This window comes from Dendrobates tinctorius, unplaced genomic scaffold (genome assembly GCF_039654945.1).
Source record: "Dendrobates tinctorius isolate UK_male_01 unplaced genomic scaffold, ASM3965494v1 ptg000049l, whole genome shotgun sequence".
Classification (NCBI taxonomy): domain Eukaryota; kingdom Metazoa; phylum Chordata; class Amphibia; order Anura; family Dendrobatidae; genus Dendrobates; species Dendrobates tinctorius.
In genome coordinates, this window is record NW_027361717.1 from 27,392,614 (window position 1) to 27,528,533 (window position 135,920).

General features: G+C 46.2%; 1 protein-coding gene across 1 annotated transcript; it reads right to left on the reverse strand.

The window, feature by feature from the left end:
- Nucleotides 1-24,507: 24,507 nt before the first annotated feature.
- UBXN7 (UBX domain protein 7) lies at nt 24,508-106,543 on the reverse strand. Its single transcript, XM_073576591.1, has 11 exons — nt 106,291-106,543; nt 101,877-102,024; nt 100,690-100,754; nt 99,137-99,202; nt 91,075-91,187; nt 59,410-59,556; nt 28,226-28,316; nt 28,002-28,129; nt 27,248-27,674; nt 26,519-26,598; nt 24,508-25,527 (listed from the first exon to the last, which is right to left on the reverse strand). Exons 1-11 carry the CDS (start codon nt 106,346-106,348, stop codon nt 25,366-25,368), a joined length of 1,485 nt encoding a protein of 494 aa, XP_073432692.1. The 5' UTR covers nt 106,349-106,543; the 3' UTR covers nt 24,508-25,365.
- Nucleotides 106,544-135,920: the final 29,377 nt, after the last annotated feature.

Consider the following 135,920-nt stretch of genomic DNA (forward strand, 5'->3'; position numbering starts at 1 on the left):
ATACCAGTCTAATATGTCATGGGGGTTTGTAAGTTTCCAAAACCACGGGATTACCATTTGTGCTGCTGTGCGACAAAACCAAAGAATATCTCTCTTCTGAGTCCCTATTGAAGAAGGTAAAATTGACAGAAAAGCTATTTGAGGGGACCTTGCTACACAGTTTCCCATGATTCGTTGATAATTGTCGAAAACCTTCTCCCAGAATGGCTTGATCTTAGAGCATTCCCACCAAATGTGAATCATAGAGCCCACCTCCCTCTCGCATCTCCAACAAACCCCTGAAACTGCTGGATATATTGCATGTAGTTTAGAAGGGTAATGATACCATCTCATAAGTATTTTTTAGTTCTTCTCTTGTGCAATCCCAGGGCTAGCAAGTTTGTGAGTGAAGAGAAACCCCCTTTCCCATTCCTCAGGAGATAAGCTTATCCCCAAGTCTCTCTCCCACGCCTGCTGAAATGTTAACTTCTCCGCTTCACCCTCTCTGCTTAATCCCCCATAAATCACAGATATAGCATGTGGAGGCTTATTTTCCTCTACGAACAATTTCTCAAAAAAGGTGAAGTTTGAAATTTTATCAAAATTATGTGTTACTAGGAAGGATTGTAATTGCAAGTATTCAAACCACCTAATTTTCTCATTTGGAAACAGCCTGTATAGAGACAAAAGAAGGCAACTCCCCGTTTTCTAGCACCTGAAACAATCGAGTATCCTCCACTGCCCTCCGACCGAGAAAAGATCCGCGCAAGTATCCAGGGAGAAAGGATGGATTGAAAATCATTGGTGTAAGTGGGCTAATATTCCTATCTGGAAACCCCTTCTTTCTCAGAGTGTGCCATATTTTAAGTGTGTCTCTAGTTAAATTACAATTGACAATAGTCAATGACTCCCCAGAACACCACGGCAGATGTCTTAAAGGGACATCTAAACCCTCCTGTTCCACCCCCACCCATTGTTTAGCATCAGCCCGACAGTGCCAGTCTAGAATCCTAAGTAATGTAGTAGCCTGAAAATACCTCTTAAAATTGGGTAAACCAGCACCACCTATAGATTTAGGTCGAGAAAGGGTCTGTATGCTTATGCGAGGTTTGAGTTTACCCCACATGAATTTGGTTAAAGCTGATTGTAATTTACAGAAGATTTTATAAGTATAGTTTGGAATATGTATAAGAAACGGGGTAAAACGCCCATTTTGATAGCATTCATCCTTACAAACCAGGATAGTTTAAATTTACTATAATTCGCTAGGTCTCTGTATGTTCTGCTTAATAAAGCTTGATAGTTAAGCTCAAACAATTTATTAGGATCAGAAGGGACCACGACCCCTAGATATTTCAATGACTCTCCTTGCCATTTAAATGGAAATTTATTCATGATTTGAAGGACCTCATTCTGAGAAAATGATATATTTAAGGCTTCTGATTTGGAATAATTGACTTTAAAATTACTAAGTGATCTGAACCTATCAAATTCTTTTAAAATCATTGGAAACGATATTTGTGGTTGTGAGATATAAAGGAGTAAATCATCTGCATACAGAGCTGTTTTATAAGAGTTAGGTCCTATCGTGTATCCATGAATATTGATATTATTTCTGATAGCGTTGCCTAGGTGTTCCATTACCACTATGTAAAGTAATGGAGAAAGTGGGCAGCCCTGTCTGGTTCCATTGTTGATCTTAAATGGGCTGGATAATGAACCATTTATTCTAACCCGCGCTGTTGGACCATTATATAAGGCTAAGATTTTCTGTAGAAAGTGAGGACCTAGACCTATCTGTCTCAAGGCTTCCTCCATAAACCCCCAATGGACTCTATCGAAAGCCTTCTCTGCATCTACAGATAAAAGACCTAGTGGTGTGGAGCTAGTTTTTGCCTTGGAGATAAGTAATGTCTTAATAGTATTATCCCAGGCTTCTCGTCCTTTGACGAATCCCACCTGATCATTATTGACCAGGGAAGGAAGTAAAGGGGCTAGCCTCTCAGCTAAGATTTTAGAAAATAATTTAATGTCCATGTTTAAGAGAGAAATCGGCCTAAAGTTGGCAATTATTGAAGGGTCTTTACCTGGCTTAGGGAGCACACTAATGTGTGCTTCTAGAGACTGGGGAACAAATCCAGTACTTTCATCAATAGCATTGAAAGTTTTTGCCATTATTGGAGAGAGTTGTTCCCTAAAGTTTTTATAAAACGCCGGTGTGAATCCGTCTGGACCAGGGCATTTACCCGACGGAGAGGACCGTATTGCCAAATCGATCTCCTCTATTGAAATCTCCTCCTCTAAAGCTTTTAGAGCTGAACTACTTAACACAGGTAGGGATGTTTCCTGAATGTATTCTTTTATCTTATAGGAGAGGTCTAATGGGGGCATATCTGCGAATTGGTTCTTAATGTTGTATAAATTCTCATAGTAAGACTGAAAGAGATCCACAATTTCTTTTGGGTTGTGTGTATCCCTGCCATTTTGTTTTTTAACAAACGGAATAAATGTAGCTGACGCACGTGGATGGAGCAGTCTGGATAATGGTCTCCCGCACTTGTCCGATAGGTCATAGAAAAAACGTTTAGATTTTTCCATGTATTGAAAATATTTTTTATCTAAAGTTTCTCTTAATTCATTTCTTTTTTTCGTCAAGTCAGCAAGCGTGGAAGCAGATAGAGTTTGTTTGTGTGAAATTTCAAGGGAATGAATTTGCTGTAATAATTCATCCACTTTCTGAGCTCTCTCTCTCTTTAACCTAGAACCATGCTTTATCAGAATCCCTCTCTTGACGCATTTCAAAGTCTCCCATTGCAAGGGAGCTGAAGTTTGGTCAGAGGCATGTATTTGGATAAAGGAGTCAATAGACTCTTTCAGCTCTGAAGCACATAAAGTATCCTTGATAAGGTTATCATTCAATCTCCAAGTCCAAGAACGTTGGACCAGAGATGGCAGAGATAAGGACAGAAAAATCGGAGCATGGCCCGACCACAGAATGTCTCCGATTGTGGCCTTGGGTTGCCAGGACAAAGCATGGTGGCTCAAGAGAAAGAGGTCGATGCGGCTATAAGAATTATGTATATGAGAATAATATGTGTAATCCTTCCCCTGATGATTCATTATCCGCCAAACATCGGTTAGTCGGAGGGCATGGAGAACCCCTTTTAGAGAACGCAGCTGTCTCACTGAAACAGTTTGCCTCCCAGAAGAAGAGTCTACCTTTGGGTTCATTGTAAAATTGAAATCTCCACCTGCGATCAGTGTACCTTCTGCGAAACTAGAAAGTGAGGTTAGGAACGCACGGCATGCTGGAATCTGGCCCTTATTAGGAAGATACCAGTTAGCAATTGTGTATACTGAGGCTGCAATTTTTATCTTGAGAAAGATATATCTACCCTGTATGTCTACAAGTGTATCAATAAGAGAAAATGCTAATGACTTATGGACTGCAATGGAGACATCTTTGGACTTTGATTCAGGATTTGTGCTATGGAACCAGGTGTTGAAGTACCTATCTTTTAACTTAGGAACGTGATCAGATTTAAAGTGTGTTTCTTGTAACATAAGAATCTGGACTTTTTGTTTATGCATAGAGTAAAGAATCTGAGAATGCTTCTGAGGGATTTTAAGACCTCTAACATTCAGTGAACAGAATTTGACGGAGTTCATTTCACAGACCAGAAATAGGGTTTGAGAAAAGACCGGTAAAGAAGGAAAATTCCCTTTAAAAAAAAAAAAAAGAAAAAAAAAAGGGTGGGGGGAGGGGGGAGCAGGAAAAGAAAGAAAATAAAAATATAAACAATCGGATGGGAGACTTTCCCAACCGCAAAGAAAGTCCTCAGAGAAACGGACTGAAAGGGGGAAATATAAAATTCCACACCCATCTAGCGGAATGTAGATCCCCTTAGTGGAAGCGCGCTTTCCAAAGAGGGTAGCTCCCCCTGGGATCAAACAGCAGACCCACAATAACACATTAAACTGGTAAAATAGCTAACATGTGAAACGCATATCACTTCACCAAATCTTGAGCACCCAGAACGTATATAGGTGTATCTATATATTGCTGAATCAACTAATGTAGAAATCCCAGAATGTTAAGCATTAATCACATAGAATCTCTACTAAAGGCCCTGTCACACTAAGCGATCTCGGTAGCGAGATCGCTGCGGAGTCACAACATTTTGACGTAACAGCGATCTCACCAGCGAGATCGCTGTGTGTGACAGCGATCAGCGAGCGGCCCCCCTGCCGGTATCGCTGATCGCTGGAAGAAACCTCTGGACATTTCTTTGGTCGCTGGTCTCCCACTGGCCAGCACACATCGCTGTGTGTGATAGGCGGGAGACCAGCGATCAGGTGTAAAAAATAATAAAAAATATAGTTATTCTCACCTTCCGACGTCCCGTTCAGCCATCCTGCCTCTCTCCACGCTCCGGTCCCAGTGATCCTTTGCACGAATGACCGCGAGACTTTGTTATCCCTCGAGACTGTGACATCTCGCGGTCATTCTCGCAAAGGATTACTGGGACCGCTGCGTGGAGAGAGGCAGGATTGCTGAACAGGACTTCGGAAGGTGAGAATAACTATATTTTTTATTTTGATTCTATTTTTTACAGGGATGGCCAGCGATGCCAGGCGCTCGGCATCGCTGTGCTGATCGCTGGTGAAGCTGTCTGTGTGACAGCTCACCAGCGATCACATAGCGACTTACTAGCGATCCTGACACCTTGATATCGGTGTCGGGATCGCTGGTAAGTCGCTTAGTGTGACGGGGCCTTAAAGCCTTTTTTTTAGGAAACCCCATTTATCTATGTTAATCCTGTAAACCTCTTACATAGGACAGGAGAACAAATAGAAAGGCAAGTAAATGAAACAATAACATTTAAGTGAAACTTGTCAATCTGGGGATGGAGGGCCCATTTCCTCTGTATTGCGAGCCCGGGTTTTCATGCCAAAGTTGCGGTTTCTCCTTCTCTGGGGATGAGGAATATTGTCCATTCCTAGGCCTCTAGGTAGGCCTGGCCATTCAGATGGAGAAATCTGGACTGAAGGGATATTGGGGATATGTCAAAAGTAAAAGAAAAGTCAAACATGCTATAGGATTTTTACAGGATGAAAATGATTAAATGATAAGACAGGATGTTGAGAAGGCCGAACTTTTAAATTCCTATTTTGCATCTGTTTTCTCTCAGAAAGGAAATGTAACATCAACTGTTCTTCACTGTACTATTAAGGGAATAGAAGAATCCAGGATATCTATAAATAGAAAGATAGTGAGGAAACACTTAGCTAACCTAAATGAATTCAAGTCTCCAGGTCCAGATGAATTACACCCCAGAGTACTGAAGGAGATAGCAGAAGAAATTTTTGAACCCCTCTCCATAATCTTTGAAAATTCTTGGAGAACAGGAGAAGTCCCTGAAGACTGGAGAAGAGCAAATGTTGTTCCTATCTTCAAAAAAGGGGAAGAAGGTGGACCCAGGCAACTATAGGCCGGTGAGTCTGACTTCTATACCAAGAAAGATCTTTGAACAAATTATTAAACAACATGTATGTCAGTACCTGGATAAGAATGAAGTGATTAAACAGAGTCAGCATGGGTTTGTAACTAATAAGTCATGTCAGACTAACTTAATTTCCTTCTATGACGGAATCACTGATTGGGTGGATCAAGGAAATGCTGTAGATATAGTATATCTTGACTTCAGCAAAGCATTTAACAAAGTATCTCATACAATCCTTATTGAAAAAATGACTAAGTATGAAATGGACAAGGCAACTGTTAGGTGGATTCATAACTGGCTTAGTGATCGGACCCAAAGAGTGGTCGTAAATGGCTGCACATCCAGTTGGAAGAATGTCTCAAGTGGGGTACCACAGGGCTCTGTCCTGGGCCCTGTATTGTTCAACATCTTTATCAACGATTTAGATGAAGGAATTGAGGGTAAACTGATTAAATTTTCTGATGACACAAAGCTAGGAGGGATAGCTAATACTAGAGAAGAGAGAGAGAGGATTCAAAAAGATATAAATAAACTGGAGAAGTGGGCAGCAACTAACAGAATGGTTTTTAACAGGGAAAAATGCAAAGTACTACATCTGGGCAATAAAAATGAAAAAAGCATATACAGAATGGGAGGAATAGGGCAGCGACAGCACATGTCAAAAAGACTTGGGTATACTAATAGATCACAGACTGAATATGAGTCAACAGTGTGATGCAGCAGCAAAAAAGGCAAATGCAATTCTAGGATGTATTAACAGAAGCATACAGTCTAGATCACGTGAAGTCATTATTTCCCTCTACTCCTCTTTGGTCAGACCTCATCTGAAATATTGTGTCCAGTTTTGGGCACCACATTTTAAAAAAGACATCAACAAACTGGAGCAAGTTCAGAAAAGAGCGACCAGAATGGTGACCGGTATGCAAACCCTGTCTTATGAGGAAAGGTTGCAGGATTTGGGAATGTTTAGTTTGCAAAAGAGAAGACTGAGAGGAGACTTAATAGCTGTCTACAAATATCTAAAGGGCTGTCACATTGTAGAAGGATCATCTTTATTCTCATTTGCACAAGGAAAGACTAGAAGCAATGGGATGAAACTGAATGGGAGGAGAGACAGATTAGATATTAGAAAAAACTTTTTGACAGTTAGAGTGATCAATGAGTGGAACAAGCTGCCACGAGAAGTGGTGAGTTCTCCTTCAATGGATGTCTTCAACCAGAGGCTGGACAGACATCTGACTGGGATGATTTAGCGAATCCTGCTTTGAGCAGGGGGTTGGACCAGATGGCCCAGGAGGTCCCTTCCAACTCTACAATTCTATGATTCCCAGACCGTTAGTGAACATCTGCAAGTCTCCCAGAGTACGTAAAACATGTAAAGTTCCAGACAGTCTCACTTGAAGTTTAAAGGGAAAGCCCCAAGAATAAAGGATTTTCTGTTGTCTCAGTATGGCTACTTTCACACATCAGGTTTTCGGCGTCAGGCGCGATCCGGCGTCGTGCCGGAACGCCGGATCCGGCAAATGTTTAGTAAAGCCGGATGTGACGGATCCGGTTTTCTGCCGGATCCGTCTTTTTCTTGACAGACAAAACCGGATCCGTCTCATCCGGTTCATCCGTTTTTCGACGGATTACGCCGGATCCGGTTTTTAAAATTGACCCTTGTGGCCTTCCGAACGGGATTGGCTACTGGAAAACTATATATAGCATGTTCCTACAGCCCTTCTTTGACAGGTTGTAGAGGAGAAAGTGCAGGTTGGAGAGAAGAGCAAGTTTACTGGCGAAGATGGATGTTGTCATTGGAAATATTTTGAAGAATTTGGCGGATTTTACAGCGGAGGCAAATCGTTTGAGGGTGATTGTTCTGGAGAAGGAGAGAGCGAGACAGCAGCGCATCAGGCATCGTAGACGACGTTTGTGGATCCACCCCATCACAGCCAAGAGAATGACGCGTGGGGTCTATTCTACACTATGCATGGACCTTCGACGAAACCCGGATAAATTTTTTGGATATGTTAGGATGAAAATGGAGAATTTTGATTACTTGGTGGAGCGCATTGCACACCTCATAAGAAAAGCGGACACCTATTGCCGCTTCTCCGTTTCACCCGCAGAGCGTCTGATGGTGACTTTAAGGTAAGCCACATTTATTGGATGTGATCGCATCAGAGCACACTTTCACTGCAATCTTGTTGGTGGTAATTTGTATCTCCAAGTGTTAGGTCAGTTTTGGTATGTAATGCTGTGATTTAAAACTAATTTATTGTTTGTTAATTCCCCACAGATTTCTTGCAACTGGAGAATCACTTTCGTCACTGCATTTCCAGTACAGACTCGGGATTTCCACCATATCTGGAATAGTGAAGTACACATGCCGTGCACTGTGGGACTCCTTAGCTGAAGAGTTTTTACCAGAGCCCACAACAGAGAGGTGAATTGAAATTGCTGACAAGTTTCAACAGATATGTCAGTTTCCAAACTGCTTGGGCGCTGTGGACGGGAAACATATCCGCATTGTAAAGCCAGCTGGATCTGGATCGGAATATTTCAATTACAAGAAATATTTTTCAATTGTCCTCATGGCCATCGCTGACGCGGAATACAAATTTATTGCGGTTGATATTGGGGCCTATGGCCGCTCCAATGACTCTCAAGTTTTCAAACTGTCTGCCATGGGGCGTAAACTGTATGGAAACACCTTCCAGTTCCCACCACCTAGACCGCTGCCGCAAACATCTGGTCCACCTATGCCATTTGTCTGTGTAGGGGATGAAGCCTTCCAGCTGTCAGAACACCTTTTGAAACCGTACTCTAGCAGAGGATTGACAAGACCAAAACGCATTTTTAATTACCGCCTCACAAGAGCAAGAAGAATGGTTGAATGTACCTTTGGTATTCTGACAGCCAAATGGCGGGTCCTATTGACTGCGATCAACCACAAGACAGAAACTGTGGACGAGGTGATCAAAGCGTGCGTGGTACTCCACAATTTTGTTATATGCAAGGAACCCATTTCCATTGAGGACACCTCTGAAGAAACCACCTTGCAAGATTACCATGACATTACCACTAGAAGTTCTGTGACGGTTTCAGTAATGAGGGACAATTTTGCACTATACTTTATGTCACCTCAAGGCAGAGTACACTGGCAGGATGACAGAGTGTGAAAGATTTGTGCCCCAAACTTGTGTACCTTCTGTACCAACAGTATATACCTTTGCCAACCAAAGTTGGCTATCTTATCATGGTCTCTATTTTTAGCTTTAGGCCACAGGTGTGTACCTGGTTGTGTTTTATGCAAAGTATTTCACCTTTTAACAAAAGTTGTGTACATTGTTAGGAAATCACCAACAATAAACACAACTTTTTAGGTGAAATACTTTGCTTCAAACACAACCAGGAACACAACTGTGGCAAAAAGCTAAAATTTACCCACAGTTATATACCTAGTTTTGAATACCATTTCACCTTTTAAATACCCTGTATTTAACCTTTTTCGCCGCAGAAAGAAATTACAGACAACCAGTGTAAAATAATTTAACTTTTATTGAAAAATGTTTTTTTTAGTAAACTTTTTTAAAATTTTAATAAACATGTTTAATAAAAATTTGAAACTATAAAACTGAAACCATAAAACTGGTCATTTTTATTTAAAAACACACATTATAATTCTGTGTAGTGTGTGGTGGAAATACTGCTGTAGGGGCTGCGGGACACTTCGACACTGGGAGTGTGGAGAGAGGACTGGGATCGTTGTGGGGAAGGAACAGTTAGAGGTGAAGGTGTGGAAAAAACTACAGAATGGGTGGACATGTGGGAAGCAGAAGAGGTGGTGGGTGGTGGAGTGGAGGGTTGGGCAGGGACTGTAGGAGCAGATGATGTTGATGGCAAGTTGTATGGGGAAGGAGTTTGGTACGGGGCAGGTTGCTGGAAGTGGGGAGATGTCTGGTACGGGGCAGGTTGCTGGAAGTGGGGAGATGTCTGGTACGAGGCAGGTTGCTGGAAGTGGGGAGATGTCTGGTACGGGGCAGGTTGCTGGAAGTGGGGAGATGTCTGGTACGGGGCAGGTTGCTGGAAGTGGGGAGATGTCTGGTACTGGGGAGGTTGCTGGTACTGGGGAGTTTGCAGGTACTGTGGAGGTTGCTGGTGCTGGTGAGGTGGCTGGTGCTGGGGAGGTGGCTGGTGCTGGGGAGGTGGCTGGTGCTGGGGAGGTGGCTGGTGCTGGGGAGGTGGCTGGTGCTGGGGAGGTGGCTGGTGCTGGGGAGGTGGCTGGTGCTGGGGAGGTGGATGGTGCTGGGGAGGTGGATGGTGCTGGGGAGGTGGATGGTATGTAATAGGAGGGGGAGGATGGAAAGTGGCTGGAGGTGGATGGTATGTAATAGGAGGGGGAGGATGGAAAGTGGCTGGAGGGGGTGTAGATGTAATAGGAGGGGGAGGATGGAAAGTGGCTGGAGGGGGTGTAGATGTAATAGGAGGGGGAGGATGGAAAGTGGCTGGAGGGGGTGCAGGTGGAGGAACTACTGTGGTGGGAGGAGGAGGAGGAGGTTGGGAGGTAACTTGCTGGAGAGCAGCGTGGCATGAATGCATTACATGCATCTGCTGGGCAGGAGAGAGCGTTTCCATGCGCTCCACAACAGACCTGAAAAAGGTGTGGTTTGGCGAAGATCTTGCTTCTGAATGCATGGTTTGCAGAAGTGTCTTCACCTCCAGAATGCTGGAGTTGATCTGCTGATAGCCTGCGGAGATTTGCTCTGACAAGACTTTTAGACAGTTCTGGAAAGATGCATTCAGATGCAAGAACTCTGGCGCATAAGTCTTTTCCTGACCCCTCTGCCGCTGCCGCCCAGTACCCGCAGGTGTACTAGAGGTGGCAGGGGCAGAAGGGTGGGGTAAAGGGAAAGCGATCTCCTCACCAGCAGCTTCATGTAATGTAGGCGGCCACGATGCTCCTGTGCTGGTGGATGGGACAGATGGGTCGAATGTGTGGGAAGGCTGGGAAGGTGCAGATGTACCGGGGCGGTCGAAGTGTCCCTCGGTGCCGGTCTCCTCAGGGATCGCCTCAGAAGGGTCCAATCGTGCAGGCTCCCGAGTGCTGCTCACCGTGCTGTGGAATAAAGAGAAAAAAAAACAATTAAAATACTGACATGGTATGGCCCTGGCTGAAAAAAAAAGTTACATCTAACATTTTTTTTCACATGTGGTGTGTAATATTTACATTCTGGTGAGCATTGTTTCCCGGAGGAACGACAGGGCTTCTGCGTACTTGTACTTGCTCCTGCGTCCTCCAGATCCACTCGGGGCCCGCATCTCTTTATTGAACTCCTTCTTGAAACGATCCCTCACAGACCGCCACCGATTCACAATTCTGTTCCCTGAAACGAGAAAGGAGTGGTTAGTATACAACATCAGTGTTTCCCAAACTCCAGTCCTCATGGTCCCCAGGGGTCATGTTTTCAGGATTTCCATAGTAAATAGAAATCCTGAACACATGATCCGTGGGGACCACGAGGACTGGAGTTCGGGAAACACTGGTTTACATCAAGCAACCGGTACTGTATATACTTACGCTCTGTAATCTGGGCCCGAACATCGAGGTCCTCCCAGCGGCCCACAAGGAGCGAACAGATTTCCTCCCAGAGTCGTCGGGTAACGATCAGGTCAGCGTGGCGGCGGTCAGCCATATTCCAGAGCGGCTCCCTTTCTCTGACAAGATCGATGAGGCGGTCCATATCAATCCCTCCATCCTCAACGTCAGAGTCGGGAGCACGCTGTGAAGGCTGTTAAAGAAAAAGACAAAAATAACATAATTAGCCTCCACAAAAGAAATGAAATAAAAAGTGCAAAAAAACAAAGCAAAAATATTTATACTTACACGCTGGTGACCGCCGCGTTGCTGTCGCCGACGACCCTGGGAGGCACTGCGAGCACCTCTTGGCCAAGCACCAGATTGGGAAGACTAGAGAAGAAAACAAAAAAAGTTATGTCTTTGGATGTAGGCATTTGTTTGCTGTGTGTGGTCTGCAGAACATTGTTTTCTATGTGTCGTGTGTAGTGTGATGTGTTTCTGCGTTTGATGCAAAAAACTTACCAATTGTGAGCCCACTCCAGGTGTCTGTCCACCCCTTCCTTCTTCTTCTGGGAGCTCCTCTTCATCTTGTGATTCCTGTTTTGAAATAAAAGGCCATGAATAGACATATATTACAGAGAAGATGGATTTTGGAAATAAAAACTTACCGTCAAACGCTGACGATGCGAGGGAGGGCTCCCAGAAGATGATGTGCTGTCTTCCTGGTGGCCATACTCCATGCCTGTGGGTGGTGTTGAAGCTGCTGCCATTGCTGCTGCATCTATTGGGCGGCTGTTGAATAAAGAGAAACAAAGGGCCAATGAATATCTTGATATTCAATAGCCCTAGTTTGGAGGAATGGGTTATTTGATAATTACCGTCTCTCCTCTGCTGCTGGCCTCCCCTCCTCAGCATGTTCTATTTGCTGCTCCATTTGGGGTGGTGGTGGTGCGGATGGTGCTGCAGTGGTCTCCTGCCTTCTCCTGCGCCTGGTTGCTGTCTTGGGTGGCATGTTGGGTGTGGCTGTGGGTCCCACTGTCTTGCTTTTATATATGTCTTGTGGGCAGAGCTACTGAGCATGCTCAGACCAAAAAAACCGGATCCGGCCGCCGGATCTGGCTTTCGCCGGATCCGGCGCATTGCGGCGCTCATAGGCTTTCATTGTGTGAAAAAGCCGGACGCGCCGGATCCGGCGTGTCCGGCTTTTTCGCCGGAGACAAAAAACGTTACAGTAGACGTTTTTTCCAGACGCCGGATCGCGACACATTGCGACACATTGCCGGATCCGGCGATAACCGGATGAAATGCATGGCCATCCGGCGCAAATGCAAGTCAATGGGGGGAAACCGGATCCGGCATTGCATTTCGCCGGATCCGGTTTCTGTCAAAAGCGCCGGATCGCGCCTGACGGCGAAAACCTGATGTGTGAAAGAGGCCTATGTCTAGTAAGGGTCTCAGAGCACATCTTTTCTGGAGTGTGCACCATGACAGATCATGCATAACTTAGATAACGTGCTCTTTATATTTGATGGTTTCCATTGTGCGGGCCCCCGCAAGAATGTTCTGCTTTACTTTGTATCTATGTATCCAACATATTACATCTCTCAGTCTAGCTGAATCAGTGGATTTGGGTCGTAGGGACCTATGAGCCCTGTCAAATTCTATGTCTGAGTCACGTGGGACATTCAGTATAGAATTAAAAATGCAACGCAGGGATTCCTCTAACTTGTTTGGTTCCACCGACTCTGGCAGACCTCTGATCCTGATATTATTACGTCTCCCTCTGTTTTCCATATCATCCACCACTTCAGCCAAGCATTCCAGTTTCTGTGAGTGAGAAGCAATTAACTGTGCCTGTGCATGTAATCTCTGAGAGATGGCCTCTGTGTGACGTTCATTATTAGCCACCCTTTCAGAAATCTGCTGTACTTCCTGTCTAATAGCCGCAGTCTCAGCTCTATAAGAGGATTCAAGTCTGGAAACATAATTCTCCATATCCTCCTTTGTGGGGATAGCGCTTATGTGAGCCTTAAGGTCTTCCCATACATTGTGTGCCTGTGTCACATGTCAGGCTCTCTGGCTGCACAGATGTACCTTGAGACAAGTCCCTCAGCATGGGCAGAGAACTGCTGGCTGCCTGTGAATAGGAAGGACGAGACATCCCCCTCTGCCCCTGCATGTTGTCTTTAGAAGCCTGTATGGTGTGAAGCCTCTCCTCCTTATTTGTATGACTCACACTTTCTGCTGATAATGCAGGCTCCTTATCTGTCCTCTCCTCTTCAGAAAGGCAGGAGGACATAAGTACAACTCCAGGGGCTTCCTCCACAATCTTTTCCTCCAGCAACTCAGAACAGCATGGGCCATCGCCATCTTGTGACTCACAAGCTTCTGAGTGGAGCCTGCTGAGCTTCTCAAATACCTGGAAATTCCTGTCGCTGATACCATCGGAGGACGTCTGCTTGATGGGCCGTAGCTTACACGCTTCTTAGCTGACATTTGGTGACAAATAGCACCTCTAATATAGGTCTGCAGTCATCACCCAGGCAGGAGCTGAAGAGCTGCACATCCTCACTCCTCCATAGCCAAGCCACACCCACCCGCTGTTCAACTTTTAACTCATAACTTACTAACAAAAAAAAATTTGGTTACAAAATTGTGCTGATGTAAAGTTGAAATATGGGAAATGTTACTTATTAGGTATTTTGTGTGACAAATTGCTAAATTTTCAAAATTTTCCCCATATTTCTGTTTGGTTTTTTTATCAAATAAACGCAAGTCATATCAAAGAAGTTTAACCACTTTCATGAAGTGCAATAGGAAAACAATCTCAGAATCACCGTGATCCATTGAAGCATTCCTATGCTATAACCTCATAAAGGGACAGTAGTCAGAATTGTAAAAATTGGCACGTCATTAACATGCAAACCACGCTCGGGGGTAAAGGGGTTAAAGATGGCACAATGAAGTTAATAAGGAAAATAACACTACCATCAGTTAAGCATGGTGGATGATCTATAATGCAGTGGGGTTTCTTTGCTGCGTCTGGAACGGGAGGCCTTGGCCGTATCACAGGAAACATGAAATCAGAGAATTATCAAGAGATTATAGAGCGAAATGTCCTACCCAGCATAAGAAAACTTGGTTTGAGTTGAAAATCATGGGTCTTCCAGCAAGACAATGACCCATAGCACACATCCAAAAGTACACAGGAATGGTTGAAAAAGAAAAAATGGACTGTTTTAAAATGACCGACAATGATTCTTAACCTAAATCCCATTGAAAATGTTTGAGGTGAGCTGAAAACTGCCACTAGGAAAAAGAACCCAGCAAATATTCAAGAGCTTGAACAAACTGAAAAGGAAGAGTGGGAGAAAATGCCAGCTGAGAAGTGCAAGAAGCTTATTCGATGTCTACAAGAAACCTTTGGAGGCTGTCATCAATGCCAAAGGGTGTGCAACCAAGTATTAATTAGGGGTGCCTTCATTGCTGCATATGCTGTTTATTCTCTTTCTTCTTTGAAATTGCAACATGTAATTTGAAAAAAGACCACTAATTAAAAAATCCTGAGGATATAACCTTGGTACATTTCCATTTATTTCTGAAGATATTGAGCAGTCTATGTAAAAAATGAAAGGCTCCAATAATGTTGAGCAACACTGTATATAGTGGCATGCAAAAGTTTGTGTTCCTTAATAATAATTACTGTTATTGTGGACAGTTAAGCATGTTGAAGATGAAATGATCTCTATAAGGCCTAAAGTTGGCAGACAGGCACCTGAACAGGGTTACACTTGTATAATAGTTATCTATTTACAAATTGTACCGTTATACCCACAGGTGGCACATGTGGTTCGTGAACCCACTGTGCCGCGGACCAGACTTACCCTGGAGGGGCGTGACTAAGCAGCTACCTTGGTGATCACTGCAGCCTCTAGTCGTGAGGTCAGACTTGTGTGGCAGGTGGTGCTAGCTGTCACTCCAGGACTGCGTCCAGCAAGATCAGCTGACCTCAAGGGTTTAAATAGTTAAATCAAGATTCCTAGACAGGGCAGGATGTCCAGAGTAGTTCAGACTGTGCCAACAGGATGGCCACTTGGGACAGGTACAGACAGGACTGCCACTTGGGATGGATAAAGACTATGTAGTTTCTGGACAGCAGACAGGATCGCAACTTGGGACAGGTACAGAAACACTGGACTCCGGAAAATTGTTCAGGTACCACAAATGCGGCTATGGGGTACAGATACTGCAGATGCCGCTACAGGGTAATGTAGTCTACTCAGGACTACAGGAACAGAACAGGGAATGGTACCACTATAATAGACTGCAGGAACACAGTATTCAGGAATAGCTTTAACAGACTAGGGCCTGGGAACCTGGCAACATACAGTTACACACCAACACAACTAACAGTATAGGGGTTACTCAAGCACCTCCCAATTGGGGATAGTGCCTTATATACAAGACAGCTCCTAGCTGTTGGCTGGGAGACACCTTGCAGATGATTACTTACAAAATGTCTCCCACCTGTCAACTGGGAGCATTTTGCCATGTATGAGCTGCGCCTTTAAGAGCTGCAGAGCGCGCACATGTACGTACCAGGCAGCGCTCAAATAGGAGAGGGAGGCGGCACACGAGAGTGCTGCAGCAGCCGGGGCAGTAAGTCGGCATCCCTGCTTGGTGGGAGGAGGGGAACCATGCGGAGAAGTCGGCAAATGAAATATACCCCTTATCTAAAAACAATTTTCTCAGCTAGATTTAAGGAGGGAGGGCATTCAGGAGGAACAATTTGGGAGTCTTTCCCCTCATACTCACAGAATTTGTGTGTGTACACAGAGGCATAGGAAATGTGTCATCTATTCTTTAACTTTACGCCTTTTAGAGTTCATTTCATCTTCAACTTGCTTAAATCTTCACAGTAATTTTGACCAGGGGTGCCCAAACTTTTACAATGCCAATGCTTATATATATATATATATATATATATATATATATAAAAAAAAATAGTCATTGTTTTTTGTTTTGCTTGTTTTTTTTACAGGATGCGTCATCCTGCAACAATTAAAGCTGGAGATATAGACAACACAGCAATGATGTCCATCGGACGGGACGTAATAATTTGTATACAGCACAGGAAACATGCAAATGGAATTTTTTGGGATATACAGGGAGAGTTAGTAGATAATATGCAGGTTTATGGATTTAGATAAAAGAGTAGTTAACACCTTCCCGAAATGCACCAGTTCAAAAGAAGTTCCTCACAGGCCATCCCTTCCACAAATCTCGGCTCTTTGGAGAACAGCTGGACAAGATTATCTCCAATGCCACGGGAGGAAAGAGTACATCTCTACCCCAACAGAGACCCAAACGTACGCCCTGTCGTACTGTTCCCTTTCGCTCCTTTCAGAGGTTTCCACCACAGAGTAACCCCCGACAGGACAAATCCGATGCGTCAACAAAGGAAAAGGCCCTCCTTTAAACAAACACCGACCTAGCACTCAAGACCTACTCAATGCTGGCCAACCAGGTCAGGCTCCAACAGATTTTCCTCAGCATGATGTGTCACCCCCATCTGGGATGTCTCTCAAGGTGGGCGGTCGTCGCCTTCAGTTCTGGAAATGACTATCCGTAGTAGACGACGCCTGGGTCTGAGACGTCATCTCTTACGGCTACAAGAAAGAGTTTTCTACTATCCCTCCGTTTCGTTTTTTCGAGCCCCGTCCACCAAATACCTCCCTCATTCCGGGCTTCTGCAAAGCTGTCGACTCCCTCCTCAGGGCAGCTTTTCTCAGGTTTTTCTTCAAACCTGTTTGTGGTCACCTAAAAGGACGGTTCAGTTCGTCCCATTCTGGACCTCAAATTACTAAACAAATATGTGCGCCTGCACCATTTCATGATGGATTCCCTTCGATCTGTGGTAGCCTCCATGGAGCCAGAAGAATTCCTCTGCTCGGTGGACATTCAAGATGCCTACCTGCACATGCCTATTTTTCCTCCGCACAGAGATCCCTTCGCTTCGCATTCAGGGCCTTCACTACCAGTTCACGGCACTACCGTTTGGCTTAGCCACAGCTCCCAGAGTTTTTACGAAGATCTTGGCAACAGTGATGGCGATTCTAAGCAGCAGAGGCATCCTCGTCATTCCCTATCTAGACGACATACTTGTTAAGGCCGCAACACCCTCAGCGTTCCAGGAAAATCTATGGATCACCTTAGACACTCTTTTCCATCTGGGATGGATCGTCAACACCGCAAAGTCGTCTCTGATCCCGGTCCAACGTCTTGTTTTCCTGGGAATGCTTTTCAACACCGTCCAAGCAAAGATTTTTCTGCCCAAGGAAGTGTTCATCACGGATACACGGGGTTCGGTCTCTCAGAGGTAGTTCTCCCTGCTCTCTCCGCTTCTGCATGAGGGTGCTAGGCAAGATGGTTGCTTCAATGGAAGCACTCCCTTTTGCTCAATTTCCCACACATCCTTTGCAACTTTTCCTCCTAGCGAGATGGGGACAAGTCGATCCGCTCCCTGGATCACGGTCTCAATATCCCGCAGATAAAACAGTTCCTTGAAATGGTGGGAGAGCTCAGTCGATCCATCTCGGGAGGTCCTTCCTGCCTACCCATTTGTTGGAGGGTAGTCACAACGAACACGTCTTCTCAGCTGGGGAGCAGGGTTGGAAGGTTTGATTGTCCAGGGTCGATGGTCAGCTCAGGAGTCATCCCTCCCGATCAACATCCTGGAACTTCGAGCGATATTCCTCGCCCTGCTACACTGGCAGGAACTTCTTCATGGATGTCTGATTCGAGTCCACTCCGACGCCACGGCGGTGGCGTATGTCAACCATCAAGGGGGAACTAAAAGTTTGGCAGTGATGTCAGAGGTCGCTCGGATCCTGTCTTGGGCCGAGCAGAATGTTCCAGCAACTTCTGCGGTGCACATACGAGGAGTCGAAAACTGGGCGGCACACATTCGAGAGGGTCTTGCCGCAAGTGAATGGTCACTGAATCTGTCAGTCTTTTGCAGGATCTGTCTCAGATGGGGGACTCCGGATGTCGACCTCATGGCATCCAGACTCAACCACAAGGTTCCTCATTTTGTGTCCAGTTCTCGCTACCCGCTAGCGGATCGGGTCCTATGCACTAGTGCTGCCCTGTGCACAGTTCTCCCTCCCATACCTATTGCCACCTCTACCGTTGATTCCCATGGTAATAAAAAAGATAAAAGCGGAGCAAATTCCCATCATCATCGCCCCAGATTGGTCATGAAGACCCTGGTATGCAGAGTTGGTAAACCTCCTAGCGGACACGCCGTGGAAACTTCCGGATCTCCTGGACCTTTGTCGCAGGGGCCCCTCTTCCATCAGAGTCCTCAGTCGCCCAATTTAACAGCATGGCAGTTTTGAAGTCGGCTGGGTTCTCCGATCAGGTCGTCCAGACCATGATTAAAACTAGGAAGCCTTCATCTTCTCACATCTATCACCGCACATGGAAGGAATTTTTTTGCTGGTGTTAGACCCACCAGATCGCTCCAATGGCTTTTCACCTCCCATCCATTTTGTCCTTTCTGCAGTCCGGTCGGGAGTCCGGACTGTCCCTTAGTTCTATTAAGGGACAAGTTTCGGCTCTGTCCATTCTGTTCCGAAGGAACTTGGCCAATCGCCGACAGCTCAAAACATTCATCCAGAGAGTTGCTCATTCTGCTCCCCCTACCAGCCCCCAGTGTATCCCTGGGATCTTAATTTGGTACTCAACATCTTACAGGACTCTCATTTTGAACCACTGCGTGAGGTCTCTTCCACATTCCTTTCCTGGTCGCGATTACTTCAATTAGACGGGTTTAAGAGCTAGCAGCACTCTTGTTGCTCTCGTTACCTGTTTTTTCACCAGGCAAGGTGGTTCTACGTCCGTTTCCATCCTTTCTTCCAAAGGTGGTTTCCGGTTTTCACCTTAATGTGGTAATTGTACTTCGTCTCCCTCTCACCCCAGAGAGCTGTCACTCCACAAACTGGATTTGGAGCATTTATCTGTCGAGGACTGAGCCTTTCCAGTGCTCAGACACTCTGTTCATCACCCTGGAGGGTCCACAAAAGGGTCTCCCTGCATCCAGGTCTACCATTGCTCGATGGATCCATTCCACCGTTCCGGAGGCTTACCGTCTAAGAAGTAGAGCAGCCATTGAGGATCACTGCACATTCCACGCGTTCAGTGGGGGCCTCCAGGGCAGTTCGCCATCAAGTGTCAGCCTCGCAGCTCTGAAAAGCTGCTACTTGGGCTTCCATTCCTACTTTTACCAAGTTCTACAGGATTCACACTCATGCTTCATCGGATGAGAACCTTGGTAGAAAGGTCCTGCAAGCAGCAGTGGCCTGAGCTCTGATCTGAGGGTATTATACTTCTTCCTACCCTTGGGATTACTTTAGGACATCCCATGGTTTCCTGTGGCCCTCAATGAAGCGAGAGAGAAAACAAGATTTTGGGTACTCACAGTAAAATCTTTTTCTCGGAGCCTTCATTGGGGGGGACACAGCACCCGCCCTTGTTTACTGTAGTAGCAGGTTCTGTTCTTATCTGTTACATTTGTGTTATGTTCTTTACTTCTACTGCTTTTCTCACTAACTGACTGGCTTTCTGCCAGTTGGTGAATATACTGCTGGGGAGGAGTTAACCCTTTTTTTGCCGTGTCAACATCCTAATAGCAGCAGCAAACAACCATGGTTTCCTGTGCCCCCCCAATGAAGGCTCCGAGAAAAAGATTTTATGGCGCGTACCCAAAATCTTGCTTTTGCCCACTCGAAAATTAGTTTGTAAACTGGCTTGAAATAACATAGGATTACTGTATGTAAAAGATGATGCTAAAAACGCATTGCACATGGATGCTAGGCGAGAGAGAAAAAGCAGAAAAAAAAAATGACACTAACTTTTCTGGCCGAGAATCTCAGCCACTTTATATATGGAGATAAAAAGAAATGTAATGCCAGCTAACCATTGGAGTAAACAGGGATCCAGCGTGCACGGAACCACGAGCCGACCACTCGTGTTAGCAGTGTAGAAAAGAGGAAAAGTTCCAGCTTCTGGTAAAACTTGAAATAAGCTTCAATACAATAAAGATTACATTTCAAATTTTACCAGAAGCTGGAACTTACCCTCTTTTTCCTACATTTTATATATTATGAGATAACACTGAATGTGTTGGGGGAACACTCACTTGGCAGCGGGATTAAGACACACAAACAATTTTCCACTTAAGGCCGGGGTCAGACTTGCGAGAAACTCAAGAGTCTTGCACGTCAATACCCAGCACTGCCGCCGACACTCGGATCGGAGCGTTCAGCTGCATAGAAATCCATGCAGCTGAACGCTCCACTCTGAGTGACGACGGCAGTGCCGGGAGTGTCTCACAAGTCTGACCCCGGCCTAACAGACCATCCGGTTTATTTAGACAGCATAAAGTACAGTCTAATACATCAAAGAAACATGTTGCGACCACCAGTCTGTTCCAATAGCAGATACAACTGTCTGCCTTTCATACAACCCCCTTGTCCGAGGTTACCTTCCAGGAGCTCCGCTCCACAAGCTGACTTCTTGTTAGCCCTGACTTCCAGGGAAAATTCCTTACTGGGATTACTGACCCATACTATGACTCGAACAGCTCCAACCTGTCAGTACCAGACCCTCTGAAGACCGGTAGCTTTCCCCTACTCAGATAGCAGTCACGGACTCTGCAGGCACATGTCCTCCTCCATGTGCTTTCCAGGAAAACCAGTCCTCTTCCAGGACCTTCCAACACAGAGACCATGTGACCAAACAACAGTCTCATTATATCCCATGAGACACACCCATTGATGAGGGGGCTCGGCTAACCACCTACCTTCCATAAACTAAATAAGGCTCGTGGAACCTACAGGTCCCAGAGAAATCTTCCAGGCTTACAGCGCAGAGGGCCTCTGCAACATACTGGACATTCACAATAAAGCTGGTCACTGACTCACAATATGCAGATGGGACTATACGCCAACTCTAACAATTCAGACCCAAAGGACTGAAAACAGGTAGCTCTCATTCTATGTAAACAGCAGACCACCCAGTAGTAAGGCTAGGTTCACATTAGCGTTTGAGTCCGCAGCGTATCATCCGCATGCACAAACGCATGCAAATCGCATGTTTAAGCGTTTTTATGCGCATCACCTTAAGCATGATGGAAAAAAACCGCTGCGTGTGCATGCGTTTGCATTGTTTATGCTAATGCGTTCGATATGATATCAGACAAAAATGGGAATGTCTCATGGGATTTCTATTTACATTTTGAACGCATGCGTACGCATGTCCTTGCATACCAATGCGTTCCCATAGACAGTAATGCATTTTTTGACGCATTCATCCGCATGCCTGCACATATTTGATGGATTTTTGACACCTCAAAAAATGCAACATTTTGTGTTCGCCACACCCCACCACGAAACGACGCATGCGTACGCAAAAGCATGCAAACGCATGTCCCTGCGCAAACCATGTTAAATATATGTACGCATGTCGCATACGGATCTAGGCGGATCAAACGCTGCACTCACAGACGCAAATGTGAAACCAGCCTAATCTGGAAACATTCAGCCACAATGATACAAAATTGTATTTATTTGTAAATGAAAACAAAATTAACAAATTTATATATTTTAACTGACATGGGGGTAATAACAGAATTCTGCTTTTTTCATTTATCACAGTATTTTAACACTGATGAAAAAAATAGTGTCACTTGTAGGAGAACAGAAAAATACCTGGAGAGGACTGATCTGTGTTTCTGACTAAAATGAAAAATAATAATTTGGAAACACTTGTATGATGAATGAATGACGGAGCATTCGTATAAGATATCTAAACAGCTCAATGAAAATATGACTGACAGAAGTGTGGAATCCATGGTTATACAAGACTTCTGGTATGATGGTGACTCACTCTCCAGAGCTGAAATCTCCCATCCTACGTCCATCATAGTCATTACGCAACTTATAGAAAAGAGCGGGAAAGTGGAGAAAGTATTAAGTTTCAGGACCTAAAGTAATTTAGTTATGTACTCATACTGCAAATCTGACCAACATCTTACAACAAGATCTGCAGAATATTGCAGATGTGCTGCTCTGCCTGGAAATTTTTAATTACAGTTGCAGAAACGCCATTCACATGTTTGGGAAGCTGTCCCCATCGCCTTCATAGATAGCGCCACTCTTACCCATAGGCCAGGTCTTATATTGCAGATCATCCGCATTTAAGTGAATGCAGCTACGATGTAATACCACACAGGCCGCGGACATGAGAAACGCTTTGTCTGGAAATAATCACCACAAAAAATCTTTTCTTATTGGCAGATGATGTTTCCAAGAGATCATACTCCACTATATTAACAAACTAACAGCAAACATGGCCTAATAAATAACTAGTAGTGATGAGAGCACGTGCTCGGATAAAGTGTTATCCGACCATGCTCGGGTGCTAATAGAGCATCTTCGGAGTGCTCGAAGACCATGATCTAGTCGCCGGGGCTGCAGGTCTCGTTGCTGTTCGTCAGCTGCAACACATGCAAGGATTGTCAGTTTATTAGGCAATCCCTGCATGTGTTGCGGCTGTCGAACAGCCAGGAGACATGCAGCCACGGCGACTAGATCATGGTCCTCGAGCACGAGGAAAATGCTCTATTAGCACCCGTGCATGCTCGGACAACACCTTATCAGATCACTCACTCTCATCACTAATGACTAGTTGGGCAAAAAGCGAGTATACAGTGGGGCAAAAAGCGAGTACACATCATTGTTCAGCAATTGTCCACTGCACTAGAAGGTGTAGAGACCAAGGTTAGATTATTTCTTAGAGCTAATCTAGTCGCTCATACAAAGGATCTCTGCACGAATAACAAATTAGCAACTGTGGATTCCTAGTACAGGACATACAAACCCAAGTCATTGTAATATTAAAGAGAGACCACAGCCCTCAGCAGAAGCTCCAGAGAACATAGGATTTAGTAAGCGAGATCTTAAAATTTAGCATTTGGCCTCAAAGCTGAGTGCCAGCTAACAAGGTTTTCTGTGTCGCCATGCCGTGGTGCACAATACCTCCAAGTGAGAGCAGAACTGTAAAATGGCGCTCAATGGCATGTGTCTTTTTTTTGTTTGTACTGAAACAGAAAAAAAAAACCTTAATGGGGCCATCTTATCTCAGAAAACTATGGGATTGTGAACTGAGCTGCCTGAGCTTAATATTATTCCTCTTGAATCAGTCACGATATTGGTTATAGAAAGTGTTATGTGCCCTTGAATGAAGATTACAATTAGGCCAATTCGAGAAAAGCAGAAATCGCTGTATTACAGGCTCGACCACAAGTCCAATGACCCAAAACCAACATCTTTATAGAGCTCTATGAGGCTGTCACAGTTCCTTAGACCCACATTCCAGCTGGGAAAGGTAAGGAGCTAACTTTGAGAAATGTGAATAGGAAAGAGTTTTTAATCCAGTCCAGACATTGACAGTTCAGCGACAGGAACTTTATATAAAACCACACTGCCGACAAATGTTATAAACATATTGAAGTAAATGAATATCAATGGTTTCTATTCAATTGCAAAAAAAACAAAAATAGGTTTTTATGAGTGCGTCCCACTAGGTTACTCTGCACAGCAAAGAAAAAAAAGGATAAGGAATGTCTCATTTCAAGTGTGATGACTATATAGCAACTTTAGGGATGCATAGAGTTGTGCAACTTCAGTAGGGGGTGTATATTGAAAACATGGCTGCCTCCCTCCAGACCTGATCACTGCTATTTAAAAGGAATCTGTCACCAGATTTTGCTCCCTCATCTGAAAGCAGCATGATGTACGGTCAGAGACCCGGATTGAAAAGATATGTCACTTCGGTTACTGGGTGCAGCAGTTGTGATACTCAGTTTTTAGATGTAGCTGAGCTCAAAGCTGCCCCAATCCACTCCACAGATTTATGAGCATATTGTATAGTGAAAGTAAGCTGCTAATCAATGCTGGGAGCTGAGAAGGACCAGGGCTCACATGGGCAGCAGATGATAATCTCCTGCTGATAAAATACTCATGGTTTTGAAACAGAACACAGCCTAATAAGCGACACATTACTGAAATCAGTGTCTCAGCCCCTACCTCAATCTGCCCTCGGACTACATAGCACAAATCTGCTGACAGATTCCCTTTAAGCTTCTCTTTGTCCATTAGGGTTGTGTCTGGTATTGCAGCTCTGCAACATTCGACTAACTCCTCAAAAGCGCCGCAAAATATGATTGCACCAAATTAATTCAGCTTTATTCTGATCTGATGAATAAACTGCAGTCCCTTTCAGTTTAATGTGAGACTTGAACAGTTTGTCTAATTTGTAAGTTACGAACTCTCTCAATAGAGAGATACACTTACAATGGAGCGCGCGAGAATTAAATGCATGTCCCCGTATAGATGTAGCCTAATGGTAGAACAGTTTGTTATTTTATTTTGGTTTTCAGGTGTTTCTTTAACGGTAAAGTTCGCATTTTTTTCAATAATGTCAGATTACAGATATTTTACTGTATGAACACATTCTCTATCGTTGTGATATTATTATTGTCAACACCCAATGTGTTTTACGATAAAAAATAAAAAAAGGCATGGTGTAAATATTTTACATAAAAAACACCCATTTTATCCCGCCCCTATCAACCAAGAAAACTAGGGGCATGGGTGGGACAGATAGTGCAATCTGAGGCTGCCTCCAGTATTACTGGCATGTGATAGCGCTCAGAGACAAATGGACAATCCACAATTGGTCAGTTTGAGAATCCACATATCAAATATGTAAAACCAGGTCTTATATGAAACATAACATGCTCGGATGTTGCTGCAAAGCAAAAAGAGGAAAAAAATATAAGATGCAATAAATAATCGTCACTGATGAAATTAACATGAAGTTCCATAAGAACTTATCAATTATTCAACATATGAAAAAAAAAAAATAAAAAAAAAAAAATACAAAATTGGCTGTGACCTTCCAAAAATAAAAAAATAGTTGGGAGCTGCTGACATCAGAAGAGGCAGATTTTTCCGGTACAGTTGAAGAACAGTTTGCGAATTGCAGGAACTGCCTTTATGGTTCCTTCATAACCATAGAACAGGAGGCCTCTCCAAAACATAGTACGTCAATGATATTTGCCATTCCCAAAAATATGTAATAAGAATGAGACAAAACTAACAAATGGCAGAAAAAAAAGTCTTATGAGGAGTGACAAAGTAAAAGAAGGTGAACAGGGAGGAAAAAAAAAATATATATACAGGAAGTTGGTCAATTTCTTTCTTGCACAAACACAGTCTCTTGAGGACACAAGCCGGCATCTTGTAATGTGATATCATAGTCCAAGTGTGATAACTTCCGTCGTGGAAAGTTTGTTAGGAGCTCAAACCTCTCATTTGGATATCCTTTCTGCTGTACATGCTTAACCAGAGCCTGCGAGATAAAATGGGAGACAAGCTCAAGTGAAAAGACACGAAGGATCACCAAAACATCTGTCTATGCAACCTAAATCGTCACGTCCCCAAGAGGTAGAGACCGAAGCGACATTTCAATCAGTCAGGTTAGCCACCAAATCAACCAGGTTTACAGGATCCCTGTGAAGTTTGGGCTCTAATTTTAACAAAAGCAAAATAAAAAACAATATATAGACTTTGACTGCAATGCATACTCCATATAGTATTATCATACATGAGCTTGTGACCTCAAAAGAGGCACCATTAGACATTATGAGAACCATCCATGGGCACAACACCTGCTGATTTTACACAGCCCGGCACGTATCAGCAGACATGACATCCAGTGGCATAGTATGGGCAGGTAACACTCGGGGCAAGACAAGAATTTTGCACCCATGCCATGTTGGCACGCCAAGTCCCTTCCACCAGTCTAATAATGAACCCGTTTTATCTCCCAAGCACAGGGATTGTACTTTGAGGAAAGTACTGCTATAATTACAGTTTGCACTTCATTATTTTCTACCTTTTCTTGAATGCTGACATACATTTAAAAAAAAATTATACATTGCTGTGTGTCCTAGCTTGGTCTGAAGTGAGCGGATAGAAGTGGAGCTGGGGGAATGCTTAGTGTAGCCTTTGCATAGGCAGCAGTCAAGATAAGTGTTTGCCTTTTTTTATTTTTTTTTTATAAGAAAGGTAATGACTGACGACATAACTCATTTCATCAAACTAAGAGATTTTGGTCACTGCCTATGCGGAGCACAGCAGTTGATGACACGCGTCTTTTGACTGCCGAGATCTGTATAGGATCCTGAAGCACCGACCGATATGTCAAAATAGTGCCTAACTGCTGCAGTTGGTGCACAGGGTCAAATTTTGCACCTCCAAAGTATTTGATACCCAGGGCAACTGCCTGTGTTTTTCACCCGGGCTACTGATGTCACCATCAGCCTTGCTCATATACATACCATCAACTTGGCCTTTTCTGGTAGCGAGATCTGCTCCCTTTTACCATCTGGGTATCGCAGCATGAGTTTCGCTTTGGGACCTGAAAGATTATAAAAAAAAACACAGGAAATAAATGCCCTGATGAAATTTTACAGTTTAGTAATCATCTCTAATGCATTAGTGGACAGCAGTTACCCTTGTGTAGCTGGGAACTACAGCCCTAACGCTATGCCTGCTCACCATAAGTGTAAAGCTCTATTCACATTGCATTTGGGAAAATCTATTTAACGCATATATATCAGCATACACAGACATGTATCTCCCAGGAATAGATTGGTGAACATCACCCATAGATTAAGATGGTATAAGAAAAAAAAACCAAAATGATAATTGTACATTGAGCAGAATGTGTTTTTTTGCCTCATACTAGAGGCCACATGCTGGTGGGTGCTAAAGGGACAGGAATCTAAAACTACATTTAGGCTATGGACATATTTGACATGCGCAGGGCCACAGAGATCATATACATGGAAGAACATTGTCTGCTAGCTACAGATTTCTATTTAAACAAAATTTTACACGAGGGAGCGCGAGGCAGAGGCAGCGCTAGGCAGAGGGTGCGCCAGGCAGAAGGAATCGTGGAGCATGCAAACTGCGATGAAATTCAATTAATCACGCAGTGTTACCCATGGAAACTAGAAAACAATACTAAATTTCTGCAGGCATGCATAATATGGTGCTGTACAAACCGTTACTTGTATCCGGACAAACTTCAGAAGATTCATCATTCCCAAAATTGTCTTTTATATCTTCGGATTCTGTGGGAGGATTTTCAGGTAGTAACTGGTGGTTCGAAGAATCGTCTTCTCCTATAACTGGCTCTAGAGGACATAAATCACTTTTCCTGTGATTGATGGTTTTAGTTGTGGCCTTCCTAGATTTATTGCTGGATGTCCCCTGTTCTGGCAATGACTCGGGCAGACGCTCCTCCTCATCTTCATGATCTGATCCACAGACTGAGATAAACTCTTCACTGCCAGAATACAGCTCCGTGTCGGACTCCTCCTCATAGCGAGTGGCTTGTTTACTTGCTGAAGAGTCAAAATGGGTTTCTTGCAGGGAGGCACGTATTGCCGCTTCTAACTGACTGTCCTCACTTGCATCGATGAGGCTCTCCTGGAGGACAGTAAGACCACTAATGCAAATTAGAAGAGTACGATTAAAGAAACAAGGCCCATAGTACTCAAATACAACATACATAGAAGGTGTCAAAGACTTCAGCATTTTAGAGAGAAAAAACAACAGCTAATTGTAGTCTAGCCCCTTGTCAATCATCGACTGGGCAAGACGCATCTATATAAAAATGTGCATCATGACTATTCGCTGTGACTCACAGAGCCGTCTCAAATGGGTCTACCCCTCTTTAACATCAATAAGCCCTAAGATAAATCTAGCGAAAAAAAGAATCTAGTCTAAAAAGAACAGAAGCGGCTTTATACTTACAGAACGCAACCGTTTCTTGGGAGGGCTGCTGGAAAGTCCATCAAGCTGACCGTGCTCTGCCAAAAATCCCATAACTTGTTCCAAAAATGAATTAACATCTAACTTGTGCCATTCAACCATCTTTTGGCCTTTTGGACAGAGGCAAGAAAAAACAAATCAGCAAAGAGTCAGACAGCTTAAAAGGAATCGAGAAAAAGAGCAAGCTCAACATAAGTGTCAGTCACCTGTACGAGGGTCCAATATGGAGACATATGGGAAGTCGGATAACTTGTAAAATTGTATGTATCTCTGCCCCTCTTCACTGTCATGGTAAACCTGTGAAAACAGAACATTTGCAGGGATGACTTGTTGGTAATCGGGTTGACACACTGAATTACTTGAAAGGCTCATTAACAACTTTCTGTACAGACTATAGGAAAGGCATAAAATCCTATATAAAAAAAAAAAAAAGAAAAATATATATACATACATGCAACATGGCTACTATTGGTTGCATTTCATGCAGTCAACAAATGCTCCGAGATCCATGTATTTATTTAAGATATCAATGTGAGATTGATGGGGGCCTGACACCTGACACCCTGGTTGACTGTTTTCTAAATTAGCTAAACTTCATAAATAATAAATCTGCTTTCAGGTCGTTCATTTCACAAACCCAGTGTGTAACTCAAGAATCCAGATGGCTTCCCAGGCCATACGTTTTTTATACTAGTCACCAACTTGTGTGGGGACTTTAACTTGTTCAACACCAATTACGGTATTTTTTGGATTATAAGATGCACTTTTTTCCTCCAAAAATGTGGAGGAAAATGGGGGGTGCATCTTATAGTCCAGATGTACCAGCTCTCTGGCTGTAGTTGGGAGGTGGGGGAGCAGCATCGGCAGAGCAGCGGGTCACAGAGGCAGGAGCTGGCTGCTGCGGCTATCTCCTGTACCCGCTGCTAAAGAGAGATGAATATTCACTGCATTCCACGCCCATGGGCGTGGAGGTCAATGAAAATTCATTTCTCTTTAATATCTTGGTATGATTGGCCTCCCAACCCCGGTCCTGGTATGCATGGCTGTTATGAATAGGTCACCGAGGAGGATGGCAGGAATAGGCTAGGCCACCAGGAAACCAGAAAGGTTGGTTACTTACCGTGTGAAGGGTTAAAACTAAAATCAAAGCTGAAGGTTTTATTTCTCCTTTCTCTGAAGGTTTCATTTCTCCATTTTTGTTGCTTTAAGATACATTTTTGTAATTGGGATAAAAGTTCAGGCTGTTATGAAACCAGACTGTTCCTCATCAGGTGCAAGATAAGGGACCCGGGGGTGTATTACTTTGAAGACTATGCCATTATACTACTTTCTATGCTCTGTAGATACGGACATATATGTAGTTTCCGGTTTTCTTGCAATATTATTGGCTTATAAAGTGAAATGATGCTATTGGTAGATGAGAACTTTGCATAATTAAGCAAAATATTATAAAAGTAGTGACTAAAATAAACGGGTTTAGCGATCTCCTTGGATCGTCCCATAGAGAGACACGTCTCAGTTTGGTCATTTGAGTTGCTAGCAACACTGTGGAATGATTTGGAAATCACTGGATCAACCGTGAAGGGTTAATTTAATCCTCTCCCTATCAGCTGGCGCCCAACGTGGGGCCCCCGAATAGGGACGCCTCTGCCCCCGGAGGACAACAAGACAAAGGACCCTCGGACTGGACACAGGTGCTGGAAAATTGGGACTGATCATTCCCCACGACAACCACGGTAAGTTGGCAGTTATACTGTTTAGACTGGCCGTTTTGGTGTGGTTTTCCTGTGCTTGTTTCTGCAAAGAGGATCTGAGGTTTGTCCCCGATGGTGGGGTAATTCTTGGGTGGAATCATATAGAGGTGCAGTCCCGTTGGGGGCCCAGTGTTCGAACCATACCTCATAAGGGACGGACACCCCAGATTGACCAGTGATTGTGACTCTCTTTATAGTCAAAATATCCTGAAATCCTGATCACTGTTAGTATCGGGCGTGGTGAGGTGAACGAAGATTGGGTAGGATATGTAACTCAGGAATATATATATATCCAGAGGAGTCCGGAGGGATAGTCTGAGACGCCCTCCTCCTTTCACCGAGTACCGCGTTGAATTTTGGGCTTCCCAGAAGGGGATTGACCCTGTGGAACAGATGGAATGGCCGCTCCAGATCTGTGCACAACTGAAGGATATTTAGCTCTAAAGGAGAGAATTATGTTTCCGTGGAAGAAAAAGAAAAGTTTGGAATGGTGTGAAGGATCGGATACTGTTGGTCTTATGATTCAAAGACGAGGAAAGAAATCTGTCAGGAATGCAGAAAAAATATTTTCGATTCTGGGATTTCCTAAGGGCGGGAGGCTACAGCCTACGCTATGGGACAAAGGTATTAGGAAGAACAAAGGGAGGTTGACTGATGGTGGAATGCTTAAAGGCGCTGAGGAATTCCGTGGCTTGGCACATTAATTGTATAATGAAGGTAATGTGGAAATTGAAGAGCAAGTGAATTCTGAAAAAGGAAAACTGTCTACCACTGTGAAAAAGACTAGAAGTTTTGTGGTACAAGGAATTGAGAATGTGATTAAAAGAAGAAACTGAGATCGAGACTAATGTGTCAGGCAGACAAACAGTTAAAAGTGATGATTTGAAACAAGAGGTCTCCCTGCTAGATAAGGTCCCTTCCCAGGAAATCAAGCCTCTCCTCCCGACTGTAAGCTCTGTGCCCTTTAACCCTAAGGCACCAATATATCCTGGACTACCAAAGCAGCCCCCACCCTATGATCCTGCCGGGTGGATTTGTGCTGTATGCGGAGTTACTAATCCTCAGTGGAGAGAGGTCTGTTACAATTGTGCAAGAGACCGGGAGTAGCAGCCCCCACCTTGCCTTTGTTAAACGCTGATGGTACCTACTATCATCCGCCGCCAGCCTCAGTCCCGGCTATGCCTAATATTGCTAGTGGTTATGAATATCCACCCCCTCCTACTTTAGTCACTCGGTCAGAGACAGGATACTCAGAGGAGATAGAAGATTTCCAGGAAATGTATTCCAATGTTATTCCTGGACCCCACTGTTATCATGTGATCTTTAGGATAGGGACAGGGGATCTCACGAAGCAGCATGTTGGGGCCATAGTAAATGCCGCGAATAATCAACTTCGCCATGCTGGAGGACTGGCCGCAAAAATTTTACAGAAAGGCGGACCCATGATACAGGAAGAATCTGATTCGTAAATACAAATGTATGGCCAGGTAGAAACAGGACAGGTCGCAGCAACCAGAGCAGGACAGCTGCCGTGTCAATATGTAATACATGCAGTGGGACCACGATATGATCCTATCAATATTCCTAGGTCCCAACAATTGCTTACTGAGGCTGTCCAGAACGCAATCCTGTATGCCTCCTCTGTCCCCCCCGGTACGATGCCTCAACGTACAGTGGCTATACCATTAATCTCTGCCGGTATTTTACAATATCCCAGGAAGGATGCCGCCATGTGTGGTGCTAATAAAAATATGGATATCTTATAGCCTACATATTGTAATATATTGTTTATATGCTTTGATATGGTGTGGTCACTAGACCAAGGGTGGAATGTATTGCAAATATGAAATATGGTTGTTTGAATCCAAACACTATATATTGCAATATACTATGGTGTAATATCATTAATGCTGAACTTTGATACTGAGCCACAAAGCGTTTGCTCTGTGTTAATACCATAAGAAAAGGTTAATTGTTCTATGGTCTTTGAAGCTGTGTTTCAATGATTCATTATCCTGATTTGCACACAAGTGACCACTGTGATATTTGCTTTGACAAACAGTGATACTGAATACTCACTTTTCTATACCCTGCCAATTGGGTTAAAGGAATTGGGGGGTGGTTGATGGGAGTTCTACAAGGAGCTTTCCAACTAATTCTGTGTGGTATTCTAATTTATATATAGGGGTAAGAGTTGTGTGGTGTATTCTTACACATGTGCTAGAAAATATTACAAAGACAACAAGAAAAATAACTGTACAGATAATGAATATTTATGCTGCTTGAACAAGGAAGTCTTGTGTTCAATAATAGTATGATGCTCGGAGACAAGGGAGACCAAAATGTTTTGATGGTCTCATGTAGCAATGGTCATGCATGACATCAATAATCAAGGACCGATTGTGATACAAATGAGACAAGTATGAGAGTGTGCCTGGGTTACGATAGGTATCCAGCTTTCAGAATAGGTGATTATGGAAGTCATGCTGCCCATATGCTACCATCTTAGAGCATTATGCTATGATCATGAAGAGTTAACTGTGACAAGCAACATATGGGGGGACTTTGAACAGTGACAAACAACCTTGAAGCATTGTGCTATTGTTGGAGGACATGCCAGTGGCAAACCGATCTTGGGTAGTAATCAGTAGCAAACAACCTTGAAACATTGTGTTATTGTTAGAAAACAACCTATTGCGCAATGGCAAGATACTGATGATTCAGCCTAAACATACTGCACAGATGTAATAGGGGAGGATGTGGGAGTTGTGTATAAAAAAGGGGACCCGGTTCAGCGAGGTAGGGACATTTCCAGAAGGTATTGTGGACGCACGGTTTCTGTGATGACAAGACCAGAGTATTTCCTTCTCGCTGACAACGTGGTCCCTCCAGTGGAGAAGTGATGTTACAATACTTGGGACATTTCCATAAGGTATCGTGGATGCACGGTTTCTGTGATGACAAGACCAGAGTATTTCCTTCTCGCTGACACTGTGGTCCCTCCAGTGGAGAAGTGATGTTACAATACTTGGTAATGTATTGATGCTTATTTCTCTATGTATGTATTCATATTAATTGCATGATTCACATGAAATGAATTAACAAAACAGGGTAATATATCTGGCATTCCATAATTCAGCATTATCCTGATGCAATCTTAATAAATTGTTACATTATTGTTTTACCATAAAACTGTATTCAGTGTGCCTAATTTGCATATTAGTGAGCGTTACGTAAGTAAGGGCGTACCCGCCCTGTCACTTTGATGTGGTAAAACACCATGGTCATAGTATCAGCAATAGAGCGGTGTATACAGGAAAACCCCATAAAATTGGAAGAGGTCCGATTTGTCCTCGACAGCCGCCTAACGGCACATGAGGCAATACAATCTCTAACTGTAACAGAGCCTCCTGCCCCGCTCCCACAGCAGATACCTCTTGTGCCCGTACTACCGCATCCTCCTCCTCTTCCTGCCCCCGAGTCAGTAATATCCGAATTTGAAGATGATAATGTGGAAACCACTCCTGACAGGTCAAAGTATACTCCCTTCACCCCATCCCAAATAGGCACTCTTTGCAATCAATTACCCGACCCAGAGACTTCCCCCCATGGCTTTCTACAGGCAAATGGCAGCAAACCAAGAGATTTATTCCACTCCCCGAAGACATCTATTACTAATAATAATAATAATAATAATCATTTTTTTTTTATATAGCGCTAACATATTCCGCAGCGCTTTACAATTTGCACATATTATCATCACTGTCCCCGGTGGGGCTCACAATCTAAATTCCCTATCAGTATGTCTTTAGAATGTGGAAGGAAACCGGAGTACCCGGAGGAAACCCACGCAAACACGGGGAGAACATACAAACTCCTTGCAGATGTTGTCCTTGGTGGGATTCGAACCCAGGACCCCAGCGCTGCAAGGCTGCAGCGCTAACCACTGAGCCACCGTGCCGCCCCACATACTTCGAGTAAAAGCTGGGGAGGGGTATTTTCCAATTATTGAGGGTGGCATAATGTATGATGTGAACATGGATGGGGGAACCTATGAGAGTGGTGTTGATTTCTGCAATGCTTTAAAGGTTTGGGTACAAAATAGACTAGCAGACCAAGCTACCTCTCTCACAGAGGTCACACAGGACAAGGGGGAGACTGCCGAGAAGTTCTATGGGCGTCTTAAGGTAGTATTTAGAGATCTGGGATTCTCACTGTATAATAAAGCCCATACACATTTTTGTGGCAGCTTTGATGTCTGGCCTTAAACCCGAATTGCAAGAGGTAATAATGTCAGTTTGACCTGATGTCGAGAATTCCACTCCAGATGATGCATTGAAAGTAATAAAAAGTTTTCAGAAAAATTTAACCCGCTCTGCAGCTGCAGGGAAACAGAAAAATAAACCAACAGCTGCAGCTGTTATAGCTCCTGCTCTAACAGCAGCTCCCACCTACGCGCCCAGCGCGGCTGCGAGTACACAGCTCGTTCCTTATCAGTGGCGCACACAGTAAACCCCAGCCCCCCTCAGACTTCAGCTCCCTACTCCAATATCTCTCCTAATCCTATGACTAGGAACCTTACTCCCCAGATATGCCGTGCCAATTCTTGTCTGCAATGCTGGCGCTGTGGCCGACTCGGTCACTTTCAGAGAGACTGTCACACTCCCGCTGATAGATGCTACTCTCAAGTTCCCTCTTCCAATCCTAATCTAAATACTGGGAACCCTAGAGGATACCCTGGTTAATTGTCCATACTGAAGGGGTGGCCAACCAGGGTCTGCCATCACAATGTCCTCCTCCAAACCTGGGGCATGCTCATCCGTCACGCTCCCTGTAGGGGACACCCTTGTTAAGTTCATGGTAGACACTGGGGCGGCCAATTCTATAATCAAATCATCAGATGTACCTACGGATATCCCTATTAAATTCTCAGATCAAGAGCTTGTTTTAATTGGAGTAGATGGCACACCCAATAAACATACTCTTACAAAACCCATCCCTGTGGGACCCTTCCTCAAGGTTAATTCTCAGTTCGTAATCTCTCCAACATGTCCAGTAAATTTACTGCGGGCAGATTATCACAGTTCCGCTCCAGAATACAATTCCAAGATGATGGTCATATGGTTCTTACATTACATAACCCCTATCCAGATGAAGACAATGAGGAAATCTGTATTTTGCATGCCCTTCCCACAGTTATGATGGCCCTGATAGGCCCAGATCCACCCCCAATATTGCCTGAGGATCAACGACTCACCCCATACCTCTCAGAGATACCATCTAAACTTTGGTCAAAAGGGCCAAATGATATAGGGAAAATGCCTGTAAAACCAGTAAAAGTGTTTCTCAAACCTGGTGCCCCTTTTCCCAAAGTCCATCAATATCCTTTGAAACATGATCAGGAGAGGGGCCTTCAGGAACAAATACAAACGTTGCTTGATAACGGTGCTCTGGTACCCTGTGTTTCTCGTTAAGAAAAAGACCCCACCTGGCCAGCCCCCTGTGTACCGGCTGGTACAAGATCTACGGGCAGTTAATGCAGCTACTGTTCTGGAAACTCCAGTGGTGCCTAATCCACATACTCTTTTGTCCCAAATACCCCAGGATGCTGCTTGGTTTACAGTCATCGATCTTACCAATGCCTTCTTTAGCATTCCATTACACCCAGATGGCCAGTTTCTGTTTGCATTCACTTATCAGGGACGACAGTTAACATGGACAGTTATGCCACCAGGGGCCCAAAACAGTCCCAAACAGTTTGCAAAAAAAAACATGAGCGAGTGTCTCTTGCCCTGGCAGTTAGATCACCCCCAGGTCACGCTGCTTCAGTATGTCAATGGTCTTTTGTTGTGTGCACGAACGGAGTAGAAAGCCATTGCTGCCACTGTTAGCCTCCTCAAGTATCTGGCAGCACTGAACTGCCGCGTTTCGGCCTCGAAACTTCAGTTTTGCCTTGGTCAAGTGATATTCTTGGGTCACTGTCTCCTTCAGGGTGTCAGGCACCTCACAGAAGAAAGAAAAATAGCTGTCAGCTCCCTTCCTTTCCCAAAAGATGAAACTGAACGCCAGCGTTTTCTTGGACTATGTACTTATTGTCGTCAGTGGATAACGGATGCATCCCGCATAATGCAACCTCTTTACAACGCCTTGAAAGACGGCATAATGAGCTACAAGGAAAGATCACCGGTTTGCATGGAAAGCCTTTATCATGCCTTCTCTGAGTTAAAGCGGCTTACTGCTTCTGCCCCTGCCTTGGGCATCCCGGACTATACTCGACCGTTCCATTTGTATGTGTCTGAGAATGAAGGACACGCAGCAGGGATACTTACACAATCACATGGCAGTGGGCTATTATTCGGCCCGCCTTGACCCAGTGGCCCGAGCATCACCAAGTTGCATGAGGGCAGTTCACGCCACTCACTCGTTGCTTGACAAGACTGCAGACATAATTCTTGGACATGAAACGCACATTTTTGCCACGCATGATATTGCAGCAACACTGACACTTCAGCAACCAAGACAATTGACTGTGCAACGACACTTACAGCTGTAGTGTTCACTCCTTTTGCCTGATTATGTCAGGTTGCATCGCTGTACTACAATCAACCCTGCTACTTTACTGCCGGTCCCCAAGAAAGATGGCAGTGATGAGGATTTTCTCCAACATGATTGTTCCCAACTTCTGACTGAAGAAACAGCTACTCCACCAAATGTCAGTGAGAATCCACTTCCAAATCCTGCTCTGGTGTTATACACGGATGGTTCAAGATATGCTGACGAGTTTGGTAGATTCCACACGGGATATGCTGTTACCACAGAGGACACTGCAGTGCACGCAGCTGCACACCCGCCCTCACAGTCAGCACAAGAAGCAGAACTCCAGGCTCTGTCTACTGCATGTACTTTGCCCAAGAGCAAACGGGCTAATATACACACGGACTCACGGTATGCATTTGGTATTGCTCACGATTTTGGGGCTCTATGGGCCAATCGAAGGTTTATTACTACTGCCGGAATCCCAGTGAAAAACACCAAGGTTACTTACCAGTAGCCGTTTTTTTCCGGAGCCCATGACCGCACACATGAGAGAGGGGATCCGCCCAGTCAGGACAGGAACCCTACTGAAGATAAAAGGGGCAGTACCTCTCCATGAGAGGCCTCCCCAGGTTAGTACACATGGTAAAACTATCACCACATTATTTCTAACTAAAAAAGCACCCAAACTATAATGCACACAAAAGGAGTGAAAAGGGGGGGGGTATACAGATGCCGTCATGGGCTCCGGAAAAACCGGCTACCGGTAAGTAACCTTGGTTTTTTCCCGTCTCCCATGACGGCAAACGAGAGACTTTTGTAGAATAAGACACCTTAGGGAGGGACCACCGCTTGCAGCACCCTTCTACCAAAGGTTAGGTCAGTAGAGGAAGATAGATCAAGTCGGTAGTGCTTAAAAAAGTTGAAGGTGAGGACCAAGTAGCGGCTTTACAAATTTGTTCAATCGATACCTCAGCCTTCTCTGCCCAGGAGGTAGCCACGGCTCTGGTGGAGTGAGCCTTGATGCCTTCTGGAACCGGAGCGCCACTTGCAGAGTAGGATAACATAATGGCCTCCCTGATCCATCTGGCAATGGTACTCTTAGCTACCCCGTACCCTTTTCTACTACCCTGAAAGGCTACAAAAAGGGACTGATCTTTCCTCCACTGACTAGTTATTGACATATACTGTAATATGGCTCTTCTTACATCTAATGTATGGAACTTTTGCTGCCCAGGGTTTCTAGGACTGTTACAGAAGATGGCAAGGAGATCTCCTGAGTCCTATGAAATTTTTGGACTACCTTGGGGACGTAGGGCAGGTCTGGTCTTAGAACCACTCGGTCATCCAAGATCTGCGTATATGGAGGGCATATAGATAGAGCTTGTAGGTCGCTCACTCTCCGGGCTGATGTTAAGGCTGCCAATAACAGTTTTAAGTGTAAGTAGCTTTGGTGACAGCTCAAGTAGTGGTTCAAAGGGATCTTTGGTTAAGGCCTCTAAGACTAGGTTGAGGTCCCAGGGTGGTATCTTGGGGATAATGACCTGCCACAGGACTTTATGAACTGGGACACCCACCTATTGGCTGCTAAGTTGCAGTTATATAGGGCCCCTAAAGCTGAGACTTGGACTTTGAGTGTGTTAGTGGCTAACCCAAGTTGCAGCCCCGACGGTAGGAATTCTAGGATAGGTCCCACTGGAGCTACATCCCCCAAGGGTTCCCCCAGGAAGTCTAAGAACTTTTTCCATGTTCTACCGTAGATTTGGGATGTTATAGGTTTCCTACTTTTCAACAGGGTGGAGACTAACCCTGGAGAGAATCCGTGGCGACTCAGTAGCGCCCTCTCAAATTCCAGGCTGCTAGATTGAAGCCCTTCACTTGAGTGGACCACTGGTCCCTGGGAAAGCAGGTCTGGAATCTCCGGTAATATCCATGGATCTGTCACTGACATGAGTCTCAGAAGGGAGAACCAAGGTCTCCTCGGCCAAAACGGAGCTATAAGAATTATTCTCGCTCGATCCTCCCTGATTTTCCTGACCACTACTGGGATCATTGTTATCGGGGGGAATGCATAGGCCAAGATGAACTTCCAGGGTATTTGTAGGGCATCTACTGCAAAGGGGTTTTCCCTTGGATTCAGTGAGCAGAACTTCCTGACCTTCCTGTTGTGGGCGGTAGCGAACAAGTCTATTTCTGGTTTGCCCCAGGCCTGAACTATTTGCTGAAAGACTTGAGGGTTTAGGGACCATTCCCCTTGTCTTAGGTGCCTGCGACTCAGGAAGTCTGCCTGTGTATTTTCTACCCCCTTTATATGCAGTGCTGTGATGGATAACAAATGTTGTTCTGCCAACTGGAAAAGTAGATCCGATATTTGCATGAGGCCCAGAGATCTCGTCCCCACCGGTGATTGATGTAGGCTACTACTGCCTGATTGTCCGTCATGACTCGGGTGTGGCGGCCCCAAAGTAAGGGAAGGAAATGTTTCACAGCTTTTTCTACTGCCCATAGTTCTTTTACATTTGAACCCTGATCCTTTTCTAGCGAGGACCAGGTCACCTGTATTGAGTGGGATCTCAGGTGTGCTCCCCATCATGTGGCACTCGCGTCGGTTGTAATGATGTCCTCGACTGGTTTTTGCCACGGAACACCGGCTGTTAGATTCTTTTCTACAGTCCACCAGAGCAGGGAATCTCTTACAGCCACGGAGAGACAGTTTGCCCTCTAAATGCCCTTTTAATTGTTTCTGTGCTGACAGAACTTCCCACTGTAGTTCTCTTAAGTGGTACTGTCCCCACGCTACCGCGGGTGTGCATGATGTCAACGAGCCTAAAAGGGACATTGCGTTCCTCCGTGTCATAGCTGGTCTTTGTATTGCTGTGCGAGCTAGGCCCCTTATCTTGGTCACTTTGTTATCTGGCAGGAGGCAGCGTTGTTGCTCGGAGTCCAATATCGACCCTAGGAAGGATTGCTCTTTTACTGGGGTTAACCTTGACTTGGGGATGTTTACTATCCATCCTAGTCCTACTACAGTTGCTATCACTTCCTTCACTTGGTGTGCGCAGTGGGTCTCCGACCTCCCTATTACAAGGAAGTCGTCTAGCCGATCACTATGTCCCGGGAACGAAGAAAAGACATTACTTCGGCCATCACTTTGGTGAACACTCTGGGGGCTGTAGACAAGCCAAACGGAAGGGCTGCGTATTGGTAGTGTTTCACCTGTCCTTGGACATAGCGCGCTACTCTCAAGTATTTTCGATACTCCTGATGAATTGGGATGTGATAGTAGGCATCTTTTAAGTCTATCACTGCCATGAGGCAATGCTGGAACAGGATTTTTGTGGCCGTGTTGATTGACTCCATTTTGAAGAAGCAATTCAGAAGCAATTGTCTACCCACTGATTGAGTCTCCTCAGGTTGACTATGGTTCTCCAAGAGCAGTCTGGTTTTTGTATTAAGAAGAGGGGGAAGTAGAACCCCCTTCCTTCTTCTTGCACTGGGACTTCCTGTAAGACTTGTTTTTGCACTAGTCCCAAGACTTCCGTCTCCAGGGCCAGCTGTTGCTCTTGGGCTTTCCTTCGGGGAGTCATTATAAAGGTATGCCTGGGCGGACGGATGAATTTTATTTTTAAATCGTCCTTTATTATGATTAGGACCCATGTACTGGGGGAGATATGTGCCCAGGCGGAAAGGAAGAGAGAAAGCCTTCCCGCTACCTCCGGCCCGATGTCATTGGGGAGATTTTTTGGTGAAGTGGAGGGCCCTTTAAACATACAGCCGATCCTCTCCTTTCTTTAAAGTCCCAGTTTTTCCTATCTCCCGGGGGACGACCCTTGTTAAATCTCCTCCTCCGAAAGGGCTGCTTTTTAGGTTCTCCCGGAAATCGGGGAAAGCTTTTCTTCCGCATGTTCCAAAATTTCTTCTAGTTTTTTCCCGAAGAGGAATTGACCATCACATGGAATGGAACATAACCTATGTTTTGATGGTAAATCTCCGGGACACCCTTTAAGCCACAGGGCTCGTCTTGCCGCATTTGACAGGCTTGCTGCTCTAACTGTCAATCTTGCGGAATCTGCAGAGGAATCCGCTAGGAAAGCCGTGTACCAGTGTCAGATTAGACAGAATTTTGTCCCTAGGAACTCTATCCTTGATCTGGTCTTCTATTTGTTGTAGCCAGACCATGAGGGCACGAGCGGTACAGGTACCAGCTATCACTGGTTTTAATCCACCTGCCGAAGCTTCCCAGATATGCTTTAGGAAACCGTCTGCTTTTTTATCAAGTGGGTCTTTCAACACGCCAGAGTCCTCTAATGGTAGAGATACCTTTTTTGAAGATTTGGCTGCGGCCCCATCAATTTTTGGAACTTTTTCCCAGGTCTCAGAATCCTTTAGCTCAAATGGGTACCTTCTTTTTGTTGTAGAAGGTAAGCCACCTGACCTCTCAGGTTTTTTCCATTCCCTGTCAATTAGGGCCTTTATTTTATCATTTACAGGGAAAGTACATTTTTTCCTTTCCTCCAGTCCTCCAAACATCACATCCTCCAATGATTTAGGAGTCTTTTCCTCTTTAAGGCCAATTGTAGCCCTGATAGCATTGACCAGCTTTTCCACGTCCTCTGTAGGGAAACATGGACGGCCGCCTATATCGCTGTCCGAGGAGGATTCTGAGGACTGTGTATAGGAAGAGGAGGTGGAGGGGGACAAGGATCTTTCCCACCCCTTCTGCCCTGGCGAGGCCTCTGAATCAGAATCCCTTCTACGGCTTCTTTTATCCTTTTTAAGGGCTGCCTTTAGGGAACCATTCACCTCCTGTTGTATTAACGCCTTAAGGCTAGTCACCAAATCAGGGGTTTCCTCCTGTATAGTTTTATTTATACAGTCAGCGCAGAGGTCTTTCTGCCACTGATCTGCCAGCGGGTGTTTGCATAGGCCGCATTCCCTATTCTTGGTTTTGCTGCTAGCCTTCCTCTACCCCTAGTGATCAAACAGAGAAAATGGAACCCCGTGACCATAAGGGTGACATTCACGTAGATCACTCACTGCCACTGTCAATCAGGGGTACCGATCTCAGAGACTCCTCAGATGCACTCGTGACGTTTCTTCTGGACGTCTCAGAGTCATGCCGGTTGCGTTTACGACTGCCGCTCTCACCACTCGAGCGGTTGCTGCTGGTATGCTGGCGGCTCGGCCTGGTATCTGGCGAGAGCTCTTGCTGCTGACGCTGCGGTCGCTGCTGCTGACGCTGCTGCTGCTCATCTTGCCCCACTTCCATTGTGAAGCCTTGGGCATGAGTGCGTCTTCTGTGGTCATCCCCACTTATGTAAGGGGGATCCACTACACTCTCCGCCTCCTCCGGTTACCCCCACAGCCCCTCCCCCCTGCCATGCCGCCGGGATCTTTTGTCGGCCAGCGGTTTTTTCCTATGAGCACCGCCATCTTGGATACCGGCGCCGCCTCCCGACGTCACGCCCCTTCCCAGCGTGCCCTACGTGCGACGTCAGAGGGGCGCGACCCGGAGGCGACCGCTTCCTGACGCTGCGGCAGAGGGGAGAGGGCGGTGCGGCAGCCACGGCAGAGACCCAGGACCCCAGGCCGTGCTGCTTCTGCGCCAGCTCGGACGCTGAGCCCCCGCGGACGGCGCTTCCCCTTCCCGACGCACAGCGCCCAGGACCCTGCCTATTCTTCTTCGCCGGCACGAGAGAGGGGCAGGTACATGTTCTTCAGTACACGGGTCCCTGTCAGGACAGGAAACCCAACTGAAGCGAGGGAGAGGTACCGCCCCTTTTATCTTCAGTAGGGTTCCTGTCCTGACTGGGCGGATCCCCTCTCTCATGTGTGCCGTCATGGGAGACGGGAAAATGCTGAAGCTGTTAAAACCCTCATGGACTCGATCAAATTACCTACTCAGGTGGCTATTATCGAAGTTAAGGCGCACGGTCCTAGTAACAGTCCACAGACTGTTGGCAACGCATTTGCAGATATGCAAGCAAAAGCCACCGCTCTTTTACCCGCTGAACCAACCATACCAACTATGGCGACCACAAGCTCTCAGCGTTAACAGTTACAAGAAGCAGTGACCCTACAAGAACCTGATGATCTACAACAGACTAAAGTTTTCTGTCGGACCCCGCGAGACCGCTTAATGACGATGCAGAGAATGTCTCCAAAGGAAGAGGTGAAGCAATGGAAGACTAATGGGGCAAGTATGGATAATGGTCTCTGGAAGAAGGACCAACTCGTGTGTCTCCCTAAGCGGATGTACCCTGCTACTGCCACATGGGCCTACACATCGAGGAAAGAATCAGGCCCTCGCACTGGTGCAAACATTCTACTGGGCCCCGGGAATTTCTACAGTTTTGACAGCGTTCATCCATGCCTGTTATATCTGTCAGACTTGTAATCCCCGTCAACTTCAACGTGTACCCCTGAAGCATCTTGCTAAGCCCGACTATCCTTTCCAAAGGCTCCAGGTGGACCATATCACGTTGCCCAAGTCTGGAAGGTATGAATACTGTTTGGTTGTTGACGTGTTCTCCAGTTGGCCGAAAGCATTCCCTGTTACCAACATGACTGCAAAAACCACAGCAAAGAAACTGGTGATGGAAGTCATATGCAGATATGGGGTTCCAGAAGTTGTTGAAAGTGATCAAGGTCCGGCCTTTTCTTCTCATGTGTACCAAGAAGTTCTGACAATGCTTGGATCCACTGTAGCCCTCCACACTTTGTATCACCCACAATCCAGTGGGAAAGTTGAGAGGCTGAACGGCACACTGAAGGGACAATTGACCAAAATGATGCAGGAGACTACGGCTCCATGGCCAGAGCTCCTACCCATTGTACTATACCACATTCGTACTACCCCTATAGCAAAACATGGCCTGTCCCCATAAGAGATAGTTTGGTACTAGGCCCCCAACTGCAAATTTCCATCCTCAGCAGTTATCAGAAGAAACTGACCGTGCTGTTCAATGTGTTATTCAGCTTCGTAAAAATCTTGCTAACTCCCATGCTCTAGTTTCTTCTTCTCTTCCAGAATCAGCAGAAACAGACACCTGTCATAACCTGAAACCTGGTGATTTGGTAGTCATGAAAAGGCATGTCAGAAAGCACAGACTAGAACCCTTGTATGACAGTCCCTATCAAGTCCTCCTCATCACCCCTACATCAGTGAAACTAGAAGGAAGACCGACTTGGATTCACACATCGCACTGCAAGCTGGTTCAACAAGCAAATAGCAAATAAGGGGGCATAATGTTTTGGTCTTTCGCATTTTCCATATTATTGGTAACCGCATGGGACAGCCTACATTCCACAATGTCCTTGAATAATAAGTTTATACAACATCATGAAAAATTACTGAGCGATTTTTGTTGGACAATTCCCAGTCTCTGGCAGACTGTTGGATCTGCACGTATTCACCAGTGTCAGCCACAAGCATCCCCTTTTTGGCTATCCCTGTTCCACCTGAGTTATTTGCTTGGACTAACTGTTCTGACACACTCGCTAATAATGCCACAGATAATGCTAAGTTATGGAATTTAACTGTTGGTATACCTATTGTGGGATGGGTGGGATACCCCTGGTGGCAAGGTAACCTTTCAGGAGGCAATACACAACTTCAATATTTGACCTGCAAAGGAGGGGCTTGAGTCCCTAAGTATAAGACTAGTCTAACCAATCTAGGGCAAATTCCAACGTATGGTTTACAAGTCAGTTTCAATGTAACTTCACACTCTACTGATGCCTTCAAACCAATGTTGTTAGAAAGAAGGTTACATAATACGTCTTGGGAATTTTCTAATTTGTTTCCACAGGGTTCTAACGAAACCTGTGCCAGTATTCCTGGCAATACATTTTGTAATGAGTCCTCTGAATATGTACCAGGAACACCCACTTGTGGAAATCCTGATGTAGGTTATTGTAGTCCTTTAGGACAATCTCCAGCTTGGTGTATGCTTCAGAATGCATCTGCATTCATGGACTTAGTTCATAGATTGGTACTGCAACATTCAGCCCTATGGGATTTACCTGATGATATGTTCTGGGTATGTGGAGACAATGCTTATAAATAGTTGCCAGTAGGGGTAAGAGGGACTTGTACTCGGGGTCGCTTGACCCCAGTCACTTTTGTTATTCCAAACAAACAGTTGGATACACAGGCTATACCCAAACATACATTATACAAAAGAGCTGCAGACAATTCACCCCGCCCTTCAGGGAGACCACATATAGTACAGAGGAGTGTGGCCAATAAAATTGTCAGTTCTATTTTCATTTACCCTATGATTACACAAATGTGGGATAAATTGGTTAGGGCCACAGACTATCTAGATGATCAAATTTGGGATATAGTGGATATACTTAATACTACTGTTGCTGTCCAAAATCAACTTATTATAGTCACTAAACATACTATAGTGCTGGACTACTTAACAGCAGCACAAGGTGGCATGCGTCAGGTCATTGGACCCGCTTGCTGTCATTATATAGATCCTAACAGTACTATGAAGTTAAAGTTAAAGTTAGAAGATATTCAAAGACTCAGATCAATACGATAAAGACAATGATCATAATAAGTACAGTTTGTGGTCAGACACCTTCTCCTTTCTCAATCCAGCCAATTGGTTTAAGGGAACTGGGGGCTGGATAGCTGGGACCTTACAAAGCCTGTTACACATTGCTGCCTGTATCCTTGTTGTATTTGTGATACTAAAACTTGTTTTTTGGTGTATTTCTGTATGTATTAGGAAATTCTGCACTAAGACAGCTAATGATGATACCAAAGGCGTCGTTGCCCCTGCTCTTCTCTGCACAGATCTCAAAAGGCTACTTGATGAAGATGTTGAAGCCAAGCACATGGCTACCTACAAAAGATCTCCACCACCGTCATCAAAAATTGTTATTCGTGAATTGCAGTATACCGGGGGGGACGAGTGCGCCGCAACAGCCATGACTGATAACACGGCATCAGTCATGTGAAGACCACTACCCCTCAAGCTGTTAGCTTGGGTTAGCACCTCTGATGCTGCATGTGTTAAAAAAAATTTATCTAGGGGGGATTGTGAAAGGTTAAAACTAAAATCAAAGCTGAAGGTTTCATTTCTCCATTCTCTGAAGGTTTTGTTCTCCATTTTTGTTGCTTTAAGATACATTTTTGTAATTGGGATAAAAGTTCAGGCTGTTATAAAACCAGACTGTTGCTCATCAGGTGCAAGATAAGGGACACTGGAGTGTATTACTCTGAAGAATATGCCATTATACTACTTTCTATGCTATGTAGATACGGACATATATGTAGTTTCCGGTTTTCTTGCAATATTATTGGCTTATAAAGTGAAATGATGCTATTGGTAGTTGAGAACTTTGCATAATTAAGCAAAATATTATAAAAGAAGTGACTAAAATAAATGGGTTTAGCGATCTCCTTGGATCGTCCCATACAGAGACACGTCTCCGTTTGGTCAATTGAGTTGCTAGCAACACTCTGTGGAATAATTTGGAAATCACTGGATCAACCGTGAAGGGTTAATTTAATCCTCTCCCTATCGAGCGGATTGCAGACCCCTAATCCTAACAACCAGGGTGGATAAAAATCAATGTTTTTTTTTTAAAAATTAAAAAAAAAAAAAAAAAAAAAAAAAAAAAAAAAATCGGATTTTTTTTTATTTAAATCGGATTTTTTTTATTTAAATCGGATTTTTTTCAATAAACTGCTTTTTGAGGAAAATATTTTACCATCCAAAGGTTCTTCCATCATGAGATAAAGCTGAGTTGTTTAACTTAGTAGAATAAAGGCTGTATATGTGTAACATTCACAATGCCATGCTCTTCCAGAGGTTTCTGTAGGATTAGTGGGCAGTTTCTCTCCTATATTATCACAGACGCTCGCTTTACTTACGCAGTTCTCAAAACTGAATTTGAATCCGCAGAGGTCCCAGCCTCTTCTTCACAGCAAAAATGTTACAACATGAACAGAGTTGAGAAAAAGACCTTAATCCTATTGTTCTACAAACCTATGAATACAGAATCAACCCCTTCAGTGCCAAGTCCAAGAAGTTAGACAATATGTTTCTGATTGTTTGGTGTGGAATAGATCTGCACAACACAAGAAGAATGTGAATCTAAGTGTGAGGAGGAGGAAGGGCAAGCAGACAAGAAAATTAAAGTGAAACTTTGAGCACAATACTGCAGCATAGCCACAGACAGACAAGTCTGGATCTGTTTGTGTGTACGATCTGAGGTTTATTACATTCTTTCCTTATAATGGCAGCAGGCCGTAAAAGAGACCCAGTTTGGGAATATTTTAATGAAGCTCCTTCGCCTATCGGTAAGGCAGGCATGCGTGCAAAATGCAAACGATGCAACAAAGAGATGCAAGGCCTGGTGGCGCGAATGAGACAACATCATGAGAAGTGCGGTGATGAAGATGACCAAAGAAACACTTCTGAACAGGCAGGATCTTCAGGTTGGTAAACATTTTTATTGAATCCTATTTCTAAAGACTGAACTGTCATGTGTGAGAAAAATTATATTTCTTATTATTACTGCATGTTACTGTCATTTGGTACAGTTATGAAGAAAAACAAATATTCCTTTTGGGGCAGTGATGTGTTGTGTACAATAAGCAGAAATTGTATAAACAATAAAATAACAGCATTGACTTTTTTTGTTTAGGGGAATTCATGGATTCTGGAAACTATCCACCTCCAAGATCACCATCATCCTGTTCTACAGTTTCAGAGTTATCCATCCAGGATAGTGCTTCATTAGCAGCAGCAGCATCATCATCAGACACCCACAGCCACATATCACCATCACCCAAAAGGAAGAAAAAACCTTTACCTCCTGGAACCACCATAGATAGGTTTGTGATAAGAACTAGCAGATTAGAAAAAGAGTTGATTGATGAAAAAATTGCCCAGTTTATTTATGCAACGAACTCTTCTTTCCGTCTGACTGAGAACCCACATTTCATTAATATGGTTCAGTCACTGAGACCAGGATACAGTCCACCCAGCAGAGCTGATGTTGCAGGGAAACTGCTGGATCAAGTGTATGACAGAGAAATGGAGCAATGTGCAACAGCTCTGGAGGGTAAAATTGTTAACCTAAGTATTGATGGGTGGAGAATGTCCACAATGATCCTATTGTATGTGCTTGTATAACAACAGAAGAAGGTAAAGTCTTCCTTGCACAAACAACTGATACGTCAGGAAATGCACACACAGCAGAATACTTACAAGAAGTGGCAGTAAAAGCTATAACGACATGTGAACAAAAATTCAAATGTCTAGTACGCAATTTGGTCACTGACAATGCTGCAAACGTATCCAAGATGAGAAGAGATTTAGAAGAGCAGGGAGGGAATACAAAGCTGCTAAAAACATATGGTTGCAGTGCTCATTTGCTGCACCTCTTAGCCAAAGACTTAAGTGTTCCAGAAATAAAGGCTAATGTTGTTGAAATTGCTAAATACTTCCGTAATAATCATTTTGCTGCAGCAGCTCTGAAAAGGATGGGTGGAACCAAGCTAACGCTCCCACAAGATGTTAGATGGAACTCTGTGGTGGACTGTTTTGAGCAGTATATCAAAAACTGGCCTATTCTGATGACACTTTGTGAAGAAAATCGAGATAAAATAGATGGCACTGTCACAGCCAAAATCCTCAACATTGGGCTTAAGAGAAATGTTGAACATATGCTGAGCTTCCTGAAACCCATCTCTCAAGCTTTAAACAAAATACAGAAAAATAGCTGTTTTATTGCGGATGCTGTTGAAATTTGGAAGGAACTGAGTAAACACTTAAAAACAGAACTACACATGGACAGAATTAAATTACAAGCAGTAAACAAACGAATGGGACAAGCACTGACTCCAGCTCATTTTTTGGCAAATATTGTCAATATCCAATATCAGGGTCAAAACCTAAGTGCTGAGGAAGAGGAGTTAGCTATGACATGGGTATCCAGCAATCATCCATCTTTAATGCCAACTATAATAAACTTAAGAGCTAAGGGGGAACCATTCAAGAAATATGTTTGCTGAAGATATTTTAAAGGAAGGTCACACCAGTAAACTGGTGGAAGTCACTTAAGCGCGTGGATTTAGAGACTGTTCAAGTAATGATTTCACTTTTAACAGCAGTAGCTTCTTCTGCAGGCGTTGAAAGAATATTCTCTTCCTTTGGACTCATTCATTCTAAATTGAGAAATCGGTTGGGACCCAATAAAGCAGGAAAGCTTGTTTTTCTTTTCCAGATTATGAATAGGAACAAAGAAGAAGATGATGATGAAGATGACGACAAGTGAGCTACAGAGGACAGCAGGGACAGTAGTATTTAAGTTTTTCATGTGTCGGCTGGGCTGACAGTCTAAGTTTCTTAAAATATATATATATTTTGTTTAGCCAAATTAGTTAACAAACATGGATGTTTGTTTAAGCAAATAACTTATGCTGTAATGTTGTTATTGTTTCAGTTGAATAAATCTATTTAAATTGTTATTAAGGTCAGGATTATTTTTCTCCTTCCCAAGTACAACAGAACAGTGGTGTCCAAATATGAATGATTAACCCATTAAACTGGGGAGAAAAAAGTAATATAAAAAGTGATTCTAAAAATCTTCATCTACTTGCATGTTAAAGTAGCAAGAACTAGTTTAGGTAGAAACTTTGATTTAAATCACTGATTTAAATCAAGCCTTACTGACTAGTGATTTAAATCGTGATTTAAATCAGTTAGATTTATATCAAATCCACCCTGCTAACAACACAACTAACAGTAGCCGTGGAGTGTACCTACGATGCCCTAGATGCCTCGGCACAGCCGGAGAACTAATTAAGCCTAAAGCAAGAAAGGTGGAATCTAAACTGCCCCAGAGTAGAACCCTAAAGAAATTGATAGCCCCCAAACATATATTGTCGGTGAGACAAGAGGAGGTACAAACACAGGCAGAGAATAGACTGAGCAAATGATGGGGTCCAAACTGTCTAGATAGGATAGGAAAGACACTGTCTGCAATCACGCAAAAACCCTAAAAAATCCAACACGTCTGATGTACAAAAAGATGGATTTTTGGTTCTTACCGTAAAATCTCTTTCTTGGAGCCTTCATTGGGGGACACAGAATACCATGGGTGTATGCTGCTGCTGCTAGGAGGCTGACACTATGCAAAAACCAATGAAATTAGCTCCTCCCCGGCAGTATACACCCACCGACAGGCACCAAGCACCTCAGTTGGTGAAAAAGCAGTAGGAGAAGCAACGAGAAAAAACTCGAACCATATGTACCAACCCAACAGGGGACTCTAAGACCCAACACGGTACAACTGAAAAAGGGAGGGTGCTGTGTCCCCCAATGAAGGCTCCAAGAAAGAGATTTTACGGTAAGAACCAAAAATCCATCTTTCTTTATCGCCTTATTGGGGGACACAGAATACCATGGGACGTCCCAAAGCAGTCCCAAGGGTGGGAACAGCAAAAAGGAACGAAAGTAACCGAAAGGCTCAGGTCGGCCGGTGAGCCACCGCCGCCTGCAGAACCTTCCTACCAACCACAGCATCAGACGAGGCCTGGGTATGAACCCTGTAGAACCTCGTGAAGGTGTGCAAAGATGACCAGGTTGCAGCCTTGCAAATTTGCATGGCCGAAGCCTGGTGACGAGCAGCCCACGAAGCTGCCACAGCCCGGGTGGAATGAGCTCTTACTCCCGGAGGGGGCCGCTTTTCCTGAAGACGATACGCTTCCAGAATGGTAGAACGAATCCAGCGAGCGATCGTGGATTTGGAAGCCGGAAGGCCCTTCTGGCGACCTTCAGAGATGATTAGCAAGGAATCGGACAGACGGAAGGAAGAGGTCCTGGCAAGATAGACACGCAGGGCTCTAACTACGTCCAGTTTGTGGAGAGACTTCTCAAGAGGATGAGATGGAGCCGGACAAAAAGAAGGAAGGACGATATCCTCATTGATATGGAAAGCGGAAACCACCTTTGGAAGAAAAGAAGGAACGGGCCTGAGGACGGCTTTGTCCTGATGGAGAATGAGGTAAGGGGAACGACATGACAAGGCCGCCAATTCAGAAACTCTTCTGATGGAGGAAATGGCGATCAAAAAGGTGACCTTCCAAGAGAGAAGGGACAAAGGAATGTCCTGGAGAGGCTCGAACGGCGCCTTCTGGAGCGCGTTAAGAACGAGGTTGAGATCCCACGGGTCTATTGGCGAATGATGAGGGGGAGCCACGTGGGAAACCCCTTGTAGAAAGGTCTTGACCTGTGGTAGAGAAGCTAGCTCTCTTTGGAAGAGGATAGAGAGAGCGGAAACCTGGCCCTTGAGCGTACTGAGGGACAGACCCGCGTCTAACCCAGCTTGAAGAAACCCTAGGATAGACGGGATAGAAAACGACATTGGGAAGACTTTTCTATCATCGCACCAACGGAAAAAAGCCTTCCAGTACCTATAGTAAATGCGGGAAGAGGCTGGTTTCCTGGCTCTGATCATAGTTTGAATAACCTGACTGGACAGACCTGATTCCTTTAGAATTGCGGTCTCAATGGCCATGCCGTCAAACTCAGAGACTGAGAATTCTCGTGGTAAAGGGGGCCTTGCGAGAGAAGGTCTGGACGGTCCGGAAGCCTCCAGGGAACGTCCGCGAGCATGTTGACCAGCTCCGCGTACCAAGGCCGTCTTGGCCAATCTGGAGCAACTAGAATCACTGGTACGCCTTCCGATTTTATCTTTTTTACCACCCGAGGGATCAATGCCAGAGGCGGGAACAAATACGGAAGTTGAAACTGGGACCACGGAGTCACCAGTGCGTCGCATGCGACGGCTAGAGGGTCCCTGGACCTGGCTACGAACTGCGGTACCTTGTGGTTCATCCGAGATGCCATGAGATCGACATCCGGGGTGCCCCAACGGTCGCATATCTGAGAGAAAACCGCGGGGTGCAGGGACCATTCGCCGGACGCTAGGCCCTGGCGACTCAGAAAGTCGGCTGCCCAATTTTCCACCCCTGGAATATGGACGGCAGAGATTGTCGGAACGTAACGTTCTGCCCAGCGGAATATCTTGGCCACTTCTGACATTACCTGTTTGCTGCGCGTACCCCCCTGATGGTTTATGTACGCCACGGCCGTGGCGTTGTCCGACTGAATGCGGACCGGCTTGCCGGAAAGGAGAGGCTGCCAGTGAAGAAGGGCCAGGAAAATCGCCCTGATCTCCAAAAGATTGATTGGAAGGAGAGACTCCTGTGGCTTCCAGCGTCCTTGGGCCGCTTTCTGATGGGACACGGCTCCCCATCCTAGAAGGCTCGCATCGGTGGTGATGATTTGCCACTGAGGAGGAAGGAAGGACCTCCCTTGGAGAACTGACGCTGGCCGTAGCCACCAAGTGAGAGACTGCCTCACTCTGAGAGGAAGCCGAATAGGACGGTCCAAGGACATCGTGGTCTTGTCCCAGGCTGAAAGCAGAGACAGCTGGAGGGGGCGAAGATGAAATTGCGCAAAGGGCACTGCTTCCATGGAGGCCACCATCTTCCCCAGGACCTTCATGCCGAACCGAATGGGAATGGGAGCAGGCCTCTTGAGAGATTTGATGCACTTGGACAGAGTTGTAAATTTTTCCTTTGGAAGAAAAACACGGGCTAGCTCCGTGTCGAATTCCATACCCAGAAAGGTCAGACGCTGGGTGGGGACCAGAATGGACTTCTCCTTGTTGACTAGCCAACCTAGGCGGCTGAGAGTGTCCAGGGTTATCTGAAGGCTCCGGAGACAGTCCTGGCGAGACGAACCCTTGATCAAAAGATCGTCCAGATAAGGGATGATGAGGATCCCTCTGGAGCGAAGGATGGCCATCACAGTCGCCATCACCTTCGTGAAAACCCGGGGCGCTGAAGCCAGGCCGAAAGGAAGAGCTGTGAACTGAAAGTGGTCTCCCTGAAACGCAAATCGAAGATACTTCTGATGTTGCACACATATTGGAATGTGGAGATAGGCATCCCGAATGTCCACCGAGCAGAGAAATTCCCCGGGCTTCATGGAAGCAATCACCGACCGAAGAGACTCCATCCTGAAATGGAGAATCTTCACGTGGCGATTGAGCAATTTGAGGTCCAGAATAGGACGAAGAGAGCCGTCTTTCTTCGGGACTACAAAGAGATTGGAGTAGAACCCGGAAAACCGTTCGTCTGAGGGAACGGGAACAATGACTCCGGCGGAAAGAAGGGAGGAAATGGCCTGCAGAAAACCCGGAATCTGGGCCCGCTGTCGCGGAGGCCGAGACCGGAAAAACCGTCTGTTCGGGAGTGAAGCAAATTCGATTTTGTAACCGGATGCGACGAGTTCTCTGACCCAAGCGTCGTCTACAACGGACAGCCAAGCATCCGCGAAAAAGGAAAGTCTGCCGCCCACCCTGGAAGAAATTCCAGGTGGGGGTGACCCGTCACTTAGACGAAAATCTGCCGGAATTGGCTCCTGCAGATCTGGAATATTGTCCTCTAGATCTCCAGCGAGGAGCGGGTTTGTAGGAAGGTTTCCTCTGATCCCGCTCCCTGGTGGCAGGCGGCCGATCCTGTTGAGTGGCCCTCTCCGTGGCAGAGAAGAGACGAAAAGGCCTGAATGGTCGAAACCCCCTTCTGTTGAGGGGACGTTTTGGTTGAGACTGGGGAAGCGAAGTACTTTTGCCTCCAGTGGCATCGGAAATTATCTGATCCAGCTTTGCTCCAAAGAGCCTAGAGCCATGGAATGGCAGATTGGTAAGCGACTTTTTCGAAGTAGTGTCCGCATTCCATGACTTTAGCCAAAGGACTCGGCGTACAGCTACTATGTTGCTGTTTGCCCTTGCTACGCAGCCGGCCGCGTCCAAGGAGGCGGCCAAAAGGTATTTTCCCGCCTGGTTAATCTGATCTGCAAGATCTGCCAATTCGTCTTGAGGAGCTGACGCTAAGATGCCTCTGCGAAGGATTTTTGCCCAAGCGGAAATGACCTTCGCCACCCAGGCGGATGCGAAAATAGGGCAGAGAGAGGCGCCAGATGCCTCAAAGATAGACTTAGCCAGAGATTCAATCTGCCTGTCAGTAGGATCTTTGAGCGACGCCCCGTCTGGAAGAGAGCACCGTTTTAGAGGCTATCCGGGATACTGGAGGATCTACCTCTGGAGCCTTGGACCACTTTGAGAGCAGTTCTGCGTCAAAGGGGTACAGAACGTCCAAATACTTGCGGCCTGAGAAACGTTGTTCAGGGCGCTCCCAGTGTTTGGCTAAGGTAGTATTGAAATCGTTGTGATTGGGAAAGGTTCGGGACGGAGGTCTGGCTCGTCTAAGGACAACCGAGCTTTCCTGAGCTGGAGCCTCATCCTGTTTAAGTTTTAGTGTTTGGAAGATAGCTGCAAGCAGACTATCAACCATGTCCCGCGTTTTAGAAACGCTGTTCCCCTCAGAGCTAGCTTCCGAATGAGAATCATCGCCTGACTGAAGGCTGTCATCTGAGGAAGGAGAAGGAGGCCTGGGAGCAGAAGGGCCCTGCGAGCTCGAGGACGAAGTGGACCGAGCCCGCTTCCTAGAAGACCTTCCCCGTCTGTCTCTCTGAAGGTCGCGGTCAGGTGCGGACGACTCACCCCGAGAGGTGGTCGGGGCAGAGGTGGCTGAGGATAGCTGAGGTAATCGTTCTAAAACCTGGACCAGCGACTGTGATACTTTTGTCAAGTCAGACACAGACTGTGACATTGTAACGGCCCACTCCGGGGGGAGAGAGGAGGGAAGAGCGCCCTCCGCCCGGGACTCTGTGCGCTCCTGAGATGCTGACATATTGGAAGGACTGCAGGGGGGGCAGAATGGAGACGACTGACCTGATGCCCACTTCTTTTTACAGCGCGCACAGGCATAATAGATAGCGGTGGGCCTGAAGCAGAGATCCCCTGAAGGGTTGGGCATAAGTAGACTGCACTGAATGGCCGCAGGATTTAAGGAATAACTGCCGAGGAGAGCTAATCTTCGCCTCAGAGCAGAGCCTACCGAGATTCTGTGAGCAGCAGAAAACGCTGACGTGTCCCCCAAACAGCGCAGGAAGGAGTGAGACAACCAGGAAATCCTTGTGCTGGAGGCTGGGGGCGGAGCTTAGCGGCCGCTCCATGACTGGTTAACAGCGAAGGAGAGGGCATGGCCGAAGGAGGAGGCTGGCATATGAAACGAAAAGGAGCCCTGTGATGGGCTAGTAAAGGCGCGCTGAAAAGAGCGCGCTCAGGAAGGGAGGAGGGAGCACAGCGATGAGGAGACTGTGAGGGAAAGTGAAAGTGAAGACGCCGCAGCTCCATGCCAGCGCCGACATAACGGAGCTGATCTGACAGTGGCCCTGGGAAGTCTGCCTCCCCTGCTTGTGACGCTGTTGGAGGAATCCCCAGTGTCTCCCTGGGAGTGAGAAACAAGCGGCTTGAGTGTGCGGCAGGCAGAGAGGGCGGGAAATTCAAAAGTTGTGGACCTGAAATCACAAAGGTACAACTTCTGCCATTCACGGAGCTTATGCGGGGCCGGAGGGAACGTACAGGCACTTACCTGACGTCCCTGAAGAGGATGACCACAGGGGCCCACGGGGAAACGGCAGGCCGCTGGGGGGAAGGGAGTCCTCTGTACCCGCATCCTGCAGAAGACGGCTTGAAATACCTGCGATCGCCGTCTTCCTCTCAGCCCTGTCCCGAGAGAGGGGTGAGGAGGGGGATTCGGCAAGGACTAGCCACCTGTCCACAACCCTTATCACCGGAAGGCGAAAGGGAAAAGTCCTGCCTGCGGTACTGAGAGTTGCGATGTGGATGACACCACACTGCTCGCTCAGCCGCATGATATGGGAAATCAGGGTGACAACTACACCCTGTTTCCCGATGGAAAATAACCTAAAAGACAAAAGAGGGAAAAATTAAAAAGTTCAGACTAAACCTGAAAAGAAAAATGCGGATCTGGGGAGATCCCGGTCCGCCTCCTACAGACACTAAGCACAAACTGGGGTGCTTGGTGCCTGTCGGTGGGTGTATACTGCCGGGGAGGAGCTAATTTCATTGGTTTTTGCATAGTGTCAGCCTCCTAGCAGCAGCAGCATACACCCATGGTATTCTGTGTCCCCCAATAAGGCGATAAAGAAAACACTGAGGTCTCACGACCTCTCCCCCACTATATCAGCATTCTGGTGTAAACTGGCAGCAAAGCAAAAGAGACCAATATAACAGGGGACTGAACAAACTGACACAAGCTGAAACATATGGAGCGGGGTCCAGCACAGCCCCAGCAGGGAGCACGCTGAACCCTAACAGCAAAGCAGAAAGAGGCAAAACCAGATCAGATGAAAAGGATTAGCAAATGAACAACTTAACTGAAAAATGCAGGATCAGGCAGCAGACCTCAAGATACACTGGAAGAAACTAATCAACAGCAGCAACTGCAGGAAGCCTGCTCACTTAAATACTCCCAATCAGTAACCCCTGATTTCCAATCGTCGTCGTCAGGTGGCAGACTTCTGTCAACCCGGCCAGCTCCACTACCCGCAATAACCACCAGAGGGAGCCCAGACTCAGAAGTCAGATCCAGAGAAGTCACAACACAATGGCCCCATCAGAAAACATTAAAAAAAAATTACACTAACCTTCCCGGCGCGCCCTTGCAGCCTCTTGTTCCGATGCCAGGAGCGGCTTTACGCTTATAAGCAGCGCATGGCAGGAACGTCATACGCCTTGCAAGCTGAAGGGCAGCTGCTGATATACTCCGTAATCTGCATGTTGGGATTGTGTGCGCGGAAAGCAGTAAGTATTCATTGATCTTCAGTAGCTCGCACAGCATCAGTCGGAGCCTCCTGCAGCTGTCGGGCGTCACATGTGCCTGCTACTTAAGAGAAATGAATATTCACCTCTCTGGGCGTGGAGAGGTCAGCTGCCCTTCGGCTTGCAAGCAGCACATGTTGTCCCTGCCTTGCACTGCTTATAAGCATAAAGCAGCTGCTGGCATCGGAACAAGATGCTGTGAGGGAGCGCAGGGAAGGCAAGTATAACTTTTTTTAACGTTTTCTGATGGGGCCCTGCACACCAGGCTAGGGACGAGGGGGCCATACGTATCAGGCTGGGGATGAGGGAGCAATGCGTATCAGGATGGGGATGAGGGGACCATATACACCAGGATAGGGGTTAATAGTACAGAACTGATCACATTTTTTTTGCTTCTTTTTTTTCCTCCTTTCTCCTGTAAAACGTAGGTGCATCTTATGGTCCGCTGCATCTTACAATCCGAAAAATACGATACTCTACAATTAGCCAAGTTGCCTTGGTAGTTTTAGGCTATGTTCACAAGTTGCATTTTTGCAGTGCTTTTTTCCTCTAGCTTTTCTTATGCTACTTTTCAACTGCAGTTCCCAGTACCAGCAAAGTCAAGGAGATTTCAGACATGTCATGCACACAGCTTGTTTTTTTATTTCCTGACTGTTTTGTCAGAAGTGCTTGATTATTGCAAAACGCAGCATGTCATTTATTTAAGTGTTTTTCACCCATTAACAGCAATGTTAGAGCAAAAACTAAACAAAAAAAAAAAGGGTATCAGGTTTTGCCGCGTTTTTGGTGTCAAAACCTGATGACGTGGAATCAGATTTTTTTTATGCACCAAACTTTATCAGCATGCAAAAGAGACAAAGGTACGGACAAAACCGCATTAAAAAAAGTGCAAAAACTGAGCAAAACCTGCTTTTTGTAAACAGGTTTGTAACTAGGCATTTAAAAAAAAAAAAAAAAAAAAAAAAAAGTAATGTCTGAACATAGCCTTATAGCTTTCTAAATGGTCGTGGTTCTTCACGCTTTGTACTGCATGTCACATTAAGTTTGCATAGTTTATCTTTATGGATGAAAACGTGGTAGTTTTCATTGAATATTTACACAAACCTCATTGGTGAATACCACATTCATAGCATCCAGTGGTTGTAAGCCACAATGATTTGCTCCTAATAACGAGCGTGGCATTTGTCAGATACATAACAAAATTGTAATCTTGCTTTTTTTCTTTCAGTCTTAAGAGGAAATTACTATTCCTTTTAGACATCTTACTAAACGGAAATGCAGAGCATGGGAAGTGAATTACTGCACAAATAGAAAATCAATATCCGCAATTTGGAATTACACATCCTTAGTGATCATCAAAAACGTGATCACAAACAGTGAGCTGTGATTAGGAAACCTGCTGTGAAAGCTGCAGGCTAGTGATTTTGCTAAATTTATAACAGAATCCCTCCAGAAGACAAAAGTGATGGGAGGAAGGTGAGCAGCTAACTGCTATATAAAAATCAATGGACTGGAGAGGGCTGGCTGGGATGTTAGGAGTTAACTCTTCTCCTGTAATGTAACTACTTGTAGTTACCAGGTGTACACCATAAAAGATAAAAGCTCTCAATGACAGCAGATTGAAATAAAATACAAGTCAATAGCAAACTTGCTTATTTTTATGCTGTATAAAAGAAATTTAGGAACTTCAGAATAGCCCTCTAAGGGCTCATACTGACATGCGAGAAACTCGGTCGAGTCTCACAAGTCAATACCCGGCACCCGTGCGAGACTCATCCGAGTTTCTCGCATGTGAGTATGTGCCCAAAAAGTAAAGTGAGGTCTATTTGGAAAGACCACTAATAAATTAACGGGCTAATTAGTGCACACCTGTGCAAGCTGCTCTTTTGGGTGTACAAATAGTGATTAGCCAACGTGCTCAGATAAGGTCTTACCCAGAGCATGCTCAGGTGCTAAGTTTCTTTGGCGTAGTTGAAAAATATGCTGGAGACCCTACGGCTGCATGTCTCACGGCTGTTAGGCAATCCCTGCATGTGTTGCGACTGTATGTGAGATATAAACCTGATGGTACTAAACATTTTCGTTAGCGGGAACCTGTCAGCAGGGTTGTGCATAGTAACCTACACAACGTGTCAGGTCGGCGCCATTATACTGATTACAATGATACCTTTGTTGATGAAACCCGTCTTGTGCTTTTTTTTTTAAATCCTTATTTTTAGTTAATGATATGCTTGTTTCCTAAGGCGGGGTTCATGTATGTGTTGCTCTGATTATATATTCATAATGCAGACTGCTGACAGGTCACTGATCCCTCACTGACCTGCCCCCTAGGTTACATAATGATTATACTAATGTGTGCATTTGAAAACAACATGTCACTTCATCAAAATGGCGGCGCCTGTGCATCAGTTGTCAGTTAGTGCCTATTATATTGCTGTGTTGAAAAGAAAGAAAAAAAATCATCAAAATGGCGCCGTGGGCTGCGCCTGCGCATTAGCATCTATTGCCGCCTCAGCGCCATTTTGTTGCAGTGTAAATTTTTTGGGCTGCAGCAACAAGGGGGAGGTGCTTGCGAAGTAGCATCTATCGGTATGCTTATGCGCAGGCGCCACCCACGGCGCCATTTTGATGGTGATTTTTGTTTCTTTCCAACAGCACAAGATAATAGGCACCAACTGAGAAGTGATAGCGCGCAGGCGCCATCATTTTGATGGAGTGACATTTTCTTCAAATACACACATTATTATATTCATTATGCAAACTAGGCGGCAGGTCAGTGAGGGATCAGTGACCTGCCAGCAGTTTGCATTATGAATAGTCAGAGCACCACATACATGAACCCCGCCTTAGGACACGAGCATATCATTAACTAAAAACTAAAAATAAGGATTAAAAAAAGCACAAGATGGAGTTCATCAACAAAGGTAACATTTTATTCAGTATAACGGCGCCGACCTGACCCTGTCTGTAGGTTACTATGCACAATCCTGCTGACAGGTTCACTTTAAACTAATATTGCAGTTTTATAGTGCAAGCTAAACAATTTCTGCTACAAAAATCAACATAGAATTCCACATTGCCTCAGTACAAAGTCCTCCCTCAGTGGATGCGCAACTGGGCATAGATATAACAGAGGGAGATTACATTTACTTATTTTCTTTTCTTGCAGTTTTTCTTAATATACCATAAATACATTTTAAAGTAAATGCTAAGAAATTGAAGACCACAGGAAAGATTTTTAAAAAATGCTAAAATCACTGTTGATCTTTTATGCCTGTAAAATCCATTACAGCCTAGTAGAGGGAACCTACCTGCCAAAATATAAAATGTTCCTTTATTAATGACTTCACAGAATCATTGCTCCATATGTCACGGTTTAAGCATTGACAAGCAAAATCCTGCACATTCTGGATATTGATCATCAGCCACCTGTTCTTCAGTTGGCCACACTCCTTTGCCTGCAAAAAAAAAAAAAAAAAAGTTTGATTATAAACTGACTCCAGATTAATGTACTCTCCAGAAATACAGTGATAGGAACTCCGCTGCCACACCAATTCAGTATGCTTGCCTTTCAACTCAATATTTAATAGGAAAGTGTCATTTGGCAGTTAACATTTAGGAATAGGTGGATTTTATGATCAGATAAAAAAAAGTTTGGGTGCTACTGCTGTTTATTTTTACTTTTTTTTTTAGGGGGGGAGGAGCATTTAAAAAATCTATTCTATTATTTCTAAACACTGTTTTTCGGTGATTACTTTGTATCCCCGTTCATACTGCACCCACACACACTAATGATACACCATTTGAAAGGTAAACTTGGCCCCTTCAGCAAGCAAATAGACAAACAAACCACACATACACGATTTGATCACAAAATACAGTTTAAACATTAATTTTCATAAACCTGCAGTAATGAAAAATGATTGCAGGTGGCACCACAGTACCCCAAAGCACACTACCAACACATTTGTAAATATGCACTGCTTTTTCGCTGATTACTTCGCCCCACACACATACAAATGATACACCATTTCAAAGGTAAACTTGCTTTTTTCAGCAAGAAAACAGCCAAACCAACCACACATTCACGATATTATCACTAAATACAGTTTAAACATTCATTTTCATAAACCTGCAGAAAGACACAATGACCTGCAGGTGGCACCTCAATCGGAAGACATTTTTTGGCCTCTACTTATCAAAACAAATTTATTGTATTACCAATCTACATATATAAAATACCTGTCTGTGTTCATCAGCTCATGAAATACATTTATATTTCACCAGCTTGCTTTTTCTGAAGTTGCCTGCGCCCCCGACGTCCAATGTGCGAAAATTTCCCACGGGCCAAGCTAGTATATATATTACATCTCTTAACCCTGCTGTTATGTTCGGGTCATAGTGACCCGTAAGAGAATTTGTGTGGCCCTGTAGATATTTTTCTATAAGTTTTTAAAACTTGAGGTTACTTGACTTTTCCTCATTTGGGGGGACCTATCTATGAGTATTTTTTTTTGTGTTTACTTTTTGCTACACGCAAATTTGTACACTTGTCATGTTTGGGTCATAGTGACCCGCATTCATTTTTTACAGCTGTGAGGCCATATTTTCATTGAAATAAAGGAGTTATAACCTCAGTTGGGTCTATTTATTGCATCTACTATTGTATGTCAATTTATTTCCTAAATTATTTCAATGGGGTCGTACACGCGCTCTGCCGGGTGTATGCATTGAGATCTGCGCACCATAAAAATGGCTTTATATTGCGCATCCAGAGAGATCACTAGGTGTGCACTACACGTGTATATTCTGCGCAGAACGCGCTGTGTAAGAGGGCCTTATTTTGTAAAGCTGAGCTCTAAAGGCCTCCAAATGATTTTGTTTTGCTAAGTAAAGGTACTGTCACACTTAGCGATGCACCAGCGATCCCGACCAGCGATATGACGTGGTCAGGATCGCTGGTGCATCGCTAAGTGGTCGCTAGTAAGCTGCCACACAGGCAGATCTCACCAGCGACATAGCAGGCGTCGGGGGTCACTACTTACCTGTCAGACGAAGCGATCCTGACGTCCTCCCGCCCGAGTCCATGCGTCGCTCGTCAGCGCCACAGGAAGCTGACGACGAGAAACGGTCCAGGACGTTCTCGCGCGATCAGCGATAACCAGCGGGGGAGCGGTCGGAGGCAAGTATCAGACATAGCGATATCTCTAGCAATATCGCTATTAACGTCACAAAAACCTGTGACGTTATAGCGATTTTCGCATAGTGTGAAAGGCCCTTAAGTCTGTCTTCCTGGCATTTCTCGTTTTCAGAAGGGTTCTTATCTTCTCTGATCTTATCAGTACACATATGCTAGCACACTTAAGGCCCCTTTACATTTAGCGATGCACCAGCGATCCAGACGATATGACCCTGTCAGGATCGCTGGTGCATCGCTAAATGGTCGCTAGTGAGCTGCCACACTGGCAGATCTCACAGCGACATAGCCATCTAGCGGACGTTACTTACCTTTCAGACACGGCGATCCTGACGTCCTCCCGTCCGCGCGTCGCTGGTCGGCGCCACAGGAAGCCCCCGACCAGAAATGGAGCTGCGCGATCAGCGATGGACAGCGGGGGAGCCAGTAGGAGGTATCACACATAGCGATATTGCTAGCGATATCGCTGCTGCGTCACCAAATCGGTGATGCTTTAACATAGTAACATAGTTATTAAGGTTGAAGGGAGACTTTAAGTCCATCTAGTTCAACCCATATCCTATCCTAACTTGCCCTAACATGTTGATCCAGAGGAAGGCAAAAAAAACCCCATGTGGCAACAAGTAAGCTTCACATTGGGGAAAAAAATTCCTTCCTGACTCCACATACGGCAATCAGACTTGCTCCCTGGATCAACGCAATATTAAGGAAACTAGTGTATATACCCTGTAATATTATACTTTTCAAGAAAGGCATCCAGTCCATTCTTAAATTTTAGTAGGGATTCACTCATTACAACATCATATGGCAGAGAGTTCCATAGTCTCACTGCTCTTACAGTAAAGAATCCGCGTCTGTGAGTATGCTTAAACCTTCTTTCCTCCAGACGTAGAGGATGCCCCCTTGTCCCCGTCACAGGTCTAAGAGTAAAAAGATCATTAGAAAGCTCTTGGTATTGTCCCCGCATATATTTATACATTGTAATAAGATCACCTCTAAGCCTTCGATTCTCCAAACTAAATAACCCCAAGTGTAATAACCTGTCTTGGTATTGCAGACCCCCTAGTTCCCTAATAACCTTGGTCGCTCTTCTCTGCACCCGCTCCAGTTCAGCTATGTCTTTCTTATACACCGGAGACCAGAACTGTACACAGTATTCTAAGTGTGGTCGCACTAGTGACTTATATAGAGGTAAAATTATGTTCTCCTCATGAGCATCTATGCCTCTTTTAATGCATCCCATTATTTTATTTGCCTTTGCAGCAGCTGCCTGACACTGGCCGCTAAATGTGAGTTTGTCGTCCACCCATACACCCAGGTCTTTTTCAGTGACTGTTTTGCCCAGTGTTTTACAATTAAGCACATAATTATACATCTTGTTCGTTCTACCCAAGTGCATGACCTTACATTTATCCCCATTAAAGCTCATTTGACATTTATCAGCCCAAGCTTCTAGTTTACATAAATCCTCCTGTAATATAAAATTGTCCTCCTCTGTATTGATTACCCTGCAGAGTTTAGTGTCATCTGCAAATATTGAAATTCTACTCTCTATGCCCCCTACAAGGTCATTAATAAATATGTTAAAAAGAAGCGGGCCCAAAACTGACCCCTGTGGTACCCCACTGCTAACCGTGACCCAGTCTGAGTGTGCTCCATTAATAACCACCCTTTGCTTCCTATCCCTGAGCCAGCTCTTAACCCACCTACACATATTTTCCCCTATCCCCATTGTTCTCATTTTATGTATCAACCTTTTGTGTGGCACCGTATCAAAAGCTTTTGAAAAGTCCATGTACACCACATCCACTGCATTCCCTTGGTCCAGTCCGGAACTTACCTCTTCTTAAAAGCTTATCAGATTAGTCTGACAGGAACGGTCCCTTGTAAACCCATGTTGATATTGGGTCATGAGGTTATTCTTCTCCAGATACTCCAGTATAGCATCTTTTAGAAAACCCTCCAGGATTTTACCCACAGTTGAGGTTAAACTTACTGGCCTATAATTTCCAAGTTTAGTTTTTGTCCCCTTTTTGAATATTGGCACCACATTTGCTATACGCCAGTCCTGTGGTACAGACGCTGTTATTATGGAATCTTTAAAGATTAAAAATAATGGTCTATGACTGTGCTTAATTCCTGCAGTACTCGGGGGTGTATCCCATACGGGCCCGGGGATTTGTCAATTTTAGTGATTTTTAGACGCCGCCGTACTTCCTGCTGGGTTAAGCAGGTGACATTTAACAGAGAATTTTTATCCCTGATCATGTTATCCGTCATGGGATTTTCTTGTGTAAACACTGTTGAAAAAAAGTCATTTAGCATATTGGCATTTTCCTCATCCTCATCCACCATTTCACCCAGACTATTTTTAAGGGGACCAACACTATCATTTTTTAGTTTCTTACTATTTATGTAGTTAAAGAATATTTTGGGATTATTTTTACTTTCTCTGGCAATGAGTCTCTCTGTCTCAATCTTTGCTGTCTTGATTTGCTTTTTACAGAATTTATTTAATCTTCTGTATTTAGTTAATGCCTCATCACTACCTATTTGCTTTAATTCGCTAAATGCTTTATTTTTGTCCCTTATTGCGCCCCTTACAGCTCTATTTAGCCATAGTGGTTTCTTCCTATTTCTCGCATGTTTATTAGCATCCTGAATAGGACCTGTGCACAATATATACCGTATGGGAATAAACGTCTCAAATTTTCTGTGTGTATTTTTATGTCTCAGGATATCGTCCCAGTTAATTCCACCAAGATCATCTCTCATCCGTTGGAAATTTGCTTTCCTGAAGTTTAGTGTCCTTGTAACCCCTCTACTACACTTATTAAAGGATACATGAAAACTTATTAATTTGTGATCACTGTTACCCAAGTGACCCCCAACCCTTACTTTAGCGATATCGCTATGTGTAAAACCCCCTTTAGCCATTTGACCTTTCAGTTTCTTTGGACAGCAGCTCTGTACACGTCTCCAGGCTGTATCTTGGCTTTTTACAGGTATCTAGCTTGTTATGCTTTTCTTATTCAATTCTGTTGGTAGATTGTATATTGTAAAGGAATACTTTTTTTTTTTTACATGTACTTATTGTTATTACTGTGTGATTCTGTAAGCTATAGGTCACTGCATACTGTCTGCAAAGCTTTTTCAGCTAAGAGCTGGGTTTTTTTTTCCTTAGCTCTTTGTTGAAGCAGGGGGTTACTTACATTTGAAAGACTCAATGTTTTTACAAGTGGTGTAGTATTTTCACTGCTCTGACTGAATGATTAGCATGTTAGATGGCTGGACATTGAGCACTGGTATGTTTTGATGTAGTATAGAAGCTCTTATTGTTTTTGAAGCTGGTTGTTTTCTCAAATTTTATTATTGGAAAATCACTGGTTAGACCGTATATTGAGGAAAGAAAGGTCACACCCAGAACGGAAGGAGCAGCAGGTCTTGTACAGAGCATCCAGCAACATGCTCAGGAAAGTGAAACCATGACCTCCACACAAGCACTTCTACCCCCATGGCCTCTACCAGTGGTGCTTCAAGAATAAAAATAAAAAGGTGCAGCTATTGCCCTTACTCTTGTGATAATAAAACAAATATTACATGTTCTGGATGCAAAAAATACTTATGCAAAGCCCATGTTTATTGTTCTTCATGCAAGAATACATAAAGTAATATTACCATGTAAATATGTTCAAATTGAAGTGTTTATCTTCTTTAATTTTTTTGTCACAAAGTGTTTGATTTGCTTGTTTTGGTTTGTTTTTTTTTACCACATGTGTAGTTTGCCATTTTTCGTTTTGCTTATTACTAAGTTTTTTCTGAATAAAAAAAAAAAAATTAAAGATTTCAATTTCATTTTTCTTTTTTTAAATTTCCAAACATGTTCCCATACAGTCTAGTAAGCAAAATGTATAAAAATAATTGAGTTAGTGTATCTAAAATCAAGATTTAATAAACCGGGTCATAGTGACCCAGGAGCAATACAAGTGTATAGTACATGGGAACAGAACAGCAGGGTTAATTAGAGTTGGGGTTTGAATCCTGAACTCTGACAAGAGCTGTCCGAGAGAGGGGCATAGATAACATAAGAACAGGAAATCAATGTAAAAAATCACAGAAAGCCACTTTAAAAATTGTGTACATTGGGCCTCATATTGCCCAACTATGCATGCAGGACAAATACACTGCTCAAAAAAATAAAAGGGAACATTTAAACAACACAATGAAGTCAATCTCAATTCTGTGAAATCAACCTGTCCGGTTATGAAGCAACACTGATTGTTCCATTTGCACAACAGCAGGAGAAAATGATTCACAGAAAAAAGGAAGAAATGATAGGCAATAAGCAAGACAACCCCTATAAAAGGAGTGGTTCTACAGGGGGTGACCACAGACCATTTCTCTGTTCTCATCCTTTTTGGCTGTTGTTCTGGTCACTTTTGCATTTTGTTACTGCTTTCATCCCTAGAGGTTCAATATGAAGCGAGGTCTACAACCCACAGAAGTTGCTCAGGTAGTTCAGCTCATCCAGGATGGCACATCAATGCAAACTGTGGCAAGACGGGTAGCTGTGTCTGTCAGCACTGTGTCCAGAGCATGGAGCAGAAACCAGGAGACGGGCTAGTAAACCAGGAGACGTTGAGGGGGCTGTAAGAGGGCAACAACCCAGCAGCAGGACCACTACCTCCTTTTTTGTGCAAGGAGGAACAAGAAGAGCAGTGACTGAGTCCTGCAAAATGACCTCAAGCATGTCACTAACATTCATTTGTCTGCTATGAGGGCTAGACATCCATAAGTGGATATTGTGCTTACAGCCCAAAACCATGCAGGGCGATTGGCATTTGCCAGAGAACACCAAGATTGGAAGATTCGACATTGGTGCCCTGAGCTCTTCACGGATTAGGGCAGCAGGTTCACAATGAGCACACGTGAAAGGTGTGAGTCTGGAGATACCGTGGAGAAAATTCTGCTGTTTGCTACATCCTTCAGCATGACTGGCTTTGCAGTGGGTAAGTAATGGTGTGGGGAGGCATTTCTTTGGAAATGTGCTAGCCAGAGGTACCCCGACTGCCATTAGGTACTGGGATGAGATCTTCAGACCCATTGTGAGACCATATGCAGGTGCAGTGGGCCCTGGGTTTCTGCTGATGCATGACAATGCTAGGCCTCATGTGGATAAAGTGTGCCAGCAGTTCCTGTATGATGAACGCATCGATGGTATGGACTGGCGTTTCCATTCCTCAGACCTGAATCGAATAGAGCATATGTGGGACATCATGTCTTGTTCCATTCACAAACACCATGGTGCACTACAGACTGTCCAGGAGTTGAATGATGGAATCCAGGTCTGGGAGTGCATCCGCTGGCTCATTAAGAGCATGCCCAGGCGTTGTAGGGAGTGCATACAGTCATGTGGAGGCCCCACACACTACTGATCACACCACTGAAGTTGGATCAGCCTGTAATTTTGTTTTCCACTTTGATTTTGAGTATCTTTCCAAATCCAAACATCCATGGGATATTAATTTTGATTGACATTATTTTTTGGGTGTTCCCTTTACTTATTTGAGTAGTGTATATTGCCACTTCCTGTTCTTCACATGGACATAAGCAGCAATAGACCGACTCTGACCCCATTTGTTTGTAGTCATCTTTTCTGGGAATGCCATAATCTGGGCAAAGATCACTGTGGAGGGAGGAAAAGTAGACAGTCAGGCTATCTTCACATGTCCTGTAATGATCTGTTAGAACATATCCAGCAAAATGTCGCTGGCAGAAAAGTTGTGCAGAAACAACTTTAGTCCGTTTTTCAGAAACAGATCTCAGCTGGATGTTTTTTTTTTGTTTTTTTTTAACACTGCAGTGTTTGGACAACAGATCCGTTAATTAGATATCCTTTGCTCTCCTATTTCTAACGGGTCCATTTTCTGCTTGCTGGATCTGCTAGAAATGGAGGACAATGGACGGCAATTTAATCAAGCAGAGATCAGTTTTTGTAAAACCGACTAAACAGGTGATTCTGTACAACGTTTTTCTCAACAGAATTTTGCTGGATCTGTTCTAACATAACCACTGGACATGTGAACACAGCCTAACATTGCCCATTGTTAATGCTGGATCTTGTGTTATCTGCTGTATACACTGTGTTCCAAATTATTATGCAAAAAATATTTTCTCATATTTGCTCTAAATTACCTATATGAATTGCAGTCATTGTTATTTTCCAGTCATCTAATATTCTAGTATAATTGCAATGTTTTTGAACAAACTGCCTATGAAAACAGTATATTTTTAAAAATAAACACTCAAAATGCATGTTCCAAATTATTATGCACAGCAGAGTGTTCAACCTTTTTATTTTGAACAAAAAAAATGGTCAATTGTGAAATTATAAGCATTATCAGCTTATTACAAAATGAAATCAAACAGTTTTCAAGTCAAAACTTTATTCTCGGTGATGTTACATTTGCACATAGGTAGGACCCCTTGTTCGAAAGAAGCTTCTGAACTCTCTCGTCCATTGAATTTGTCAGTTTTTGGATGGTTTGTGCTTCAATTGTTTTGCATGTGGACAGAAAACCCTCCCAGAGCTGTTGCTTAGATGTGAACTGCCTCCCGCCATCATAGACACTCCTTTTGATGATGCTCCAGAGGTTCTCAATGGGGTTGAGGTCAGGGGAAGATGGTGGCCACACCATAAGTTTGTCCTCTTTTATGCCCATAGCAGCAAGAGATGCAGATGTGTTATTTGCAGCATGAGACGGTGCATTATCATGCATGATAATGATCTTGCTGCGGAAAGCACGGTTCTTCCTCTTGAACCATGGCAGGAAGTGCTGTTTAAGAAACTCCACATAGATTATGGAGGTCATCTTTACCCCTTCAGGGATCCTAAAGGGGCCGACAATCTCTCTCCCCATGATTACAGCCCAAAACCTTACTCCACCTCCTCCTTGTTGGCGCCTTAGCCGTGTTTTCATGGGGTGTCCATCAACCAGCCATCCTCCACTCCATCCATCTGGACCATCGAGCGTTGCACTGCACTCATCGGTGAACAAAACAGTTTGGAAGTCAGTCTTCATGTATCGTTTGGCCCACTGGAGCCGTTTCTGCTTGTGTGCAGTGGATAGAGGTGGTCGACAGGATGGCTTACGCACAGCTGCAAACCTCTGAAGGACCCTGCATCTTCTTGTTCGGGGGACGTTGGAGGCACCAGCAGCTTCAAAAACTTGTCTGCTGCTATGACAAGGCATTTTTGCAGCTGCTCTTTTAACCTGACGCAATTGCCTGTTCGAAAGAGTTCTCAATTTTTCCTTAGCACGCACACGTGTGTGCTGGGAATCAGCTAAATACTTCTTGATTGTGCGACGATCACGATGAAGTGTCTTGGCAATGTTGATTGTAGTCATGCCTTGACCTAAATACTCCACAATTTGTTGCTTCTCAGCAGCCGACACATCCTTTTTCTTTCCCATTTTGGCAAAAAATGTAGGCTGCTTAATAATGTGGAACAGCCTTCTTAAGTAGTCTTGCCTTTATTTGAACACACCTGCCAAACTAATGTGCACAGGTATCTGCAATTGCTTTCAGTGATATAAAGAGCCCTGACACACATCACCATCAATGAGTTTAAATGACAAACAAAAAAATTCTAACCTTATCACTCCTAAACTCTTTTTGCATAATAATTTGGAACACAGTTTAAAAAGGCGTTATATGTCATTGTGATCATGTCTGTTGTGATAACAAGATTGATGAAAAGATCAGAAGGTACAGGCTCCAATACACATCAAACTACGGTAGTGTCGGCTGTACCTGCGGATATCGACATGTTCAGCTATCGGTCTAATGTGTATCGAGTCGTGGGCTGACTTATGCACTGCGGGGATGTTGATGATGCATGCAGATTTTGGACTTCCAATCGCATTATTTTCGAGAAAATAAGTCACTGGTCAGTGTGTCAGTCGGCAGCTTTCTCAGAGAACACAGAAGCGCTTAGCCTGACCAGAGATAGTGTATAGGAATGTTGGGCGAGATCGGTTGACTAAAATCACTCAAAGCAAATTGCACAGTCCGGTCAGATGGGTGTCTCCACATTGCGATCAGCGCCACCCAGGTCCCTTCAAACAGTGAAATTTACATTTTTTTTTACATTTTTCGTGCACAGAATTATTACAATTAACATTAACACATGATATACTCAGCACTTAGACAATGTATACTGGATCAATGTGACATGCTGATCAATTTTATTACCATATATACTCGCGTATAAGCTGAGATTTTCAGCCCATTTTTTGGGGCTGAAAGTTCCCCTCTCAGCTTATACGTGAGTCCTATACCGGGGGTCGGCGGGGGAGGGGGAGAGGGGGTGTCAGAGATCATACTCACCCCCCCTCCTGGCACGGTCTCTGCACCCCCTGCTTCCTCCATGGTCTCGGCGCCCCAGCTGTTCCTGCATTCAGCCGTCACGTGGTACCGCTCATTAAAGTCATGAATATGTGCATATTTAATGAGCAGTACCATGTGACCGCTGAATGCAGGAACAGCTGGGGCGCCGAGACCATGGGGGAAGCAGGGGCTGAAGAGACCGTGAGCCAGGAGGGGGTGAGTATGACGGGGGAGGACGGGGAGCAGAGCAATTTTTAACGGTCCTCGCACCATCGCTGTCTCCCGGGTCCTCTGGCTGTGACGTTCAGCAGAGGGTACGATGATGTAGTCAGTGCGTGCCCTCTGCTGAACGTCACTGCAGAGGACCCGGGAGACAGCGATGGTGCGGGGACTGGTAAATATCGCCAGTGCCGGGGGCCTGAGCCAGCGGCTACACCAGCACCTGGCCCCCAGCGACGGAGAGGTATGTCTTTTTTACACATATATATATATATATATATATATATATATATATATATATATATATATATTATTATTTTTTTTTTTTTTTAATAGCAGCAGCATATGGGGGGGGGGGGTATTTATGTTTGGAGCATCTTGTTGGGCCACAATTAACCCTTGTGCAGCAATATATGGGGGGTATTTATCTATGGAGCATCTTGTTGGGCCACCATTAACCCTTGAGCAGCATTTTATGGGGGGTATTTATGTTTGGAGCATCTTGTTGGGCCACCATTAACCCTTGTGCAGCATTTTATGGGGGGTATTTATCCTTGGAGCATCTTCTTGGGCCACCATTAACCCTTGTGCAGCATTTTATGGGGGGGTATTTATCATTGGAGCATCTTTTTGGACCACCGTTAACCCTTGTGCAGCACCACCATCGGCTTATACATGAGTCAATGTTTTCCCATTTTATACAGGAGTATATACGGTAATTACTATGCAACTGTGAGCCACTAAAGTCCCAGTCTGCAGGTAACAGGGTATTGTGTAGCTTAAGTAAGCCTAGCCAAGATCCTTTATATCAGAATTGGCCAGAAGCATGTGCTCTTATTATCGTCAGCTACAACAAATAGCGAGGCAGTAGCTGCTGCAGGGAACTTCATCATTAGACAGTGCTGCATATCACGATTATACACTGTAGCCAGATCATCATATAATACACGATGCAGAGACAACAACAGGATTTTTGGGTTGCTTACCGTAAAATCTGTTTCTCGGAGTCTTCATTGGGGGACACAGAGACCTTGGGTGTATGCTGCTGCCACTAGGAGGCTGACACTATGCACAAAAAAAAAAAAGATAGCTCCTCCTCCGCAGTGTACACCCCACCGACCGGCAGAGAATTCCTCAGTTAGTGAGAAAGCAGTAGGAGAAGGAACAGAATTGGTTGACAACATAGACAACTCAACTGTAAACATTCAACCAAAGTAAGAACAGGAGCTGTAAAACATGGGAGGGTGCTGTGTCCCCCAATGAAGGCTCCGAGAAACAGATTTTACGGTAAGCAACCCAAAAATCCTGTTTTCTCGTTCGCCTTATTGGGGGACACAGAGACCTTGGGACGTCCCAAAGCAGTCCCTGGGGTGGGAAACAAACTTCCATCAGGCCAGCGGACTCACCACCGCGGCCTGCAGAATCCGTCTACCTAGGCTGGCGTCCGCCGAAGCGTAGGTGTGGACTCTGTAGAATTTCACAAACGTGTGAACCGATGACCATGTTGCAGCTTTGCAAAGCTGCAGTGCGGAAGCTCTGTGGCGCCCGCCCAGGAGGCACCCACTGCTCGAGTAGAGTGGGCCCTGATACCCGGAGGGGCTCCGCGACGCTTAACACGGTAGGCTTCCAGGATAGCCGATCTGATCCAGCGAGCAATGGTGGCTTTTGACGCCGGGTGACCTTTCCGCGCTCCATCAGGGATAATGAAAAGAGACTCTGTCTTTCGCAAGGAAGTCGTCCTAGACAGATAGACTCTTACCGCCCTAACCAGGTCCAGCTTGTTCAAGGACCGCTCTCGGGGATGAGTTGGATTCGGACAAAAGGACGGGAGCACGATATCCTCGTTGAGGTGAAACGAGGACACCACCTTCGGAAGGAACGAGGGCGGAGGCCGCAGAACTACCTTATCCTGGTGGAGAACCAGAAAGGGAGAGCGGCACGAAAGAGCTGCCAATTCCGACACGCGCCGGACGGAGGTGATGGCCACCAGAAAGGCTACCTTCCAAGAAAGGAGAGAAAGGGAAATATCCCTGAGGGGTTCAAAGGGCGGACCTTGCAGAACCTCAAGAACCAGATTAAGATCCCATGGATCCACGGGCGCCCGGTACGGCGGGACCGTGTGAGCCACGCCCTGAAGAAAGGTCTTAACCTGAGGACGGGAAGCCAACGTTTTCTGAAACAGAATGGACAGCGCCGAAACTTGACCCTTCAGGGAACTGAGGGCAAGCCCCGCATCCAATCCTGCCTGAAGAAACGCTAGGACTGAAGGGAGCGAAAAGGACATGGGCGCGACGTCATTGGTCTCACACCAAGTGAAATAGGCCTTCCAAGTACGGTAGTAAATCTTGGAAGATGATGGCTTTCTGGCTCGGATCATGGTCTGAATTACGTGGTCGGAAAATCCTGCTCGTTTCAGAACCTCGGTCTCAACAGCCACGCCGTTAAATTGAGCGGCCGAGAATTGGGGTGGCAAATCGGACCCTGAGACAGCAGATCTGTTCTGTCTGGAAGCCTCCAGGGGGCGTCCGCGAGAAGGTTGACAATGTCCGTGAACCAAGACCTTCTGGGCCAATTCGGGGCGATGAGAATGACCGGAAGTCCTTCTGCCTTGATCTTCAACAGCTTGGGAAGAAGAGACAGAGGAGGGAACAGGTAGGGAAGTTCGAACTGGGACCAAGGAACGGCCAGGGCGTCGGCGCCCACTGCCAGAGGGTGCCGAGACCTGGACACAAATTGTGGGACTTTCCTGTTGAGGCGAGACGCCATGAGGTCTACATCCGGGGTTCCCCACCGAAGGCAGAGCAGATGAAACACTTCCGGATTGTAGGGACCATTCTCCCGCCGCGAGACCCTCGCGGCTGAGAAAATCGGCGGCCCAGTTGTCTACGCCGGGAATGTGAACCGCGGAGATTGTCGGGACGGAAATCTCCGCCCAACGAAGAATCTTGGACACCTCCGCCAGGGCTGAAACACTCCGTGTTCCCCCTTGGCGGTTGACATATGCCACCGCTGTGGCGTTGTCTGTCTGAATCCGTACCTGCAGTCCCTTGAGGAGCCTTTCCCAGTGGACCAGAGCAAGATGGATCGCTCGAATCTCCAGAACGTTGATCGGTAGTGCTGATTCCCGATCCGACCATCGACCCTGAACAGTGTGGTTGCGGAACACAGCACCCCAACCGAGGTGACTGGCATCTGTGGTTACTATCTGCCAGTGAATGGGAAGGAAGGATCGACCCGATAGAATGAGAGGTGACGACAACCACCAGTTGAGAGACCGCTTGATCCGGTAAGAAAGATGGACAGGGCGATCCAGGGACTGAGGCGACCTGTTCCATTTCGACAGAATGGCCTGCTGGAGAGGCCTGGCGTGAAATTGGGCAAAGGGAACTGCCTCTATTGCCGCGACCATCTTTCCCAGGACCCTCATGGCTGTACGGAGGGATGGGAATCGCGAGGTCTGCAGCGATCGTACTTCCTGCTGCAGAGAGAGAATCTTTTCTTGTGGGAGAAAGACCCTTGACCGACGAGTGTCGAACAGAAGACCTAGAAAGACCAGGCGTTGGGTAGGAACCAGACAGGACTTTTTCCTGTTGATGATCCACCCGAAATTGGAAAGAGTGTCCAGGACGATTGACAAACTTTGGTGAGCCTGTTGGAATGAGGGAGCCTTGATCAGAATATCGTCTAGGTACGGGAAAAGAACGAGGCCTCTGACTCTCAACAAAGCCATCAACGCAGCCATGATCTTCGTGAAGACTCGGGGAGCGGTGGCAAGACCGAAGGGCAGTGCGACAAACTGGTAGTGGTGCTGTCGAATCGCAAAGCGCAGGAACTTCTGATGTCCGGAGAAAATTGGAACATGTAAATAGGCATCTTGGATGTCTATTGAGCACATGAATTCCTGCTCCTCCATGGAGGCGATGACCGAGCGAAGCGACTCCATGCGGAAGTGGCGAAGGCGGACCCTCTTGTTGAGCAGCTTGAGATCCAAGATGGGTCGAACTGCGCCGTCTTTTTTCGGCACTACAAACAGGTTCGAGTAGAACCCCGTGAAGCGCTCCGATTCGGGAACGGGCACAATCACCCCGGAACGGAGGAGAGCGGCGATAGCCGTAGAGAACCCCAGGATCAAGGCTGGATTCCTTTGGAGGCCGGGATTCGAAGAAACGATCCCGTGGGAGAGAGACGAACTCTATCTTGTATCCTGAGGATACGACCTCCCTGACCCAGGCGTCCTCCACGGCGGCCAGCCAAACGTCCCTGAAGGAAAGAAGTCGACCTCCCAATTGGAAAGGCCCTTCGCGTGCCCGATGATAGTCATGCTGAAGTAGACCGTCCAGATCTAGATCTGGACGGTCTGCCCTGGGAGGAGTGGGGTCGCCAGGAAGGAGTGGGTCTGAAGGAAATTTTCCTTCTCTCCTGGCGAGCCTGCGGTCTCTGTTGGCTGGAGGAGTTGTCCGCCGTATTGAAACGGCGGAAAGTCCGAAAGGGTCGAAACTGACGCCTTAGTGGGGGTCTGCGAGGCTTGGACTGAGGAAGGAGTGAACTCGTGCCTCCGGTGGCGTCCTTAATAATCTGGTCCAATTGGGACCCAAAGAGGCGCACCCCCTGAAAAGGCAGGTTAGTGAGGGACTTTTTAGAAGACAAGTCCGCTTGCCATGCCTTTAGCCAAAGTGTACGTCGAATTGCAATAACGTTGCTTGACGCCTGAACTGCACAGGATGCAGCATCCAAGGAAGCGGAGAGAAGATAGTCCCCAGCCTGGGAGATCTGATTGGCGAGATTGGCCAAATGCTCCGGTTGCGCCTTATCTAAGATGCCCTGCCGCCGAAGGTCGTCTGCCCACGTGGCTATGGTCTTTGCTGTCCAGGATGAAGCAAAGATTGGACACACCGCCGCTGAAGCCGCTTCAAAGGCAGACTTCGCCAGGGATTCTATAATCCTGTCATTAGAATCCTTTAGGGACGCCACGCCTGAAAGCGGGAGAACCGTGTTATTGGATAGCCTGGACACGGGCGGATCGACTGAGGGAGAGGCCGACCAGTTGTCCGTGAGCTCCTTAGCAAATGGGTAGAGTATGCCGAGACGTTTTCCTCTTTGAAAGCGTCTGGTCGGATCCTCTCTTTCCTTGGTAAAAATTTTCCCAAACTGGGAATGGAAAGGAAAAACCCTGGAGGGAGTTTCTGCCCATCTGAACGAAACCTCCTGATCTGAGGATTTCGCAGGGGAGTCAGCAATATCGAAGGTATGATGGATCGCAGCAATGAGGTCCTGCACTGTGACCTTCATGCTTGCATCCTGGTCTGAATCCAGCTCTAAAATCCCCTCAGATGACCTGTCCGAAAGCGCTTCCCCTGACTCGGGAGAGGAGGCCCGAGAGGGAGACTGGTGAGAAGGGCTATGCGGTGAGATGGGACTAGGAGAGGATTCCGGCTGGGAATCTTGCCTGGGTCTTTTGCGACTACCGCTGGCTGATTCAGATGGAACAATTTGGGACCTGCTTGGCCCTGCTGAAGAGTCCAGGGGCAACTTATCAAGAACGGCCACCAGGGACTGAGACACCCTGGTGAGGTCTGCCACTGATTGAGAAAGCGAGGAGGCCCAGCCAGGCATGGGGGGCTCACTCTCACCTGGGGCCGCAGATGGCTCCTGGACGGCGTCAGGCTGAATTGGATTGCTACAATCCAGGCAGAGGGGAGTGGACTGGCCTGAGGGAAGTTTGCGATTGCACGAAGAACATGCAAAGTACTTGACTAAAGTGCAGGGGGGGGGCGGTAGAGCGGGTACGATCAGACTTAGACATAGTGAAAAGCTGAGGTAATGCCGGAAGGTTGGGGGACAGAGGGCGGAGAAGTGTCAGTCTGCAGTGCAGAGCTACTCACGGTCCGGTGTCCCCAGAAGCGATGCTCTGCGACCTGTCAGTGGATGCAGGTCAGAGCGAAATCCGGCCGACAGACCTCCTGAAAAAAACCAGCTGGAGAAGATGCTGTCCAGTGAGGAGCTGGTGCCCGGCTAACAGGCTGGGAAAATGGCGCCGTCCTGAGAAAAAGCGCGCCTTAGGAGAGGAGGGAGGGCGGAGCACCTCGCAGGGTTAAAATTCACCACCCTCTAGCCAATAGCAGGCTGGGCAGGTGAAGGACAGGCGGTGGGAGGGCCTGGGAAGAGCGGGAGAGAAGCCCGCTTAGAAGAAAGGGGCGGGGGGCGTGGCCGCGACGCAGCGGTAGGCCCGAACTGAAGCCGGGGCCTAAATTAGTTGCGGCGGCCGCCTGTCAGCAGGGGGTCGGCGCGGAAGTCCGAAAAAGTGGGACGCCGCAGTCGCAAGTCGCTCCCAATGGGAAAAAACCCCCTGCTCCCTGTACCCAGAAAGGGGGGAGGGAAGGGGGGGGGATGCCCAGCAACATTGAGCTGCGTATAGCCTTGTGGCGACTGCGAGCGACCGCAGCGCCTACCCCTGTGACCATTGAAGAGGTGACCGTCGGGAATGGGCAGCAGGGCCTAATACTCACCTATCCACGATCCGTTACCTGTCTGAAGAAGTCTTGCGTCTCATCCAACCGACAGGCTCTGGTAGGCGAGTGGGAGGGAGACTGGCAACAAGGACCCCTGGAGTCAACTGGCACGTCTTGGTGTCGGCGTCCGTCTGGCTGGTCCTGCCACGGAGAACCGCAAGGATACGGGGTGGCAGTACACGCCGTACTTGCAGACTCCATGTGGGAGTACAGATGTGACTTTTCACTCTGTATCCCTCCGTAGAACCTGAAAAGGAACGACGCACAATGAGGTAGATATGGGTCTAATAAAAGACCCGTGTCCACCTCCTACTGACACTAAGCTAAACTGGGGAATTCTCTGCCGGTCGGTGGGGTGTACACTGCGGAGGAGGAGCTATCTTTTTTTTGTGCATAGTGTCAGCCTCCTAGTGGCAGCAGCATACACCCAAGGTCTCTGTGTCCCCCAATAAGGCGAACGAGAAAATAGCTTTATTACCACCTCTACCCTAGTGCATTAAAATTAGTGATAATGACCTCTACCGCTTCACACCACCAAGGAAGTTTTAATTAAAAGGAAAACTGTTTTTCTCATTTTCTGCAGTGTAAACCTAGGGTGCGTCTTATCGTTCAAACAAAACGGTACTTTCTGGGGAATTACTTGCAAGCTAATTTGGGCCAATATTTATTTTATAACTTAGGAAAAAAAAAATAAATAAAAAAAAAAAAAAATATATATATATATATATATATATATATATATATATATATATATATATATACATACACACACACACACACACACACACACACACGAGCCTCACTAATCTAGAATCTACAACAGCTATAGTAGGAAAGTGCGAACAATCGGGGGATGAGATACCCAACTCACATTTTGTGCTTACAGGATGCAGAACATTGTGCTCCCTCACACTGAAGTTAAGGGGTCTTCTTGCATTTTCTTCATTTACTACATTACTTCTCCTTTTAAGGGGTTCTGAAATCAGAAAAGTAACATGTGTAATAGCAGAACTGCCTATGCTATTATCATGTTTTTATTCTATTTCAGCACTCCATAAAAGATTCCCTACAACCTGGTCTCTCTCCCCCCATTACTCACAACCTAATAACATCACATGGCTCTGCATAATTTATACACCAGAAAAAGTTCCTGACAAGTTAAACTGAGACCTCCAGCGAATGCCATCAAGCATCTATAAGGTCTACCATAAAGGAGAAAGCTGAGCTTATACAGCAATATGGCATCAGATTATAACTATGGAATAGTGTTGTCCCATTACGCTATTCCAGGTCTGGGCAAACTGCAGCCCTCAGGCCACATCCGGCCCCCTGAGTGTTCCTGTGTGGTCCCCTGACACTCACAGCCCCAGAGGGCTCCTCACCTTTGTATGTGAGTTAACCCTTACCTCCCTCTTCGCTCCCAGCTTGTACTGTTGTATGTCCTCTGCAGGAGAGGTAAGGGTTAAGTCCCCCATAGAGCTCCCCCTGTGGCTTATGACATCCACTCCATAGACTGCAGTAAGGATTCCCACCCCCTCCTGTCAGCTCCTGCCCATATGTGATGTGGATCTCTGCATGTGGAGTAGAGGTGGGAGAAAACTTTTTTCCAATGTTCCCAATTTATTGCTTGATCAACTGCTATTACTTGTTACGATAAGCCTTATTGCAACAAGTATTGTCAGGCTATGTTCACATAACTGTAATATTTGTCCAAGTGCTGCCTGTGAAAAAAAATAAATCCGACCTCAGACAGAGCTCTAGGAGCAATATTATGAAATTGTGCTATTTAGATTACAGCTTGAAAAGGTCTGTGTTAGAAAAGTCTATGGGTGTGCTAAAATAAACTTGGTTCCCATACGAATCATACGTATAGCATCCAAATTTTTACGAATACACTTCCATTACTAACACAGGACACTATTTCTTCTTTAAAATTTTATTCACTTCAGATGTCTAAAAATGGATGCCATACGGATGACAATACAGATGAAAAATTGTCTTTTTCTATATGAAAATAACGATTTTTTTTATACGCTCATGTAAACTTCATCACATAAGCAACAGCTTTTTAAAAAGTGACAAAATTATTATGCAGAATTAATGGGTGATCCGAAACCAAAGGTGACTTTCATACTAAATTTAATTCATAATCTAATCACTTTTCTGATATATTTCAGGTAAAAAATTTCTACCATTCCCTCTCTACTCTAACTTCCTGTCTGCTTTTTTTTTTTCTCTTTACTTCCAATGATATCTTGTTTGAGAAACCCAGTGCATTTTGCGACACTCACAGGGGACATCGGCTGCGGTCACTGCCACAGTTGCTTTCTCCACCATGAAAAGAAGCGTCATCTGTTTCAGAGACTGGACTGGTCCCTGCCGGGTCGTCTCTTCTCCTTAGCGCAAGGGAGCGCACTGTCACTGTGCATTCAAAGGAATATAGCACAGAAAACTCAAACTGAGTATGCGTCAGAATTTACGAACGACGCATTATCAGGTGAGCAGGACTAGCCAAATCTCCAAAACAGACATCACTGATGGCGCCTAATTTCAGAGAGGGTGCAGAGTCTGCGGCAGTGACAGCAGCTTCTGCCCCCTGATGACGGCTAATTTGAGTATCCCAGCATGCACTGGTGAATCTCAAACAAAATGTCATGAGACGTTAAAAGAAAAAAAACAAACAAAAAACTGGAAGTCAGAATGTAGAGGGTACGTTAGGGATTTTTTCATTGAAGTATATTAGAAAACAATATTAGATTATTACACTGAATAGATATACATTTAATCTGACATTCACCTTTGGTTTCGGACCGCCCCTTTAAGTTCAGCTGATTGATTCGGTCCTCCACAGCATTGCCAGTTTCTCATGTGGCCCCTTGGAAAAATTAATTGCCCACCCCTGCTCTATTCCATACATTTTCCTTTCAGGTATACATAGGTTTACTGGCAGCAAAAATTATACTCTTTTGTTCACCATAGGGCTAATTAAATTATCACCAGCATGAACAGCGGGTGCTTTCATGCCGCACGCACTAAGCGGACATCAAGAAGCAAGAATTGAACAAAACCTCACTTGTTCCTACAACAATCAATAAGAAACTGTTCACATTACATTGAAAAAGCTGTCATCTTTCACCTTTTGCCAATAGGCTCAGTTAAAGGGAACCTGTCACGTCATTTCAAGCATCTAAACTGTCCCCAGTGCGTTGTTCGTGATATAATGTCCTCCACTAACATGTTATTTTCATTAAAAACGGCGCTGCAATATGATGTCCAAAAAGCACTTTCCCTGCTTGCTTAGTCATAGGGGTGTGCTCAATTTTCTGTTCAGTCTTGGGTGATGCCGCTCACCCAAGTTGATTGATTTCCCTGGTTTGCGACATCACTGGAATCCCGCGCTTGCACAGTGAGATGCTTGAAAGCCGCACTTGCGCAGTGTTGATCAGGGAGCCATGACGCGCGGCTGCTTGCTCGACACTAAGCGCGGGTTTACAGTGACGTCGGCGTAACCAGGGAGAATCAATCAACTTGAGTGGGTGTTGACGCTCAACCAGAGATCACGAAAAATGGAGACGCTACAGGTTTCAGAAAATGACAATTTTTTTTTTTTTTTTTTAAACGAACTTTGGATTTTTTTCTTCACACTTAAATAAAAAAAAAGAACCTAGACATGTTTGGTATCTATGAACTCGCAATGACCTGGAGAATCATAATGGCAGGTCAGTTTTAGCATTTGGTGAACATGGTAAAAAAAAAAAAAAAAAAAAAATCCAAAAGACAGTTGTGGAATTGCACTTGTTTTTGCAATTTTTACCAATTTTTGCATACACAATATGGTAAAACCTATGGAGTCGTTCAAAAGAACAACTTGCCCCGCAAAAAACAAGCCCTCACATGGCCAAATTGATGGAAAAAGTTTTGGCTCTGGGAAGAAGGGGAGCAAAAAAAAACCTCAAAAATGAAAAAGGGCTTCGTCATGAGGTGGTTAAATCAGAGTCACACAAAATAGTTAATAAATAACATTTCCCACATGTCTACTTTACATCAGCACAATTTTTGAAACTTTTTTTTTTGTTAAGAAGTTAGAAGGGTTTAAAGTTGACCAGCAATTTCTCTTTTCCATAACATTAACGAAATCATTTTTTTTTACGAACCCCATCACTTTTGAAATGATTTTGAGAGGTCTATATTACAGCAAATACCCAAAAGTGACACCAATCTAAAAACTGTACCCCTCTAGGTGCTCAAAACCACATTCAAGAAGTTTATTAACTGTTCAGATGCTTCACAGGAATTAATGGAATATGGAAGGAAAAAAATGAACATTTAGGCTGAGTGCAGACGGAGTTTTGAGCCCTGCGGATTTTTCCGTGCAGAATGGAAGAAAACCGCAGGTCAAATGACCTGCATTTTTCCTGCGGATTTCTTCCATTTTTCACGCGGTTTTCATGCGGTTTTTGTGCGGTTTTCCATTGCGGTCTTCCCCCTGCGGATTTGGTAACAGGGGAGATAGAAAACCGCACAAAAGTAGTAACATGCTGCGGATTTTGTACCGCAGGAAAACCGCGCGGAAAAATCCGCAGCGTCTGCACAGCGGTTTTTTTTTTTCATTCATTTTAAAGGTACTGTACATCACAATGCGGATATGCAACGTTTCTGCGCGGTAAAATCCGCTGCGGAAACGCTGCAAATCTGCATCGTGTGCACATGACCTTAGGCTATGTGCCCACGTTGCGTGTTAAAACGCACACAGAAAACCGGACTCCTTCCCAGAAATCGCACGTTTTTTTCCGCGCGATTTCACCGCGATTCTGTTCGCGATTTTGCCGCGATGTTCTCAAGCACTTTCCAAGCGATTTGAAGCATCGCTTGGAAAGTGATTGACAGGTTGGTCACACTCGTCAAACATAGTGTTTGACAAGTGTGAGCAGCTTTTTACTATTGAGGCCGCCTATGCGGCCTCAATAGTAAAAGATAGAATGTGAAAAATTATTAAAAAAAATAAAATCGGGGTATATTTACCTTCCGACGTCCCGCGCTGCATTCCCGGGCCTCAGCGCTCCCAGTAATGCCTTGCGAGACCTGTGATGACGTTGGTCTCACGTTACTATAGCGATCTCGCGAGACCGCTAGAGTAACGCGAGACGTCATCACAGGACCTTGCCGCAAGGCATTACTGGGAACGCTTAGGCCGGGAATGCAACGCGGGACGCCGGAAGGTAAATATACCCCGATTTTTTATTCTTTTTTTTACAGGGGTATGGTATCCAGGGCCTGGAGGACAGTCTCCTCTCCTCCACACCGTGGGTACCAACCGCACATGAGACGCTTAGCTTCCCGCATGGTGGGCATAGCCACATGCGGGAAGTAAGCGATTCTCATGCATTCCTTTGGGTGCGGAATCGCGGCAATTCTTTGCGATTCCGCACAAAAGAATGAGCATGCTGCGATTTTTTCCGCGATGCGTTTCCGCCACGGAAAAAAGCGCAGCATTAGCACAGCATGTGCGGAATGCCATAGGAATGCATGGGGGGGCGTTCTGTACACGATTTTTAAACGTTTTCGCGCCGAAAATCGCGGCAAAAACGCTTAAAAATCGCACCGTGGGCACACAGCCTTAATTTATTTCCACAAAAATGTTAGTTTAGCCCCAAATTTTTCATTTTCACAATAACAGGAGAAAATGAGCCAAAAAATTAGTTGTGTCATTTCTACGGAGTATGCTGATACCCCATATGTGGAGGAAAACTACTGTTTGGGCGTATGGCAGGGTTTGGAAGGGAAGGAGCGCCGTTTGAGTTTTGGAATGTGAAATTGGCTAGAATCGATAGCGGACGCAGTGTTGTGTTTGGAGAGCCCCTGGTGTACCTAAATAGTGGAAGCCCCCCACAAATCACCCCATTTTGGAAACTGCAGCCCTCAAAGAATTTTACTAGATGAGTGGTGAGCACCTTGAACCCTCAGAGGCTTCACAGACTTTTATAATGTTGAGCTGTAAGTTTTATTTTTTTTAAATCACATTTTTCCCACAAAAATTTTTTAGCCTCATTTTTTTTTTTATTTTCACAAAAGGTTAAAGAAAATAGATGCATAAATTTGTTGTGCAATAAGTGCCAGAAGAGCAGAATACACCCTTAAGTGCCCCCAGTTTGGAATTTACACCCCTCTGGGAATTTACCTACAGGCGTAGTGACAATTTTACCTCCATAAATGTTTTCCAGAAACAAGCCACAGTGGATGTTACTGAGTGAAAATTTCAAACTCCCGTTGCAGTGCCCAGTACATTATGCCCAGCTTGTACTTCTGGAGACATGCACCTATAAATTAGTTGGCCTCTCATCGCTACAGAAATGCCAAACATGTGGTTTAGGCACACTAAGGGGCTCAGAAGGAAGGGGGCATTTGGGTTTGGGAGCGCAGATTTTGCTGAATTTCTTTTGGGGGGAGAGGGGGCGAGGAGCTATAGCACTTTTACAGAGCCTTTGTACTACCAGTAACGTGGAAGCCCTCTGTATTTCCGTTTCTTTTTAGAACATTTTGGATTACATTTATCCAGCACTCTATGCTGAGTACTTACTTTGGTGTTTCCATTTAAATCTCTGAGTGACGTGACAGATGAAACCCCAGAGGGATTAATTCACTATAATGAGGCAGTAGAGTTACTTTGGCCTCTGTTAAGCAGTGTCCTTTTCAAAGGTGCATAAAACTGTGGCAGACTGTGCCTTTAAGCACGCCTAAAAAGAGGGACGCCGCCAGATCCTACACCAGAAGATGTCCCTATCTGCTTCATTATAGGGAATCTTCCGCATGGGGTTCCGTCTGAACCATGTATTTCAGAGATTTACACGGAAGCCACAGTGTAAGCGCTCACTGCGATCTTTGGGAGACAGAATGAACAAATCAACAGTAGGTGAAGAATTTGTTTTATTTTTTATGCTGTTCCTGGGGTGGTATAAGTGATTAGACGACTTTATTCTTCGGGTAGGTGCGATTACAGAGATACCCGATTTATATTGGGTTTTTATGTTTGCCTGCTCTCACTCAATTTTTTTTTTTTTTTTTACAAAAACATGCTTTTGCCTCATCATACCAAGATAGTTACAATTTTTCCATATTTCGGCAGTCATTTGAGGGCTTGGTTTTTTTGTGGGAAGAGTTGACGTTTTTATTGGTACCATTTTTGGGCACATGACTTTTTTAATCGCTTTATTATTCAGATTTTTGGGAGGTAGAATGAAGAAAAACCAGAAATTCAGGAGTTTTTTTTATTGCTGTTCCTCGAGGTAAAATTGATAAGACAGCTTTATTCTCTGGGTCAGTACGATTATAGGGTATACCACATTTATATGTTTTTGATGTTTTGCCGCTTTTACACAAAAACTATTTTACAGAAAACAATTGTTTTTGCATCGTTTTATTCTGTGAGCTGTAACTTTTTTTTATTTTTCCATTGAATGAGCTGTATGGCAGCTTGTTTTTTGTGGGACCAGATGATGTTTTGATCGGTACCATTTTCATTTACATTTGACTTTTTTTTTTTTTATCATCATGTTTTAGTCCACTTTTTGCTTGGTGGAATGATGAAGCAAAGTTTTTTGCTCCTTTTACGGTGCGCACCGAAGGGGTTAACTAGCGGGATAGTTTTATAGGTGGGATTGTTCTGGATGCGGTGATATCAAATGTGTATACTTTGTTTTTACAGAAATATACGTATTAAATATTTTATTTTGTGATTTTTTAAAATAGTTTTAAAAAGGAGATTTTTGTGTACTCACTGTAAAATCTCTTTCTCTTAGCCTCTAATTGGGGGACACAGAACCATGGTTGTTATGCTGCTGTTCACTAGGAGGCAACACTATGCATAATCTGAAAAAGATTAACTATGGCTCCTCCTCTGCAGTATACACCCCTGGACGGCGTCAGCCTTCTCCAGTTTTGTGCAAAAGCATTAGGAGGAAGTTAACAGAAATAACATAACCATGCCTGTAATAAAGCCACCATTTACAAGCTCAAAGAACAATATGAGGTCTGAACCGTAACAACGGCCCGTAAGGGCAACAGGGTGGGAGCTGTGTCCCCCAATTAGAGGCCAAGAGAAAGATTTTACGGTGAGTACACAAAAATCTCCTTTACTCTGTCGCCTCATTGGGGACACAGAACCATGGGACGTCCCAAAGCAGTCCCTGGGTGGGAAGCAATGGACGAATATTGTGCAGACAGGTCCCTAAACTTGGGGCACTGCCGCCAGCAGAGCCCGTCTACCCAGGCTCGCATCCGCTGAGGACTGGGTATGAACTCTGTAGGGTTTCATAAACGTGTGTAAGCTAGTCCAAGTGGCCGCCTTACACACCTGTTGTGCCGAAGCCTGGTGCCGAATGGCCCAGGAGTCCCCTACCGCCCGCGTAGTGTGCGCCGTGATACCGGCCGGAAGAGAATTGTTAAGGCGGTAAGCATCTTGTATGGTGGACTTGATCCACCTGGCAAGGGTAGCTTTGGAAGCCGGCAGACCCTTGCGAACGCCTTCCGGAAGAAGGAAAAGGGAATCAGACTTCCGGAAGGGTGCAGTCCTAGACACGTATATACGCAATGCCCCGACGAGGTCAAGCGTATGCAGAGCCTTCTCCACTCTATGAACCGGGCAAAGGGATGGCAGTGAAATTTCTTCATTGATGTGGAAGTTGGACGCAACCTTATGAAGGAAGGATGGGACTGTACGGAGAACCACCTTGTCCTGGTGAAAGGCTAGGAAGGGCCGTCTGCAGGAGAGTGCTGACAATTCAGACACCCTGCGAAGCGAGGTGATTGCCACCAGAAAAACCACCTTCTGTGATAGAATGCGGAGTGGGACTTCCTTAAGGGGTTCGAAAGGTGGTGCCTGCAATGCTGTCAGGACCAGGTTGAGGTCCCACGTTTCCAGTGGACGTCTGTAGGGGGGAACCAATTAGGAAACCCCCTGGAGAAAGGTCCTTACTTGCGGCTTGTTAACGATGCGCCTCTGAAAAAGCACAGAGCACTGACACCTGGCTCTTAAGCGAGCCCAGGGATAGCCTGGCGTCCAGGCCCGATTGGAGAAAGCCAAGGACTTTTGGGAGGGAATAAGGGAGTGGAATCTGGCCGCGAGATTCGCACCAGGTGAAGAAAGCTCTCCAGGTACGGTAATAAATCTTGGCGGAGGCTGGCTTCCATGCCCTGATCATGGTTCTAATGACATCCGTTGAGAGTCCTGCCTGGGTTAGAACCCAGGTCTCAAGGGCCACGCCGTCAAATTGAGAGCCCCCAAGTTCTGGTGGTAGAACGGGCCTTGTGACAGAAGATCGGGACGGTCGGGGAGACGCCAGGGGACGTCCGCTGTAAGTTGTACTACGTCGGCGTACCATGTACGTCTGGGCCAGTCTGGCGCGATCAGGATGGTTGGAACTCCCTCGCGTTTGATCTTCCTCATAACTCTGGATATCAGGGGGAGAGGTGGAAAGATGTACAGAAGCTGGAACTGGGTCCAGTCCTGAACCAGGGCATCTGCTCCGAGCGACCGAGGATCGCGTGTCCTGGCCATGAAGTTGGAGACCTTGGCATTGAGATGGGATGCCATTAGGTCCACGTCCGGGGTCCCACAGCGATGGCAGATCTGTCGAAAGATTTCGGGATGGAGAGACCACTCTCCCGAGTCCATTCCTTGTCTGCTTAGGAAGTCGGCTTCCCAGTTGTCCACACCCGGAATGTGGACCGCAGAGAGTACCGACCTCGTGTCTTCCGCCCAATGGAGGATATGTGCCACTTCTCTCATCGCCTGGGTACTGCGGGTCCCGCCTTGGTGGTTCACATAAGCCACTGCTGTGGCATTGTCCGACTGTACTCGGATATGAGAGGCTGCCAGTAAGTGACGAAAGGCTCTCAATGCCAGGAAGATGGCCCGAATTTCCAAGACGTTGATGGGCACGTTCGCTTCCACTGGTGACCACTTGCCCTGTGATGTAGGTGCACCGCACCCCAACCTTTCAGGCTCTCATCGGTGGTCAGGACCTTCCATTGACCTGAGAGAAGGATTTTCCCGTTGCCAGTGAGGTTGGCTTGAGCCACCAGTGCAGGGACCTCCTGGTTGCCGATGTTAGCCGGAACTTCCTGTCGAGGGAGAAAGGATTCCTGTCCCAGGACATGAGGATGGCTAGTTGAAGAGGCCTGAGGTGAAACCGGGCAAATGGTACCGCCTCCATTGCTGCTGCCATCCTGCCGAGGACTCTCATGGCAAACCGGAGATCGGGGGGATTGCGGAGGAGTATGCGAACTCCTAGACGGAGAGCCAGTGCCTTGTTTCTGGGAAGGAGCACCAGACCCCTGGAGGTGTCGAATAGCATCCCCAGGACGGTCAGAGACTGACTCGGGGTAGTCGATGACTTCTGTAAGTTGACTAACCAGCCCAGGCGACTCAGTGTCGATTGTGATTGAGACGCTGACCTCGCTGTCCTTGAAGGTGGAAGCCTTGATGAGAAGGTCGTCCAGGTATGGAACGACTACTATGCCTCTGGAGTGTAGAAAGTCCATGGTGGCAGCCATGACCTTGGTAAATGTTCCGGGAGCCGTGGCAAGTCCGAATGGGAGAGCCACGAACTGGTAGTGGTCCTGGTCGATTGCGAACCTGAGAAATCTCTGATGGGCGGGAGCAATCGGTATACGCAGGTATGCGTCCTGTATGTCTATGGAGGCGAGATATTGTCTTTGCTCCATGGACGCAATAATGGACCGAAGGGACTCCATGCGAAAATGGCGAACTCGTACATACTTGTTGAGTTGTTTTAGGTCTAGTATGGGCCGGACGCGGCCTCCTTTCTTGGGGACTACGAATAGATTGGAGTAGAACCCTCGGAAACGTTCGGCCGCGGGAACCGGTACTACGACTCCTGCTTGAAGGAGAGAGGAAACCGCTTGGTGGAAAGCACAAGCCTTTTCTGGCGGTTTTGGTGGAACAGAGAGGAAGAACCGGTTTGGTGGACTGGAAGTGAACTCTATCTTGTATCCGGAAGACACTATTTCCCTGACCCACCTGTCTTCTGTAATAGGCAGCCAGACTTGCTGAAAGAGTAGAAGTCGTCCGCCTACGGGTTGGGTGTCTTCCGGAGTTCGTGAGTCATGATGAGGAGAAATTCTGAGGTTTTCCTCCTTTGGGCTTCGCCTGGCCTGTTTTCGACTGCCAGGTCCTGTCTGGCCTCTGTGCCGCCCGTGGGTTGTCCCTGCGTGGAGAGCGGTTACGATTTTGTGCTGGACGCGAGGCGGACAAGCCCGAAGAATTCCGAAAGGATCAGAATCATGTTTGGTTACGCCGTTTGAACGTGCGTTTAGGTTTTAGTTGAGGGAGAGAGGTACTCTTTCCCCGAGCGGCATTGGATATCATTGTGTCCAATTTTTCACCGAAAAGCCGTCCACTGAAGTACGGGAAATGCGTGGGGGACTTCTTTGAGGCCGCATCCGCTTTCCATTCCGGCAGCCAGAGGATACGCCGAATCGTGATGGCGTTTGATGCTTTCCCCGCTACACGTCTTGCAGAATCCAGGGCTGCATGAAGCATGTAATCTGTTACCACTGCTATTTGAACCGCTTGGTCCGACAGCTCAGGATTTGAAGCTTGGAGGCCAGTTTGCAATTTTTTGGCCCAAGCCAGAATGGCCTTGGCCGCCCATACTGAAGCGAACGCGGGAGCCAGGGAGGCCCCTGCCGCTTCGAAAACTCAACGAGCCATGCGTTCTACCTGCCCGTCTGCAGCGTCCCTGAGGGTTGAGCTATCTTGCAGTGACAGGAGGGTCTGTGCTGCTAGCCTAGAGACTGGGGGGGTCCACTTCGGGCGGATCTGTCCACTCCTTGGATCAGAAATGTCCAGCACCCGATGGATGGAAGAGATTATGTCCTCAACTAGCGCTGTGTTGCTAGGGGGACAAGGGACCAGAGACGTCTCCGTTTCGTTGTCTGAGTCGGAGTCACAGATGCCTTCCGAATCCTGCGTACCGCTGAGGCGTTCCCTGGTGGGCAAGCTGGGGCGAAGGCCTTCTGTCGTCGGGGATCGCTGTGGAGATCTGCGTTGTCTGTCTCTGGTAGGGGACGGTCTAGTTGACCAGGAACTACGGTATCTCTCCCAAGAGGGGGGATGACCGTGTGCTATGGGATGACGCAGAGGAACGCGACGTGTGGGTGCGCTTACGTCTGGGAGAGCCAGAAACGGCCTGTCCCTGAGTGGAGCTGTCCTTTTGCTGGGTAACGCTCATAGCCGAGACATGACCCTGCAGAGCCTGAAGCAATGTGGAGGTTAGGTTATCTATGGACTGCGTCATAGACTGCAACATCTGGGTAGCCCATTCCGGCATGGTAGCAGCCGCTGAAGCATTGGAAGGAGCCTCTTGGGGTTCTGACCCAGTATTCTGGATACAGTCCCGACAGTGCGGGTACGTGCTGCCACTGGGGAGAGTGGTATTGCAGGCTGTGCAGAATGCATAAAAGCAGTCCTGCCTGGTTCTCTTGGACCTTGAACACGGCATAGTGCACAGAGTGCGGAAGGGCTGGCTATGAGAGGGCACTACAGGGGTGGCTATGCAGGGAAAAACCTATAGGAGAGCCTTACAGGGAATCCGGATTCACAGCCGAGTAAAAAACCAGGCTGTGATCTTACCCCACCAGCGTGCCCCTAGTTCCAGCGCCGAAGATCCACAGTCCTGTGCCCCCCCGGAGACTGGCTGGCGTGGTGCTGCTGATGCCTGCAGTAGAAATGGCCACCGAGAGGATGAGGAGGGAGAAGGGGGCGGAGAGCTGAGAAAGAGCACGCATAGATGTGTAAAAACGCGCCCTTTCTGTCTCGATCCGCCCCTTCTATGACACTGTAGAGTGTCATATTTGTCATCCGGGGGGGCGGGCCAGGGGGGAGGAGAGGAGGTGGCGACCTCAGCTAGGCCGAAGTCGCGGCCTAAATTAGTTAGAAAGGGCTCCAGGCCGGAGCGGAAGTCCGGGAGGGGGTCGGATCTGAACCGGACCCCCCCCGGATAGAAAGGCAGGATAGCGGTGGGGCCACAATCAGAAGCGGGGCCCTGTGATGGGTCCCCCTGAGGCGCTATGGAGCTGGTGCTGCCGCAGAGCCCGGGGCGCAGGGAGCCCTGTGTCTGTATGTGCCATGCCTGCCCGCACTCCTCCCCCCCCCCCCGGCCCCGACAGGAGCCCGCAGCTGCACTGGGTTCCCTGGATACTGTGAGCTGCAGATTGCCGTGGTACAGACCCTACCTGAGGCGTCTCAACCTAATTCCCCCAGAGGGGGATTAGGGATGGTGCTGCTGTCACCATCAGGGGGCTTCCTCCTCGTGTCAACCTCAACCCAAGACCAAAAGGAATTGGGGAAGGAGGGGGGTCTCGACTTCAAACCAGCACCCGCAGGACTGGGGAAGGAGCGACATGGGGAACAGCCATCTCAACTTCAACCGGGCACCCCATAATAGGGGGCCGAGGAAGGAGCCATGCCTGGAGTCTCAAAGGAGACCCACTTTTCTTCATCTGTCATCCGGAAAAAAACAGAATGAAAAAGAGAAAAAAATTCTTTAGGTGTGCCTTCTATGCGACACTAAGCAAAAACTGGAGAAGGCTGATGCCGTCCAGGGGTGTATACTGCAGAGGAGGAGCCATAGTTAATCTTTTTCAGATTATGCATAGTGTCGCCTCCTAGTGGACAGCAGCATAACACCCATGGTTCTGTGTCCCCCAATGAGGCGACAGAGTAACTTTTTTATTTTAATATTTTACTTTTTTAACTTAGTCCCTGTATGAGACTTCAATTGTTATTTTTCTGATAACTGGTCTCATGCATTGAAATATATATGAGACTCGTTAGTTTTACACTGTCAGATCACCTGTTAAGACTCAGCTGTGGGCTGAGTCTAACAGGCCACTGTAGCTGGCAGACCAGTAGGTCATCACATGACCACCGGCTGCCATGACAATGCTCGGCAACCTCCATGATGTGATCACATCTCATCACAGGGGGCGTCAGAGAGATGAGTGAAGCAGCGCTCTCCCACTCGCCATCTTCTAAATGCCCCAATCGGTAAGGTTTACCACCAACATAGGCACTGAATGTGATGTGATCAGAGCCTACTACATTATAGTTAACAAACCAAGAATATAAGAACTTCATGCACGGACAAAGTTTCACATAACTAATGTCTCTTCTTTCAGCTTAGTTTCATAAGGATATTACAGAAAACGCAGTGGTAGACTACTGACTTATTAACAGATTTTAAGAATAGGCAATGAACCATTCACAGTATTGTCAACTATTCAGCAGTGTATGGAAAAAGTCTAATTTGAAAGGATACGGTAATACATGACATAACACATAAGAAGTGAACGTGCACACAAATACTTATTACTAAATATTTAGAAAAATATTCAGAATTGAGAGTCCTCAGTGGTTGATACCTTTTAATGGCTAAATGAAAAGCTGGTAACAAATTGCAAGCTTTCGAGACTAATCATGTCTCTTCATCGAGTAGTCTCGAAAGCTTGCAATGTGATACCTTTTAATGGCTAACTGAAAAGATGGTATCAACCACTGAGGACTCTCAATTCTAAATATTTTTCTATCTACTGGCTAACACGGTACAAAGATATACATCTTTCCTGTACTAAATATTTACCGTCTCAAAACTGCCTTTATGCATGAGGTCAATGGGTGGTCGAAAAAGATCAGCCAACGTAGTCAATTTCTTATCAACTGCTCCTCCGTTCCGCAACTCCTGTTCTTGTCGGACTATGGAAACACAGGAAGAGTAGGAAAACAAGTTTTAGGTATGAATTAAAGGGGTTGCCCCATAATTATATATCCATTTTCTGGTAGATAATGTAAAAGTTAGAAGGGGTTTTCCCACAAACAAAATACATTTTAATCAACAGATCTTAGATTATTATAAGTTCCACAATGCTGAGAATCTTTTCAATGTGCCCCTGCTGTGTACTGTGTAATGGCTGTGTCTGACCGTGCAGGAACATGTTCTGATCACACCACAGAGTATAGAGACTGGACAGCACGGGATGACAGCTGATTCTTTGTGAGGTAAAACACAGTTTAACCCCTGGCAATTTTTGTTTTTCGTTTTTAACTCCTTTTTCCAAAGGCCATAAGAGAACTTTTTTTTTTGTTTTCTTTTTTGCCAGACGAGTTGTGCTTTTGAATGACACCATTCACTTCACCATATAGTATACTAGAAAATAAATGTATTCTTCTATGCAGATAAAAAAAAAAATTATCTGTGATGTAGACAAAATTTGTAAGAATAAAAGTTTGTGCTTTTGTCTGGCTCCATTTTCCCAGACCTGCAGTGTTTAATCATTATTCGTGATCTAGGGCTGGGTGAGGGCTTATTTGTTGCACCATGAGCTGACATTTTTATTTATACCATTTTGGGGTAGATAAGATGTTTTCATCACCTGTTAATGCACTTTATTGCAATGTTGCGGCGGCCCAAAAACAGGATTTTTTGGGTTGCTTACCGTAAAATCTGTTTCTCGGAGCCTTCATTGGGGGACACAGAGACCATGGGTGTATGCTGCTGCCACTAAGAGGCTGACACTATGCACAAAAAAAGGTTAGCTCCTCCTCCGCAGTGTACACCCCACCGACCGGCAGGAAGTTCCTCAGTTAGTGAGAAAGCAGTAGGAGAAGTAACAGAATAGATTGAAAGCAGAACAAACAACTCAACTGTAACAAACCGACAAACATAAGAACAGGAGTTGTAGAACATGGGAGGGTGCTGTGTCCCCCAATGAAGGCTCCGAGAAACAGATTTTACGGTAAGCAACCCAAAAAATCCTGTTTTCTCGTTCGCCTTATTGGGGGACACAGAGACCATGGGACGTCCCAAAGCAGTCCCTGGGGTGGGAAACAAACTTCCATCAGGCCAGTGGACTCGCCACCGCAGCCTGCAGAATCCTTCTACCTAGGCTGGCGTCCGCCGAAGCGTAGGTGTGGACCCTGTAGAATTTCACAAAGGTGTGAACCGATGACCACGTTGCAGCATTGCAAAGCTGCAGCGCGGAAGCTCTGTGGCGCACCGCCCAGGAGGCACCCACCGCCCGGGTAGAGTGCGCTCTGATCCCTGGAGGGGCCACTCGATGCTTGACCCGGTATGCCTCCAAAATTGCCGATCTGATCCAGCGCGCAATAGTGGCCTTTGAGGCTGGGTGATGAACAGAGAGTCTGACTTCCGCAAGGAAGTCGTCCGGGCTAGATAGACTCTCAATGCCCTGACTAGGTCCAGCTTGTCCAAAGACCGCTCCCGAGGGTGAGCTGGGCTCAGGCAGAAGGATGGCAGAACAATGTCCTCATTGAGGTGAAACGAAGATACCACCTTCGGAAGAAAAGAGGGCGGAGGCCGCAGAACTACCTTGTCCTGATGAAGGACCAAAAAAGGAGAGTGGCAAGAAAGTACCGCTAATTCCGACACGCGCCGGATGGAGGTAATGGCCACCAGAAAGGCCACTTTCCAAGAAAGGAGGGAAAGGGAAACATCCCTGAGAGGTTCAAAAGGAGGACCCTGCAGAACCTGAAGAACCAAATTAAGATCCCAAGGATCCACGGGAGCTCGGTACGGAGGAACCGTGTGAGCCACACCCTGGAGGAAGGTTTTGACCTGGGGCCGGGAGGCCAGCGTTTTCTGAAATAAAATGGACAGTGCCGAAACTTGACCCTTCAAGGAACTGAGAGCAAGCCCCGCATCCAGCCCTGTCTGAAGAAACGCCAGAATAGAAGGGAGCGAAAAAACCAAGGGCGCGATGTCATTGGCCTCACACCAGGAGAAATAGGCTTTCCAAGTACGGTAATAGATCTTCGAAGAAGGCGGCTTTCTGGCGCGGATCATGGTATGAATTACCCGATCAGAGAATGCTGCCCGTCTCAAAACCTCGGTCTCAACAGCCACGCCGTTAAATTGAGCGACCGAGAATTGGGGTGGCAAATCGGGCCTTGAGACAGCAGATCTGCCCGTCGGGAAGCTTCCAGGGGGCGTCCGCAAGAAGGTTGACAATGTCTGCGAATCAAGACCTTCTGGGCCAATTTGGGGCGATGAGGATGACTGGAATCCCCTCTGCTTTGATTTTCTTCAACAACTTGGGAAGAAGAGGCAGAGGAGGGAACAGGTAGGGGAGCACGAACTGTGACCAAGGGACGGCCAGAGCGTTGGCGCCCACTGCCAGAGGGTCCCGAGACCTGGACACGAATTGTGGGACTTTCCTGTTGAGGCGAGATGCCATGAGGTCTACATCCGGGGTTCCCCACCGACGGCAGAGCAGATGAAACACCTCCGGATGTAGGGACCATTACCCTGCCGCGAGACCCTCGCGGCTGAGGAAATCGGCGGCCCAGTTGTCCACGCCGGGAATGTGAACCGCGGAAATCGTTGGAACAAAGGTCTCTGCCCATTGAAGAATTCTGGACACTTCCGCCAGGGCTGTGACACTCCGTGTCCCCCCTTGGCGGTTGATATACGCCACCGCTGTGGCATTGTCTGTCTGAATCCTGACAGGCAGGCCCTTGAGGCGCCTTTCCCAGTGGACGAGAGCTAGATGGATCGCCCGTATCTCTAGGACATTGATCTGCAGAGCTGATTCCTGAGTCGACCATCGACCCTGAACAGTGTGATTGCGGAACACTGCACCCCAGCCGATGAGGCTGGCGTCCGTAGTGACAATCTGCCAGTGAACGGGAAAAGACCGCCCCAAGAGAATGAGGGGAGACGTCAACCACCCGTTGAGAGACCGCATGATCCGGCAGGAAAGGCGAACCGGACGATCCAGAGACAGAGCCGACCTGTTCCACCTGGACAAAATGGCCTGCTGGAGTGGCCTGGCGTGAAATTGGGCAAAGGGAACTGCCTCTATCGCCGCCACCATCTTCCCCAGGACCCTCATGGCTGACCTGAGGGATGGAAATCGTGTGATCTGTAATGATCGCACGCCCTGCTGCAGGGAAAGAATCTTGTCTTGTGGGAGAAATACCCTTGACCGACGAGTGTCGAACAGAAGGCCCAGAAACACAAGGTGTTGAGTAGGGACCAGACAGGACTTTTCCCGGTTGACGATCCACCCAAAACTGGACAGGGTGTCTAGAACGATCGCCACACTTAGGCGGGCCTGTTGAAAGGAGGGAGCCTTGATCAGGATATCGTCGAGGTACGGAAAAAGAACGAGACCTCTGATCCTCAACAAGGCCATCAACGCCGCCATAATCTTCGTGAAGACTCTGGGAGCGGTGGCGAGCCCGAAAGGAAGAGCGACGAACTGGTAATGTTCGTGAAGAATCGCAAACCGCAGGAACTTCTGATGTCCGGGAAATATGGGCACCTGTAGATAGGCATCTTGGATGTCTATGGAACCCATGAATTCCTGCTCCTCCATGGAAGCAATTACCGAGCGAACTGACTCCATCCGGAAGTGGCGAAGGCGAACTCTCTTGTTGAGTAACTTGAGATCCAAGATGGGTCGAACTGTCCCGTCCTTTTTCGGCACCACAAACAGGTTTGAATAAAACCCTGTGAAGCGTTCCGATTCGGGAACGGGCACAATCACCCCGGAACTGAGAAGAGAGGCGATAGCCGAACCGAACCCCGGGACCAAGGCCGGATCCCTCGGCGGACGGGATTGTAAGAAACGATCCCGTGGAAGAGAAATGAACTCTATTTTGTATCCTGTTGATACAACCTCTCTGACCCAAGCGTCCTCTACTGAGGCGAGCCAGACGTCGCTGAAGAAGAGAAGTCGACCTCCCAATTGGAAGGGACCCACGGGAGACCGATGGTAGTCATGCGGACGTAGACCGTCCAGATCTAGATCTGGACGGTCTTCCCTGGGAAGAGTGGGACCGCCAGGACGGAGTGGGCCTGAAGGAAGCCTTCTTTCTTTCCTGACGTGCCTGTGGCCTTTGCTGGTTGGAAGGGTTTTCCGCCGTATTGAAACGGCGGAAAGTCCGACAGGGACGAAACTGACGCCTTGGAGGAGGTCTGCGAGGCTTGGAGGGGAGAAGAGAACTCGTACCTCCGGTAGCGTCCTTAATAATCTGATCCAATTGTGATCCGAAGAGACGCACTCCCTGAAAAGGCAGATTGGTCAGAGACTTTTTAGAGGACAAGTCCGCCTGCCAGGCCTTGAGCCAAATTGTACGTCGGATTGCCACGATGTTACTTGACGCCTGAACTGCGCAAGATGCGGCATCCAAGGAGGCAGAAAGCAGATAATCCCCCGCATGGGAAATCTGATTGGCGAGATCGGCCAAATGCTCTGGTCGTGCCTTATCCAGAATGCCCTGCCGAAGGTCATCTGCCCAAGTGGATATGGCCTTTGCTGCCCAAGAAGAAACAAAGACTGGACATACCGCTGCTGATGCCGCTTCGAAGGCAGATTTTGCTAGAGATTCTATGATCCTATCATTAGAATCTTTTAGCGACGCCACACCTGACAGCGGAAGGACCGTATTATTAGAAAGTCTGGACACGGGAGGGTCCACCGAGGGAGAAGCGGCCCAGTTGTCCGTGAGCTCTTTAGCAAACGGGTACAGCACGCCGAGACGCTTTCCTCTTTGAAAGCGTCTGGTCGGATCTTCTCTCTCCTTTGTAAAAATCTTTCCAAACTCAGAATGGAAGGGAAACACCCTGGATGGTGTTTCCGCCCGTCTGGACGAAACCTCCTGATCTGAGGATTTCGCAGGGGCGTCAGCGATGTCTAAGGTATGGTGAATCGCGGCAATGAGGTTTTCCACCGTAACCTTCATGTTCGCATCCTGGTCCGAATCCAGCTCTAAGACCCCTTCCGATTCCGAAAGCGCTTCGCCTGACTCGGGGGAGGAGGCCCGAGAGGGAGACTGCTGGGGACTATGGGGTGAGGTAGGACGAGGGGAGGACTCCGCCTGGAGGTCCTGCCTGGGCCTCTTGCGACTGCCGCTGGCTGGCTCAGATGGGACGTCCTGAGACGTGCTGGGTCCCGCCGAAGCTCCCAAGGGCAACTTGTCCAGAACGGCTACTAGGGACTGAGACACCTTGATGAGGTCTGCCACTGACTGTGATTGAGAGGAGGCCCAACCCGGCATGGGGGGCTCACTCGCCCCTGGGGCTATGGATGGCTCCTGAGCGGCGTCGGGCTGGACGCAGAGCGGGTACGATCAGACTTAGCGTTGGACATAGTGAAAAGAGAGGCAGTGCCGGCCGGTTGGGGGACAGAAGGCAGAGAAGGGTGTCAGTCTGCAGGTGCAGAGCTACTCATGGTCCGGTGTCCCCAAGGGCGACGCTCTCTGATCTGGCTGCAGGATGAGGCCAGGCCAATCCGGCTGAAAAAAGGCCCAGCGACCGAAATCCGGCAGGGAATGAGGTCCGGCTGGCAGGCTGAGAAGATGGCGACCACCAGGGAAAGGGCGCGCTGCCAGAGGTAGAAGAAGGGCGGAGCTCGCTGCAGAGATCCCCTTAGCACCGCCCGCTGTCCAATAGCAGGCTGGTGTGAGGCAAGGGGGCTGGGAAGGCCTAGGATGGGCGGGAGAGAAGCCCGCTTAGAAGGGGCAGGGGGCGTGGCCGCGACGCAGTGGTAGGCCCGAGATGAAGCCGGGGCCTAAATTAATAGCGCCGGCCGCCTGTCAGCAGGGGGTCGGCGCGGAAGACGCGCCGCAACACCGGGCCGCAACCCCGGGCCGCGTCCCTGCTTCCCACAGCCCGACCCCTGTATACCCCTGCCGGGATGAAGAAGAAACGGGGGGGGGGGGGGGGGGGCGCAGAACAAGGCCCGAAAGAAAAGGGGCCTTCATGGATGCGGCGACCGTGGGGAGAAGCGGGCGCGCAGGCCCTACCGTGGTCCCCTGGCGACCGCCTTAGGATGAAAACGCCGGGGGACCGCTAGACCGCGTACTCACCCAGGCCGTGGGCCACAATAAAGGTACCTGAGAATCCCACGCTGTCTGTCGTCTTTATGGAATCCACGCCTCGTCCAACCGTCAGGCTCTGGTAGGCGAGATAGTGGGAGGCGCGGGGCAAGGACCGTCCGTATAGCTGGCACGCACCTGTGCGAGGCTCCTGGTCCTGCCGCAGAGACCTATGAGGATACGGGGTGGCAGTACACGCCGTACTCATAGTCTCTTTGTGGGAGTACGGATGTGACTGTTCACTCCGTATCCCTCCGAAACCTGTAAAGGAACGACGCACGACGAGGTAGATAGGGGTCTAATAAAAGACCCGTGTCCACCTCCTACTGACACTAAGCTAAACTGAGGAACTTCCTGCCGGTCGGTGGGGTGTACACTGCGGAGGAGGAGCTAACCTTTTTTTGTGCATAGTGTCAGCCTCCTAGTGGCAGCAGCATACACCCATGGTCTCTGTGTCCCCCAATAAGGCGAACGAGAAAAAAAATTCTGGAGTTTTGAGATATTTTTCTTGTTACACCGTTTATAGATCAGATTAAATTACCTTATGTTTTCATAGAGCGGACATTTCTGAAAGCAGCAATACCAAATATGTGCATACTTTTTTACATGGGGCAAAAGGGGGGCGATTTGAATTAATTTCTTTTATATTTTAGAAACTTTTTTTTTTTCCCCACTCTAATTAATAGTCCCTTTAGAAGACTTGAAGCTGCGATCGTCTGATCGCTTGTGCTACACCAAAGAAAAATCATGATCTATGAACGCCGGCCACGAGCCAGTGTTCAAAGGAGATTCACAATGACAGGGGTCTTCTGCAGACCTCCAGCTGTCACTATAATCCATTGGCGCCCCTCAATCACATGACAGACCACTGATGGGTAGGATTTGTGATGTGCTTCTGGCTGGTACACGTTAAGTCCTGCTGTCAGAGACTGACAGAGGGATTTACATGGTTAACAGTCTGCGATCCACCCGCGGCTGTTAGAGGCACATACCAGCTGATTAAAAAAAAAAAAAAAATCAGGTGTCCTGATTTAAACACATGCAATAGGGGAACTTATTTTTATTGCTAGATCTATTGATTAAAATGTAGTTTGCTCATGCAAAAAAAAAAAAACTTTAAATTTCAAGTAATAAAATGCTCATGTGTCCAGACATTACTGATGTTTGTCATGGCACTCCGATGTACTTTCGATTCCCTCTCAGAAAATTCAGCTAATGTGTCTGGTTCTGATAAAAAGCAATAACCATTAGTGATCAGTGAACATGCTCGGAAAAGGAATTATCCGAGCATGCTCGTGTGCTAACCGAGTGTCTTTGGTGTGCTTGAGTCTCCGCGCCTGCAGGTCTCGTGGCTGTTCGACAGCCGCCACACATGCAGGAAATGAATAACAAACTTATTTTTCAGCACACGAGCGTGCTAGGACAACACGTTATCCAAGGAAGTCCACGCACCACTAATAACCATACGCAGTAGTGTGACATGCTACATGGACACCATAGAGTGCAACATAAAAATGTTGAGAATTGCATGGGGTGACCGTGTAACAACATATTTCTGTAAGTGCTACAGTTCCCCACTACCATATAAAATGGACTTGCAACCTTCACCAGTCATAGTATAGAAGCTTTACTTACAGATTTGTCAGCAGACAGAGCCAGCATGTAATTCATCTTTCTAATCCCATTATCAGATCTTTACCATCAGGGAGTCATTTAGGTAAAGGGGAACACACTCTGGATTTGATAATTATGTTGTGACCAAATTATTTCACAAACATTTATTGGACCATGACACGGACACTTACTGGTTTCCGTCTGGAAATCTCGGAATCCATCAAATATTGACCGAGCTGGTCTTCGTCTTTTGGGAGCTTTAATAGATATAAACAATTATATTTATTATATTGAACAGTTTGATAGAAAAAAAAAAAACTATTAACCCCCTTCCCCACCAGGTGATTTTTTTTTTTTTGTTTGTTTTCCTGCTTTTGTTTATTCCTCCCCTTCTTGCAGGAACCATAATCTTTTTGTCTGCCACATAGCCTTATGAAGCTTGTTTGTTGCGGGACGAGTTGTAGTTTTTAATGACACCATTCAACGCACTGGAAAATAGGGGAAAAAAGTCCAAGTGCGTTCAAATTACAAAATAAAAAAAGCAATTCGCTTTGGGGTTTTGTATTTCTGGAATCTGAGCCTGCATCAAAGACAGGAACCCGACATAGCACATAACATGTCCAATGTCAGGAGATGGTTAAAGGGAATCTGTCATGTCAAAAAATGCTATTAACCTGCAGATATGGGATTAATCCTCAGATTAAAAGCACTTCAACACAGTTCAACTGCTGCACTGAAGGGCCTCACTGCTGTGAGGAAATTAACTTTATTCCTCCCAGCAGCCTCCAGCTTTCTGTCATAGGGGTGCAGCTTGATTCAATGCAAACAATCGGCCCTCCAAGATTGCGTCCTGGGGGAACAAAGGAGTAGGTGGTACGGAAACGCTGTTAATGCTGCCAGGGGCATTAAAGGAGTTAACAGCAGCAGGCGTCATTCACTGTCACTTGCTGCGGTTAGAGACAGAAGATGGTTGTATAACACAGCAAGTGTCTGACAAGTTTGAAACAGGCTCAGCTCCTGAGCCTGCAGCGAAGACAAGAACTCGACATGACAGGAACGTCCAATGTTGAGATGTGGATAAATAATGAATTATTCATAATATATACAGGACTATTTAATTCATAAGATTTTACCCAAAGATTATGAAAAGTAACAAAACAACTGAGATAAGCATGACAATTTACCCAAAGTAACAAAATATTTTATCTTATAACTTTTTTCTTTCCATCATGGAATTCTTAGGGTATGTGCACACGCTCCGGATTCTGCTGCGGATCCGCAGCGGTTTTGGCCCTGCAGATCCGCAGCAGAATTAGCTGCGTTGTACAGTACCATTATATCCTATGGAAAATGGAAACCGCAGTGCAGACTGTGCGGAATTTTCCGCACAGTTTTTGCTGCGGTTTCCAATCCGCAGAAAGAATTGATATGTCATTCTTTTCTGCGGATTCCGCTGCAGTTTGCCATCTCCTCCATTGTAGAGATGAAAACCGCAGGGCAAAACCGCAGGTCTTTTGTCCTGCGGATTTTGCAAAATCTGTGCGGAAAAATCCGCAGACCAATCCGCAGCGTGTGCACATAGCCTAAGGGTGACATATCCCCCCACATTTATGATCACAGTGGCAGAGGATGGAGCCTATGCTAAGCTGCTCTCATTAGTTCACATTGTATTAGCTGAGTAAACACATCTGTGACAGCCCCGAGGGACACTTCCCGGGTAACAGGAAACACCCAAATCTCTTACCGCCAAACACTTCTGGCTCCACAAGGATTTCTTGCTTCTGTGGTATAGGGGCTCGGACATCATCTCTGAAAAAAAAGTACACATCACGTACCAGTACAGTAAAATAAGAGAAGTACTATGGAGTGAGCACCACAAAAAAACAACAGTAACAGTAGAAGAGGAAAACCCATCTTACAATTATCACTCCCCATCAGAGAATCGCATGCAGCAGTAAGGATGGCAAGTCGTAAACATCTGCCATCTCAGGGCCGTAAATGTACAATATCGGGGTTGCACAGAGTAAAGGCCCTTTTACATTTAGCGATGCTCCAGCGATCCCGACCACGATACAACCCGGTCAGGATCGCTGGTGCATCGCTAAATGATCGCTAGTGAGCTGCCACACAGGCAGATCTCACAGCGATGCAGCAGCGATACAGCGGACGATACTTACCTTTCAGACGCGGCGATCCTGACGTCCTCCTGCCCGCCTCCACACGTCGCTCGTCGGCGCCACAGGAAGCGCCCGACGAGAAATGGAGCCAGCCAATCTCGCTCGATCAGCAACAGACAACGGGGGAGCCGGTCGGAGGTAAGTATCACACATAGCGATATCGCTATAACGTCACAAAATCGGTGACGTTATAGCGATATCGCTATGTGTAAAACCCCCTTAAGAAGCTGAGCAGGTGTCATTAGTAGCCACAATAAGCTGTGACTCCCATCAAGACTATTTAGGCTAGATACCACTTCAGGGTAGACAGAGGTGGAGGGCGTCATGCACATCGACCAGGACAGTTTTCCATCATCCTTTCCACCAACTGAATCTGGAAAGAACCTACAGTTCATTGCTCGCACCCAATTCTAATATTCTCCCCAGAGATCTGCAGTGGAGCAATGTTTCTCCTACTCTGGGAGGGAACGGTGGATTCTAGTTATGAAGATTACACTAAAAATCTCAAAATTAATAGGTTTATTATTTGAATATACAATGTGCAGTTAACAGCTATACTAAAGGCCGTGCAGTTACCAGCATATCCTTGTCCATTACAGCAGTCAGGCAGTGCATTTGGGATATAAGACCCAGGTATCGAGCATCTTTTCACTGTAACATACGGTTGTGCACATATCCTTAGTGCTTGTGCAGACATATTCCTAGCAACAAGGTAAAAGCCTATCTCCCACCCAAAGGAATATTAATTACTTACTCTACAGCAGGATGAGCTGTGGACGCTCCAGCAGAACTCGTGCTGGGCTCCTCTGCAATACCTCCACCGTCCAGGAACATAGTCACTGCCATTTCTAGATTTTGACTGCATGCTTCTAACATGTGTTTGCCAATGCTTTCACTGGCACCTAATAAAACAAAAGCAGAAATATAGTTTTCATTCAGTGATGTGTTGTATTCATAAGTGTCATTATTTTGCAGCTACAGTGAGGGGATGCAAAAAGAAGGGAAGAAAAAAAAAAAAAAAAAAAAGACTTTTTGTTGTTGTTTTAAAGGGGTGTCCAGTAGGGACTTTACACAACTGCTCCAATCAAATAGCACCCGCAGCAGTGAACAGAAAGCCAACACTGTGGTCCATGATCATATGTCCGTATAGCCTGAACTGGGTGAAGACCATAGAGTGGATACAAGAATAGCTTTATTTATTTTATTTAGTAAATTATGTTACCAAAGTCAGTTCAAAGAGGCTTGGATACATTTTTGGAAAAATATATTACAGGTTGCAGATACTAGATTGTGTGATGGGGCGTTCATCCAGGGAACTAGCCCAATTGCTGTACGTGGAATTGGAAGAACGTTTTCACCTAATATGGAGCCATTAGTGCCTGACTCCTGGGGTTTGAGCGTTGCTCTTAATCATCGTCTTAGTCTCGACCGACTGGTCTTCCTTCATTTTCATCTGCGTTTAGTCAGTGTGTCACTTTTTACCATCAGTAATTTTCTAGTGTGATTTTTCTTTTCTTAGCTTCTTTAAATTTTAAACAAATTAGAATATTACAGAGAGCTAACACACAGATTGCATCTGAGTATCGTCAGATTTTTTTCATGGACCCACAGACTTGCATTGGCGAGTTTGATCGGTGACTCAAATCAAAATCGGACATCTTTTCATACCCATAAACTGTAATGGGTACATGTTCTACCCGTGAAATATACAGACAGAACGAATACATGCACCACTAACGCCTGAATGAGATCTAAGTCACAGAACGTTGACACCTGAACCATTTAGGCGAGATGTCAGACCAAGGAGTCAGGACAGCAGAGAGGAACGGTTGTCATTCTGGTTGGACGTCTGCGCCATCACTTTTTGCGTCCGTGATTCACTATGCCCGTTTATCACAGGGACTTTTTCAGGTGCTTTATAAGATATCCAACTAAGATTTGCGTGCCATCAGGTTTCTCACCTACATGAGATTTCACCTCCTCTTTTGAGGGCGCCAAATCCTAAGGCCGGGGTCACACTTCGTTTTGGCAGTCAATTAGATGGACTGCGTTACAACGCGACATAACACAGTGTAACGCAGTCCGTTAATGCTGCCATTGACCCCCATTGTCGGGCGCATCGCGACGCATGCCGTAAAGCGGTATGCATTCGAGATGTGCTGTCATTCAGTGACGGAGCCTCAGACGCGGGCTGCAGTGTCTGAGGCTCCGCCACCGCTAGCGCAGATGAATCTTCTGGCTAGCAGGTATAACATAATGCGATCGCGTTATGCTATACAGTTAACGCAGCCCGTCAACGCTATGCGTTGAACGGGCTGGGTTAACGCAATATGAACCTAGCCTAACTTTTGACCCCTGGTTAATGCTGTAGTGGCAGCCAAGGTAGCAGATAGGAGCAGTGAAGGCCCTTGCTAAGCTTCACTAATTCATGACCCTTATCAGAGACCTTATTTGTGTAGCACTCAACACCAATTAAGTAACACTTGGATAAAGATGAATGATACCGTAAATACTGTAGAAGACAGACACCAACTGCAACTTACTTACATGTGATACCGAACAGTTGCAATCAATTACAATAGAAGACTATCCTCTGCTCAAGATCACATCATGGGATCCATCTGATCTGCAATCTGTCTTATCATGGAAAGCAGAAAACTTACTCTACAGAGTGATGATGATGATGCCAGTATGAATGGAGCATTAACTCATTCTGTAGAGCAAGCCCATAAGTCATGACTTCTGTTACATCATTCGGAGAGGCATTTGATCTGCCATGGCTACACATCCGGGACAAGGCAGCCATCTTGGTGCCACAGAAGGCTGATTTCACCAGGTCATTTTCCCCTGATCGTCACTAGGCACATTTTTGTTTTTTGCACAAATTTGGAAATTTCTAAATAAATTTTTGCCTCTCATTGGGCAGCACGGTGGCTTAGGCTGGTTTCACATTTGCGTTAAAACAACGCTGCGCCCTGTGCCGTTAAGCCCCGCCCCGAGCCGGCTCCCTGCCCGCCCCATCCGGGATCACCGCCTACTTTCGCATTTGCACGCATGCGATCGGCGCACCCTATCTTTAGCATAGGGTGCGCCGATCATGCGCTGCCAGTGTGAATGTATGGTGCTGCGCACTTTTGACGGTGCACCGTGCGCGCCGAAATGCAGCATGTTGCATTTCGGCGCACACGGCGCACCGTCAAAAGTGCGCAGCACGCTACTTTCACACTTGCAGCGCATGATCGGCGCACCCTATGCTAAAGATAGGGTGCGCCGATCGCATGCGTGCAAATGCGAAAGTAGGCGGTGATCCCGGATGGGGCGGGCAGGGAGCCGGCTCGGGGCGGGGCTTAACGGCGCAGGGCGCAGCGTTGTTTTAACGCAAATGTGAAACCAGCCTTAGTGGTTAGCATTGCAGCGCTGGAGTCCTGGGTTTGTATCCCACCAAGGACAACATCCGCAAGGAGTTTGTATGTTCTCCCCGTGTTTGCGTGGGTTTCCTCCCACATTCCAAAGACATACTGATAGGGAATTTAGATTGTCAGCCCCATCAGGGACAGTGATGATAATGTGTGCAAACTGTAAAGCGCTGCAGAAGATGTTAGCGCTATACAAAGATTATTATTTTCACAATATGTTGGGACTCTTTTTTTCCCACAAAGGACAACGAAAATACATTTAAGGCCATGTGCACACGATGCATTTTTCCTGCGAATCCGCAGATTTTACCGTGCAGAAACGCTGCAAGTCCTCAAAGTGATTTACAGTACAATGTAAATCAATGCAAATTAAAAAAAAACGCTGTGCAGACGCTGCGTTTTTCTCCGCGCGTTTTTTGTGCGGTACAAAAAATGCAGCATGTCACTTTTTTTGTGCGGTTTTCCACCTGCTCCATTCTCCAAATCTGCAGGGGGAAAACCGCAAGAAAAAAGGAAGAAATCCACAGAAAAAATGCAGGTCATTTGACCTGCGGATTTCTTCAAATCTGCTTGGAAAAATCCGCAGGAGGAAAATCTACGTGTGCACTTAGCCTTAAACTGTTTTTGGTTAGGTTAGAACCCGCCATTTGGACTGGTGTGTGCTTTTTTTCTCATTTTGATTTAAATTTTTCCTGCTTTTTAATTTATTATTCCACACACTGTGCCATCCACACAGCCATAGAAGACAACAGGGGGATTTCAACACTAGAACTGCATTTATTTTTTTGGAGTTTTCCCCGACATTAGTAAATTCGGCCTCCTGTCTGCACAGCAGAGCTCATTCGGGTGTTAGTGCGCAGCAGATTTTGAGCTCGTGACGATCGAGTGTGCTGGGTCCAGATCAGGAAATGATTAGTTGTATAAATACTGAGTACACGGCGAACGGGAAGGCAGAAGCACTAAGAAACCAACTCTGCTTTGTCTGTGGGGAATAAGGATATATTTCACAGCTTCTAAAACGCCCTTGCAGGGTAACACAGGGAAAGGCCAAATATTTTAAGATGGTGGATGGTTTGCAAAATGTTTAAGGGGTGTTGTCAAGGTATCCACTATCTGTAGGAAAGGAGACAAAGGCCAAACCACTGGGACTCATGCAGATTCTAAACACCAGGGCTCAGAAGAGCGGCGTGTGAATGAGGGTGATCATGTGCATTCTGGAATGGAGCAACAGTGCGCACGGTCAGCCTCAGCTCCACTCACACGGGGCTCGCCCTGGTTGCTAGGATCGGTGGGGGGCCGAGTGGTTGCGCACATGGATGGGGGAGAACTTACAAACTCGAGAACACATCTTTAAATATGTATTTTTTATGGTCACAGAGGGTACGGCAGCAGATGTGACATTACACACGCAGAGGCCATCGCCCCAACCGTGATGGGGGTGGCCATAAGGCGTGAGGGTCCTCGATGGCAAACACTGGGGGCGATGAGTCACCGCCATACAGCAGCTTCTACGAGAGGACATGGCAGCATGGAGGGTCTGTGCCCTCTATGAGATGTGACAGGAAGAGTTGTCATAGTCTCAGACTGCGCCCGTACACACAGGTAACGGTGCAGGAGCCACACACTGGCACCAGCACACAGCCGCTGCCAGTCACTGGGGAGAAGCCCCTGCCCAGCACTGTCCCGGGCAGCACTGCTCCTCTCAGGCAGCCATTACCGCAGTGCCACCCTGGTCCTCGGCCTTCTGCTCACCCGTGATAGAGATGAACTCCCTCAACAACTGGGCTGCGACCCCGCCATCCGCCTCCATCTTCTCCGCGCCACACAACAACAACCGCTGACGTCACCGCCGTCCCCGCCCAGTCCGCTCGTGCCCGCGCGGCTGTGAACACTAGAGGTACATATAGCCCATTGCTGTAGGACTCGTGTCTTATCCTGCCCCAATACCCTCCGTGCAGCGGACGACACTGCAGTTGTGGTGGCTTGTGCACATAGTCCCCGGAGAAAGAGAGCGGGGATGGTGAGCGGCGGTAGCAGGGGTTAGGCGGCGGCCATTTTTCTGGAGACCATAAGACCAGTCTGAATGCTGCTAGGCTCCCCTCTAGTATCTTACGTACGAATCCTGTAGAACTGCGCATGCGTAGCTATATCAAACAATCTTTATTTATACGTCTGTTATTAACAACCGTGGGGTCGGTGGTAGAGGGGTTTGGTTGAGTAGCCGCCATGTTTGTGACGATGACCACGTGTTATATGGAGTGTAGTGATAAAAAGCACAACTCTATTTATTGCTCCGTGGTCCACGACAGTGTGAATATGAAACGCTTATCAGTAAACGATGACGATGCTGAAGTTGGTTCTTTAGCAGATTTTTTCTTTGAAAAAAAAATAAATTTTTTTTCACACGTTTAACAATAAGCAAAAAATTATCCCAGTAGTAAAATACAATATTGTGGGGGCCCAGAGGGGAACACGGCACCTGCAGAACCTTTACAAGTGGCCTAAAAATGGGCATCAGTGTGGGCGCCGAAGAGTCACGAAGAGGGTTAAAGGGAACCTGTCGCCAGAAAAAACGCTATTGACCAGCAGATACGGGGTTAATCTAGTCTATTAGGCCAGGATCACACATGTGAGAAACACTGACACCGACACTGCCGCCAGCACTCAGGAGCGGAGCGTGCGGCCGCACAGCAATACATGGAGCCGCACGCTCAGCTCCCGAGTGTCGGGTATTAACATGCGAAACTCTGCCGTGTTTCTCGCAAGTGTGATCCCGGCCTTAGTATTACTAACCTGCCCTCAGCCGAACCTGGCCCAAACAGGTCTGGGCATAAGAGCTGGTTTTCGCATTCATATAACTAATGTTTTTAAAGGGTTAAATAACTGGGCCACTGATCTAACACAGCAGACGATGCCCCCGCATCAAAATGTGTTCTGGGCCTAAATCCTGGCATCACAGTGTGTAAATGGCTCATTTTTACTAGTTTTAATAACCCAGAACCCCAGTGCTGCATAGCCACCGTGCTCCCCACTGTGCTGTCCTTCAAGCATACCCATCATAGCCCACTTTGATGCTTATTTTTGCCACCTGTAAATATTCTTTTAGGTGCTGTCAAGTGCTGACTTTGTTGCCCATAGCAACCAATCACAGCGCAGCTTTAATTTTTTTTTTAGTAGCGGTATGAGAAATGAAAGCTGCGCTCTGATTGGTCACAAAAAAAAAAAGTTTTTCAAATTTTTCATAAATCTGTCCCAGTGTCACTTATCACTCAGCCCAGCTTAAGCTCTGGTCACGGTCTGTTCAGATTATTCATTTATTTGTTCCATTCTAGGAACAAGCGGAGCAAGTGATCCATCGCATCAGCTGTGCAAAGGGAAGCAGAGGGGGTCCCTTAGATTATCATGGGGTCCATCTGGGTTCTGTTTTTTAAAGCAGAAGAAAAAGTTTTTTGGAATTCTTTATTTAAGAATGTTGGAATGAATTACAGCATAATCGTGCACAAACAGAGAAAAAGCAAGCGTGTACATTGAGTATATCAACATTCATTTTATATATGATGTACAAACTTAGGGAGTCTGGGAGTGGAAGAGAAAGGAAAAGGGGGGTACCAAACAGGGAAAGGAGGGATAGGGGAGTAGATGGGGTGATGTCGTGTTGAGAACTAGCAAATATTCTCCTTTGTAGTGGAGAGACTAAAAACAAGTATAATTATATGTAGCATAAACATAGTTTGTTATTCTGTATAATTCCAAGATTTATAGTATAATCTTATTTTGATATTCATGCCATTGGTGCCACATTTCACGGAGCTTGTCCTGTTTGATATGAGTCAAGCGAATTTTGAATATATACTATATATACTATTACGTTGGGGTGACACATGCAAGTGCAATGCGAGAAACTCGCGCAAGTCTATCGCATCAATACCGGCACTCGGGACCAGAGTGTGCAGCTGCATGTATTTCTATGCAGCTGAACACTACAGTCCAAACCGCCAGCGGCAGTGCCGGATACTGAGGCGAGTTTCTCGCATTGCACTCGCAAGTGTGACCCTGGCCTTAGATTCGTTGATCTATTCTGAAAGGGAAGGGTGATCATTGTCTTTCCAATGTCTGGGGGATCAGTGTCTTTCAAATGTCAGGGGGATCAGTGTCCTTCCAATGTCTGGGGGTTCAGTGTCTTTCCAATGTCTGGGGGTTCAGTGTCCTTCCAATGTCTGGGGGTTCAGTGTCCTTCCAATGTCTGGGGGACCAGTGTCTTTCCAATGTCTGGGGGACCAGTGTCTTTCCAATGTCTGGGGGACCAGTGTCTTTCCAATGTCTGGGGGACCAGTGTCTTTCCAATGTTTTGCTATGAGACTTTTAAGTAGATGGGATATTATAATATAGGTACTAATATGTTGATGTTGAGAATGGATGTTAAGAAGCATTAATTGGGGGTGTTAGAGAGAATGATATGTTGAAAGATTTTTCTATGTGTTTATGAATAGTTTCCTAAAAAGATGCGATTTTAGAACAATGAAACCAAATATGGGAAGGTGTTCCAGATATCAGATTGCATCTCCAGCAGTTAAGCGAGTAGGAATTATTAATTTTGTTGAGAATATCTTGGGTTTTATACCTTCTCAATATGATTTTGTAGTTTTTTTTCCCATAAATGTGTTTATTAAACTTTTCAAAATAAGGTACAACAATCCAGAAAGATGATATACATATGAATACACCAGACTATACAGACAAGTAAGATACAACATTGTGAGGGACAAAACAAGCTTGTAATCCTAGACATCTCAAATCAGACACGTCATGTCCATTCACATTTTAGTAAACTTTGGACTAATCATTCTGAGATTGTGTAGGAAAAAGGAAGATATAGAGAAATAAAGTCAAGAAGAGGGAAAGAGAAGAGAAGAGAGAAAGTGGGTAAGAAATGGGGGAAGGGGAGGGAAAACTAAACCGACCTCAGTCCCAGCTACCCTACGAAAATTATGGAAACTCAGTTAACCAGCCCGGAAACTCCGAACTCTCCATGAATGTCTCCCAGAGGAACCACATTTGTCCCCGCTCGGTCACAGATTCGTCATCTTGAGCCTTCAGCGACTCCATTCGATTCACTCTATCCACCTCGGACACCCACTCCACCGCAGATGGAATCCTTGTCGCTCTCCAGTACCGGGGAATAATTGGTCTGGCCGCTACTAAGCAGAACCTCAAAATTCCTTTCTTTATGGATGTTATAGACCCGGGAATCAGTGAAAGGAGAGCTATTTGAGGGGATGGCTCACAGCGAACGCCCGTCATCAAGCGAAAGGCTCCAAAAACAGCTTCCCAAAATGGACGTAGAAGACTGCAAGACCGCCATATATGAAGCATAGATCCCTCCTCATTGTCACATCTCCAGCATAAGTTTGAAATTGCAGGATTTATTTTATGGAGGAGCACAGGACACCTATAGCAACGTGTTAATATTTTATAATTTTTCTCTTGTGATCTGCAAGAGATAGAGGTCTCGTGGGTAAGGATAAAGATCTTCAGACGGTCTGCCTCAGAGAGGGTGATCCGCAGATCTCTCTCCCAAGCTGTAATAAAGCTGGGGGTGTCAATAGATAACGTTTCCAGGATCAAACTGTAAAGCAAGGGGACTGTGTGGGTAGGACCCTCCGCAGCCAGCATCAAGGACTCAAATCGGGTCGATGTGTTAAAGGAAATACCCGAAAGGAAGTCCTTCATGATTTTGTAGTTTAACTCTTGATGTTTAATTGAGGGAGAAATGGAATGTATCTCTTTTTATTAGTTTTGAAACTTCTGATTTCAGGGTCATATTTAATTCTTTCTCCGATTTGCTGATAAATTGGGGAATTTCTCTTGAATCACAAAGGATTTTGTATAGAGAAGAAAAAGTTTTGCATAATTCCAAAAAAAAAAAAGGACGCCTGATGGACCCTATAACAAATCAGTGGAGCTCCCCGCTTCATTTTCTCAATTTAGACACTTATTCAATTTGTTTGTTTTTTTAAATGGAACTGACAAATGGGCATCTGACCTGTAGCCTTAAGAAATGTGCAATGAAAAAAAAAATCACTTTTCAAAAATAAAAAAATAACGTAAAGTATGTCTGTTTTACATTTGAGTTCTCCTCTCTTTCTTCCAAGAGCTATAAAGAAAAGAAACAAAAAACAGGGCGCATCCACTGTGTGAAACCTTTAAAACACAATTGTAATGGTGAGGCAAGGAGAGACTCACCTGATAGGGTTGTGAAACTTCGGTCACAACACCTACAAACGCAAGAAACAGCTGCTGCAGTCTGCACAAGGTCCAAGGACTTGTAAGTGAAGATGGCTTTAAGGTGCAATGATACACTGCGCTGCTGTAGGTATAATTCAAGGAAATTTATTGGTGCCTACGTGTTTCCTGAGCTGTCCCAGCTCCCTTCATCAGGGCATGATACAAGCATGCAATGCAGGAGTTTATATACAATCCAAAGTGGGAAAAAAAAAAAAAAAAGGGGGCAGGACAAGTAACTGCCACATCAGCAAGGCAATGGTATAAAACACATTAAAATAATTGTATTTTAATAGAATATATTAAAACAGCATATAAGAATACATACTCAAGAACAATAAAAAAGAAAATGTATATATTTCTTTTGAAATAGACATGGGGGATCACGGGGTCCAATAAAAAAGTAGTTAAAACCATCCTCAAGGAGTCTAGAACCCAGTTCCAAAGATAAGAGTGTATGGTGTTTTAATCCACATGACCATGGTGACTAGTGAGGAATGGGGTATGATTTTTCAGATCAATGTTAAGATCAATCTATTCACTTCCAGAATAAAGAGTAAATCCAAAGAGATGTACCCTGAATAACGGATTAAAAAAAAAAAAAAAAATGATTAAGGGCACTTATATATAAAAAAAAAAAAAAAATACAGATTGTAAAAAAGAAAAAAACATTTTGAAATAAAGTGCAGTAGTGTTATAATATTAAATATATTAAATCATAAAAACATGGTAACAATGTAAAAAAAGGGGGGTTGTAGTATTATAAAGAGACACTAGATGGCGCTAACACGAGCTTCAAGGAAGTGTCAGAAGCTTGAAGAGAATACTACAGTTAAAAGAGAGCTCTCTGTGTGAAACAAATGTGTGGAATGGAAGGATAAAACAAGATGGCCAGGCTAAGCATCCCAATGGAGGGTTCAGTATGCATGGGAGGCAGGGACAAAAATCTCCAAAAAAAAAATAAAAATTGACTTTTAATAAAAGACATCAGAAACAATATTTAGTCCAAAGGGTTCCAGAGATTTTAATTTGTAAAATTTCAATGTGCAATGGAACGGGACCTTCGATCACTCCATCAATCCACATTGTCTAAGAATGAGAAAAGTAATCTGAATTTTAAGCAGCGCCAAGCACTGAATGAGATTAAAAATATGTCACAGATTACTGTAAAAAAAAGCGTATAAGGGAGGATTGACGGTAGTGACGGACACAGATATGTAGAGGCGACAAATTGAAGTGTTACCAAGTGATGTTTCCACTTATGTTAAACTAGCTGCTGGCCCGATTCGAAAGCATCGGGTACTCTAGAATATGGCGAGCGGGAGATTAAAATAAAAAAAGTGATATACTCACCATCCGACAGCCCCCGGACTCTGTTCCTCCTCTCCACGCTCCCGGCATCTTCCATTCCCAGTAATGCTTTGTGCCAAAGACCGCTGCTGACGTCACTCTTGCGAGAGCGCGACGTCATCAGCGTGGAGAGGAGAGAAAAAGTCTGGAGGCCGTCGGAAGGTGAGTATATCACTCTTTTTTATTTTAATTCTATTTTTTTACACGTTTATGATACCCAGGGTCCAGAGGAGTCTCCCCTCCTCTGGACCCTGGGTATCGGCTAGCGCCGGTCATCTCCCGGCTGCGTCACCGCTGACGCCCGTGCTGAACCTACAGATAAAAAGGCGGCACCTCTCCTCCGCCTTCAGTTGGTTACAGAACATCAGAGGGTCTCCAGGTTAGTTAACAACAAAAGTACATACATAACATTATAATTTGGCATATTATCAAGAAGCACCATGTCTAAACGAAAACACTCTACGAACAGTAAACCGTGCTCACCACCGCACACGTGAAGGGGGGAATAAGTGGGTGCTGTCATGGGTTACGAGAAACACAGTTATTGGTGAGTAACTAAGCTATTCTCTCTCACCCATGACAGCACCACGGAGAGAATTTCAGAGACTGGTAGCTTAGGGAGGGACCACCGCCTGAAGGACCCTTCTCCCGAAGGTCAGGTCAGATGTAGAGGCTAGATCTAAACGCTAGTGTCTGAAAAAGGTAGAAGGTGTTGACCAGGTGGTCGCCTTACAGATCTGTTCTATCGATACCTTAGATCTCTCAGCCCCTGAGGTCGCCATTGCCTTTGTGGAGTGAGCTCTCAACCCCTCCTGGATGGTATTTCTGCTGGATGAATAGGCGAGGGCCATCGCATCCCTTATCCACCTTGCCAGGGTACTCTTAGATGCTCTGAGTCCCCTCTGAGATCCCTGGAAACACAGAGAGAGAGAGCCTTCTTTCCTACATTCTCTAAGTACTGAACTAAGCACCTCTTCACATCTAGGGTGTGAAATCTTCCCTCTCCCCTATTCCTAGGATTTGGGCAGAAGGAAGGAAGGACAACCTCCTGGGACCTATGAAAATGTGATGCTATTTTAGGTAGATATGCCGGGTCAGGTTTCAAGATGACTCTGTCGTCTAGAATTTTAGTAAACGGTGGCGCTGCTGATAGAGCTTGACTATCGCTCACCCTGCGAGCCGATGTTAGAGCCTACCAGAAGCACAGTTTTTAATTATAAGATTTTTAGGGGTGCTGATTGGATAGGTTCAAACGGGAGTCCTGGTAGTGCGAATAGTACGAGATTCAGGTCCCACAATGGTGATTTCAGGCTGACTATTGGCCTAGACCTGGTTGCGGCCCCGATAAACCGTGCTACCCAGGGGTTGCCTGCCACATCCTGGTTATAAAGGGCACCTAAGGCCGCTATCTGTACTTTCAGTGTGTTAACCGCCAGTCCCTGTTCTAAGCCCCTCTGCAGAAATTCAAGAATTTTGTCAATCTGGACCCCGTCCTGGACCCTTGTCCCGGAGGTGGACAGAAATTTCCTCAAAGTTCTCCCATAGGCTCTTGTCGTGACCGGTTTCCTACTCTTTTGTAGTGTAGAGACTAGGCTTTCGGAGAACCCACTTTCCCTCAGCAATGCCCTTTCAAATTCCATGCTGTTAAATGGAGGTTCACTGCCCAAGGATGTAACACTGGTCCCTGGGACAGTAGGTTCGGGAGATCTGGTATGACCCAAGGGTCGGTTATCGAGCGCATTCTCAGCCAAGAGAACCAAGTTCTTTTTGGCCAGAAGGGGGCAATTAGTATCATCCTCTCTCCGTCCTCTCTGACTTCCTTTATGACCGCTGGAATGAGAATGATCGAGGGGAAAGGCATACTTTAGGCTCTGTGTCCACAGGAACATAAAGGCGTCCATGGCCCGAGGATTACCCCTGGGGTCTAGGGAACCAAATGCTTCCACTTTTTTGTTTTTGTAGTCAGCAAACAGATCTATGTCTGGGGTTCCCCACATTTCCACAATCTGCCGGAAAATGGACTGTTTCAAGACCCATTCTCCCTGGCGCAATTGGGTGCGCCTCAGAAAGTCTGCTGTCTGGTTCTCTGTTCCCTGTATGTCCAGTGCAGAGAGAGATAGTAGGTTTGCTTCTGTTAGACTGAGAATTTTGGAGGACGTGTTCATCATTTGGGCTCGGGACCTGGTTCCCCCTGGTGATTTATACAGGCCACTGTCACTTGATTGTCCGAAAATATGCGGACATGATGACCTCGCAGCACGGGTAGGAAGTGTGTTAAGGCATAGCCTACTGCCAAGAGTTCCTTTTGGTTCGAGGAGGCTTCTAATTCCTGGCCTCCCCATTCCCCCTGAGTCACCCTGCTGTTCATGTGAGCTCCCCTTTCTGTGGGACTGGCATCCGTGGTAATTATGTGTGTTATTTTTATTACCCAAGGGATCCCTTTGGATAGGTTGTCTTTGTTTCCCCACCAGGCTAGGGGATGAATATTTTTGGAATCTAGGGTAATGCAACCCTCTAATGACCTCCTAAGGCTACCTGGTTGGCTAATACATTCCATTGGAGAACTCTCGTATGTAGCTGTGCCGATTGGACCGTCGGCAGGCAGGCGGAGAGAGACCCCAGTAGTGACAATGCTTTACTTAGTGTCATGGAAGGGTTCTGAATCGAATTTGAGCGATTCTCTCTTTTTTGCGGTCCGGGATGTAACACTCTTGGGTGTTTGAGTCCAGTGTTAGTCCTAGGAACTCCTGAACTTTGCTGGGCTGCAACATCGATTTTTTTTCAGGTTTAGAAGCCAGCAGAGGTTCTGTAGAGTGTTCATCACTGTCCCTCTGTTCCTTGTATTTTTGAGCAGTGTCTCTTGCTATTAAAAAGTCATGCAAATATGGTATTATTAATATGTCCTGCTCCCTTAGGTGGGCCATCTTTTCTGCTACTAGTTTCATGAATACTCGTGGGCTATAGATATTCCAAACAGGCAGGGCCCTGTATTGAAACTTTTATCTCGCCGTCTATAGATACCGCCAGTCTGAGGTGTTTTCGGGAGTCTTTGTGGATGGGGACATGATAGTATGTGTCGCTGAGATCTAATACTGTCATAAAGCAGTGTGGGAACAGAATTTTGGTGGCTGACTAAATTGACTCCATTTTGAATTTTTTGATTTTTGACATAATCGTTTAGTCTTTCTAGATTTATGATTGTCCGGAAGGTGCCATCCAGTTTGGTCACCAGAAAAGAGGGGAATAGAAACCTCTGCCCCTCTCCTGCCGGGGAACCTCCTGGAGGACTCCTTTCTTTAGTAAACTTAGGACCTCGTTTTCGAGAGCTTTTGTTATCGCATAGAAGATCTTAGTGGAGGTCACAACGTATTTTTGAGTTTGTAAATCCCCTGGCCAACCTTTGAGCCACAATATTCTTCGGTTTGCGTTTGACAGGGTTGCTGTTATGGATGATAACCTCACTGAGTCAACTGATGAGTCCGCCAAGAGGGCCGCCGCTCCCCTTAGTACTGGAATAGATTCCAGAATTTTTTTTTTTCTCCTGGGTGTGCCTGTTTCTCTAGTTGATCCACCCATATCATAAGGGCTCTGGAGGTGCACGTTGCCGCTAGGGGATCCACTGCCAGGGCAAATAATAATGGTAACAATGGGCATCCCCAGCAGGTGCCTCTACCTATTCTGAAGTATGGGAAAAACTGCGTATTGACCAATGTATTGGACCTGCGTTTTTTTGCATAGCAATTCTATCCATTGTTTTAAAGTTAGTGTCCCGGACAAATCTGTTCAATACCTCAATAAGACATGGCCACTCAATAGAATCAAAATGCTTTGGCCACATCCAGAGATGCCAAAGCAAATTCCTCCCACCTGTATTTGTGAAAAAATGTGTCCACCTTACTTGTCAGTGGTGCTCTTCCCTGGCACAAAGCCTGTTTGATCAGGGTGTACTAAATTGTTAACTTTATTACGGTAAGCCGGTTGACTGGAATGTGTTAGGCTGTGTGCAAACGTAGCGATTTTTTTTTTCGCAGCGCAAACGCTTAAAAAACACACATACAGAAAGCACTCCATGCATTCCGAACATGCTGTGCTAATGCTGCGATTTTTTCCGCGGCAGAATCGCATTGTGGAAAAAACGCAGCATGCGCATTCTTTTTGCGGAATCGCGGCAATTCCGAAAAGAATTGCCGTGATTCCGCACCCATAGGAATGCATGAGATTCGCTTACTTCCCGCATGTGGCTATGCCCACCATGCACAAAGTGAGCGGCTCATGTGCGGATGGTACCCACGGTGTGGAGGAGAGGAGACTGTCCTCCAGGCCCTGGGTACCATATCCCTGTAAAAAAAAAAAAAATAAAAAAAATAAAAAAATCGGGCTATGACCGCAACGTCATCAAAGGTCTCGCAAGGCATTACTGGGAACAGGAGCATCGCTGAGGCCTGGGAAGACTGCACGGGACTCCGGAAGGTGAATATAACCCGATTTTTTTTATTTTTAACATCTTTTACTATTGATGCCGCATAGGCAGCCTCAATAGTAAAAAGTTGGTCACACTCAAACACTGTTTGATGAGTGTGACCAACCTGTCAATCACATTCCAAGCGATGCTTCAAATCGCTTGGAAAGTGCTTGGATTTTGCACGTGAAAATCGCGGAAAAAACGCGAAAAAAAGTGCAAAAATCGCGCAAAAAGACGCAAAAAAAACCTGCACGTTTTTCCTGGGAAAAAGTGCGTTTTTTTTCTGCATACGTGAGCACATAGCCTTAATATTTTATCATCTACATTTCGTAATGAATAGGATTTTTTAAATCAGGTTTTAAAGAGGACTTCCTAGTAGAGTCATATTGCGAGTCTGGAAGAACATTTTACTTGAAGGCTTCTCTAAACATCTGTAGGAATGGTGGGTCCAAATGATCTACATATCTAGAACACACCTCTAAAAGGGATACCCATCGGATCTCAGCGACTTACCATTACATAAGTTAGCTAATGCTTGTTGCACTTCAAGAAGTGTAATATCAGAATAGAGTTAATCTCCATCTTTTCTTAATTTTTTTAATTTTCTATAAGCAGCATGTTAATGCTATCCTTGTGCTCTATAGAAGCTTCTAAACTCTAACACCTTATCACCAAAGCCTGTTTTCACGTTTCTGACAGCCATATTTTTCAAATCTGACATGGAACTTTGGAATACTTTTACATATGACAAACTTGGGTTTCGACACTTATTTTTCATAACACTGTACATCATGATAGTGATGAATTTCGGTCAATAAAATTTGCATTCATAAAAATATTTCAAACTTAATTTTAGCATAAATTTTGTAAAATTTGCCATTTTCAAACTTTGAATTTGTATGCATTTTTGACAGTCATACCAAACAGCTTAGTTCATAATAGCTTAGTTACTCACCGATAACGGTGTTTCTCGGAACCCATAACACCACCACGGAGAGAGGGGATCCGCCCTTCAGGGACAGGAACCTACAGAAAAAGGGCGGTACCTCTCCGCCTTCAGTTGGTTACAGAGCATCAGAGGGTCTCCAGGTTAGTTAGACAACAGAAATACATACACAATATTATAATCCTGCTTACTTATCAAAGCACCGTGCCTAAACGGACACACTCTACTAACAGTAAAACGTGCTCACCATACTCGTGAAGGGGAGGGGAATAAGCGGGTGCTGTCATGGGTTCCGAGAAACACCGTTATCGGTGAGTAACTAAGCTATTCTCTCTCACCCATGACAGCACCACGGAGAGAATTTCAGAGATTGGTAGCTTAGGGAGGGACCACCGCCTGAAGGACCCTTCTCCCGAAGGTCAGGTCAGATGTAGAGGTTAGATCTAATCTATAGTGCCTAAAAAAGGTCGAAGGTGATGACCAGGTGGCCGCCTTACAGATTTGTTCTATTGATACCTCAGATCTTTCAGCCCATGAGGTCGCCATTGCCCTTGTGGAATGAGCTATCAGCCCTTCTGGGATGGTATTCCCGCTGGATGAATATGCCAGGGCAATCGCATCCCTTATCCACCTTGCCAGGGTACTCTTGGATGCTTTGAGCCCCTTCCGAGGACCCTGGAAACATACAAAGAGAGAGCCTTCCTTCCTACACTTTTTGGTGGCCTCTAAGTACTGTACTAGGCACCTTTTAACATCTAAAGTGTGGAACTTTTCTTCCCCCTTATTTTTTGGATTTGGGCAGAAGGAAGGAAGGACTACCTCCTGGGACCTGTGAAAATGTGATGACACTTTAGGTAAATAGGCTGGGTCAGGTTTTAAGATGACTCTATCCTCTAGAATTTTTGTGAAAGGAGGCCCTGCTGACAAGGCTTGAATATCGCTCACTCTTCGGGCTGATGTTAGTGCCACCAGAAGCACCGTTTTAAGAGATAGGATTTTTAGGGGTGCCGAGTGAATTGGTTCAAACGGAGGGCCTGTCAGTGTTGAAAGTACAAGATTCAGGTCCCATGATGGTAATCTTTGACTGGCTATTGGCCTCGATCTGGTTGCAGCTTTAATAAACCATACTACCCAGGGGTCACCTGCCACATCATGGTTATAGAGGGCTCCTAATGCCGCTATTTGTACTTTTAATGTGTTGACCGCCAGACCCTGTTCTAGGCCCTTTTGTAGAAATTCTAGGACCTTATCAATCTGAACCCCATCCTGAACCTTTGCCCTAGAGGTGGATAGAAATTTTTTCCATATTCTGCCATAAGCTCTCATTGTAACCGGTTTCCTACTCTTTTGTAGTGTAGTTATCAGGTTTTCTGAAAAACCCCTGTCCCTCATCAGTGCCCTCTCAAATTCCTTGCTGTTAAATGGAGGTTCGGTGCCTGAGGATGTAGCACTGGCCCCTGCGATAGCAGGTCCGGGAGATCCGGTAGGACCCATGGGTCGGTTACTGAGAGCATTCTTAGCCAGGAAAACCAGGTTCTTTTGGGCCAGAAGGGGGGTATCAGTATCATTCTTGCCCTGTCCTGTCTGACTTTCTTTAGGACTGCTGGAATGAGCATGTTTGGGGGAAAGGCATATGTTAGATTCTGTGTCCATGGGAGCATAAATGCGTCCAGAGTTAGAGGATTCCCCCTGGGATCTAGGGAGCAGAAGGCGTCTACTTTTTTGTTTTTGAAGTCGGCGAACAGATCCACGTCTGGGGTCCCGCACATTTTTACAATCTGCCGAAAAATGGACTGCTTTAGTACCCATTCCCCCTGTCGTAATTGGGTGCGGCTCAGAAAGTCTGCCCTTTGATTCTCTGTACCGCGGATGTGTAGGGCTGTCAGAGATAACAGGTTTGCCTCCGCTAGTTTGAGGATTTTGGCGGATGTATCCATTAGGGTTCGGGACCTGGTTCCCCCCTGGTGATTTATATAGGCCACTGTGACCCGATTGTCCTAAAGGATACGGACATGGTGGTACTGGAGTAGGGGTAGGAAGTGTGTTAGGGCATAGCCTACTGCTAGAAGCTCCTTTTGATTTGAGGAGGCTCTTAGTTCTTGATTTCCCCATATGCTCTGAGTCACCTCGTTGTTCATGTGCGCTCCCCATCCTGTGGGACTGGCATCTGTTGTCACTATGTGTGTTATCTTTGGTGCCCAGGGGATCCCTTTGGACAGGTTCTCCTGGTTTCCCAACCAAGCTAGGGAATGAATAGTGCTTGAATTTAGGGTAATGCGACCCTCTAGGTGCCCCCCTACTACTGCCTGGTTGGCCAATACGTCCCACTGGAGATTTCTCGTGTGTAACTGAGCCCATTGAACTGCTGGTAGGCAGGCAGATAGTGAACCCAACAGTGACATGGCCTTCCTTAGTGTCATGGAGGGATTTTGGATTGCTCTTGCTGTAATTTGAGCGATCTTTTTGTGGTTTGGGAGGCGACACTCCTGAATGTTTGAGTCTAGTGGTTAGGCCCAAGAATTCTTGTACCCTGCTGGGCTCCAATCTTGATTTTTTTAGATTTAGAAGCCAGCCCAGGTCTTGTAGAGTGTTCATCACCCTGTCTCTCTGTTCCCTGCATTTTTGAGCCGAGCTGCCCGCTATTATGAAATCGTCTAGATACGGGATTATTATTATATCTTGTTCCCTTATATGAGCCATCATTTCCGCTACTATTTTGGTGAATACTCGCGGGGCTATCGATATTCCGAACGGCAGGGCTCTGTACTGAAATTCTTTGACCTTGCCTTTTATTGAGACGGCTAACCTCAGATACTTCCTGGAGTCTTTGTGGATAGGGACGTGATAATAAGCGTCGCTGAGGTCCAACACAGTCATGTAGCAGTTTGGGAACAGGACTTTGGTGGTAGATTTGATCGACTCTATTTTGAAGCTCTGGTTCTTGACGTATTTGTTTAGCTTTCTCAGATTTATAATTGTACGAAAGGTGCCGTCTAGTTTGGTCACTAGAAAAAGAGGGGAGTAGAACCCTCTGCCCATATCCTGCAGGGGGACCTCCTGGAGGACTCCTTTTTTTTTACTAGGCCTAGAACCTCGCTTTCTAGCGCTTCCTGTTCTCGCATGCTGGATCTCAGCGGCGTTGTTACATATTTTTGAGGCGGGAGAGAGAAAAAGTTTATCCTTAGGCCCTCCTGGATTAGGTTTATTATCCATGGGTTTGTTGAAATTCTCCTCCAGGCTGGAAGGAAAAAGGATAACCTTCCCCCCACCCTTGGCGTACTGTCACTTGGAGGGCTTTTTGTCCCGGGGAGAGTTATTAAAGAAGAAGCCTCTATCTCTTCTTTTATCATCCCACTTTTGTTCCCTTGGTGGTCTTCTCTGAAAAAAACTCCTATTCCAAAAGGGTCTTTTAAATGCCCCTGGCCCTAAATTTGGGAATCCTTTTTTCTTGTCCCCTGCTTTCTGGAGGATGTCATCTAACGTTTCCCCAAAAAGGAATTTTCCTTCACAGGGGATGGAGCATAATTTCATTTTGGTCTGAAGGTCCCCTGGCCAACTTTTAAGCCATAGTGTCCTACGGGCCGCGTTTGAAAGTGCTGCTGTTTTGGACGATAGTCTGACTGAATCGGCCGATGAGTCTGCTAGGAATGCAGCCGCTCCCCTTATTACTGGGATAGAATCTAAAATTTTATCTCTAGGTGTCCCTTCCCTCAGCTGTTTCTCAAGTTGGTCCACCCATACCATTAGGGCTTTTGAGGTACATGTCGCCGCTATCGCTGGCCTGAGGTTACCGCCTGCAGACTCCCAAGCCCCCTTTAGAAAGGTATCCGCCTTCTTATCTAGGGGGTTCCTGAGGGTGCCCATGTCCTCAAAGGGAAGGGCGAATTTCTTTGAGGCTTTAGCAACTGCTACATCGAGTTTCGGGGCTCTGTCCCAAGACGTGGATGCCTCCTCCTCAAAGGGATATTTCCTTTTAAGGGAAGGGACCGTAGTATTTTTCCTATCTGGCTTATCCCATTCCCTTTTGATTAGACCCTTGACGATTTCGTTTAGCGGAAACACTCTCCGTTTTTTCTGGCCTAGCCCCCCGAAACATTATGTCCTGGACTGTCTTATCCGGCCTCGGGTCCAATACCCCCATGGTAGACCGTACAGCTTTCACCAGTTTGTCTACCTCTTCTAGGGGAAAACAATGTTGTCCTCCTGTTTCCTCGTCTGAGGAGCCGGATTCTGAGGATTTAGACGAGATTTCTCCCGATGTGGAAGAGTCTGACTGGGAGGTTTCTACCGTGTCTTTTTTCCTCGTTTTATCCTTATGTTTAAGGGATTCGAGGGCACTCTGGACCTCTGATTTAATTGCGGCCCTTAGGTCAGATGCGAAATCCGGAGTCTCCTGACAAACAATTTCTTTTGTACAGGACTCGCATAGTTTTTTCTCCCATGATACCGGTAGGGGTTTAGCGCAAGTGGGACATTCCCTGTTCTTCTTTTTAGCCTTCTTCTTTCCCTAATAAGGGAGAGGGATTGCATTACAAGGGTGACATTCACGAAGATCACTTACCCCAAAAAAAGGCGCGCGGCTGCAGGTACTGGTTCGGGAGACGGAGTCAGGTCCTGTATAGGCTGATCTCCTGGTGGCGTTTTGCTCCTCGCTGCTGACGTGCTACGCCGCGTGGAGTGACTGCTGGAACGGCACTCTGTGTTTCGTTCCTTTTGTCGGTGGTGGTGTTGGTGGTGGTGCTGCTGCTGCTGTTTCAGCTGCTGCCTCTGCTCCTGTTGCTGGTCGCTATCCTCCATTATTAGGATCGCTTCCAGCCAGGAGTTTCTGCGCCTCACCTTTTTTAAACTTGGCGCCGCGTGACATCACCGCTCCCCCTGCACGCGCTGGTCGGGAAGCGCGCTCCTGCGCATGCGCCCGGTTCCGGGACCCGAAAGTCGTTGGCCTACTTCCGGGGCAGCGGCCATCTTGGTACTCTCCGTACCATGGCGCTGCCCACGCTCCACCGGGTCCCGCTGAGCCCCAGTCTCCTTTCCGGAGCCGCGACTCCGGCGTCTCTCCCCCCTGCTCACTCGGTAGCACTCATCGGCCCCGGCGGTGGCGGCTTCGGGCACCGCACCTGCCGCGACAGGGGCCTCCCCGCTGCCGATAGCCGGACAGGCCGGCCCCGGAGTCCTGGATGCACAGGTACCATCCTGTGGGTCCCTCCGTCAGGGACAGGAACCCAACTGAAGGCGGAGGAGAGGTACCGCCCTTTTTCTGTAGGTTCCTGTCCCTGAAGGGCAGATCCCCTCTCTCCGTGGTGCTGTCATGGGTGAGAGAGAAATAACATTTCCCATGTCTACTATACATTAGCAACGTTTTTGAAATGCCCTTCTATTTTGTTGGGATGTTGGAAGGGTTAAAAGGTTAATCGCAATTACCAAAATTTCAACAAAATTACAAACAAAATTTTTATTTATCAGTAAAGAAGTGACTTTAACCCCTTAATGATAAACATAACGTCATGAGTGGGTGTCAATTCCAGCAACATGACGTGATATGTCTGTCATGCATTTAAACATTCAGATGTGTGTAAAACACAGTGACAGTTCTGTGCCGACAGCTGTCACTGACAAGCGGCACAGGAAGAGGTGCTGGGACTCATGCCATCATCCCCGAACTCAGGGTGCTGTAATCAGTCAGTCAAACTGACTGATCAATCACAGCATAATCCGTGCAGGAGGTGCTGAAATATCAGTACCTCTAGCACAGTGATGGCGAACCTTTCTGAGACCGAGTGCCCAAATTGCAACCTAAAACCCAATTATTTATGACGAAGTGCCAACAGGACAAGCGCTGCACAGGAGGAAGGTCAGCAGCTGCCAATTCTCCCAGTACAGTGCTTGCAGTCCCAAAACCCTGATGATCAATTCTATTATGGAAACAATTCACTGATTTTAAACTTACTTTTGCAGTCTTTTCTTCTGTTCAGCGGGGGGACTTAAAAGCTCTTGCGTGGTTATCACACATAGAAAAACTGAGCCACTCACACTGCCCTTTCCAGACAGCAGTTGGATTGATCTTTAAGGAAAAAAATGCAGAATATTAAATAGATAGATTTTAGCATGGAATGCAAGCAGATTCCACGCTGAAATCCACTTCTACTTTTCAAAGTATGACTATCTCTAATCTCTAGACACAGTCACACAAATGTGATAACACTTACTGTATCTGGCTGCTGATGATTTCTGAATCCTGGCATGGAGATGGCTGGCTTGGGAAGCTGGCTAGCTTGTGGATAGCACCTAGCACCGTGAACTGAAAAAGTGTAAAATATTTGCTACGGCTCCACATTTGACAAAAATAGGGATTTTTGTGTACTCACCGTAAAATTCTTTCCTCCGAGCCAATCATTGGCGGACACAGACAGTGGGTGTTATGCTGCTTGCCACTAGGAGGACACTAAGTAAACCAGAAAAAACTTAGCTCCTCCCCTGCAGTATACACCCTCTCGCTGGATGAGATTTCTCCAGTTCGGTGAAAAAAGCAGGAGCACAAACAGTCAACAATAACCATAACTATGTCAAAACCTAAGAATGCAACAGGGAACCAATAAGCTAAACATGGTGGGTGCGGTGTCCCCCAATGATTGGCTCGGAGAAAAGGATTTTACGGTGAGTGCACAAAAATCTCTTTCTCCTACGCCTCATTGGGAGACACAGACAGTGGGACGTCCTAAAGCAGTCCCTGGGTGGGGAGCATACATCTGCTAATACCCCATGTACCACTGAATCAACACTGAGGTACTGCCGATTGCAGGATGCGTCTGCCGAGAGCTGCATCCACAGAGGCCTGAGAATGAATTTGGTAATATTTTGTAAAAGTATGCAGACTGGACCAAGTTGCAGCCTTGCAGACCTGTTCTGCCGAGGCCTGGTGCCGAATGGCCTAAGAGGCACCCACTGAACGGGTAGAGTGCGCCTTAATCCCTGCTGTGACGGGCGCGTTCCTGACACGGTAGGATTCCTGAATCACAAAGCGAATCCACCTGGCTAGCGTTGCTTTTGAAGCGGCTAGACCCTTCCTATGCCCCTCTGGAAGTATGAACAGGGCATCTGACGTGCGGAAGGGAGCTGTCCGCTAGATGTACCGTCTCAGAGCCCTAACCACATCCAGGGTGTGGAGGGCCTTCTCAATGCGATGGACTTGTGCTGGACAAAAGGAAGGCAAAACGATTTCCTCGTTGTGATGTAAAGAGGAGACGACCTTGGGCAGGAAGGACGGGGACGTCCTGAGAACTGCCTTGTCCTGATGAAAATTGAGGAACGGAGAACGGCAGGACAGGGACGCCAACTCCGGAAATCGTCTAATTGACGTAATTGCCACTAGAAAGACCACCTTCCAAGAGGATGGTGAGTGAAACGTCCTGCAGCGGTTCGAAAGGAGCCTCCTGTAAGGCCCCAAGAACCAGGTTAAGGTCCCATGATTCCAATGGCCTTCTATAAGGAGGCGCCACATGGGAAACTCCCTGAATGAATGTCTTGACCTGAAGTTTGGTGGCAATTTTGCGTTGGAAAAGCACTGACAAGGCCGAAATTTGGCCCTTGAGCGAACTAAGCGCGAGGCCTGACTTTAATCCGGATTGAAGGAATTCCAATATGGCCAGAATGGAAAACACCAGAGGGGATCGACCATGATCCTTGCACCTCGAAAACAAGGTTTTCCAGGTGCGGTGATAGATGCGCATGGACACAGGCTTCCTAGCACTAATCATGGTGGAAATCACGTCGAGAGAACCCAGCCTGTGCTAAAATCCAGGATTCAATGGCCACGCCGTCAAAGACAGGGCCCTGGAGTTCTGGTGGTAAATCGGGCCCTGTGAGAGTAGATCCATGTGATCTGGAAGCCGCCAGGGGACGTCGGCGACAAGTTGTATTAGTTCTGCGTACCATGCTCGGCGCGGCCAATCTGGCGTGACTAGGATCACTGGTACTCCCTCCACTCTGATCTTCTTGATGACCCTCAGAAGCAAGGGAAGAGGGGGAAAGATGTACGGGAGCCGGAACCGGTGCCATGGCAGAACTAGGGCGTCCGCTCCGATGGCACACGGATCGCGCAATCGGGCAATGAACCAAGGAACCTTGTTATTTTGTCTTGAGGCCATGAGATCCACATCCGGAGTCCCCCACCGATGACAAATCTGTTGAAAGACTTCTGGATGAAGAGACCACTCCCCCCAAGGCAATGCCTTGGCGACTGAGAAAACCTGCCGCACAATTTTCTATGCCCGGGATGTGGATTGCTGAGATGGATGAATGGTTGGTCTCGGCCCAATGGAGGATGTGTGACACTTCGTGCATGGCCATCCTGCTCCAGGCACCTCCCTTTCGGTTGATATACACTACAGCCGTGGCGTTGTCGGATTGGATCCTGATGGGGTGTCCTGCGAGGAGACGGTGGAAACTCCGTAGCGCTAATCTGATCGCTCGTATCTCCAAAATGTTAATGGGGAGACGTGACTCTCGGGTTGACCAACCACCCTGTGCCATGTGGTGACGAAAGACCGCACCCCACGTGAGAAGACTTGCGTCGGTGGTTACTACCAACCATCTTACTGGGAGAAAAGACCTCCCTTGATTCAGTGTCCACCACCTGAGGGCCTGCCTGACCCGCAGGGACAGAAGGATCCGACGGTCCAGGGAGAACGGGTTCTTGTCCCAAGCTAACAGCAACGCATGTTGTAAGGGACGGAGATGGAACTGTGCAAATGGAACTGCTTCCATCGCAGCCACCATCCTTCCGAGAACTCTCATGCTGAAACGAATGGAGTGAGAAACCGGTCGGGAAAGAGTCCGCGCTGCCTGTTGTAAGGCTTGGGTCTTTTCTGGAGGGAGAATGACCAACCCACGAGAAGTGTCCAAGATCATTCCTAAAAAGGAAATCTGCTGAGCCGGTTTTGGTAAAGACTTTTCCAAGTTTATCTTCCACCCCAGGCGAGAAAGTGTATTTACTGTTATCTCCACAGATTCCTCGCAGGCTGTAAGGGACGGACCCTTGATGAGCAGGTCGTCCAGATACGGTAACACCACTACTCCCCGAGAATGGAGAATGGCCATGGCAGCCGCCATTACCTTGGTAAAGACCCTGGGGGTGGTGGCGAGTCCGAAGGGCAAGGCAACAAACTGGAAGTGTTCCTTGTGAATTGCAAAACGCAGGAACTGCTGGTGGGACGGGCAGATCGGAATGTGAAAGTAAGCATCCTTGATGTCGATGGATGCTAGGAACTCTCCTTTTTCCATGGAAGCAACAACTGATCGGAGAGATTCCATTCGGAATCGCCGTACCTTGAGAAACTGATTTAACAGTTTGAGATCCAGAATGGGCCGCATCGTCCTGTCCTTTTTTGGAACCACAAGAAGTTTGAATAAAATCTCCTGAACCTTTCATGATGAGGGACCGGAAAGATGACTCCGTCCCTTAGCAGAGCCTGAACAGCCCAAAGGAAGGCTCTTGTCTTTTTCTTGGTGGGAGAGGAAGGGAAAAACAGAGTTGGAGGGGGGGAGAAGAAAATTCTATCTTGTATCTGGAGGACACCAGCTCCCTGACCCACTTGTCGTGGATGACCGCGAGCCAGGTGTGGCTGAAGGAAAGTAGGCGACCGCCTACTTTGTCGTTGTCCGCCGGATACCGCAACAAGTCATTGGGTAGAAGATCTAGGAGATTTGGCTCCCCTAGATCCAGATGCCCTAGGCATGGGTTTCCAAGAGCGGTTAGGTCTGTATGAGACCTGGGAGCCTCTGTCTCTGCGCGGGGACCGACCTGATCCGGAAGAGAAGGTAGAGGGGACCAATCGGAATTGTTGCGAAAAGGTCAAAAACTCGTCGGCTGTTGGTTACGAAACGGTCGAACAGCCTTTTGTTGAGTAAGGAATTTACTTTTTCCCCCGGTAGTATCAGAAATGAGCTGGTCCAGTTTCTCGCCAAAAAGACGACCAGTTTGAAAGGGGAGAGAAGTCAACGATCTTTTAGATGTGGCATCCGCCCGCCAGTCGCGGAGCCATAGGGCTCTTCTAATGGAGATCGCATTAGCGGCAGTTTGAGCAGCGCAATTGGCGGCATCAAAAGAAGAGACCACTACAAAGTCCGCTGCGTCATTTATCTGCCTGGCGACAGTGGTTGCCTCCGGAGGAAGATTGGTGCCTTGGAAGGAAGTAATCAAGACTTCTGCCCAAGCGGCCATTGCCTTAGTGACCCAAATTGCTGCGAAAGATGGAAAAAGCGCCGCTCCTGAAGCTTCAAAAACCTGAGCGGGCAAGGTAGTCAATTTGACGATTGGAGGGGTTTCTGACTGAGGAGCCCTCAGAAAAGGATGAGCCTTTTAGAAGCAAGACGCGATACAGAAGGGTCCACCGGAGGGGAATGTAACCAATCCTTCATTAGGTCTGGATCAAAAGGGTATTTAGCCTCAGTAGAACTTTGCCCTGTGAACCGTTTATGTGGCCGATCCCTGTGTTTCTGGACAATTTCCTTAAACTCCGGATGGCTGGCAAATAACCTGCGCAAACGCTTGGTTTTCTTAAATGAAATAGGGTGTGCTGGAGCGGGAATATTTTCCTCATCCAACTTCAGAATCCTGTTGACTGATTCTATAAGAGAATCAAGCGACTCTTGATCAGTTGGGGGATTCTGAGGGGCTGACGTGTCAGATTCGAATTTAGAGTCGTGCTAGCTGTGAACCTCAGGAGAGGGAGAACGAGACACAGGAGTCGCCGATGCTGAGGCGCAAACGGGACTAGGGGACTCGTCATGGGTCCGCTTTCTAGAGACCTGACCATCCCTTGAACGAGTACGGCCCCTGCTGGTGGACGGTTCCCGGCCGACGCCAGAGCCCTCCTCGGGAGGTAAGGACGCTTTCTGACTTAAAAAGAGTCTTCCCGAAGGGAGAATATAGCCTAGGTCAAAGACTCCACCGACCGTGAAAGGGACGCAGCCCACTCAGGGGTACTAAACGCAGGAAGCCCGTCAGCAGCGGCGGCGAGGGGCGTTTGAGCGCAGGCCGGGTCGCAGTCCATGCATAACGGATTAGTCTGTGCACTGGGTAAGGCAGACTTGCAAGTGGTACACACGGTAAAAAACGCAGTGTGCTTCTTAGCTGCCCGTTTAGCCTCCTTAGATTGAGACACAGCGCTCCTGAAAGGGTTAACGGCAGTCTGTCTGCAGCTGCAGGGAATGTGCCGGGAAGGGGGTTAAGCTTTAATCTGAGGGCAGATGCAACTTACCCACGGTCCTGTGCTGTGTCCCCCGGGAGGAATAGCGGTGGCCCTGTGGTGTCACCTGGTATCCGGCAGAGTGCGCGCCTCACAGCTCGTGTCCAGAGCAGGCTGAGGTAAAAGACATGGCCCCTGAGATTAGGATTGTGTGTCTCGTAAGGAATGAGGCGCCAAGAGGAGGGGGCGGCGACGTTAGCGTAGGCGGCGCTATTCAAATTGCAGCCTAGTAGGCCAGAAAAGCCAGGGACATTTTTGGCCTACCCGCTGTTGGCGGTGCTAGCGTGGGGGGCGCTATTCAAATTGCGGCCTAGCAGGTCAGAAAAGCCGGGGACTATATTTTTGGCCTACCCTCTGTAAGAGCCGAGAGCGAGGGGAGGGCGCGATGGGGCGCCGGTGCACCGCCCCCGACGCCAAGTCAGCATTTCTCCCGGGGACCAGGACCCGACTCCATACCTCTACTCCAGTGCTCAGGCAGGCCGCGCTGTCCGGGGCCATCCATGCAGGTCTTATCAATCCAACCTCCCTATGGCAGGGGGATGAAGAGCTATGGGGCTGATTCAGGGTATTCGGAAGCGCTGTTCCAGTCTTCTCCATTGCACTCCATGCGCTTGCCCTCGTATCCGTGGATTACCGGGACCATAAGGATCATCGCCATCATCGCCAGAGGAATCAGCCCCAATCGTCGCAGGAAAGTGTACGGGGAGGTATACTCCGCGTGCTTGCCTGTGGTTGGTTAGGGGGAGAGCGGGCCGTAGAAAGGAACCGTCGCCCCCTTCACTCCGTTAGTTAAAAAATAAAAATTTACAGAAAATTCAAAAATAAAATAAAAACGGTGGGGTCTGAAGCCAGACCCAAGTGCCTTCTATAGACACTAAGCAAGAACTGGAGAAATCTCATCCAGCGAGAGGGTGTATACTGCAGGGGAGGAGTCAACTTTTTTTCTGGTTTACATAGTGTCCACCTAGTGGCAAGCAGCATAACACCCACTGTCTGTGTCCCCCAATGAGGCGTAGGAAAGAAAAAAATAAATAAATCGCTGGTTCAGGTGCCAACAACTGCCAAACTAGTAACAGATACACACTCTCTTTTAATTACTGTGCTCACTACCTGCCAAATTAGAATGGTCCCACAGCCAGTAGTTATATTCCCAGCCTGAAACCCCTTCTTGTAGTAATGTGCCCCATCATGATCTCCTTCTTATAGTAATGTCCCATCATGATCCCCTTCATGTAGAAATGTGCCTCATCCTGATCACCTTCATGTAGAAATATAGAATTTGCCCATTCAACCACCTCCATCATTGCCCTCTCCCCCATCATTGCCATCATCACACACACACACCTACCTCTCTGCGCGCTTGCTGACAGCTTCCTCTCACTGGCACAGTGGCAGCGGAGATGAACAATTATGTCATCCAGCCACACCACTGATTGCCGTGTGAGGCAGGAAGCAACACGGGTCGCTGCAGCTCCGTAGCAAGGAGCAATATCTCCTATCAGACACAGCTAGCAACTGCGCTAGCCGCAATTCAACGCGGCAGTACACTTGCAGATGAGGCGATGCTGCGTGCCAGCAGAAAGGGCTCTGCATGCCCTCTCTGAAACGCATGCCATAGGTTTTCCATCACTGCTCTAGCATAAACAGAGCAGAAGCTCAGCGCTGCTACAGGCCGAGCTCCTGCTGTGAGCCCCTGGCTTATTAACCTTCCACATGCCGCAATCCCTCTCAATATTAGGAAGGTTCATGAAATGACAGCGTCTCTGCATCTCCGATTGCTGTAATTGGATCGTAAATGAAACTATCCAATCACAGCAATGAATCCACTGAAGGGAAACAGCAGCGCAGCTCCATTTTGTCAGTCTGTGACATTGGGAGATCAAAGTTGTGCTGCTGTTAGAAAGTGTCATATCAAGAATCAACTATATCTCCCAGAGTCACCCCAGTCTCCCTGTCCCTCCTCCCATATTCGGTATCATTTATATATTATTTTTTCCATATCCATTTTTTTTGTCCGTCCGTCGTTTTGTTAGTTTTAGTTAGGTATGAGAAGCTAGATGGGGGGGACCAATTAGCTTATAAATAGTTAGCTAGGCCTAGCGATAGCGTAGAGGAATTAGCATTAGGTACAGATTTAAAAAGTTTTACATATCTATAAACACACATGTATATATACACATTGTAAATACACCATTGTAAATACACACCTGTACTCTGTATCTCCCTCACCTCATTGTAGATTGTACGCTCTCACGAGCAGGGTCGTCTTATTTTGCTTTAATTATTGTATTGTTAGCGTTGTTACTTATGACTTGTGTTTTGAAACTGTTAAACTGTAAAGCGCTGCGGAATATGTTGGCGCTATATAAAGATTATTATTATTATATACATATACTGTAACGGCTGCACGTATATATACGGCAGATGAGGCTTACGCCATGATCTGTTCAGATACAGACAATGCAAGCGAGACCGACTAGCAGTTTTTACTGATGTCATTGTCATCTGGTAGATCTAGCGATGAAGAGTATCAGCAACAGAACATGCTAGTGCCACTGTAAGTGATTGGATGCCCTACACACTGTGCGTGCCAACTTCTATTTGTGCCATGGGCGTTGCATTTTAGTCTTGCCCACTGGTGGCGTCACTTATTTTCTTTGCCTCATCACCATACACTACTGGCCCTGTCTTAAATGTACCGTTTGTCCCTTTTAGTACTTCTAATAAAATAGGAATCAGTGGCATGTGGCACCATATGCTGGAATAAAAGTGTTGCCCGAGACTCGTCACCTAAAAACTTAAAAATTAAAGATCCCCTTTCTATATCTCTAACAGAATGAGGACATGCTGCTTGTCAAATTTTGTGGCAAAAAATATGTCATGTTAACATCAATCCATGCTGACAGGCAGCCAAATTAATGGGTAGCGTGGACCTTGCGGACCCGAAGCTGCAGCCTTACAGAGCTGATTGCAAGCCTCACGGATGGTACAAATAAAAAAAACAAACTTGCTGTACACCTAATCCAAGTGGCCCTTTGCAATTCATTTGTACTGTACTGAAAAACTGGACACCAAGGATCTTACCTTGAGTACAAAGAAGAAAAAAAAAAATGATATTTGGAGAACCAGGGTTGGGGGGAGAATCATCTAGTTATGCTCAGGGCTGTGGAGTCGGAATAAAATGGACCGACTCCGACTCTTAAAATATATAATAAATTGGGTACAGTAGTTCAATGCAGAATGTGCGGAATATTTTTTCATAGGAATTTGGGAAAGTTATGAAATGTCCTATAAATGGCTGTTCTGTTCCTGATCTAAGGCTACATTCACACAGCGTTTTTGCTGCGTTTGAGGATACGTTTTTCAGCTGCAAAAGCAGATCAGCTTTTTAAAAAACCGCATCACCTGTAAGGTTTTTGAGCTCATAGATAATGTTTTCAATAGCAAAAGCAGATTAGAAATCTGCTCTCTCTATCCATCCATTTATCCATATCTGTCTATCCATATCTTATCTGTACCAAAAAGAATGAAAGGCGGGTAGCACACAGACTAATACTTTTTTTTTTTTTAGCACCAGTCAGATACACCTCATAGCTGCCCAAAAGGACGCCCAGGACAGGCATTGCTCGTCTTCAGTAACACATCAACATCAATTGATAGTTGGAATAAATAGACTGCATTCACCACATCTTAAGGTGCAGGCTTTATTTTTATGTGTAGGGGTGTGTAGTATAAGGTTCTGCAGCAGCTGAGGTGTGCAGTATGAGATTCTGCGGAACAGTATGAGGTTCTGCCCCCCCTAGTTTTGATCCTGGCTAAAACCATTTCTTATAGATATGATGAATTGAAGGAATTGCTTAATCACCTATTTACCGTGACTAAAAAATTACAAGCTGAGGATTTAACTCCTGGCATTTTCATAAGGGAATGGAAGAACTTGCTATTTTGCCTGTCTCAAAGAGGAGATTTAATCGCAGATGGCATTGGAAAATAAAAATTTTCTGGCAGCTGTTTATGTGGACCCAAGTCATCGTATATTGCTTGATGATCAACAGCTTACTAAAGGAAAAGAAGCTCTGACTCAGGTAGCAGTTAGGATGAGTGGCCTACAGGAGGACAGCCAGGTGCAAGAGGACTTGGGTCCTGACAGTGTTACTGCTGCCATATCTTCATCCTCATCAAATGAGGAGTTTGACTTTGACAATATTTGGATGACATGGAGCAGGCAAAGCGTTGCTGCAAGGAAAAAGATTTCACTCAGTCTCCTATAGCAAGCAGATTGACCATATTTCAGCAAAATGTTTCACTCTCTCTCAAAGAAAAATTCAACCGTTCATCATAACTGATTGGGCATAAGGCAATTCCTTTATACCCGGAAATTGTTAGAGACGTTGCCCATGTGGTTACGGCTTTGCCTCCAACCCAAGTTAGTGTAGAGAGGTTGTTCTCTGGCCTTAAAATTATTAGGTCAGATTTTAGGCCATCTATGAAGGAGGATCTGATGGAGGCAATTCTATTTCTAAGAACAAATTCATAGACTGCACAAATGTTATTTAGTATGTTTTTGTTGAAAACGGTTTTTTGCCACTTACATAGTTTATTACATAGTGATATATATACTGTATATATGTAATCGATATTACATAGTGTATTACATATTTACAATTTATTACAGTTTTTTGTGTTGTAAAGTTGTATTCCAATAAATATGTATTATGTTCTATCTAAATGTGTTGATTATTATATCATAAAAATGATTAAATGTCTGATGTTCACATTGTACTACAATAAATTTTTCACTTAAATAGAAGCAATATATGTTGGAGTCGGTGGAAGGGAAATTGAGGAGTCGGAGTCACAGGTTTGGCTTACCGACTCCACAGCCCTGGTTATGCTAGCAAACTTGTCGTCTGTCAGCATTTTCTCTCACAAGTGCCACCTACAACCAAAAAAGTCCAACCCGAAAAGAGATACAGGGTGTGCTACAAAAATGGAGTGAGGAGGAAAACCAGTTACCAGTGAAACATGTACTAAGCCTGGCCTCTGCATTAGGGAATGCTTCAGTCGTTATCACACATCCCTAGAATAAGTGGACTTTTTTGTTTTTACCCTTGTCATCTTCTTCCATTTTCGCTCTATTCACTTTATTTCTTCATAACCCATTTATAGTATATATAAAAAAAAAAAAAAAAAGGAAATGCATATCTATTCCTCACACAGTGATTGCACAACTAGTCTATATATATATATATATATATATATATATATATATATATATATATATATAAAAAAATTTGGCAGCAACCATGGATATTCTTTTAACATGGGATCCTGATCAGCTTTGCAACATTGGTAACACTCCTCCATTTTGAAACATGTTGCCTTTCATTTCAATGCAATTTTTTCCAGCTCTAATGAAATAACAGTGGTATGCTTTGTCATCACAAAAGTGAAAAAAAATAGGTATTAGACCTACCGGTAATGATGTTTCCAGGAGTCCATCCTGACAGCACTATGGAGGACGTCCTCCTCCTCCTTACAGGGACAGGAAAGCACACGAGAGGTTAAAAGGCCATGTCCCACCCCCTTTCCCTCAGTGATTTGACAAGTACCACAAGGTGGATGATGCTAGTAACGGTTTAATGAAACAATCATATTACAGCATATGACATAACATAATACAACATAGTATAACATAACAGGGAGGGAACTACCCGTGCTGTCAGGATGGACTCCTGGAAACATCATTACCGGTAGGTCTAATACCTATTTTCCAGGACGTCCACCTGACAGCACTATGGAGAGTACCAAAGCACCTCCTCAGGGTGGGATTACTGCTTGGAGAACTTTTCTCCCGAATGCGGTTTGTTGGCCAGCTAACACATCTAGTTTGTAGTGTTTGCAGAATGTATTAAGACTAGCCCAGGTTGCCGCTCGACAAATTTGATCAACTGACGCCCCCGCCCGCTCGGCCCATGAGGCCGATACCGCCCTTGTAGAGTGGGCTTTTAAGGAATCAGGCGGGCTGGCGCCTTCAGCCTGGTAAGCGTCCGAGATTACTGAGGTAATCCAACGCGCTATGGACGCCTTAGAGGCCTTCTTCCCTTTATTCCTACCAAAGAGAACGAACAGGTTCGGGTCGATACGCCAACTATTGGTGGCCTCTAGGTATTCTATAACTGCGCGCCTCACGTCTAGCGAGTGGAGCCGCCGCTCCTTCTCATTTCGGGGATTATCGCAGAAAGAGGGTAACACTACCTCCTGGTTCAGATTTCTTGTAGAGGCTACCTTCGGGGTAAATGCCGGGTCTAACCTTAGGATTATACTATCCTCTCTTATCTGGAGGTATGGATCCTTAGTGGATAGGGCCTGGATCTCCCCTATTCTTTTGGCCGTGGTAATGGCTACTAGAAAGGCCGTTTTACGAGTGAGAGCAGGGATGGCTATCTTCTCACTAAGGGCGAAAGTGTCCGAGCAGAGGAACCGAAGTACCAGGCCCAGGTCCCATGGCGGGGTGAGCTGCCTAATCGTGGGGCGCAGGCGCTGTGTGGCTTTTATAAACCTTATCACCCAGGGATGTGCAGCTAACTGATAATCATAGAAGGCACTCAAAGCTGAAACCTGGACTTTTAGAGTACTGGGCTTGAGGCCTTTATTAAAACCTGCCTGCAGGAACCCTAGTATATTAGGGAGATCCGGGGTACCTGCCACGAGCCCGGACCTGCCACCCTCCAAACAGAATCTCTTCCATATCTTCCGATAAATTGCCGACGTCACCGGCTTCCTGCTGGCCTGTAGGGTGGATATGACCTGCTCCGACAATCCTTTTGCCTTCAGGATGTCCCTCTCAGGATCCAAGCCGATAGATGGAGTCTTGCTGGGTCCGGGTGGTGGATCGGGCCCTGGTGGATGATGTTCTCCCACCAGGGCAGCTCGACTGGATCTTCTATTGCCATGGCTCCCAGAAGGGAAAACCAGCTTCTCCTCGGCCAGTATGGCACTATCAATATCACTCTTGCGTGGTCCTCGCGTATCTTTCTGAGCACTGCCGGTATGAGGGCCAGTGGTGGGAACGCATAAGAGAGGGATTCTCCCC

Bases quoted from the DNA above. Each gene is read 5' to 3' on its own strand.
- UBXN7 (XM_073576591.1), bottom strand. From the start codon at position 106,348: ATGGAGGCGGATGGCGGGGTCGCAGCCCAGTTGTTGAGGGAGTTCATC. The intron at 59,557-91,074 runs GTAAATATTTAG...TTTTTTTTGCAG, and splicing joins ATAAAGGCAGTTTTGAGACG to GCAAAGGAGTGTGGCCAACT. The intron at 26,599-27,247 runs GTTTGTACAGCA...ATAATCTTTCAG, and splicing joins TTGTCCGGATACAAGTAACG to GTCCCAAAGCGAAACTCATG.